Raw genomic sequence first — 144,179 nt, forward strand, 5'->3', positions numbered from 1 at the left:
GACGTTTTTCTAAAATTTTACAGGATTCTGTGAGTAGGTATCAGGTGTAAGTCTTGTTTTAATACTTAATAGGCTTGAACACTAGTCTTTTAATGAGTTTATGATATCATACAAAGTTCTGAGTATGCATCCTCACCAAGGTTGGCAAGTACCAAGAATATAATATTCATACATTGATAAAGTCAGAAAAGACAGTCTTATTTCATAAATAATAAGAGAATTATTTGAACAAACATGAAGAAACAGGGGAGTAAGTGACTTGGTTAAGCACATGATTTAAATTAGTAGCAGTGCTGATTAGCTAAATAATGAAACGCTTGGCAAGGAACAGTTTTCTGTCCACTAAGTCAGATGAGACTGTTAAACTATATATACAGAAATGCACACTTTCTTTCTTAATCTGGTTTATTTTTCTATGACTTCATTGCAATTCAAAGAATAAGAAAGAACAAGGACTGACCACACTCAGGAGATGATCCGGTCTTTGGAAAATATGCTTTTGCTATTCTTTAGAGTATTTAAGGTTATTTCCTTATTCATGAATTATCATGCATTAAGAAAAAAAACTCAATTACTAAATAGAGAGTTCAACTGCGACCAATCTACCTATCAGATGAACTCACTCACTAACGAACAAATGGAGTAGTGAGACTATCTGAAGTGGTTAGTATCTCAGAAGATTCTCAGCCTCGGGCCAGGCCATTTTCACTTAAAATATAACCATAGTCATGCACATGTCAAAACTCATTTACTATGAAACTGATATTGGTTTTGAAATAGGTTAACACTTGTTTAAGTATAGCCAGTGAAATATCTCATAGACATTTCCCTACTGACCTCTCTGTCTTCCTTTGCTTATCTTGAAATGCTCACTGTTTGAAATACATTGAAATAACATCTTATAATATAGCTTTAAAAATTCTACTTTATAGCTAACTTGCAATTTGAAAAATCTTTTTATTTTTTCAAAAAAATTCTCTAGAATAGAAGCTCAAAATACATCCTGTATTACAAAAGTATAACCAAGTCTCATGTTAGACTTGAAAGGCTCAGAGTATTTAATCTTTTTTTTTTTTTTTTTCAAGTATTAATCTTTTTAATTTTTCATACTTTATTCCTTATATTGATAGGTTAAGAAAGTAAAATTTTCCTAAGTACTGATTCATAGATAATGTTTAGAAGCAGCACACAAAACATTCAGTTTCACAAACAGTAATATCCAATGATCCCCTTAAATGCAATTTTAAATCCTTACTTCAAGCTAAGTGCAAGAATAATACAATAAGTTAAATACACACAAAACCTGTATATGCTGAACTACAAAAGTGGTTTCCATAGCCACACATGGTCTTAGTCAAGTACACATTTCCACAATGAACAAGTACTAACAAATATGTTAATAAAACACCACCCCAAATGCTTATCCTACCATCAGCTTTTTCAGCAATGCCATTCCTGCTACTGAAAACATTTATATTTAGAAGCTTTAATTTGACCTGGGAAAATGAGTTCTCTTAAAACCTGACAAACAGTATAAGCCCCAAAGATTTAAAATCAAATAGGTCTTCCAACACAGAAGCATTCATAGGAAACTTTTAGTTTCTCAAAGAGTAAAAAATTAAAATCAAAAAAATCACTTGTTATCTAAAGAAAACAGTATTAAAACAAATTATCTTAAGACAAATAAACACTCTTTAAAAAGGCTGTATTTTCTATCATTTTCTCCTTAAAAGAAACACAAACCAGTTCACTTTTTTTTCTTTTTTTTTTTTTTTGCGGTACGTGGGCCTCTCACTGTTGTGGCCTCTCCCGTTGCGGAGCACAGGCTCCGAACGCGCAGGCTCAGTGGCCATGGCTCACGGGCCTAGCCGCTCCGCAGCACGTGGGATCTTCCCGGACCGGGGCACGAACCCATGTCCCCTGCATCGGCAGGCGGACTCTCAACCACTGCGCCACCAGGAAAGCCCTCACTATCTTTTAATAACTTAGACCACTGTAATCTAAAAACTTTAGAAACATGAAACACATGTCTTAGCTATCAAAGGTACCATTTAGATTTCACATATTAAAAAGCTACAGTACAGCCTACAATGGCACAAAATCAGAAGGAACTGAATGGTTTGCAAGGTACTTTGACTTACATGTGGTCATTAAAATCCAGTAAGTAATTCAAAGTATGGTAATATAATGGCAGGCAATTAAAGGCTCAAATATCACTCTAAAATTGAAGACATGAAAATAGACTGAAAACTTTGTGGTTCTCTATCTTTCATTCACATGGCTAGATATCAGAACCCTACTGTGGAAAATATAGTTATTAAATATGGTTTCCCCAGAAAATAATGAAGCTTCAGAAAGTACAAAAGGTGTCAAGATCCATAGTTTGCTTCATCAAATGCTTTTCTAGCTCGTTTCAATTCTTCATTCATAGTAAGCAAGTCTTTAACCCTAGCAAACTTTCTTGGGTCCTTTCGAATCAAGAAGACGATATCTTCAACTTGTACCCGACCTTGTCTTCCAATTGACATTGCCTTGTGAGTATTCTTTAGAAAAAAGTCTCTTTCTTTTACCCTGTCCACCTTCTGCACCTCCTCCAATTTCTTCATTTTCTTCCTCAAACGTGGGGTCTTCTTCTTCATCCAGAGTATTTAATCTTATTTACATTAAACAATGCAATAAAAATCCAACAAATCCTCAAGTGTTTAAAAAATTGTTTTTGGAAATAAGAAAAGCTTAATTTAAACAGTAAAGATAATTATCACGCTTAAAAAAGAATAAGTAGCAGTGAATCACCAAGGACCACTTTACTATGAGTCATAATGATACGTGATCAGAGTTTTTAGTGGGTAGACCTTTTTTTTTTTTTAAAGAATACCCTTTGGTGGTTTTCTCCTGCCTCCGGATTTTTCATAATTTGACATTGCTTTCTGGGGTTGAGAGTTTTCATCTCTAGAAGATTCACTACACTATAAATACAGTGCTTGTGGTTCACATGGTACAACAGAGTTGGTCATACAGATGAGTCCCCTTCAGTGTCACCTGCTCAGGTTTTTTCTCCACCCCACTCTGTCTCATGTGCAGACAAGTAAAATGTTCAGTTGATAAACAGGATGGTTTAAGGTGAGAGGTGAGAAGAGAAAAAGGATAATGTGAAGTTTTTTGAGGGTAGATATATTACATCTTTGTATTCACTCCTTGTGACTAGCACGGTTACTCTGCCTGTAATAGGACATCAGTAAATATTTGTTGACAAAGAAAATGAATGGATAAATGAGTAATCATTGAGAATTGTTTGTAGCCTCTTTTAAAAATTTTTTTTATTTTTATTTTTTAAATTTTATTGAAGTATAGTTGGTTTACAATGTTGTGTTTAATTTCTGCTGTACAGCAAAGTGACTCAGTTATACATATATATTCTTTTTCATATTCTTTTCCATTATGGTTTATCACAGGATATTGAATACAGTTCCCTGTGCTATACAGTAAGACCTTGCTGTTTATTCATCCTATATATAATAGTTTGCATTTTGTAGCCTCTTTTATTGTATTCGGGAAAGCAATTTGGATAAAACAAAATTGTGAATAAGGACATTGGAATAATAATGTATGTTAATAGTGCTTTATAGTACATGTAAAACACTTTCACATAATTTATCTCATTTGAACCTCACAAAACTCTTGTAAAGGAGGCAAGTGTTATTATAGGTGGAAAATATAAGGTTCAGGATCAAAAGATGACAGTGTTTTTCTTCAATATCTCACTAACAAAGCACCGACCTCCGGGAGTGTCTATCTTCTGGATAGCATATCATTAGTTGTGGTCATTGTGGTGAGCAACAAACCATCCCAAAGATTAGAGTTACACCAGTTTAAGGATGAAATAATTAGTCTAATGAGTAGCTTTATGTATATGTGGACAGAGTGACAGGGAATGGAATGGAGAAGCTTATAAATTAATATTATGCAGACAATAAACATCTAATGAGGGTTTACTATGTGCCAGGCACTTTGATAGGTCCCTTCTCATACATTTTCTCCATTTTACAAATGAGGAAATTGAGGTTTTTTAGAGATTGAGTGACTTTCACGAGGCCACATGGCAAATACATGGCAGGGGTAGAATTTTAACATCCAGAAAGAGTGATAAAGGTTTCTGTCTTAAAGAGCTTGAAATTGGGTTGGAGGAAAAACCATGAGTTACATGCATCAACTGAATAAGTAGAGATACAGCGCAGAACAAACTCAGTTGTTCAAATAGTGCATATGGCATGAGCTAGAAGGATGAAGTTCTTAGGAGAGGTGGAAAACTTGAGTTGACCCTTGATAGGTGGGCAGGATTTAGTTACCTGTAAGGGAAAGGTGTTTCAGACAAAGTGAAATGCATCCGTAAATTGTCAATACAGGGATGAACATAACAGAGTCAAGGGACAATAAAAAACCTGGGAGGAGCTTCATGACCATTAACAGCTATCATCTTACATGATTTAAGGCATGATGCTGGATATGTCAGAAAATTCAGAGGCATCTGACATGTGATATGAGAGATCAGAGAGGGCAGTCAAGGCCTGGGTTAGTTGAGAAAGGCTTCATGGCAGAGCTGGATCTTCAGCTCAATTCTCGTAAAATCTTAGAATTTAGATATGCATAGAGGAGGAAAGAGAGACCAGGAGAATGCTCTCAGTAAAGACATGCTGGGTTTATGGTATGTTTTGGTGGAGAGCAACATTGCTATGGGCCTTGGAGTCCATGCTAAAGGGTTTGTGCTTTTTCAGTCAAAATTTCAAACCATTGAAAGTTTACAATTGCCTGTCAAGAAAGACAGACAGAGATAAGACTTTGTTTTTGTAAAGCCGACTAAAGGAAAAAAGAAACAGCAGCTCGAGTTAGAACTATTAGGAGGACATTAAAATAATTAAGCATTCACATGTGGAATGGGCAGTGGAAAAGGAAAAAATAGATGGAAAGACCTCAGGACCTATTGGACATGAATTGAGGAGAAGGCAAAGAGGAAAATGAAGGAGTCTGGTCTGGTGACAAGAAGACTGAGAGCATCTTGGTCATCTGCATGCTATTCAGTAATATCCACTGTTCTTCACATTTATGATGTTATTTCACCCTTCACCCTTATGATGAACCTATGGAGTGGATATCATTTTTCCTGTCTACAAAAGAGGAAACTGAGAGGTTAAACCAGGGTCCCTAGGCCCCAGGCAAGTAATGCCTCTGAGCACAGGGAGTTGGCGGTCGAAAGCATGATCCCTATCTTCCATATTGTAGAGATTCTATTTGTTTACATTTCAACATTTTTGAAATTGGGATGCATCTTACAATGATATAGTCTTTGTCAATGGGGTGGCAGTTGTAATGTAGTTGTCCTTGCCTGAGCATGCATGAACTTGTCATAGCTGTTTATGGTCTGGTTGATTCAATTTAATTACATGCATGTTGATCCTACATGTATTGAGTTTAATTGTCATATAAGATGTCTTTTAAAAGAGTATACTATTATTTGGCATTGAAATTAAAAGTGACTGTTTACAAAAAAAAAGGCATTTAAACAAGGCAGTGGGGCCTACCTTTGATATTTGTTGTATTAGTTTTCTACTACTTCCGTAACAAGTTTACACAAATTTAGTGGCCTAAAACAACAAATGTTTATTATCTTATGGTTCTATAGATCATAAGTCTGACACAGGTTTCACCAGGCTGAAATTAAGATGTTGGTTGTGCTGCATTCCTTTCTGGAGACTCTAGGGGAGAAACTGTTTCCAGCTTCCTGGGGCCGCTCCCATTCCTTGGCTCCTGGGCCTCTTCCTCCATCTTCAATGCCAGCCGCAGCGGGTTGATTCCCCAAATAACATCTCTCTAACCTTCTCTATTCACATCTCCCTCTGAGCCTGACCTTGGCTGGGAAATGTTCTCTGCTTTTAAAGACTCATGTGAGTAGGTTGGGTCTACCTACATAGGCTGGGATAATCTCCTCATCTCAAGATCCTTAACCTTAATCTTTTCACTTTTACTTCTTAATCTTTACCTCTGTAAAGTTCCCTTTGTTTCCATGTAATCTAACATAGTCATAGCTTCCAGGAATTAAGACTTGGATGTCCATGAAAATTATTATTCTGCTTACCACACTGGGGAAAGCAAAAATTTGTCTTTTGAGAAATGACCACAGCTCCATATTTCTTACAAAGCAACAACAAATAATTTATAGCACCCCCAAAAGGAAGTTATCACAAAGCAGGTGCAACTATATTATGTTTTATTATTGGGATGTATGCAGGAGATTTTATCATGAGCCAAGCAATGCAACTAGGTGAAGGGGAAATTGTCCAGTCTGCCAGAATGGATATAAGATATTTCAATGCCGAGAGCATTTCCTGATAGAGATTTAGAATATCAGAAGGATAGGGGCTTCCCTGGTGGCGCAGGGGTTGAGAGTCTGCTTGCTAATGGGGACATGGGTTCGAGCCCTGGTCTGGGAGGATCCTGCATGCCGCGGAGCGACTAGGCTCCTGAGCCACAATTACTGAGCCTGCCCATCTGGAGCCTGTGCTCCGCAACAAGAGAGGCCGCGATAGTGAGAGGCCCACGCACCGCGATGAAGAGTGGCCGCTGCTTGCCACAACTAGAGAAAGCCCTCGCACAGAAACGAAGACCCAACACAGCAAAAATAAATAAATAAATAGATTTTTTAAAAAAAGGAATGATATTTAGAATATCAGAAGGATAATGATTTTCTAGACTGTGTAAAACCTGAGCCACGTGGGACTTCCCTGGTGGTCCAGTGGTAAAAGAATTCACCTTACAATGCAGGGGACTTGGGTTCGATCCCTGGTCAGGAAACTAAGATTCCACATGCCGTGGGGCAATTAAGCCCAAGCACCACACTAGTGAACTTGTGTGCCTCAACTAGAGAGCTTGAGTGCCACAAACTACAGAGCCCGCGCGCCCTGGAGCCTGCGCTGCACAACTAGAGAGAGAAAACTCCGCATGCCACAATAAGAGAGAAGCCCACATACTGCAACGGAGAGCCCGTGTGACACAAAGAAAGATCTTGCATGCCTCAGTGAAGATGCGGGGTGCCACACTAAGGCCTGATGCAGCCAAAAATAAATAAATAAATAAATAAATAATCTTTTAAAAAAATTCAGCATTAAGAAAAAACATCTGAGCCACATAACTTCCCACTTTTTTAGTGTCTAACTTAGCTCAGCATTTTTTGCCCAGTTAAGTTCCAAATGTATATAAAACTGGCTTTGTTAGAACTATAAATTGTCCTCTCTTTGCTTCTTGACCTATTTCTATATAAGAGTGAAAGAACAAGACTAGCTTTATAAGTTGGAGTACATGTTATTCCTGGGCAAGAGTACGTTAGTGACAATTTCCAGTGTGGGTGGATTTGAGCTTCTGAAAGATGAATATTTTCCAGTTTGACTTGCTATCAACATCAAAGACTCTATTGTCATATCTGCCCCCATTTATGGCCTCAATCTTGTGCTTCTTATAAAATATCTTCTCAACCTTAAGATCTTTTACAGAGGTCTTGTTTCACATATTTGTTTATAGTTAATTAAATGGAGGCTTTCTGAGTACCTACCTGGGCCAAAACTGTGCTAGAGGTTTCAACATGTGTCAGCATATCACATTTAATCCTCAGAGTGTGTCTAGGAGGCATTTAGCCCATTACTGGGAGCTGGGCCTTGTTTGTTTCCAACAGTGCTCCCCATGTTACCACTCACCAACATATAGCCTGGACTTGGCTCCATATGTTATTGTCGACAGTAATCATTCCTCCTCCAGTATCAAAGATTTGCAAAGGTGGAGGCTATTGAAAGCTCCAGAGGCTCTGGTAGATTTTAGAACTATTACAATACATAGGCAAGACAGCTGCTTTTAAGAAAATAATAGTTCTTTAGATAATTGGTTTCTACTACTTTTATTTAGCAAAACTCAGTGTTAATTTTCAGTCATATACGTGTGAGGGTTGCAGGTGGTTAAAACTAACAACCTTTTGGATCTAAAGCCCTAGCTCCTATAGATTTTCTCAACACACGTGATCGCTCAATAAATGTTAGCTTAAATACGTGACTTAAAAGTAAAATATTAAGCACTACCAAAACCTAAAGAGAAGTAGCTGGCTAGATAGCGCATAAATAAATAAGAAATGTGAAACAGACAACCTGTTTATGTAAATTTTCAATTCCCCTTTCAATACTTCCATCGATTGCTCCCACCTATTGAGGCCCATAGAACCTGTTTATAGAGTAAACATTATTTTCCTAGTATCAAATTATTAACATTCTAAAATGAGAATCCGTGTTCCCAAGTCACTATTTCCCCAGAGTGCAAATGTGAATCTATGTCCCATCCCACAGCATCCTAACTGTATTTTCAATCCTACGCAGATTAAAAAATTAACATGCCATTCCTAATGGCGTTGGCTTTTCCTGGTGAATCATTTGCATGTGACTGTATTTCATGAGCTCTCTAATTTCATGCTACCAGAGGACAAAAGTTATTGTAGGTTGCTCTTTTGTCTATAGATATGATAAACCATAGCAACAATGCAATATTTAAGAATATCAAGAGTATCCCTGGGGCTTCCCTGGTGGTGCAGTGGTTGAGAGTCCGCCTGCCGATGCAGGGGACACGGGTTCATGCCCCGGTCTGGGAAGATCCCACATGCTACGGAGCGGCTGGGCCCGTGAGCCATGGCCGCTGAGCCTGCGTGTCCGGAGCCTGTGCTCCATAATGGGAGAGGCCACAACAGTGAGAGGCCCGCATACTGCAAAAAAACCCAAAAAACAAACAAACAAAGAGTATCCCTGGGTGTGAGGCAGCAGGAGGCTAGTGCTGGTTCAGACTGGCTCCTGAGAACTGCTTGTGTACATTTCTTCCCAACTTAGCTTCAATGACTTCCTGATGGTCACCTGAAATTGGATACGGTAGGAGTCTTTCTACCATGGAAAACGGCAAACAACGCAAATCAGGTTCATTTGTTTGTGTGTTTATATATTTGTTTATTTATTGGGAACTGGCCTACCAGCTCACCACTGGTGTGGGTGATTTCTGTCTCCCAGAGAAAGAAATACACACTGTCTCAATCTTTACTCACTTTATCCCAGCTGACCCCACGCCAGGTCAGCTGAGCTATTACCTTAAGAGTATGCAAGACTGCAGGGAACAAAAAGATCCGCAATTGTTAACAAATTTATAGTGAGTGCCTGTTACACACTGTGGATATACATGGAGGTGACCAAAGTCAGGGACGGTCCCTTGCTCCCAAGGTACTTACAACTGGTGGAGGAGACTGATGTTAATCCAAGAAGAATATAAGTGTAAAACTCAGCTGTAGTAAGAGCTGTGAAGGAGAGATAAGTAATATTTCCAGCGTGTATAAAAGGAGGATTTGAACTCTTCAGGGAAGGAAGGAAAGTCCGTACTAAATGATGATTCCTTGAGATTTAAAGAAACAGCCGGATTTAAACAGACAAAGATGGGGAGGTGCAGTACAAAGAAGGTGCTCAATAAAGATAAATGGTAGGTAAATTGCCTGCTTGTGTACTGGAATCTCTGTTCAACCTTGATAGCAATTTCTCAGGAAACCTGGGTTTCTTTCGATTTCAAAAGCGTATCACTCTGAGACAACAGCTGGAGGTGTCTTTCTGACCCCTCTTTGGTCTCTTAAAAACTGGCTTTCAGGGACCGTTGACACCTGCTCACTGGATGCACTCCAGCTCTGTGTGAGATCAGATGATAGGAAAGCCATGGCCTTTAGGTACACACCAACCACACAGGTAGCTGTGGTTTGCCTAGTTACAAAAAATTTATTCTACTTTAGAAGCCCAGAAACTGCCAGCTTCTTGAATTGTTGTGACGCCGCCTGTCTTCCTGTCTGGCTGTTTGTTCCCATGTGCACTGTGACTCATGTTCTGTCTTGTCCCTTTGCCGTATGGTTTATAGGGTAAGATTCCCTCAAGGAAACACACACACACACACACACACACACACACACACACTATCATTATTAAAGTAGCGGAACTTAGGTTTGGAATGCAATTGTATGTGGAATGTCAGAATATTTTGCTGAAAGAAAGAAAACATAATCATAATATATATTTTTTGGTGGTGGAAGGGCTAGGAGGTGTGGAATGTAGGCAGGACACAAGTATTATTTGGTGAGAGTCATTGGTAGATATGCCAACTGGGACCTGTGGGGGGAGATCTTAGTTGCCTCATGCGGGAAGGTACAAAGCTCACACAGTAGTCTAAGATTTGTGGGCTGGGAAGGGGAAGAAGATAGGTGTGCTCAACCATCAGGCACTGCATTAACTTAACCATCGCTGTCCTGACACTTAGCCCTCAACACTCCCAGCTCTTTCTTTCTCATTGAGTCTCATAAAAGGTTTAGAAAGTTCTGTCTTAATTCCTATATCCATGACATCACCACGGAACACAGTCTTTCCACACGATCATTATAAATACCCTGATCCAGCTCTTAACCACTGTCTATACCATGAGCAGAAAGAGCCCCTCCTACTACTAACAGCATCCATATATTGAGTGTATACTGAGTGCCAATTATTAGAGTTCACCTATCATGCTGTCATCCTCACAGCAATGCCATGGAGGAGGTATCATCTCCATTCCATAGATAAGGAAACTGAAGCGTAATGATATTAAATAGCGTCACAAAATGCACTTATGCAGGGATTTGTGTCTATGCGTGGCTCTAAAGCCTACACTCTTTCTACTATGTTAAAACAGTATTTTTGTTTCTCTCTTTTTGTTTCCCATACTCTAGTCATTATGGGTAAGAATTTGGAATAAATTATTTAGTTGCTCTTTCTAAATCTCAGACTAATTTTTCCTAGTTTTAACAATGAAGTAACCATACTATTCAAGTGATGGGGTCCAGCGTAAATTTCCTTATCTTCTTTCAAGTGCTGCTGAAGTTAAGTAAAAATAGGTGTTTTTTTTTTAAAACACATCTTTTAAATATAAAGATCTTTAAGGGTTTCTGAGAGCCTGGGGTGTTCAAGGGAAGGTTATCTGTGCTGAGTTCCTGCTGATGGAATATTTTAAACAGAGCCATTGATATTGACTTACCGTGATTATCTTTGAGACTTTAAAGTCCAGAGTGTAGAACCACAACAGTAGTAACAGACACAAGGTGTGTAATACAGAAACACAAAGTTCAGAAACTTTGCCAAAATCGTAATAAATTTAGAACCCAGCCAACCCAGAGTAAATTATTACATAAACAAAAAGAGAAAATGCATTAAGAGAACTACCTCTGTGAAAGCAAAGTGAAAGCAGGTGAATTTGTCTCTCTACCATATAATTGCATATGCAAAACACATTAAAACATCAGCCTGAATTAGGTGATCTTTATCAGGCCATCCTTAGAGTCAATCCGCAGCAGCATTTTTGTCTGTCTGTAGACGTGGATGTGCCAGGGATGTCAAATCAGCATGCTCCACTCCAGACACCTCTCTGTTGAGGGGCTCCCCTACAGGCCCCAAGGTAGTGTAAAGCAAATCTTCTGAAATTAAGCCCCAGCCCTAAGCCGACAGCTTAACTGGAGGTAATTTTACAGCCTACCTTATCTATTTGTAGGGGAAGAGGAGTCCCAGGTTTGACTCAAAGATGTATACCAACGTCACTGTTTTAAAAAAATGGGTTGTGGGCTTCCCTGGTGGTGCAGTGGTTAAGAATCCACCTGCCAATGCAGGGGACCCGGGTTCGAGCCCTGGTCCAGGTACATCCCACATGCCACGGAGCAACTAAGCCTGTGCGCCACAACTACTGAAGACTGCGCGCCTAGAGCCCGTGCTCCCCAACAAGAGAAGCCACCGCAATGAGAAGCCCGCGCACCACAACGAAGAGTAGTCCCTGCTCGCCACAACTAGAGAAAGGCTGCGCAGCAACAAAGACCCAACACAGCCAAAACTAAATTTAGTAAAATAAATAAATTTATTTTAAAAAATGGATTGTAATCATCATCCTCCATCTCTTATTTATCATGGATAATTTTTGCTTTGACAACCCAAAGTCTATCACATAGATTCTTCTTCTTTCTTAGGATTTTCTTGATGAAATATTTCCTACATATAATTTTTAGTAAAAGGCAGCTCTAAGTTACGGTGATTTTACTGCTACTTATTTTGATGATTGCAGCATCTCCACCAAGTTTACAAGATTTTTCATTAATTTTGATTTTTTTTTTTTTGGTCCATGCTTTAAATTTGCAGCATGAATTCAATTCTCAGCAGGTTGGTTAGAGTGAAGATTGAATTTCAGAAACTGCTATTTGTCTGTCTGTCTATCTATCCATCCAGTTATTTATTCATTCATTTATTTTTGTCACTCTTCATAAAATTATGATTTCCTATATTTGACTAATACTATAAACACTACTTCTAATTAGGACGTCTTCATGGCTATTACATCACAGTTAAAATGTATTGATTTTCAGTAAATATTTATTTGGCATCTTCCCTCTGAATAGATGAAGGGTTGAGCAACTGTAAATAAAACCTGCAAAAGATTGAAGGAAATATTCATTCTAAGCCATTATACTTATTGAAATTAGCTGGCTATGCTAATCAAATGAATGAAAATACTCAATAAAGTTATTACTGTAGGGCTTCCCTGGCGGTGCAGTGGTTGAGAGTCCACCTGCCGATGCAGGGGACACGGGTTCGTGCCCCGGTCCGGGAAGATCCCATATGCCGCGGAGCGGCTGGGCCTATGAGCCATGGCCGCTGAGCCTGCGCATCCGGAGCCTGTGCTCCGCAATGTGAGAGGCCACAACAGTGAGAGGCCTGTGTACTGCAAAAAAAAAAAAAAAAAAAAAAAAAAAAATTACTGTATATTTCCTTCAGAGCAGGAACCAAGCTAATATTTTTGTTGATTAGACTGGAGGGTTTCCTTAACTATTAGACCAATAGTTAGTTCCAAGAATTTTGAGCTCTTATAAGACTATGCTGTAGTCTGGGATTGCTGATGAGGTTATTTATCTCTAAAGAATGTACTTAGCATTATTTTTCAGTTTATTCTTATGTGAACTCTTTGGTTCATGGCAAAAGATGAGGAAATATAATATTTCTGAGAACTGAGTTTAACTGTAGAAATTCAGGGCACTACAGCAGAATAAGGACATTTTAGGCAAGGGGATGTTAGGTAAAGAAAAAAGTAAAAAGAGATTTTGTTGTAATTATCGTTCTTTAAGACACAGAAAAAGAAATAAATAATCAGCCTGTTTTCCCCAGTCCGTTCTGTGTGACCCTCTGTAAGCCCCTTTTGAAACATTTGTCACTGCTTCTGGCTTCCTCTCTTCATCAGATGTTTCAAATAATTTCTTCATAAGAGCACAAAGCGTATTCTCTGCAGTTAATGACTATGCAAAAGAGGCTTATTTTTGAGTTTATTTATGTCTTTGTATTTCACTTTCTCTGCTAAGTCGTTCAGATAGTAGTTGTTCCAAGAATCTGCTATAAATCAGTCCTCTCGTATGTCAAGCCTTGGGAAGATAACCATGGTCTGCTGTTGATGCTCTTGCATAAGATCTGACCATAACACCTCTTTACTTCTTTACTTATACTTTTATTAGAAAAGTATTTGTGTTTTTCTTCAAAGAGCAATAAAATCTATAGAGCAATAAAAATCAGCACTTAATATGATACATAGTGATATAATGAATGATTTCAGATTGCATATGAACACTAAAAGTGTGCATGAAGGAGGTATGTGGAAATCATGGTCATCTCATCATTTGTCAGAATAAAGTTTTCCTTGGTTTGTTTGTTTTTCTTTTTAAGTAATTAATGATGGAGGAGTGATAAATAACAGAGTTTTAAAAAAAGTCGTAGGGTAAATAAACATATTTCTGTATTTGAGTAACTTCTATTGAATAAGTTATGAATATCCACTGTCAATTGAATAAAAAATTGCAAGTTCAGTATGCAAATTGAAAAGGAATAAACACTTGTGGATACCTCTTCTCACAGCAAGACAATGCTTCATAAAGAATAAAAAAGATTTCACTGAATAGTATTAGATCTTTAAAATAGTTTTCAGCAAATACATAATGGGATGTGGAAATGAAATATTATTGGTGTACTATACATTCCTTTGCTGAAACAGGTTTTTCCCATTAGTCTGAGAAACCCATTTAAACCAGTTTAAAAAAAAAGGGTGGATATACCACTACATAACCACTCACCTATTGGTTATATCCACTTAATTTCCTGTCATTACAAATGAGAGCTGCAATCAACATCTTTGTATATATGTCCTTATACAGGTTATGAAATAGATTCCTGGCAGTAAGATTGCTGAGCTAAAAATATATGTATATTTTAATTTAAATTTTAATAGATGCTATCAAAATGCTTTCCAAAAAGCTGTTAATATTTGCTTTTTCAAATACCAGTTTCCGGTATCCCTACCAGTAGCAAGTATTAATATCAATAATTTAAAATTTTAGCCTTATAACAGGGTAAAATGAATCTATAAAAAATTACTAGAGCTAATAAGTGAGTTTATCAAGGTTGCAGAATACAAGGTCAATATACAAAAATCAATTCTACAATAGCAGTAAACAAGTTGAAAACATACAGATTACAATAGCATAAAAAGCACGAAATACTTAGGGGTAAGTTTAACAATATATATTGCAAAGCCTGTACAATGAAAACTTACAAAACAATTTTCCTCAGATTGATCTATAGAACCAACACAATCCCAAGCAAAATATTTACTTGGTGGTAGCGGCCATATTTAAATCATTAAAAGTAATTTTTCATAACCAGATTACCAGAATGTTAAAACATAGTGTCCAATTTTCCCTAGGAGTTAGTAGCCAAAACAATTTTTGATACAGTATAATTAAACTGATTGTTCAAAATACCTAAACATTTCTCTTAAAAGTAGGGAAGTAGGGTGATCTTACATACTGGTTAACCAGAGACATTTCCTATTTATGCCTTTTGTCCTGACATAATTATTAATAATGTCCTGTGTTACTCTCAAAATTGCTTTGATTTCCATGATAAATTTTATGGTCATCTTGACAAATAAGAACTCAGTGGTTTAATTTTACCACATTAAGCCAAAGAGTTGAATGAAATTTGATAATAATCACCTGCCTTTATGTTAAATTGGTATAGTCTTGTGTTAAGATTTTAATTCCCTTGTTGTGTATATATACATACATATAAATAAATATTTGTTATTTCTTTAGTGGTTTCCTTGGCATTATTGTTAACATGTAAGTTTTAAGACCATCTATTTGTATTGAGTGACAATTTCAATAGTATGCAAACATTTTGCTCCAGTATTGCTCTGCTTCCTCCCTCTCCATTGTGTTAGTGTTGTCATACTAATTACATCTTTATAGATTATAAGCCCATCGATACAGTCATATGATTGTTATTTATACAGTTGTCTTTTAAATCAAATAGGAGAAGAAAAGAATTACCAAAAAATGCATGTATGTAGTCTTTTATATTGACCTGTATATTTTTCATTACTGGTGTTTTTACTGCTTCATGTGGATTCAAATTATTATCTAGAGTTCTTTCATTTCAGCTTGAAGGCCTACGTTTAATATTTTTTGTATTTTGTTTATTTTTTAATGTCTTAATTTCCTCTTCATTTAAAAAATTTTTGTTTATTTATTTACTTCTTTTGGCTGCGCTGGGTCTTAGTTGCAGCACATGGGATCTTTGTTGAGGCATGCAGGATCTTTTAGTTGTGGCATGCAGGATCTTTTAGTGGTGGCATGCAGGCTCTTATTTGTGGCATGTGAACTCTTAGTTGCTGCATGCATGCAGGATCTAGTTTCCTGACCAGGGATTGAACCAGGCCCCCTGTATTGGGACCATGGAGTCATACCCACTGGACCACCAGGGAAGTTCCCCCTCTTCATTTCTGGCTGGGCATAAAATTCTTGGTTGACTATCTTTTTCTTTCAGTGTTTGAATATGTTATCACACTGCCTTCTGACCTTATTAGATTCTGATTAGAGGTCAGAATCTTATAGTTACTGAGGATCCTTTGTACATGTTGAGTCACATTTCTCTTGGTTTTCCAAGATTCTTTATCTTTGCTTTTCTACAGTTTGACAATGATTTGTCTAGGTCTTAATCTCTTTGAGTTTATCACATTTGGGATCTACTGAGTTTTTTGAATGTGCAGATTAATGTTTTTCATCAAATTTGGAAAGTTTTCAACAATTATTTGTTCAAATATTCCTCCTTCTTTCTCTGTCTCCTTTCCTTCTGGGGCTTCCACTATATTTATCTTGGTACAATTGACGTTGTCACACAGGTCTCTAAGTTTCTGTTTATTCTTTTTCATTCTCTCAACTTCTCTGCTCTTTAGGCTGGATAATCTCAATCTGTTTATCTTCAAGTTCATTGATTCTCTCTTCTGTCAGTTCTAATTTGATATTGAGCCCTTCTTGTGAAATTTTTATTTCAGTTATTGTAATTATCAACTCCAGAACTTTTATTTGGTTTATATATTATAATTTCTACTTCTTTGTTGATATTCTTTATTTGATGAAACATCATTCTCATACTCTTCTGTAATTCTCTAGTATGGGTCTCTTTAGTTCTTTAAACATATATGTAATAGCAGATCTAAGTCTTTGTCTAGGCAATCCGAAATCTGTGTTTCTTCAGGACAGTTTTTATTTACTACCTTTTTCCTGTAATAGCCATACTTTCCTGTATCTTTGTGTGTATTGTAATTTTTATGTTGAAAGTTGGACATTTAAAATAATATAACAAGGCCACTCTGGAAATCTAGAAATCCAAGGATTTGTTGTTTTTGCTATTGCTGTCTGTTTATTTAGTGACTTTCCAAACTAATTCTATAAGGTCTATATGTTTTGTTGGGTGTGGCCACTAAAGTCTGCTCAGGTAGCTTAGTGATCAGTTAGGAATTAGTCAGAGATTTCCTTAAATGCCTTTAACTAGTAAATCTTTTGACCTTTGCTGAGGGGCTGTGTGTGTGTGTGTGTGTGTGTGTGTGTGCATGTGCATGTGTGTATGCCTATGGGTTGAGGTATACTTTCAACCTCAGGCAGAAAGTTTTTATTATGTAAAAAATGAATTACTTTTTATACTATACATCTTCTGTGTCTTAAGTTAAAAGCAATGTAAAAATTCCTAAAACATTTTTAAACAGCAAAAATCAGCACTGCTTCTTTCTAGTCTATACATTGCCTTTGTTTTCTAATTTTAAAAAATGACTTTCTTACTGTACTCAGACATCCCTAGAACCATGTGGCAATGCTTACAAACACCTTTTTTCTATAGCAAAATACTTGCTGTTCACAGAAATAAATGTGTCAGGCTTACAATAGACTTAGAGTGTAAATAATTGGGCAAGCAGAAGTCTTGAACAGATTGTCTGCTTAAATACCATTGTTAGTATAAAAAGTGTTACCACGATCCCAAAAATTCACTGTAATTCTGCAATATGCCCTCCAGCATATGGAATGGTGATGTTTCAGAATGTTTTAAAATGTTCTGTTGCATTTGATATCTTTTTGTGTATACCCTAAAGCATGATTAGACATTTAATGTTCTTTAAATTAGTAAAAAATCTGAAGAAGACACTATGAAAAGCATCTGTAAAGGCTTGCTTCATCTAATTTAAGATTAAAGGCTTCTAAAGGAAATTCATGGTTAGAATTTGGTGACACAGCTTCCATGTTCCTTTTCAAACATCTTAGCACACTACTTTTCATAGTAAAATATATGCTTAATGCACAGAAGCTGCTGACTTTTGGGGTTCTTTATATGAGATACTAAGTGAGAGAAAGCCCCCCCAAAATAAAGCATATCATAAATATAAGCATGATATTAAATTAGCCTAAATATTTGTGATTTGTGTTTCCCATGTTTCACATAATTAGTAACGTCTAATTTAATTGGCACATTTTAACTGCATCAAAATTTCACAGCAGGGATATGTATTATCAATAGGAACCTACAAAGGTTTCTGAATCTCATACAAGAGTTTGTGCTTTAAACTGAAAATATCAATAGCTATTTAATGAATGCCTCGCTGAGATATCAAAACGTTACTTCAAAAGCTGTTTGTACAGTAGAGAATAATGAGCGAAGAATCTAAGATTTGTGGAAGAACTTCTCTTCTGAGTTACATCTTTAACTCTGTTCCCTATTAGATACAGGCATTTTCTGATTTTCGGTATTGCGGTGGTACCACTGTGTGCTGAACACCACCGTATGTAATTTAGCTCTTATCACGCCAGTGTGGCCCTGTGTTTTTGCCAGAAACTGGGGTGCAGATCGCTCATTCCCTGCAGTTTGTGATACACGTTGTCATGTGGAAGCCTAAGAGGTATCCCTAGTGCCTTGTGTTTTATGAAGACTTCATGGATATGATCTCTTAAGCCTGTTTACATTTTCTCTCTCTCTCCTTATAGGATTCCAAATTTGTCAAAGAGACCAAGCTGGGACTTGAATGCCATGCATACTCTTTATTCTCCAATCTCTCTCCATAGGCACTTGATCTATTTCCTCCTCCTTGAGCCAAAACAAAGAAATAGACAAAGAAGCAAACTAACAAATATATCAACTGATATAAATTAACTTCTCTCAGGCAAATCTCAAAAGCTCAGTAAAGATACTTAGATATCCCTGAATCACAATAGTGGACATAGTCTAGGCTCAAACTGCGTTTTTTTCTTCTACATGTTGTACCAGCCAGGCAGCACCTCCAACTTCAGGGCTAAGTTCCAGTTCCATTAACCTCTTCCTCTGAGTTCCTGGGGTTTCAGTACCAACAAGCCATGGCTCCTCCTCAGAGGCTCTGCTGGGTCCTTCCTCTAGGCTTCCAGGTTCTTTATTTTCTTTTAAATCTTTTGGCAGCGCCACAAGACATGTGGGATCTTAGTTGCCGGAGCAGGGATTGAACCTGTGCCCCCTGCATTGGAAGCACGGAGTCTTAACCACTGGACCACCAGGGATATCCGAGGCTTCCAGATTCTGATAACTCCTCCTTCTTTCTTTTAGCCTTTGGGTGGCAGCTGCTCCCTGGGATTGCTTATCTGTTTTACCTCAGTGTCCCCCTTTCGCTTTTTCAGTTTTCTAATACGTATTTGATCTTTCATTTCATTAACTTGGTGTTGTTTTTGTTTTCCTGACTGGGCCCTGGTTGTACCAGTGTGGGACACCACGAGGCTGACAGGAGATGAATCATTGCCTCTGCCAGGATGAGAGACCTTTGCTGAGACAACACCAATGAAACAGGAAGCCGACAGGAAGGGGCAAGTCCTTTCTTCAGGCCCAGCCTTTCTGCCTTCCTCTAACATCTTCTGTTGGTTGAGCCCAGCAGGGAGCCAGATGGCAAAGGAGGAATGTACTTTGCAGAGTCTCAGCCCCAGTAACACAAACCCAAGTATAAAGGGTGGGTTTGGGGCTGAAACCCTTTATAATCGGCTCACACAGTTTAGATCATTGCTCTTGAATATTAGTGACCTCAGCTGGACTTCTGACAGCGTTAGAAGTCAATGTGTTATGTTAGGCACCAGGAAAAGAGGCATTCCACAGCATTAAAAAAACACTAATTTTTTTTTTGGTCTTCAATACGTATACAGAGATGTATATTTTTATTTCATTACTAAGCATTTTCATTTAGCAAAAAAGAAAAAGTGAATATGTGTGCATAGTTTCCAAGATAATTTGATGGTTCTATAATCTAGAACTAGAAATCAGAAGGTAATAAAGATGGAGTTGTAGAGCTTAGTGTAACATTCTGTTGAAAGACTTGAAAGTGCATATGGGCTCTGAACAGCAGAAAGTTATAGTGCTGAAGTCACAGTACTATCATGTTTTAATCTTTTTTTTTTTTAAATAGAAGGATTTTTATTTCTTTTTTAGTTTTGGCTGTGTTGGGTCTTTGTTGCTGCATGCGGGCTTTCTCTAGTTGCGGCGAGCGGGGGCTACTCTTCGTTTTGGTGTGCAGGCTTCTCATTGTGGTGGCTTCTTTTGCTGAGGAGCATGGGCTCTAGGCATGCGGGCTTCAATAGTTGTGGCACTCAGGCTCAGTAGTTGTGGTGCATGGGCTTAGTTCCTCCATGGCACGTGGGATCTTCTTGGGCCAGGGCTTGAACCCGTGTCCCCTGTATTGGCAGCTGGATTCTTAAACACTGAACCACAACAGAAGCCCCTATCATGTTTTAATCTTTGCTTAAAAAAATATTTTTTTATTTTACTCAACTTATTTGTTAAATGAATACATTTGTTAAATGAAATGTTTTTCTTTATAAATGTTGAACTGCATCTTTTCATTCATTTGTTCATTTAAAAGTATTTATTGAGCACTTACCATGAGCCTGGAAATGTGCAGGGTTTTAAGGATATAGTAGCAAAAAAAAAATCAGAATGTTTCCTGCTTTAAATGTCCAAAGACAGACATTAAGCAAGTGGTATAATAAAATTGTTGGGTTTTATTTTAAGGAAAAATTGTTAGTTTATACCCCATGTATCTATGTTTATGGAGTTGGAGAAGGACTTCCTTGTGTTCAAGGAGCAAGGTTTAAGTTGAAACCCTGAAAGAGGAATAGGAATTGAACAAGGGATGTAAAGTGGGATGGAATGAAGGAGGAATGTGGAGCAGGTGAGAAGGGGTCAAGAGAAAGAGGAATGGAGAAAGAGGATTCCAGGTCGAGAAAAGTTCATATTCAATGACAATATTACTTTCTCTAGATTGAACTCTCCTACAGTTTTATATTATCTTTTCTTTTTCAGTTTGTATCTCTGGTTTCTAATGAAAGGCTTATCATATAGTAGGTGTTCAATAAATGAATGAAAAATGTCTGAGTGAATGTGTTTTCCCTTTTCCCAATATTGAACCTCACTGATTTTTCTGGTGACCAAGATTCCAACGACTAGGCACTTATAGTTTCAGGTTTAGGCATGCTGGTTTTAGGAAGCCCAGTTTAAAGTACAAAGTTCTCAACCCCTAAAAAGAAATAATACATTGATGCATATTCAGTCAATAGTAGAAAAATTTGAGACAATACTAGCATTTGAGGGTTCACGAAAGCACTAGAGGTTCAGGACCTCAAAGAGGAAATCAGATGCTGTCATGCTTTGGCTTTGCCTAAAACACTCAAATGTAAAATATCATCATTATTTGCTCAGTTCTCTAAAATGGAATTAAAAAATCCTTGCATCTAATTCACTTAATAATTTTTATGTTTGCACTTTAAATGGACATAGGAATAGAAAGCTATTTATTTGTATGTGAATTTTCTAATAAAATTCTTAAAGATGTGAGAGGTGAGATGCTATTCTATAAAGATAAAAATAAAAATAACATGAGTTTTTCCACAGGTCTATTTAATCAAATTTCTAATTAGACAAAAGAAATAGGGACTTCCCTGGTGGTCCAGTGGTAAAGAATCCACCTTCCAATGCAGGGGATGTGGGTTTGATTCCTGGTCGGAGAACTAAGATCCCACATGCCGCAACTGAGCCCATGTGCCACAATTATTGAGCTCGCGTGCTTCAACTAGAGAGTCCGTGTGCCACAAACTACAGAGCCCATGTGCTCTGGAGCCTGTGTGCCACAACTAGAGAAGAGAAAAACCCACACGCCACAACTAGAAAGAAGCCTGTGCGTTGCAACAAAAGATTCCACATGCTGCAATGAAGATCCCGTGTGCTGCAACTAAGACCTGACACAGGCAAAAAAAAAAAAAAAAAAAAAAGACTCAGTCAAAAAAGAAACTAAAAAGATAAAAGACATAAGCACAAACACACAATAACCAACCAAACAAAAAATATTAAAAAGTGAAAAAAAACAAGTGCTTTAGTTAAATTCCTAAGCTCTTAACTAGAGGAAGGAAGAAATGAAGGAAGGAAGGAAAGAAGGAAGGGAGGGAGGGAGGAGGTGAGGAAGAGGGGCAAGGAAGGAAGGATAATTTTTATTCCTGCTACCTTATATCATAGTAAAATGGTAAAATGAAGTCAAATAGATGTGAAAAAGTCAGGTGAAGAGCAATTAATTATCCATTCACGAAGTAAGGATAGAGATCCTAATTTACTATAATTAAAAAAAATTTTTTTTAGGGACTTCCCTAGCGGTCCAGTGGTTAAGATTCCGTGCTTCCAAAGCAGTGGGCACAGGTTCAATCCCTGGTAGGGGAACTAAGATTCCACATGCCCTGTGGCGCAGCCAAAAAAAAAAAGTTTTTTTAAAATCCCTGAGAATAGTACAGAAACCTGACCAATACGTCCAATAATAATACTCTTGTTTGACTATGTATGCATAGCTCTTGTTTCTGAGGTAGGGAGGGGCTGGCTGAAATAATTAGGAAAATGTGGCTTTTTAGGGCTGGACTTTGTGAACTTTTAAAAATGTTCCTATCTTGGATTTGTTTAATTAGATTTTAGAGGAACAGCTTTGAGACCGTGTACCACAGATTGGGACTTGAACCCGTGGTCTTTTAATTAGAATCGCTCACCTGGTGACTAGACTTACTGAGGCTCAGGTTCTTTGTGTCTCAGCGCAGAAGGAATTCATTGAGAGGCAAAGTGATAAGCAAGTAGATTTATTAATACAGGATGCTTGTGAGAGATGCAAGCGGGCAGGCGAGGAGGCTCTGCCCCGAGGATGAAGTGGGCTAAAACTTTATAATCAAAGGAAAGTGGGGGATGGGAAAAGACCGCCTTCTCTAAGTAGACGTCAGACTTACATCACTAGCTCCTCCTTCGTATTGGGCAGGAGAGTGTCTGACCCTATGACGTCAGACTGTCATAGCGCTTATTCAAATCAGTAGAAGAGTGGTAACATTTTTCTTTCACCTAATGACCTGGAGCATACCTCATGCTTTTATTTATGTCTTCATAGTTAAGCAAGCCTGCTTCGTTCCACAACGTTCCGATAGCTTTCTTGAGCGATCATCATCTTACAGTGGTCTCCCAAAGTTTCCTGGGTTTCCCTATCTATAATCACCTACTGAGATTTCTACAACTACCTGCATAACTATCCTATTCTATCCCTATCAGTTTCTCATTTGAAATTTGACACAGGTAAAGTGCCCTATTAAAGTATTAATGAATATATAGAAAACCACCCTCATTTTCAGTTATTGGCTATTGGACTTGGCCAATGGTTGCTACAAATAAAATTAACTATAGTATATTTACAACTAACTAAATAAAGACTCTGGGGCAAGAAAATAGGGGAAACTGGGAAATAGAGGGGAGATAGAGCACATTTTCTACAAGAGAGCTCTCCCGGACTTCGCTGGTGGTGCCGTGGTTAAGAATCCGCCTGCCAATGCAGGGGACACGCGTTTGAGCCCTGGTCCGGGAAGATCTCACATGCTGCGGAGCAGCTAAGCCTTGCACCACAATTACTGAGCCTGCACTCTAAAGCCTGTGAGCCACAACTAGTGAGCCTGTGTGCGTGCCTAGAGCCCATGCTCTGCAACAAGAGAAGCCACCACAATAAGAAGCCCGCGTACCACAACGAAGAGCAGCCCCCGCTCGCCACAATTAGAGAAAGGCTGCGCACAGCAATGAAGACCCAACGCAGCCAAATTAATTAATTAATTAATTTTTAAAAAAGAGAGCTCTTCCTCCTTACCAGTATGGAAAATGGACTACAATGTTTGAAGCAAAGAAGAATTATAGTCCCAATTTCAAGCATAACATTTGAGAATGAGTCAGGGCAATATGTTTAATCTCAATTTTAAAATAAAGATAATAGCCAAGGTAAATAAAACCTTTCTAAAGATTTACTAATTTCTCAGGCAAAATGACAGTTTGTCTCTTTGTACTCATGTAATAAAGTCTGAAAAAACTTATGAGACAATTTTTTGCCTGGAACTTAAATAAATGTTTCTTCTTTTCATCTTGTGGCTAATGTTTTCCTATTATCAAGACTTTGCATGCTTCTAACACCCACCCAGCCCCATCACATAATTTTTTTGGGGGGGGCGAGTTCTGAGTGACAAGTACATGGATACAACTGAATCATCCTTCTGCAGGCATGTTTTTATTATCAGATTGGTTTTCAAGTAAATTTATACATTTTAAAAGTGCATCCGTTGAACAAGATTAGTCTTTGCAAGATATGACATTTATCCTAGCAATGGGTGATAGAATTTTACACTTTAGACATGTGAAGCAAACTAGATAGTAAGCTGACATATTGTTAAGTAGTTCCTTTATTTCTGGTTATCAGATTAATCTTTCATTAGCCAAAATGAAGCTGAAAGAGTATCATGAAAGTTTATTGGATTAGGGCCAAGTTTCCACCCTCCTATGATGCTAGGATTTTCCAATAACCAAGCCAAGTTAGGTCTTGCCTTAATGTAAAAGAGAACTCAGAAAGGCTGACAACTGAGAGGTGGAGTGAAGAAGCAAGCAGAAGTTGGTATTTTCTTGGATTTCTATGGAGAACCATGCAAAATATAAGAAAAGTTGGAAGTTGCTTCCTGTCATGTAATTTTAGGAAAGATGCCACCTTGCTATATAAAAATAATCATATTAAATTATATTCCTAACCATGATGTTCTGTAAACATATATTGCTAACATAATAAAGACATATATTACTAAATAAAGATCCAAAATGTTACTGTTGGGAAAAATATTAACAACCTAAATTTAAAGCATCTTTTTTGAGGGATATAAAGAATCTGTGGATTTTTAGAAATCTGCGAATCACATTCTACCACACAGTATAATGGTGTGAACAACTCCAGACATGTTTTATTAGCTTTTAAGGAAGTGAAGCATGACTTCCCTCAAATAAGCAGCAGAGGGTTTAGGTAGAGAAAATGAAATTATTTGACTTGGAATTTGACCAGGATGTGGAGATATTAGCACACCTTCCTCTTGAAGTAGTGTGTAATCTTTAACAAATACAAGGGTGTAAATGGCTTAGATTTTACTTATTTTCCAGAAAATAATTTTCTTTGCTTTATGGATAAATAAAACCATTATGTGTAGGTTCTGCAGGCCTTTTGGAAAGTTCTCTCCCTCACCTTCACACAAATTTCTCTCATCTCCTTTTCGATCCATTTCTCCCAACTTCTCACCTTCCTCCCTCCTTCCCCTCATGTAACTCTTTGGTATGTATTATGCAAAAATATATGGTCAAGGGTTTAGCCCACGTCCTGGGCTTTTCCCACCTAAACTGCTATATTTTCAAAGTCACTGAGTGCCTGACCTATCTTTGGCACTGGGTCTTAACAGTCATCAACTCCTCTAAAGCATCACATTGACTTTCTGATTCATTCCCGTTCTATTCTGGTTTATCTGTCAACTTCTGGTTGCATTTTTGGTTCAAGGTCCCAACCATCATTCTGAAGTTAGAATGCTTTATTATGTCTGTCTAAATTTCTTTACTGATCTTGTCTTTTCCTATTCCATTCTCTTTTTTTTCTGCTAATTCCCCGTTTATACCTCTGTTACTTCCCCAATGCTTTTCTTTCAGTCTATTATTTGCTTAAAATAATTTCTTGCCTTAGCTTACTATTTGATTAAAAATTGAATCATAGACCATAGATGCATGAGCTTTTGAAAGGACAACTAGTGCAATCTCTAGCCAAATGAAGAAATAATCCTAGAATTTTCTCAGTAGGATGTTCTCCATAATGGGAAATTAACTATCTCTTAAGACATTCCATTCCATTGCTGAAAAACTTTGTTTAAATTGTCCTCGTAGTCAACTGAAATTTTGTCCTTGTAAAGCTCATCCTTCTAGGGCAACACAAAATCAATTGATTCCATTACCCATAGGGAAGTTCTTAATATATTTCATAATAGCAGTTGTAGCTTCCTTTGGTCTTCTCTTCTCTAGACTAATTAGTTCCAAGCTATTCAATCATTTTTTTCTAGAGTGTGGTATTCATTTTCTTACATCAGCCCTGGCCCCAGGGCTGAGAAGAAGAGGGGCCAATATAAAGGTCCGTCAGTTTGGCTCTTCCTGTTGGACTTGTTGGCCAAATTGTGATTTAAAAAAAAAAAATCCTAATTTCCAATATCATTTTCCTCTTAAACTTTTTATTGTTTTCTCTTTTTTTTCTCATTGACTGTTAGTGGTTATGACTTACCTATACTTACCAGCACATTAAAACAAATGTATGTACATTAATATGCTCTGAGTGTGGGAAAAGCATTGTCTCACTTTTTGCCAGTTCTAAAACGCCTGACTGGACTTCCCTGGTGGTGCAGTGGCTGGGAATCCGCCTGCCAATGCAGGGGACATGGGTTCAAGCCCTGGCCCAGGAGGATCCCACATGTCATGGAGCAACTAAGCCCGTGTGCCACAACTACTGAGCCTGAGCTCTAGAGCCCACGAGCCACAACTACTGAGCCCATGTGCTACAACCACTGAAGCCCACGCACCTAGAGCCCATGCTCCACAACAAGAGAAGCCACCGCAATGAGAAGCCTGTGCACTGCAACAAAGAGGAGCCTCCACTCGCCGCAACTAGAGAAAGCCCAAACAGCAACGAAGACCCAATGCAGCCAAAAATAAATAAATAAAATTAAAAATAAAATAAAATAAAATGCCTGCTAGGGAACAATTAATTCTTAAGCATTTTACTAAAGTTTTAAAAACATTCTTATAGAGAATGTTGTGTATTTATTGAAATTGATTAAGACTATTTTAGTGACATGGGTAGTGGTAACTTGCTTAATTTCTTGCTCTCTTTCTCTTTCACTACTCAAAAAATGACTTAAGGAATAAAAAGTCTTTGAGATAAGTTTGAATCAATTATCAGCATAATTAAAATGTAATAACATTGTAATAATATTTTTTAAAAAATCATAAATGACCCATATTAAATTACTTGGGAAGGGGGCATTTTATCAAACGTTTCTTTGTTGAGTTGTGGTTTTTAAAAAAAGTATAAACTTTTGAATAAAATATTTGTTCCTTAATACTTTTCAGGAAATGAATGTGTTGGGTAACATGTTAAAGAGTAGAGACTACAGAATTTCATAACATAAATTTTTTAATTAGAAAATCAAGTCCTTGTTACACTAGCCTTCCTGAGTTATCTTAGTATAAAATATCAATGGAATAGAATAAAAAGATCTTTTGTGATTATTCATGGAATACCTAGGAGGCAGTTTTCAGAATTGTGGCTAGTAACCAAAAAAAAAAAAAAAAAAAAAAAAAAAAACCCACCACAATACCAAAACCTCACTTAAAACAGACTGTTTAAACTTTTATTCTTTGTCATACAAATGATCATAATCAATAGTGTTGAACATTAACTTTAACTATCGTTAATATTTTTATGAATTATCAGTCTGTAGGTATGTGAAGTCTTTATTAAAACATGGCAGTATTTATTGCTATCTCCCCTTGAAATATTTTTGGGTTGATAATTATTCTGGTTATCTGTTGCTACATATCAAATCACCCCAAAACTTATTGTTTTAAAACAACAAAGACAACATTTATTTTTGCTCATAAATCTGCAATATAAGTAGGATTGGTGAGGACAGGTTTTCTCTATTCCACTCAGCATCAGCTGAGGCATCTAGAAGGCTGGGGACTGGGATCATCTGAAGCCTCATGGTTGTGGATGCTGGCTGTCATCTGGGACCTCAGCTAAGGCTGATGCTGAAATACTGACACATGGTCTTCCCATGTGGCTATTTGGTGTCTTTACAATACTAAGTGGCTAAGTTCCAAGAATGAGCATCCCAAGAGGATTAGGTGGAAGCTGCATCATCTCTTATGGCAGCGTAGAAGACGCATAACATTGCTTCCACTGTAGGCACTGGTCTACCCAGTTTTAAGTGGGGATATATAGCCCCTTATCTCTCAATGGAAGAGTGCCAGCATTACACGGTAAGGAAAATATGTTGGACGGAATATACTGGTGCAAACATTTTAGGAAAGTATAATCTACCACAATTGTGATGGGAAACCATTAGGAGTAATTGCTCAATGTTCTACTTGAAAAGGATTAATGTCTATTCAATTATTTATCTAAATGCAAACATGACTATAAACCTTCTAGTCATATCAATGTGATTATGTACATTTCAACCATAGTCAAAGAAACTCTTGCTTATGTAAATCATACCCCTAGAATCACAAATCAGTATAAGAAAACTAAGGAGAAAATGACTAATCATATTGAAAATTTTCCTGGTTCAAGTAAAAATTAGGAGCAAAGCTCCTAAATTACCTTTGGTCAAATTACATAAAATGTTAATCAGTATCAAGTGGCCTCTTCTCAGTGTGATTTTTTTCAAAACTGCTAACAGATTTTATGGGATAGTGTGCAAAATCAGTTGTCTAATATATATGCAACATTGTTGTGTGACTGTCGCATACCCCAATTTGCCAAGATGACCAACACCTTCAGACTTACACACATATTGAGATGAGAAAGAAAAAAATGCTTCCCTTCTGCTTTTCCCATTTTCCAACTTGCCCCTCTTAAGAAATTCTAAGAACTATCCCAAGTGGCTTAAATGGGTTTGATTTAAATTATTTTACTCTTGTCTTCTCAGAGCTTTTCCAGATTTAGGTTCTTAGACAACCCATTGACACCATACCTCATCTTCTGCCTTTTCAAAGAAAACAGAGCATGACAAGGCAAGGAAGGGAAATTCCTCAAACAGTTCACTGTTCTAAATGACTTCTAATGAGACTCTATTTTACCTTTTCAAACCCTACCTTTTATGTTTATGCTTTTTTTCTCCTTTAAGTTTAATTTGCAAATTTTCTTTGCTTTGAATTTTCCCTTGGAACTTAAAAGTGCTTTGCCCTTTGATTTGTTTTTAATATTCTGCTGGTGCCTTGCAGCATTTTGTACCATGGATACACCTCTTTCTCATGGCTAAGGTGCCTTATACGTCCCTAAACTAAACATAACACAGGCAGCATTGAAAAAGCAAGAGAGTGGCATGGACATATACACACTACCAAACGTAAAATAGATATCTAGTGGGAAGCAGCCACATAGCACAGGGAGATCAGCTCGGTGCTTTGTGACCATGTAGAGGGGTGGGATAGGGAGGGTGGGAGGGAGGGAGATGCAAGAGGGAAGAGATATGGGAACATATGTATATGTATAACTGATTCACTTTGTTATAAAGCAGAAACTAACACATCATTGTAAAGCAATTATACTCCAATAAAGATGTAAATTTAAAAAAAGAGGACACAAAGAAATGGACAGGCTGTAGATCCAAGAAGAAGTTATGTGTGCACTAACAAGGTATTTCCAGCAAGCCTGAATTGAGACCAGAATGGACAAATAAGTATTTCATCTTCTCACTGAAGTATTTCCACCCAAATATCTTTCTTATCCAACGTTCTTCAAATTTCCAGTCAGAACTAATACATTTCCCTTGCTCATGCTTTTTCAGACAATGCAACAATCAGACCACATGATCCTTCTTTTCTTATTTGGTATCTTCCCCACTGCTCTACATTATTCCTTGTCTAAGAAACTGTAGACTTTTAAGGTGCAACTGCTGATCGATGCTTGAAGGAGAGGAGTAAACTGGAGGAATTTAGCCCATTAATTCAGCTTATTTATCTTTGACTTTGCTTATCAAAGTAGATTCAGGTTTCGTGGGGTTTGTAGCTTATTCAGTTTTGGAGTTCTTCTTTAGGAAGAGAAACGTGAAATAATTATAAAATTATTTTGAAAAGTAGGTATGTATTTAGATTGAAAAAAAGAATCTCAAAAGGTTATAAATTTATTTTAAAAGCCCACAAATACCACCAATATCATAAAATCCTTAAAAACAACAATACATCTATGAATTGCCTATCACACTTCTATAATACTTTTTCCTATATCTCTATTTGCACATAATTTGATTACCTCTTCCCATGACAATAATTTTGTAATATTTTCAGTAGAGAGAATAGAAAGATAATTCAATCTTTCTATTTGTATAAAGTTTTCAACAAATATTAAAAAAAATCTATTATGTGCTTGGCATCATGAAATACAAATATGAGTTTATAGTTTGGTGAGTTCAGATTTCTTGATGACTTACTTTAAATTATGATTTGTTGGCATTTTCAACATTCTTTCAACACACATCTTTCAAATGCATTTATGTTTTATGGTAGAATTCTACAGGTATAATTCAAAGCATCATTCTGTCATAAAGCAACAAAGTACACATATTAACCATCAGATATAAGTACAAAATAATTTCATATAAAATATGTTTTAGTACTAAGGGAATGATCACTGTGGAATAAACTTATATTAAAAAATGTTTTGAAGTTGTCTTGCTACAGCACAGAGCTGAGACAACATTTGAGAATGATCAGCCCTGCCAAGGGGCAAGAAAGTACTAAACATTCTGATGGACCAAGAGGCTTGAAGTAAAGTTGTGAAGGCCTCATGGGGACATTACCACTGGAGGTAGTGGTAAAGTTCAAGGGTGTCAGTGTGATGGATGTCAGCATCAAGACACGAAACCAGACCAATCCCATCTCAGTGGGGACTGACATAACATTCAAAGACAAGATGGGCTTCGTCCACTGCAATGGAAGTCAATGGGGCCTAAGGAGAATTGTTGGAATGCTTTCTATGTAACAGGAGATGTTTCAGGTAGTTTCTTGAATTAGGACATTTAAATCCTCACTGTCCTTTAAGGCTGTTCAGTTTTTATCCACCGTCTTACAGCATGGTAAATAAGGCATCAGAGGACAAGCAATTGACCCAAGATTGCATAGTTGGTAAATGGAAGAACAAGTCTTTTCACTCAGGTAGCTCTTAACCACTGTAGTAAGTTGCCACTGTGCTGGAAATTTCTCCTTCTCTGCTGAGAATTTGCGGAAGCTTCTCACTACACCTGTGTTTCTCAATTTCAAGGATGAAATTTTGATCTTCAAATTGACTAAATATTTATCTGAAAGAGATTGAATTTCACTGAGACTCTTCAAAAAAACCCAGCTTTATTGGTATACAATTAACATATCATACATTTCACCCATTTAAAGTGTACAATTTTTAAAGTGTTTTTATGTATATTTTCAGAGATGTGTAGCCATCACCACAGTCAATTTTAGAACAAGTCCATTACTCCCAAAAGAAACACTCTGCCCATTAGCAGTCACTCCCCATTTGCCCCTAACTTCCCTAGCCCTATGTAGTCATTAACCTATTTTCTTTCTTTACAAATTTGCCTTTGCTGGACATTTCTTGTAAATGCAATCATGCAATATATGTTTTCTTACTGACTTCTTTCACTTAATGTAATGTTTTCAAGATTCATCCATGTTGTAGCATATTATCAGTATTTCATTCCTTTTTATTGTCAGATAATATTCTACTGTGTGGAATTACCACTTTAAAAAATAATCCATTCATCAGTTAATGGATATTTCATTTGATCCTGCCTTTTGACTATCAAGGATAATGTTGCAGTGAACATTTGTCTGCAACATTTTGTGTGAACATGTGTTTTGTTTCTTCTGGGTATATATAAACGAGACTTGTAATCTAGAAATTTCTACTCACAGCCTATATTTCTGTATTGTCCACTCTCTCTTTCTCATTCCTTGCAAAAAGTTTCTTTTTCCAGAATCCTATTGATATTGATGTCTCCAAAGTTATGAAATTCTTCTACCTTACAAACATTTATTTTATGTTATAAATTTACTCAACAATCATTCAACAAAATGTATTTTATTTATCCCGGTTTTGTACTAGTCACTATATTGAATGCTGGAGATACAAAATAAGCTAAAGGATGTCCTGCTTTTAAGGAATTTATATCTAGCTGGGGAGATGAATAGATACAAACATAGACAATTAGAATATTATTAATATGTGTTATAACAGAGACAACCAGTGGGTACTTTGAGTGTCCAGAGTAGGGGTGCTTATTATGTGAGAGTCAAGGAAGCCATCACAGAATGTGTGATGCTACTGGGGTTCTCCTGAGTAATATAAGAAGGCACAGAGATTGAAGGGCATTCTAGGCAGAAAGGGTAGCATCTGCAAATGTCCTGGGGCAGGAAGAGCATGAAACACTAAAAGCAAGAACTATGGTGTAGATTGACTCAGGTAGGGTGGAGGAGTGATGGCAGATGATGTGTGAAACCAGGCAGCAGTGAAATTACAAAGGATGCCAATGCCTTTCTAAGGATTTAAACTTATTTTGTAAGTAATGTGGCTCCATTGAAAGATTTTAAACTGGAGGATTAGTTATTTTTAGAACACTTAGAAAAACATGGACTTGAAAAAGTGAATCTTATAAAGAATTCCTGAACCATATTTACTATCATATTTTATGACAGAGTGCTTGACAGTTAGACAGCCCTGGATTGGTGATTGAAAGAACTTATCTGTGTAGGAAGGTTTTGCCCAGGCATTATTGTTTTGCTGGTATTCCCCAATGAGTGTAGTTCACATCTAAATGTAGAACACTTTGACTTCTATTTTGTTCTTGTAGGGAACCATTCTGCCTTATGAAGTTCAGAACCCCACCATTGCCTTTTCAAAGTTTTGATATGTTCTGCATTAAGCTCTATAATACCACACAGAAATTTTAAAATCACCCACTGAATTTCTTTGAAGATCTGTTTCAGCTTCCCTGAACACCTTCTTGTTTGTTTAGTTATGCTGTCAATGCTTCTGTCAAACAAGGAATCCCTGGATGGCCTCAAGCCCTTTGGGGGCAAAGCTTTATCTTGATGTAGCACCTATTCAATGGATCTTGCCAGTTTTCACTCATCTATGTGCATGTTTTAAAAAAAGAGAGAGAGGAAGAAAGAAAGAAAGAAAAAAAGGAAAGAAAAAAGGAAAGAAAAGAAAAAAATGAATAATACATGAAGATAGAGGAAGTTCCATAGAGGAGGGTAAGAATATCATTAGGTGAGACAGAGGGTTACGTAACTAATTTAGAAGGTCAGTAGGAAAATTAAGTCATCTGTTTATAGTTTTACAGATACTTGGTAATAATAAAGATGAATAGATGTACATTATTAATGTATAATCATAATCACAGAACTGCAAAGGACCCCAAAAGGATCCTTTACTTACATATGTCATTTTACATTTTGGACTATAGGCCATACTTTCCTAGGCATTTAATTAGAAAACTCTAGACTTTTCTCACACGCTGTGTCTACTGTCACAATTAAAATGATTCTCCCTCTCTTCCAACTCTTCCTTTCTTAATGAGTAAGAGCAATTCCTTTATTTCTTTTTAAGAAGTATGGAGTACAGAAGTCACCATAATGTATTTTCCAAAATTCCTATGAGTATTTAAGTAGCTGCCAAAGTAGTGTTGTTTCAGCAACAATAGAAAATTCTAAATTTCAGTCTAAATTGATTGGTTTAGAATAGAAAACAGAAAACAAACTGCACTCCAGGAAATATTGATATATTACCAAATGAATTCTAACCCAGATATATCAAAGTTCTTAGTTTTTATATATATATGTTTAAACTTGGACACTTAGAGGGTATAAAGGAAACATTTGAAAACTGTTTGGTATATATAGTCTCTTATTCTATGTCAAAGATAGGCTTGAATATACCAAGGATTTTCCCCCCATTTTTCTTTTTATTTAGTTTTTTATAGAGGTATAACTTATGTACTGAAAGGTGCAGATATCTTAAATATACAGCACAATAAAATTTTACATATGTATAAAACCTCCCTTGCTGTTTTTCAGTGCTGTGTATTTTCCTACTAAATGGATATGCCACATTTCATTAATCTAGTCTACTGTTGAAAAACATTTGGTTTGTTTACATTTTGGGGCTATTATGAATAAAATTGATATAAACATTCTTGTAAACAAGCACTGATTTTTGTGGAGTCTGTACTTAGATGTGGCATTTCTGGGTCACAAGGCATACAAATGTTTAGTATTTGGCAATGCTGACGAAAGTTTTCAAAGTGGTTATACCAATTTGCACATGCACTAGCTATGAGACTTCCAACTGCTCCACGTCCTCACCAACCCTCACTATTGTCAGTGCTTTTAATTTTAGTCATTCTGGTAGGGGTACACCCATTATGATTTTATTTACATTTTTTGATGATGGATGACGTTGAGGATGCTCAATGCCCATTACAGATATTATTTTTTTGTGAAGTGCCTCTTTGGGACTTCTACTCATTTTTAAATTGTTGGGGGTTTGGGGGGGTGCATAGGTTTCTTTGTATATTATAGGTATGAGTTCTTTGTGAGATATATTTGCTGCAAGTATTTTCTCCTAGGCTCTAACTTGCCTTTTTACTTTCTGAATGTTGTCTTTTGATGAACAGAAGTTCTTAATTTTAATAAAGTTCACTTTATGAATCTTTTCTTTTATGGTTAGTGCTTTCTGTGCCCTGATTAAAAATCTTTGCCCCCCTTCATGCTCTAAAGATATTCTCTTATGTTTGGTTTTTTTTTTCTACAGTTGTGGTGAAACAACTTATTGACAAGACTATCCTCTTCCTTTCTAAACTGCAGTGGTATCTCAGTTGTAAATTGGATGATCACACATGTGATTTCTTTCTTCACAGTGTTTCAATAGTATATTTGTCTATCCTTTTGTCAGTATCACACTGTTGTACTTACTATAGCATTAAAGCAAGTCTTAGTGATAGTGTAAGTCCTCCAACTTGATTCTTTTATGAGATTGTCTTGGCTATTCTAAGATCTTTGCAGCTCCATTTTTATTACAGAATCTGTCAATTTCCATCAAGAAACTTGTAGGATTTGACTAGGATAATATCAAATATAGATTAACTTGGGAGGAATTGACATGTCTTCCATTTAACATAATAATAGTGACTCTTCCAATCCATGGACATTGTATATTTCTCCATTTAATGTTATTTTCTTTATTTTTCTCAGCAATGTTTTCTAGTTTCAGTATAGGGCTTACCCATTTTTCCTATATTCATCCTAGGTATTTGATATTTTTTATGCTAATATAGCTAATTTATTTTTAATTTTTATTTCCCTACTGTTTATTCTTATTATATATAAGTGCAGTTTTGTGGGTATTGATGGTGCTAAACAACTTATTAATTTTAATAGTTTAATTATATATATTTACCTTGATATTAAAAAATATATTATTCACAATAGAATAAAAATATTATAGAACAATTAGAATTAAACCTTCAAAAGTTGTGCAAACAAGTCACTGAAAACTAGAAAGTGTTATTGAAAGAAATTAGACATATGATGTGCATGTGTTGAAAGACTGCATGTTTAAAATGTCAATTTTCCCCAAATTGATCTATAGATTCAACAAAATATTAGAGTCCCAGCCAGAATATTTGTAGTAATTGATAACCTCATTTTAAAATTCATATGGAAATGCCAGGAACCTAAAATAGCTAAGAGAATTTTGAAAAAGAAGATGAAATTTGGAGGCTTAACAATACCTGATTTTAAGATTTTTGAAGCTACAATAATCATGACAGCATGGTATTGGTGTCAAGCTAGATCAAAAGATCAGTAGATCAGTGGAACATAATGGAGAGTCCAGAAATAGACCACACATATATGAACAACAGATTTTTGATAAATATGCAGATGTAATGCAGTGGAGAAAGGACCTTCTTTTCAACAATGGTGCTGGAACGATTGAAAATACATATAAAAAAAATCTTTGATCCAAATCTTACATTATATACAAAAATCAACTGAAAACAGATCATAAATCTAAATGTAGAACCTAACACTATAACACTTATTTAAAAATAGAAGAAATTTTTTGAAACCTTGGGTTAAGCAAAGGTTTCTTATGTATGAAATCAATAGCACAATCCATTATTTAAAAAATTGATAAATTGAACTTCATCAAAACTAACTTCTCCTATTTGAAAGACACTATTAAGAGAATGAAAAGGCCAGTTACAAATTGAAAGAGGTATGTCCAAATTATATATCAAAGAAATTGTATCCAGAATATAAAAAGAACTCTCCAAAGTAAAATTAAAATTGACATTAAAAATTGAAAAAAGATTCAAACAGACACTTTATCAAAGAGGATACAGAAATGTCAAACACACATAACATCTTTAGACCATACCAATTGCTGGCAAGGTTGTGAAGAAAATGGAACTATGTTGCTGGTAGGAATGTAAAATATTGCAACCACTTCAGAAAACAGTTTGGCAGTTTCTCAAAAAACTAAAGATAACATCATATTGATAATCCAACCATTCTGCTCCTAGGTATTGACACAGGATAAATAAGTTTATGTCCATACAAAGAGCTGTACATGATTCAAGCACCTACATGGATGAATCTCAAAATTACTATGCTGAGTGAATGAAGCCAGAGAAGAAAAAATACATATTATATGATTTCCTCTATATAAAATTTTATAAAATACAATCTATATCTATAGTGACAGAAAGGTGATCAGTTTTTGCCTAAGGCCAGGGTGAGGAGGCAGCAAGGTGCAGGAGGGAGAGATAATAAAGATACTTGAGGGAATTTTGCAAATCTGGATAAGTTCATTATCTCGGTTGGGTTGATGGTTTTGCTGGTGAATATATATGTCAAAGCTCATCAAATTGTATACTTTAAATATGTGCAGTTTATTCCTTGTCAATGATTCTTCAATAAAGGTGTTAAAAACTTTATAAGGTAGTTATGCTACTTTCACTTATAATTTTTTTTAAAAATTGATATGAAAACGAATTAGTTGTATAGTTGTTTGTGGTATTTGTTAAATATCTCATAGCAAGATATTATATCTATTATATATTTTATCTAGCTTTTCAAATTCATTAATTTATTTAGCAAACATTCAAAGTGCCAGACATTAGGGTGCTAGAGAAATAAACATAAAGCTTTCCAATTAGTGGGGTAGAGAACTAGAATTTACTGAGTACTTAAGGAGTTCAGAGCATGTCACCCTAAAATATGCTTTGGTATATTGATTATTTTGAATTGAAGTAACTTGAGAAACATCAAGAAGGGCTCTCAGGCCTTTTCCTTTCCACCTAAAAGCAGGTCATAAAATTTCCTGTGAGAAAACTGTCCTTCCTATACCAGAAGACAGATATGATACCATCCTTATCAACAGAAACTAGGAATTGACGCTGAAATGGGTTTGTACAAACTTACTGAAACATCCCTTATCTTCCACTAGTTTTGCTGCCCCTCCCTTGCCCCCAGAATACTTTTCCTAGTCACAATTTACAACCCATAGCCCAAACCTTTGTCTTGTCTGTGTGAAATCCTTCTACAAGGATAATTATTCACAACTCTGTACGTTACATACTATTACTATCTCCATTTTATGGACGAAGAAACAGGCTACAACATAAACATTACCTAAAAGTGTAAAGTAAACACTTAAGCCATATAAAATTAGCAACTATTTTTCTGTAAAATCTTGTCTTGGAGTTACATTGAACAGCAATGATAGTTAAAAACAAACATTTGGTGGTTAGACACATTCAAACACATGTGTAAGTTACCATTCAAGCCACTTACAAATATGAGTTGAATTTGTATCATTATTTTTTTCCATTATGGATAGTAAAAAGCTAAGTAAGCTTTTATTTCTAGAATTTGATGTATCACCACTTCAAAAATATAAAACTAAAACTAAAGTGTAGTTTCTTCAGTAAAATAAGGAGGTTGATTTTTTACATAGCATCATTCACTTTGTGACCTAAGCAATGACGCTTAATAATAGGTTATAGATTTATTCATTTACAACATTCATCACCATTTAAGGCCAGTATCTAAGAAGCTATATTTAGTAATCTTAGCATGTTACTGTGTTGAATGAATGTTCACTGAATCCTCTATGATCTGATGATAATCATTACATGGCTAAGGGCAGACAGGTGTTTACTAGAGGTATTAATGCAGGATGGAGCACATACATGAAACCACGAATTGCATACACAAATGCATGGTGACCTATTGTAGCCAGGTTCTCAATGAAAATATACCCGTTTATGAAAAGTCTTTTTTTCGCCTTAAAACTTGGACTAATTCTTATACCAAACGTATACAAGTTTGTTAATGCCTATTAGCGTGTAAGTAGGCCGCAAAGATGAAAGCTGGATAAAACAAGGTTCGTGCTCTTATTGAGCACACAGTCAGCCTTTTCACTAGATTATCAGAAACCAAATTTGGAAAATAATCTGGAACGCCGGCGTAGGTCAAGGATACCGACTCGAAATATTAAGTCCAAATTAACAAATTATAAGCGGTGTAATTCGTCTCCTTCGAAAGCCCCGTCACTCAACTTATCTGTAGGCGCGGCCTTGCCGAAACGCACCCCTCCGTGAGCATGAGTGCGCATGCGTCCTCAGAGAGGCGAATGACCCTGAGAGGTTGCCGTACTCAGATAAGACGTTGTGCGTGCGCCGGCGCTCAGCGCTGAGGCCTGCCGGAAGCCAAGATGGCGTATGGGTGTTCGCCAGGCCGCAGCTGGCGTCTTGTCAGTATCTGAGCTGGTAGTTTGTAAGCGGCTGTGGCGAACGCCCTCTCCTCCGTCATGGCCAGGCATCGAAATGTCCGAGGCTATAACTACGATGAAGGTAGGTGGCAGGGTTATGCCGGGACGTCATTTTCATAGTTCCAGCCGGGATCGCAGCCGGTTGGCACTCACTTCCATATGTTAGTTTCTCGTCAGTGGTGCCAGGCTGGCGTTCAGAGGAGGCTCATTTGGAGAAAATTACAGGACGCCTGAGCTCCACCGAATGGCGTTGTTTTAAGTCGTGATTTTTTCCTTCTGGGATTGGTTTTATTTAGGGTAGGGGAGATGCTGCAGGGCCTCATATGGGAAGGACTTTTGAAAAGGTTGGGATCCGGTGGTAGTTACCCACGTAAGCATTATTACCTCTCCCATTGTTTCCCCCCAGGTCGGCTACACACTTTCCTACTTCGAGCTTCTCTCCCCGACCCTCCTTTCAAACAGGCCCATGAAACTTTCTTATTTGTAAAACAAGGATTGACTTAATGCTTACATTCAGCTGTTCTGCTGTAACTGTTAGATTTACAGGGTAAATCTTGTGTGTTTGTTCCTACACACTGATGTTAAGTATTGCCTGTGGACCACTGTTACCTGAGAAATGACTTCAGCTTGGGAGATATTTTTGCAAATATTCTGTAAAAGACACGAATAGGTCTAATTACTACTTATGCATTTCTTTAATAGATATTTATCATGTCCTCAGTCAACATTGAGTGCTTGGAGTACTGTTTGAGCTTTGGGGACCAACAGCAAGATGTTTGAGGGAGTTTAAAGAGGGAGATACACAAGTAACAGATGATTGTGAAGTGCTGTGGGAGCTACTTAAGTGAGAACAGCTGTTCAGAATGAGTCGGAGGGCTTTAAGTAGAACTCGTATGTGAAGGAAGGCATCCTGAAGGAGGGGTGCTTGGCTTGAGGGAGTGAGTGCTAAGTATCTTCTCACCTTAGCCACCCCACATCAGGTTTTCAGATTTCTTTGGAACAGTTGATGACATCATAACCAAGCTGTTCCTGTAGCATCGGAGGTCCATCCCCTTTTCTTGCTTGTGAAAGTTCTACTTATTTTAAGTGTCCAGTTTTTCTCTCTTCTCAGTTAAGCTTTCCCTTCTCTCAGATAATACTTTAAAAATTCTCAAAAGTAATATAACTTCATTACAGGGAATTTTTTTTCATTACAGAGATTTTTGTGCTCCAAAATCTATTGGTTCCTCTCCTTAACTCTCATTGTGTTCTTCTCTGTAATATGGGTAGTACTTTACAAGACTGCCTCACCTACTAATTAATAAAAGTCCCAGGAAGGCAAAGCCCATACTTTATTTTTATATTTACTCCATTAGCCAGTACAATGCTTTATGTGCAGTAAATACTCCAAAATATTGTTGAGGAAAAGAACCACTTTACAAAAATCCCAGGAAAGAATTCTCTTTATCTTCTGATACTGTAACACTTTTAGGGTTCATTTCAGTACTGAAAAGCTGACCCAGTGTAAAAAGATTCTTGTTGTCTTTAATATCCAAATATATTTTTTGTGAATGGCTTCTCATTTATTTGCTAATAATTTTTTATTAAGTCGGGATTGTGATCTAATAATTTATTGAATGTGTAAAAATTTACACATTTTCATCCAATAGTAGCATTTATGTAATTTTTCTTTGCCATAAATATTTGGTCTCAGCCTTTGAACATGCTGTTCCTGCTGCTGCTACATGAATACCCTCAGAAACTAGCTAACTATCCTTTGGAATTGGTTTAAAATATGACATTCCTGGGGATCTTTCTCTAGCCACCCCACTCCCAATTCTGTTTTTGTTGTTCCTATGTGTGTTCCTAGATCATTCTGTATTCTTATGTCTCAAACACTCGTAATATCATTTTGTAATTGCTCGTTTTCTGCTGTGTCTTCCCTTGTTAGATTTTAGGTTTGTAGAGATCTGGGAATGTGCCTGCCACTCGGTCTTGTACCCCAAATGTCTCTGATCGCCCCTGGCATAGTGTTAGTATTTGTTGAATGAATAAATACACTTACGTAAACATGTTTATGTGCTTTGTGGGTTTTTATAGATTGATTCATTAATTTATAATAAAACAAGTATTAATTTATGCCAAGCATGTGTCAAGTAGTTGTCTAGACAGTCTTGCCCTGAAGGAGCTTATAGTCCATGGAGTGAACCAGGTATGGTGCTTTGAAGACATTCAGTGTGCTAGAGAATAAAAGTGGCAGGCAGGGCTTGCTGCTTTACCCGGAGTGGTCAGGGAACACTTCTGAAATAGATGACATTTGAGCTGGAACCTTAACTAGGAGAAGGAAACAGCCGTAGGAAAATCTGGGCAAAGAGCGTATTGTAGTCAGTTTGAAAAAAGGCCAATTAGCTAGAGCAGAGGGGAGTTTAGGATAAGCTGGGTTTTGTGCATTACCTAGCTTTACATGAAGAAAAACTGCCTTCATGGTCTGATTGTATACCCTGCGCTAGTCAGTTGTATGGAAAATAAATGTTTTGGTTAGAGCAGGCATCTGGTGAAAAAATGGATGGAAGGCTTATTTCAGATTTTTGTTAATACTGGAAGGACAATTCAAGTACATGGTGTATGGGATTATTCTTTCATCACACGAAGTGAAAACTTGGAAAAACTTCTTAAAACTCAATTAGCTTAAAAATCTAAAAACATGTATGTCTTTATAAATATAGAAAGTCGGTAAATACCTACTTTGGGTGGAATTTTTAGAATTTTTTTGAAAAGTGGACATTCTAAGTTCCTTTAATTTAGATGAACAATTTAATTAATTTAATTTATTTTGGAGAGAATTCAGATGTTTCCTCATTAATAACTAAGAATATAAAAAGAACTTGTAAGTGAATTTATCTCTTGTATTTTTATTTTAGATTTTGAAGATGATGATCTCTATGGCCAGTCTGTAGAGGATGATTATTGTATTTCACCATCAACAGGTGAATTTTTAAAAATAATTTGATTTTCATTATTTGGGTATTTAAAAATGTTAAGTAAATGTTATTGTCATTCTAGGACAAGCATGTTCCAGGAGACTGTAATATTATGTACCATTTAGAAAGATAATTGTATGTGAACTTTAAAGGTATATAAAATAATTTCTTTACTTACAAATGGAATTTAAAATTTTGATTCCATCATTTGACTTTAAACAATTTGAAGAAAACTGAAAACTATGGTTTTCCAATATTCTTTGCAGCATGCAATTAATCTGAATTGACTAAAATGGTAATTTAGTCAATAATGAAAATCTAAAACTTCTGAAGGCAGACAGCAATTAATTTTATATTCCCAGGAAAATCTTGAATATTAGAAACACTGAAGTGTTATGCATAGACTTCCCTTCATAGAGTACTTTATCTACTGTAAATAAACCAAATACATGTAATTCAAACTTCTGATGGAACTGCAAAGTGATTTAGAGTTCAAATTCCTGTAGGATTCCACGTAAGAGCTGCATCTTCTGTCTCATTTGCTGAAAATTTTCTTCTTTGTGACCATATAACAAAAACATTTCCTATGTTCTTTACAGCAGAGACAGTGTCTTTATATATATATATATGTATATATATATATATATATTTTAATGTCTTTATTGGAGTATAATTGCTTTACAGTGGTGTGTTAGTTTCTGCTTTACAACATAGTGAATCAGCTAGACATATACATATATCCCTATATTTCCTCCCTCTTGTGTGTCTCCCTCCCACTCTCCCTATCCCACCCCTCTAGTTGGACGCAAAGCACCGAGTTCATCTCCCTGTGTTATGCGGCTGCTTCCCACTAGCTATCTGTTTTACATTTGGTAGTGTATATATGTCCATGCCACTATCTGACTTCGCCCCAGCTTACCCTTCTCCCTCACCGTGTCCTCAAGTCCATTCTCTATGTCTGCATCTTTATTCCTGTCCTGCCCCTAGGTTCTTCAGAACCATTTTTTTTTTTTAGATGCCATATATACGTGTTAGCATACGGTATTTGTTTTTCTCTTTCTGACTGACTTCACTCTGTATGACAGACTCTGGGTCCATCCACCTCACTACAAATAACTCAGTTTCATTTCTTTTTATGGCTGAGTAATATTGCATTGTATATATGTGCCACATCTTCTTTATCCATTCATCTGTTGATGGACAGTTAGGTTGCTTCCATGTCCTGGCGATTGTAAATAGTGCTGCAATGAACGTTGTGGTACATGAGAGACAGTGTCTTTGATCCAGACCTTTTTCTCACTAATTTCCCTAACAATGCGTTTGTTTTCAAATTTTAGCCTACTCTATAAACAGTTGGTTAAAATGCCTTGATAAATTTTACTATGCCATAAAAGCGGGTACAATTACATATAGTTATGTACAGCATAAATATAATTCATAAAACTCATTTTCCACAAGTTGAAAGGTTTAATATAGTAATTAAAATTTCTATCAGTGTGCCTTGTCTTTAATAACTTATCGTCTCCTGAGCTGTTTTGTGAACCTGCTTTATGCCTCCTCTTAGTCTCTGAAGACCAAGTATGTCCCTTCTGACTTTTTAGAATTTCTTTTTCTTTATAAAGGTGTAGGTGCTCTAGAAGTTGTCATAGCACCTCTACTCTTCCTGTCATCTTTTTTCCTGTTACTTATTACTCTGTAATGCATCTAGCTCTTTATGTGTCCTTTAATCATTTAGCCTAACTAATCAGAGCCTTTCTTCTCTTCTTTAATGTTACACTGTTATCAGTCACGATTTTATTAGGAGACAGAAATTGCACCAGTTGTTTCGCCAGAGAGATTCTAATGTAAAAAGTTGTTAACTAGGTATTAGAGACAAAAAATGCAAACCAAAATATCAAGGAGGTAGTAACTTTAGGAAGCATTTATCATCTCTATTTCCTAGCGGAACCAATGGACAAGGTTGAAGCCAACCTTTAGAGCCTGGTTGGGGGCTCCTTTGAGCTGGGACCTAGATGTGTAGCAAGAGGGTTCTGCTTTGTTGCTTTGCCATTGAAGTTCAGAGGAGGGACTGTAGAGCTGGGACTGAGACCTGAGGAGGGGCTGCTCTGTGGCTGGTGTCTCTGAAGGGACACTCTGAAGCTGGGCTTCAGCCTTTTGAAGAGGGAATTCTAGCGGGCTGTCTGGTCATGGTTGAAGCTGGTTCTGGGAGTTTTGGAAAAACTGCAAACTGATATAAATTGCAGTTACTGGAACAAATGATTTCTGCAAGATGAAGTGTTGCTGGGGTGATGGTGACCAGATAAGAAACAAAAAGGAAAGGAGCATGTGTGTTCCTCTTCCAGCCTTCCAGTGTCCCTTTAGCATCTCCCTGTTGGCTCATCCTAAAAGGGAGCCAGCTGTCATAGAAGAAATGTGCTTTGCAGACTTCAACCCCAGCGTCATAGAGCAGAGTAAAGAGACTGGGTTAGAAGCTGAGAGGCGGCTTAATCAGCATTCCTTTAAAGCTTCTTATTCAGTGATTCAAAAAGACCATATTTTGTAGGGATTAGGGATAAAAGAAATTTCAGTTTTTCCAAGGAACCTCCCAGGCACTTGTCATTTGCAGTGTTAAATAAAACTCTATGGGTTAACCTTTTGGGGTGCCTGCAGTTCATTATCATCAGTTGACTATGTGACAAAGTAATGCCCGGTAGCACTAACTAGTATTACAAGTGAAGTAAAGATCATGGCATGTTCACGAAACTGAGAAGGTGATGTGGGTGTGATAATTAGATTTGAGTTTTTTAAAAAAATCTCATAGAATAGAGACTGGATTGAAGGTGGTACATAAGTGGTTGTAGATAGAGTAGTTAGGAGACTATTATACTAATCTAGAGGAGATGAGGATATTTCAGGACTGTGTTCTCAAAATGTGGTCCATGTATCGTTTGCATTACTTGAGGATTTGTTCGAAAAGTAATTCTGGGCCCCACCCCATAGTCAGAAACTCTGAGGGTGGGATACAGCTACTGCTTTGAGAACCATTTGTTTAGGACGGGTGACAGCAGGGGATTTGCAGATAGATTCAAGAGATAATTGCAGGAGCTAAGGTTTACTTGGAAGTTGGTTGACTATGGCTTGCACAAGGAAACCTTCATAGGGAGAGGAACTACTGAAAGACATCTTAATATTGCAGATTAATGCATTCATTTATCTAGGCTTGTCTAAATAAATCATGCTTAACCTTGAGTAATGAGCTAACACTACACAGGGTCAGGCATTCTGAAGGTGTTTTTCTGAGATTTGCTTTTATGGCCTACCTTTCTTGAGGTCATAGTTTATCCCTTGTCTCTCACAGCCCTTGATATGTGTCTTGTCTGTGGTTCATATTCAGGACAGCCTGACTCTTTGAGAGTTACCTTTGTATACTCCAGGAAGTCAACTGACTTCATCAAAGCAGGAGATAGTTAAATGGTTCTGACTTTCTTCTGTGACAAACTGGTATTTTTAACAAAACCATGTAGTTTTGGATTTTTAAATTTTCCAGAACATCTATAAAGTAGTAGTAATATCAGATCAGACACTTTTCCTCTTTAGTGGTATATTTTTCCAAGCAATTTTAAATTAAAAAATGAATAGTTTTAGAAGGATACTTTCTGTTCTTAAAGAAGCAGCTAATGTCATTGAAGAGATGATTGAATTCATGGTCTAATGAATTCTGGTAATTGAATGACTATCAATTAATAGGAGTTTCTCTAAATTTTATTATGTATTTTTTAAACTCTACTAAACACAGTTTTCTCGATGGAAAGGTGATTTCTAAATGTTATAGCTTTTTTTTTCTTTAGAAAGATTGACTTTGATGCTGAATATTGAACATACATTAGGGAGCTGGAGCCTATAAATAAAACTTTGAACAGTTATAAATCTTGTTTCAAGTAATATAATTAGAAGTGGTAAAAGATAAACTGAAGCATATTAACATTTTTAAGAGTTTATTTGAGCAGATATCAGTTTGAATCAGGTAGCTCCAAACTGGAAGTGGTTAGGAGCACTCCACCAGCAGGAGCTGGGGCAAGGTTTTTATAGAGAATACAAGAAGCAAAGCAAGGGAATTATTTGGTTGGCTACAGCTTAACGCATTACATTATTTGGGGGAGAGTAGTTGGTTTTCTGTGATTGGTTGTTCTTAATCCTGAGGCCTTTGCAGGAATTGACTCTGGATTGGTTTTCCCTTTGCAACCAAGGCATTAGAGCCACTTCAGTCTCATGGCCTCCTTTTATGATTAACAGTAGTTAACCGTATTCAGTCCATTCCATGTTAATTTATTGTGCATCAATTAACATGTAAGGAAGCTTGTTTAAAAGTTCCCTTCAAATGACAGTATGGTGGGTAAAGAAGTAGTCCTGCCTGAAGGAGTCTGAAAAGGTTTCTGGAAGGAGGTGGGATTGGGACTGGTAAATTTGGGAGTAAGAATGGCATCCTAGAGAGGAAACAACAGTGCTTGAGCAGTGGCCTCTAAGTGAGGCGTGTTTGGGAAGACTCACATGATTAGTGCAGTTGCAGCACAAAGAGGGCTCAGAAAGGAAATAGCCAAATTGTGGAAGACGGTTTTTAATTTTAGGTGTGTAGTTTTAGCTTATTGAAGGTTTTTGAGTTAAGGGGGTCATGTTTAGGAAAGTAACTGATGACAGTATACAAAGTGGACTACATCTGGGACAGATGAAAGGGGAGACTTGTAGGCTCTTTCCTACCTTCCCTGATGAATACCAATCAGCTGGGAGTAATTGTAAAAATAGAGATTCCCTGCCCCATTCCAACACCACTTAACCAGAATCTCCAGGGGAAGAAGCCTAGAAAGCTGTATCTTTAATGAGTGCCTCACATGATTTTTATTTTAAGATGTTTAGGAAGCAATATTAGGCAATTGCAGGAGTTAGGTTTTGAATTCTCTGAATTTTTATGTTTATCAAAATGCTTTAAATTGTAAAAGTCACTATGGGTGTCCAATTTTTCAGAAAGCATTTCTGTCAAAGTTTGTGATTAAATTTTTAGAAAAGAAGAGCATTTTATATTTATCCTTTTCTCTCCATTGCTTTTCTCTCACTCTTTTTTTAAATCATATTTGTTGCCTTTTGGCTCTCATTTCAACTTCCGAGATCTGGATGCTTCTTTTTTCCCCAGCAGCTACTTTCCCTGGGGAATTTTCCTACCCACCATCCCTCTGCATTCCCGGGCAAATCCAACCATCATTTACTTCTAAAACAATGGCCACAGTTTCTGAGTTGGATTTGTGTGTGGGAGGGGGTAGGAAAAGCCCCCAGGAAGAAGAATACCTCCTTGGGGGTAGAGTAGAAGCCTGGATTTTGATAACTTCCTTTTTCCCTGTCAATATTTCCTAAGTGAAAATTGTTCACGGACGTATCTGATTTCTTCTCACTTAATTTTTGATTTGTCTTAGGTTTTTCCTCACAGTTCAGAGCTATGAGAGAAAGTTGGGGAAAGTATATTTGTTACTTTTAGGCTAAACTGAATAGTTAATTACAGCCACGAAAGTAGTTTGAAAATCATCAGGCACAAAATGACCTCGTTTACATTTTTTAACGCTACCACATTTTATTGTATCTAAAATGCTATGGATTGTAAGACATATTGTTATTTTACGTACCACTTAAAAAAAAATCAGCTGTCAGTCTAAGTATTACATAATACTAAGGTGCCATTTGATTGTAAGACATCCCTCATTCTGAGATTTTTAACATATGAAAAAAATGGTCATCTTAGAAAATCTGTGGAACAGGATATTTTTCCTGCTGTTTAACCATGTTTCCTTTATAAATGGCAGTATTGTATTTTACTTGCACAAGAGGGAGGGAAAATAGTGATATATATATATAGCATAGTATGTACATTTTTGAAAAACCTTGTGGTCTTTAAAATTGTATACTAAAAAATAGCAAAACCTCTGGGAAAAAATAGGATCATGACAGACCACTCAGCCCGTAAAGTATCAATACTAATAAAACCAATAATCATCTAATAAAAATGCTTGCACATTTGGAAAGTGACATTAACTTCCTAATAAAGATATATTCCAATATATATGGGACTTTACATTTAACAAAAAGGTGAAAGCTTGATAGAGGTGTAAGGAAGAGTTGAAACTAATGACTAATGTTGCAAAGGCAAAATACTCACAGGTCTTAGAGAGCCAAGCGGTAAGCATGCACAAAACAGGACACATGGGCAAATGGAGCCAAGAGGAAGAATGTGGGGCTATTTGGCATTAAAGTACAATTCCAATTACAGTATAATGTTCTATGGTTGGTGTTACTGAACTTTGTATTTGCATTGGAAAGTGTTGGGGGGAAAATCTCATAAACCAAAGCAACTTGAATGTTACCGTCATCATTCCCCTGTTGACCATTTGGTATAAACTAGTTTGTGTTAAGGAAACATGCGTTATAGCAGAATAGATTGAATTCTCTCAACTGCTCTTTATTTCTCTTATTCTGTTCTCCTTGTTCAGGTTGTCTTCCACCTCTTCTTCAGTTTTTCTGACGTTCTTGCCTTTTTTATTGTAACTGCTCTAGTCTTCAGTGATTACTTAATCTTCTGTGCTTCTGTAGCACTTGTCATCTGTACTACTCATTTGGCTTTTAAAATGTCATTACCTTTTCTTTTTTTGCCTTTCCTGCTAATCTGTAAGGCCATCATTGATTTATACTATAAATAAATAGCACTTACGCCATGACCTTCTGAGTATAGGTGTTACCCTTAAGTCATAGTATTTTCTATTGTCTATATATGTGTTATCTATACATTTTGAATGCAGTTAGAGATTCCCTTTCATGGATAGTGCCTTCCTGAAAACATGCACAAAAGTCAAATGTGGGAACTGTGAGCAATAGACATACATGTTATGTGCACTTCCAGAAAGCTAAATAATATAAAATCCTTGATAACACCTTGCCTTTAGAATACTGTATTGATGTTTTTATCCTTCTTAAACTTATTGTTTAATTTTATTCCTTGGCAGTTGAACACATTCTCCAGGACTTGAGTTCAGTGGGCATCCAGTTGACGTGGAAGAGTGAACACTTAGGGCATTCATGAATATTCTCTCCTTTGCTCACACGTATTTCATGTATGATACTCAAGCATCTGTTGGCACTTAGATATTTTGTCTTTCTACCTATTAATGAAAAATATAATGCCCAGTTATATATTGAGTAATGACACTGCCAATACTGCAGAGTAGCACAGACTTCTGTCTGAAAGTCAGAGTTAGGTATATGACACTAATATACAGTCTCAGTGTATGATTGAAGTATAAACTGTTTGAAAGTTAAGGCCTATGGGGACTTCCTGGGCGGTCCAGTGGTTAAGACTTCGCCTTCCAATGCAGGGGGATGTAGGTTCGATTCCTGGTTGGGGAGCTAAGATCCCCACATGCGCTGTGGCCAAAAAACCAAAACATAAAACAGAAGCAATGGTGTAACAGATTCAGTAAAGACTTTAAAAATGGTCCACATCAAAAAAAAAATCGTTAAAGAAAAAAAAAGTTAAGGCCTATGATTTTGGTCAACTCTTGGGTTCAGGCAAAATTAGTAGTTCTTGGAAAGTGAAAATCTAGTCTGTTTTTGGTATTTTCTTAATTATGCAAATGAACAAATTTGATATGAGGTTTAAAGTATTTGTATCAAAGAAACAATTTCAGGGAAGATGGAGTAGTAGGCAAGGATGAGATATTAGGAAAGATAATTTTTGAAAACTGTGGAGAAAGTAAGCTCAGTGTTTATGAGATAGAAGGAAAGAAGGGAGACAATTATAAGAGGCTAGTGAATGGTTAGTAAGGACATTTGAGCAGAATTTGGGTGTGATATGTTTTGTCTTTTTTTTGTTTTCATCCATTATTATAAATGTGGGCAAATGACTGTAGGTGGTAGGTCAGAATCTTTGATTTTTATTTTAACTGTTGTTAAAGAAAAAAGTTAATGGGAAATGGCTATAGTACCGCATTCTTTAATCATTGTATATTCTAGCTGCTCAGTTTATTTACTCACGACGTGACAAACCTTCAGTTGTTGAACCTGTAGAAGAATATGATTATGAAGATTTGAAAGAATCCTCCAGTTCTCTTTTGAACCATCAGCTAAGTGGAATTGATCAAGGTATAGTAAAAAGTAGTCTCTCTATGTTTCTTATCTGAAAATGATTAATAATCAGTTTACCGGAAATTATCAATTTTATTGTTCATAATAATGATCATGGGTAGTAATGGTATGAACTGCCATTATATCTTATATCTTCAAGGAAAATTTACATTTTATTATATTTTGTGAGGACTAGATGGTTAACTGTATGGTTGAAAAATTGTGTGGCTGTTATGTAATAACTGGAATTTTTGATTGAAATCTCCTTAGGACAGAAACTTCAATGATTTGTTTTCTTTTAGCAATATTTATTGTTTCATAAGCTCTATGTAGAGCTTATGGTTAGATTACAGAAGCTCATTTCCTTGCAAAATGTTAGGTTCCAAAAGTCTGGTTTTTATTAAAAAAAAAAAAATTAAGTCTGAAGTAATACTATACAGTGTCCTGATTGGTCACAGTCATGTAAATTAAGTTTCAAGGTAGAACTCGTAAATAGTAATGGCATTGGTTCTGAGTTTGCTTCTTTTTAGTTCTCTTAAACATTTTAACAAAGATATTTTATATTTTGGTTTTTGCCTTTTATAAATAAATTTCAAATATGACATTGTTTCAAACATACTACTCAAGCTATAGATTGATGAACAATGTAGTAGACCTAAAATCACCAGGTATAACAGTATGCCATCCGTTGGTAGTGAGCAGGGCTGAGCTGATTTGCTCTTTCTGTGGAGTGTGGCTTTGTTCTAGAAATGTTTTTAAATTGATAATTTATAACAATTTAAAAACAGGAAAGGGGGAGTATGTGAATCTGAGAGCTGATCTTTGAATAAATTGGTAAAATATATGTCAGCTGCTACCCAAATCAAGAAAAATGGAGAAAGCACAAATATACAAAATTAGAAAGTGGAAAGGGAAACAACAGAGAATAAAAAAATTCATCAACTCGGCAAATACATTTGTCAATCTGGATAAAAGTTTGTAGAGGAGCTGCTGTATAAATTCCTTGATAGTTTCGATTATATTTTTAAAGAATGTGTTATAGTTGTCATTGTGGGGGGAGAGGGTAGGAATAAAGTTGAAGTCTTATACTTTCTCTGCTGTGCCTCAGAATGATTAAGGAGGTATGAAATTCAGAGTTATGTTTGAGAATGAAAGTTAATCATTCCCACCTGACATATGTGAGTAATTGCATGATAACAATAATAATGATTGTAGCTAACCTCTACTAACTGCTTTCCGGGTATTGTTCTAAGTGCTGTTCAGGTAATTGCATATTTAGTCTTCATTAACAACCTTATGAGGTAGGCCAGGTATTGTCTTCATTTTACAGGGGAAGAAAATGAGACACAAAGTTACTTGGCTGAAGTTGCACCAGCTAGTAAGTGGCATTAGGATATGAACCAAGACAGCCTGACTCTTTATGTCTACTCTTTGTGTATGTATAGACAACAGTTGCTATAATTAATTAGAAGAGGCCCTGATGCTAGCTATATACTAAGTATTCTGTTCCAGTTTTAGTAATTCATGTATTTATGAAATAGGTATAATTTTTCAAGTTTAGCTTATTAGCCTATACTTAATTTTGGTCTCAAGCAAAGCAGAATTACCCAAATATTTGAGAATTTATTTTTAATTAAAAAAGGGAGCAATGGAAAAAGTATTAAACACTTCTGTTTTTTAAAAGAAAGGATATTGGGGCTTCCCTGGTGGCGCAGTTGTTGAGAGTCCGCCTGCTTATGCAGGGGACATGGGTTCGTGCCCCGGTCTGGGAAGATCCCACATGCCGTGGAGCGGCTGGGCCCGTGAGCCATGGCCGCTGAGCCTGCGCGTCCGGAGTCTGTGCTCTGCAATGGGAGAGACCACAACAGTGAGAGGCCCACGTACTGCAAAAAAATAAATAAATAAATAAATAAAAATAAAGGATATTGCTAGTAGATTCCTTGTTCAGTATGTAAGCATGTAAAAATGTAATGTACAGTGCATTCTGTGAACTGGTTTCCCTGGATTAAGGAGTCTGAAAACTTGAGTTATGTTTTGATTACTGCTAAACTTAGTAGTGCCATGATTTTCAGTCCTCTTCTCTTTATGACTTCGAATTTGATATATCTAAGTCATAGAGTTACTGTGAGGATTACAAAGGATATATATACATATGTGTATATGTATAATGCATATATATGTATTAATATTTTGAAAATTGTCAACTTCTATACAAATATAAATTAATATATTCATGCATTTTTATTTGGTGGCCTTTAGGTACCAGGTACTATTTTAGGATCTAGGGATATAAAGCCTTTGCTCTCATGGAATTTACGTCATTATTGAATGTTATTAGTAATTACTTTTTATAATAACATAGTCATCAGAAAATAAAAATCCTTAAAGATTTTAGACATCCAGATTCAAATTTTTGTGTTTAAAATGAATGTCCAGGGACTTCCCTGGCAGTCCAGTGGCTGGAAATCTATGCTTCCACGGTAGGGGGCACAGGTTTGATCCCTGGTTGGGGAACTAAGATCCCACATGCTGTGTGGTGTGGCCAAAAAAAAAAAAAAAAAAGAAATGTCCATTCTTTCCTTAATCTATTGGATTTCCTAATATTTGTGGCATTTTTATGCCAAGTTATCTTGCCCATTTTTAAAGCATTGTTAAGGATGATTTTAGTTGGCTGAGTAGAACTGAAATTAGTCTGAAATAGAAAGTACTTAATAATTGTTAAGGTAGTAATGCAAGAAATTTAAGAAATATACTTAGTGATTAACTGGGTTCACTAACTAGTTAGAAATATTTTCATAATTAACCCTCCCTTTCTGCACACGTAAAAAATCATCAGTATAGACCTCATCATCCTCATTGACTGAAATAGATTTTAGTGTATACAATTTACGCTTTTTTCAAGGATTAGTCAATATTACTTTGGAGACATTTATTGTAGTGATTTCTTAATTATTGAAATTGTTCCTCTGGTAAGGGAAGCTAGGTATATTGTGGATAAAAATATAATCACTGTAATTTTTGCCAAGGAAAAATGAGTTGAACATCCTACTATAGTTTCAAATCCTTTTTTCAGTTTTGAAGATTGAGGGTTCTTTCATGACACCATTTAGTATAGCTTTTAATTATTGTTGTCTGTTCTAGCTCGTCTTTTTTCATGCCTTGATCACATGAGGGAGGTACTTGGAGATGCTGTGCCAGATGACATATTGATTGAAGCAGTTCTGAAGAACAAGTTTGATGTGCAAAAGGCTTTGTCAGTGGTTCTGGAGCAAGATAAAATGCAGAATTTGAAGGTCAAGAGTGAGGGAGCAATATCTACAGGAAAGATAGCAAAAGGTATGCTTTTACTTGTTCTCTTTTAGTTTTACAGTTAATGCTTTGAAAGAGGCTTTGATTTGATTGAGCTGTTAAGAGAAATGGGCAGAAAATTTTGCATGTTACAATAATTCTTAATTATTATCAATTGATTTTCCAGTTTGTGAATTTTTAAGCTCAATGACTGCTTTCCCTTCACTCTGTTAAAGCCTGTTTTTTTTAATTTCCCTGCTTGTTCTTGTACCTAACAGAATATAAGGGAAATAAAATTAGATAACAGCAAGACAGAACACTTTTTGCTTTTTATTATTGTTTTTTTTTTTTAACTTTAATGGGTCAGGAGATAGAAATTAATAGCCAGACAATGTCAAAAAATCCCTTTATGGTTATAACATTTTATGACTATAATTTACTTTTATATAAATATCCTAAGTATTATAATTCTACCACTCTTTCATTTCATAGCCAGATCTTTAATTTTAAATTTTAGTATTTGGGGTTAAATTTAGAACTTAGTCCACAAGAGAAGGGAACCAATTATATTAATTGGTATGATGCCTGTCAGTAGGAGCATGGTGATTTGTTAACTGGGTTGATATTTCTCATAACCTAAAGACTAGACTTTTGCCATAGCGAAATTGTATACAGTCTGTTACTATGAAATAAGGGTCATTTTTATGTAAATTAAAAGTTTTTTTATTTTGGTGGGGGGTGGGATGCACTTCTAACTGTCCAGTAATATGAGAATGAGTCTGTAATGTGTCATCTATATTAATAGTTTATCCCAGATCACAGTAGAAATTATAGGGTATTATTTGTTTGCATGTTTTTAATACATTAAAAATACAGAAGATGAACCTAGTTCTTTCCATTGGTTTTTTAAATGTTTTGAATTTGAGACAATCCTGACTAAAATTTAAGTATCTTAAAACCTCACATTTATAAAATTTGTGAAAATTAGAACATTGACTAACTTGGTAATTACCTTTGTATATATCAGTGAACAAAGTATGAAGGTCACTTAAGATGGTTAAAGGAAGGTAAAATCCTTTTTTTTTTTTTTTTAGAATGTTCGCTTTTTATTAAATAATGATCAGGTGTCACTTTATTCATGCCATAATCAAAAGAAACATTTAGTAATTAAATGCCTCATTTCATGTTTCCTTTTGGTTGCTGTGACTGTCTTCTGCATATGTGAACCTATTCATCTGAAAATTAATGGCTCTTGTAAGGTAAGGAGTCTTATTATCTTCCTCTGAAGTTTCAGCTGATAATGTTCAAAGCTCTTGTCTTCAATCTGCAAACCATTTGGATTGCAGTAGCAAACCCTTTGATTTTTCTGGCCCAGTAGCAAAGTATGGATTATATCATAATTCTTCGGTTGTACCAAGTCACTATTTACTCCATAAAAAAAAGAAACTTGACAGACCTAAAAGTGAAAAGAAACTAGAATCATGTAAGTTAACAAAAGAGCTGCCGCTAGCTGACCTAATTGATGATATGCCAAGAGATTCTTGTAAAAGTCAGCCATCAGTCAGATTATCATCCACAGATAGTCTGGAGAGTCTACTTTCAAAGAGTCTAGATGCTGATTTGTTAAGACCTCATGCATCTGAATGTATTTCCAAAGATGATTCTGCATTCAAAGGAATACCAGATTTAAAATCCTTGATGATAAAGAGCACAACACCTAATAACGCTTTATTTATTCAAAATAATTCAGTACCTGATTTGCAAAACATTCCAGTACAAAACAGTTTAGGAAGTTTAAATAATCCTTTGCTCTTAACTAGCTCATTGGAAAATATGACTGTTGGTAATTTAAATGCTAGTAAAATGACTGAAGTTGGAAGTGTTTCTTCAGTTGAACAAAGCACCAAGAATTGCATATTAAAAAATGACAACTTGCAGTTTTCCCAATGTGAAAGTCCATCCTTAGCTGAACTGTTTCAGGAGCACAAAGAGAACAATCCAAGCCAATGCTTTACTTTATCTGATCTTTGTAACCAACCATCTGCCAGTTTCACAGATCTAAGTTTGGGATCCTTTCCCTTGTCACAACTAGCAAATCGGTATCAGTCTTCGACTGGAATATCAGAATTAACAGGATCTCTGTCATCTTTGGCATTTTGTAAAGCTTCTCCAACAAGAGACCTTGAGAATTTGTCACTTTCTGATTTGATTGCAGAAACAATTGATATAGACAACTCTCAGATTAAGAAAGATTCCTGTATGCTCAGTTTATGTGAAATGAGGTCACCTGGAATAGATTCTAATATCGATCTTAGTGTCCTCATAAAAGCCCCAGATTTTGTTCCAAAACCTGTAGTAGACCAATCTGTTGCTCCAATACCAGGAACTAAAGTTCTAAGTTCAAAATTAGGGAAAAGTTCCAATTCTTCTGAGGATAATAAGAAAAACAGTAAAGGCTCTCTGACTAGGAAACCACCTTTTTCTGTCTCTTGGACCAAGGCCCTTGCTGCCAGACCTTCAGCTTTTGCTGCAACACTGTGTCTTCGTTACCCATTGAAAAGCTGCAAGCGACGCACCCTTAACCTCTATAAGACTTTTCTTTATAATAGACAAGTTCGAGACGTAAAGGACAAAGAAATAAGTCCTCTTATAACAATAACACCATTTGACTTCAAATCAGCATCTCCTGATGACACTGTGAAAGCTAATCAAAAGAAAGCTTTTACTAGAGAATAGTAACAAAAGGAAAACTTAATAACTGTTGTAGAGCTTTTTCTTTTAAATTAGTCTTTATAGGATTACTTTATATTATGGGATTTAAGTTGTGATTTTTGTATTAAAATTGTCTTAAGTCAGTTGATAACGTCAGTTGATATGTACTTTTGCACTGAAATATTTTTTTATACTCTGTCTTCTTTTAGTGATAATTGGCTTTAAGTTGATAGCCTACAATGGGTGTATGTTTACAAAGTGCTTATGGAAACTTGATATTGTGAAATCAAACCGCAGCTATTTTTGTTTAAAGCATTCAGCTTTATAAGTTTTTACAATGAGACATTTTCTTTTATAAAATAATTTTGTGCTTTGTTCTTAAATGAAAATGCCACCACTTGGGATTATTAGGCTTAGTGATGAAGATTTTTCTTACTTGTGGCATAGCATAGCTGAGACCATATTATATTTTAAAATATTAGTGAAATCATTCCCAGTTTCATTATTTTTCTGCAGGTGAGTACTAAAACTTTTCTATTAGAAAATCTTAAAATTTCTGACTTTTAATAATACTGTGGAGGTTGTTGAAATACATTTTTCATGATAATGAAATGAAAATCCTTTTAAGGGACCATGTACATATTAAAGATGGATTAATACATAAATTATTTTTATACATTTTCAAAACCATTTGTGCTAAGTGAACACTTTAAAATAAATATATATAAAGTCTTTTCAAGTATGGTTGCATGTTCTTTGAATAGATAATCTTATCAGATTTCTTTCACTTTTTTTTTTTTTACTATAAGTAATGAAATGTGGAGTTTTCCTCTTTGCTACTGACAGCTTTATGTGCTATAATGACAAAATTTCAGCAATGGCAGGCCACATAAGAGCTCTTCTAGTCAGTAGAACAAGTATGTAATTCATCCCTTAAAGCAGTCATCCTCAACTAGCAGTCAGAATCACTGGGGGAGTGTTTTTCAAAACACAGGTACTGTGGTTTCACTCCAGATATGGTGAAATCAGTCTCTGAGTGATGACACTTGGGAAGGCGTATTTTCAAAATGGTCCCCAGTTGATTATGATGGGTTACTTCTACTTGAGAACCGCTGCCTTAAAGAAATCAGTAGAATGAAAGAAATTACTAATGCTAAGGATAACGCTGGCCAACTTGAATTTTTAATTTGTATTTTCCAGTAATTAGGAATACCGAGGAATATTGCTAATTAGGAATTTAGGGTCTTTTGCCTAAGAAGATGCTGTTTTTATATTATTAGTTATTTCTTGCAGGAAAAAATATATAAAATGTTATTTCTTAATGAGAATAAAATAGCTATATTTTCCCAGTAAAGAAATATTTTTCTCTCACAGCTACTTTACTGTGCATTTGATAATTTTTTTTGTTTCTTGTTTATTTTCAGAATGACATTCCAATCTTTTTAGTTGTGTATGATGTTTTTATATCCAGTGTTTTGGTGGGAAAACTTAAGCCAGCCTGTGTCTTCATTGTTCTTGACCAAACACTTTCTTGTGATGTCTTCAGTTTTTGTTTTTAATTGCAGATTTCAGTGCATATCATACTGATGCTTAGATAATATAAATCACAAGTTATATTTTATGCTTGATTTTAAAGTTTGAATTACTCCAACTGCTGATTTTGTTTTTCTAGTCTTGAACCTTAATCAAACATTTTAGTAATTTTGAACTATTAGTCTATGACTCATCAACTAGGTTTATATAGTGTAGGCAGTCTCCAGTTTAGAAGTGAATTGTATTCTAAGTGTTTGTTTGGAACTGACAATAATTCCTGATAGATTAAATGCTACACAAGTGGTCCCTTTGCTCATGAATCCACAAATACTTGTTTAATCCATATTGAAGTTGAACAGTGTTACTGTTATATTACCTTCTTTTATAACAAACTAATTTTCAAGTGGAAATATACTTTTTAAGCCATATAGCAGATCTTGTAGAGTGAACTAGATCTCCCTTTGTTGGCTGATCAGGATTGTAACTACTATTTATGAGATTTTTTTTTAGGGGAAAAAGTTTCTGTATTACAGGATGATAGGGAAGGTAACAATTTTTAAATGTCTCCCTATTTCCATTTTCACGGCTACTGGTCTGTCAGGCATGTATCTGACATGCTCTTGTCCTGTTGACTGAGATCTCTGAGATTCAGAGACTGGAACCAAGAAGACCCACTGTCCCTTCTACCCTTGGCCATTGGCCCTTGGTAGACAAGTGCCTGCTTGTTCACGGATACATTCCTAGTGACAGCAATTGTTTGCACTAAGTGAATATTCTGCACCAGCTGCTGTTTATTGACTGACTGCTGTCTTGGTAGCTCAGGTATGCTAAGTTTTTTTGGTTTATTTTCCGGTTCAAATACCAGTTTTGAAGTCCAAAGCCATTTTTACTTGCATTATGATTAAGAGCATTGATAGTTTAGGAATAGAAATAATGTAATTATCTTCTAAATGATACAAAATACAAAAGACATTTAAAATGACCATTTTTCCTTTTCACTTTTTTTGGTTTTTAAAAGAGCTGGTGTGTTCATAGATGTTTTTCCCTCTTGCATTCTAAAGTCTTTAGTTGACTTTTTTGGTTATGGTTCTTCTTACCATTAATTGCCAAGAACCAGGGTTGCACTTCTGTACAGAATATTTTGCTTAACTTTTCTTTCTTAATTGTTATATCTTTTTCCTATTTCCTAGTTACTGAACTGGTATTCTAGCCTCTTTTCCTCCCTTTAGCTTTGAATCTTTCTTTCTTAAACTTTTCTTTCACCTTTTTTTTCTCATGTAAATAGTAATAACCATTTCCAGTGTGTTATATTTAATTTTTAGTAGTCAGTGGGAGGTCATAGAACTAATTGTCCTACCAAGGATAAAACTAGTCCAGTGCTTTTCTATATGTGGACCATTGCAAATAAACAAGTACACAGTTTATATATTGAGGAAGAACTATGTATCAAGTTTCTGTTTGGTGTTCACACAAGTGTATATTTACTTGTAAAATCAGTTTTGTAGTAACCTAGAAATTGTTTTCTATTACTTTTATAAACAAAGGTAATGCTGACTAGACGAGGGGATTCATATGAATTTCTTTAGTAGTTTTCTTTTATAATTATATAAGGCTCAGTGTATGCAGTTGTATATTGTAATTTTAATTTCTAGGGTATAAAATACTTGTTACATTTTGAGAGTATATATACATTTTTGTAAAAGCTACATTGAAATAAATTATAATTCAGAGGTTTTCTAAAATCAGATGTGAAAACATCACAATTTATCCATTAGGATTTTTTTATATAGGCTTGATATTTCAGAGTGAAATTTTAATAATTTATGATGAAGGTTTCTGTAAACAAATTGAAAAACAAGCTACATGGTTGTGAAGACTTTCTTTGAAGATATTTGTCATTTAGAATTCTTGTTTTCCAAAAGGTAGAATTTTATGTTTTTACTTTTTAGGACTCACATAGAAACATTATTAAAGTATAGAATATTGGTGACATGGGTAATATTGCAAAGGTGGCAGTGGAAAGTAAAAGAATCGATAAAACTACACATTTCTGATGTTGACATGCCTGGTTTATATGACTTAAAGGAAAGTGTCATTGTAGTTATAGGACATGTCCTGAGATGAACAAAGATCTGATTCTCAAATGGGAGGGGAAAATGGGTACTTAAACACATAATTATATTTGTTACAGTGTGTGTAGCATGCATGACATTACACTCTCCAAAGCTGACATCTTTGTCTTCCTGATCCAAGCTGCCACCTCCTCCTCTGCTTCCTGTCTTTATAAGCAATATCACCATCTTCCAGTTGCTTAAGCCAGAAACCTAAAGTTAGCATCATCCTTGATTTCTCTCCCTCATTTACTTCTTATAGCTGATTACCAGTCCTATTATTTCTGCTTTACGAGTAAGTAAATATATGTGAGTAGATATATAGTTGATTGTTGTTATTTGTGGTAGTTATGTTTTATAAAGTCATAAATTAGTGAACGAAATATGGGAACATTGACTTGGTGAATACTGAACCATTGCTCCTACAAGAAACACAGGGTTAGGTTCCTGTGATCCTCTGGTCACAACATTTTTGTCAGCCAATCAATACATAACCTTATTTTATGTATGTTTAAAGACACTTTATTTAATATATATTATTTATATATTAGTGATTAATTGACATTGAACTCACAGCCAGTAGCACTATAACTTAATGCCTAAACAAAGTGTTATCTAACATGAATCTTTTATTTGTAAGGCATATTGCAGCTGCCTTGTGCTTAGGAACACTAAACAGTGCTTCAGACTACTCTTGGGGACCATTTTAAACAGCAAAATTACCAACTAACAGCTCAATGTGAAAAACATGGCAATAAAGAGGTCATGAAAAGGGCACTTGCTTATAGTATGAGAGCTGAAACAAGAAGGCAGAATGTCACCTTGTTTGACCTCAGCTGGGAACGTGCCTGCTGTGCTACTCAAATTTTGTCCTGCTCTGCACTTGTCCACAAGAGACTGCAAAATTGTCGAAAGTAATTATTTTTAGTGAGCAGTTGAATTCATGAATATGGAATCCTAAAATGAGGATTGATTGTACATTTTTTGACCCACTACTCTTTGGTCTTATTGCTACTTTTTCTCTTAAAGGCTATTACCTTTGGGCAGAATTACTAAAATATTTAACTGGCTTCTTTACTTCTCAGTTAATTTGCTCCAAAACAATTTCTGCAATACAGCCAGAGTAACTTTTCTAAAATGTAGCTCTAATTTTCTGTTCCCCTATATAAACCCTTTATTTTATAAAACCTTTTATCAACTGGTTTCACTTTGTGTAACCCGCTACCCAAATCCACCCAAGAACACCTACCTGAGTTTCCTTTGCTTCTACAGTACTTTGCCCTTCCCCCTCCATTTCTCCTCCTGGCAATTAGCTCTTGAGGTTGTAGTTTATATTCACTTTACTCCTAATCCTGAGATAGGGGAACCTTCATATGTACCCATAATTCACTGTATTCCTTTTTATTACCACCCCATATAAAATCATAACCCCCCACACACACATATAGTTCCTTTCCTTTGTAACCCTGCTTTATTGTTCCTCACAACCCTTACATCATCTGACATTGTGTGTGTGTACACAGTTTTTATCTGTCTCCCTACTGCTCCCCAGTCTCCCCCCACCCTCCCACGCAATTTCTACGAATGTAGAGTTTTTATGTGTTTATTGCTATATTCCCAGCTTAGAATACGTCTGGCACATAAATGTAGGAAAGGATTTAAAGTAAAAAGTAAGTCCCACTCTTAAATAGTGTCCCACATCTTGTTCCCTAGAGGAAGCTGTAAAACAAATCTGAAAAAAAGCCTCTTTTATATTCTTCTAGAAACTATTTGCATGTTACACATATCAAATGTATATGTATCATTACATAAATGGGAAGATACTAAACACTTCAGTGTCTATATCACTTAGCAAAGTATACTGCAGATCTTTCCTTACCAGTGTATAGAGATCAATCTCACTCTTTTTAAAAGCTGTGTAGAATTCCATAATATGTTTGTACATAAAACAGCCCCTGTTGATAAACATTTTAACCTGCTATCACTAAATGATCCCAAAATGAACATCCTATGTTTCTAGAAATTGAATTTCTATGCCAATAAGTATATACTTTAAAATTTTTGATAAATACTGCCTAATCGTCATTAATAGCGGCTGTGCTAATTTCCTTCCCACAAGTTTACGAGTATTTTTGTTCAGATGCTCACAGATAGGATTATTACTCTTTTTGGTGTTATTTTCCTGATAATTGGAAAATATTTTTTTCATTTATTTATATGTCTTTAATGAGTGAGGCTGGCTGCTTTCTCACATATTTAAATCTATTTGTATTTCTCCTCCTTAGAACTACCTATTCCTAATCCTAACCCATTTTTCTGCTAGCTATCTTTCACAATGACTTATAGGAATATATATGTGTATGTGTGTATTTAATATATTCAATTTTTATATTTAAATTCTAAGAAAATTCTTTTGTTATATGCATGGCATATACTTTTTCTTACTTTCAGTTTGTCATCTTTTAGATCATTATTTATAAGACAAATTGTTGATTTAATTATATTCAAATTTACTAATCTTTTATGGGCCTTTGTTTGAAAGTTCTACTTTACTACAAGATAATTTTAAAAAATTATTTGTTTCTTATATGTTTGACAGTTTCTCTCTCTTTTTTAATTTATTTTTTTAAACATTTGCGTGTTTAGTCTAGCTGCTATTAGGGGATAAGGTAGAAATAGAGTTTTCCTGCCAAAGCCTTTTCTTTTTTGATGGCTGGATTTGTCATAGTTTCCTTTTGTTGTATTACACATCCTTTTTCTTTTTTAACCTGCTTAGAAATGCCATCTTTGACATATGCTAAATTCTTCTCTCTCCATCTGTCTTGTCTGTTTTGGGACTCTGTACTATTCCATTTCTTTGTCTTGTTCTATGCCAGTATCAAATTTTTAATTACTGTAGCTTCTTATTACTATTAGTTTTTAAATATTTTATAGGCTGTCTTATTTTTTTTCTCCTTTTTCATAGTTTTCCTGAATTACCTCACGTGGCTGTTTTTCCCACATGAGCTTTAGAAACAACTTATCAAATTACTGAAAAAAATCTAGTTCTAATTTTTATTGGGCTGTTTAATGTTATCAAAAGATTTTTGGAGAAAAATATAAACCATTTTCATAGATGTAAAAGGCTTTAGCATTACACTATTAGACAGTAAACATTACATTATTTACATAGGTTTTCTAGTATTGGTCTACACTGGAACATTCCTAATTGGTCATGGTGGATTATTCTTTTAATGGGATGGATTTTATTTGAAAATATTTTATTTAAAATTGTTCTATCCATAAAATTAATTTACAGTTGTGTGGGGGGGGTCAGATTTTGGTTTCTCGTGGTTTTATAGAGAGCTTAGAAAGTTTTCCTGTATCCTTAAATAATGTGAAGAGCATTGAAATTATTTGTTTTATGATAGGAATAATCTTTCTCAGTATTCTAAGGTCAGTTTTGGAAGCTTTTCTGAAAAATTTTCTGAGAAAACTATCCATTTCATCCAGGTTGACAAATGTATTTGTTTAGCATTGTAACAAACATTGTCTTACTATTATTTTAGATTCTTCTATACTATGGTTAAATCTCCATTTTTATTTTAAATATTGTTTTCTTTCCTCTACTTTCCCCCTCTGCCCGCTTTTTTTCCTCTTGAGTTTTACCTTGTAATTTAATTTTCTTCCCGAAAGATGGGCTCCTAAATTGGTAATTAGTTCTACTGGTTTTAATTCATTAGTTTGTGAGTTTATGACCTAATCTCTTCTATTTTTTATTTTCTACCTTTCTGAGTAGAACATTTAATGTAAATACATTAAAATTTTTTACCTTAAAAATTAATATTAATTTTTGAAATTTCAAACACAGATGATAATATAACAAACACTCATGAACCCACCATTTAGTTTCAACAGAAGGTAACATTTGCTGCACATACTTCTGATCTCTCTCTCTCTCTCTCTCTGTTCTAAGAAATAAGTTGTTAGAATCCAAGTTCTACCCTCTCCTTGTTCCTCCCCACTCCCTTGAAGTTGATATGCATTGTTCCTATTTTCTCTTGCTTAACTTTTGTCTCTGTAGTTATTGTTTTTCTTCTGAGTACTATGTTTGCTGTGGCATATGGGTTCTTTTAGAGTTACTGTTATTTTCTGGATAATCCACAATTTAATTTTGATTTCCTTTTTAAGCCAAGAACCTAATTATTCTTTTATTTTTTAAAATTTTTATTGGGGTATCATTGTTTTGGAATGTTGTGTTTCTACTGTACAGCGAATCAGAGTTCCCTGTGCTATACAGCAGGTTCTCATTAGTTATCTATTTTATACATATTAGTGTATATATGTCAATCCCAATCTCCCAATTCATCCCACCACCCCCTCCCCCGCCCCCGCTTTCCCCCTGGTATCCATACGTTTGTTCTCTACATCTGTGTCTCTATTTCTGCCTTGCAAACTGGTTCATCTGTACCATTTTTCTAGATTCCGCATATATGCGTTAATATACGACATTTGTTTTTCTCTTTCTGACTTACTTCACTCTGTATGATAGTCTCTAGGTCCATCCACGTCTCTACAAATGATCCAATTTCGTTCCCTTTTATGGCTGAGTAATATTCCATTGTATATATGTACCATATCTTCTTTATCCATTTGTCTGTTGATGGACATTTAGGTTGCTTACTGTATTTGCTGTAGCATATGGGTTCTTTTAGAGTTAACTGTTATTTTCTGGATAATCCACAATTTAATTTTGATTTTCTTTTTAAGCCAAGAATCTTTTTTTTTTTTTTAAATCCCTGGTTGTGGTGGGATTTTTGTTTGCTATTTTTGTCATGATTACTGGTTTCATTGTGCTGTTATCAGAGAATGTGGTCTGTACCTTTTACTCTTTGAAGTTTATTGAGTTTTTCTTTGTGGTCCAATGTAGTTTTATAATGATTTCATAGGCCTCTGTCAAGTATACGAATTCTGTCTTAAGAAACCAAGATATGATATATTTCTGTTACTTTTCAAATTTTTGTAGAGTTCAGTATTCTTACTTAAATTCTGTTTCCTTGATTGGCTATAGGCAGAGAGGTAAGTTAAAATATATCTTATTGCATAAACATTTCACCCTGTACGTTTTGATATAAGATAACTGATCTTTCCGTGGATTATGAAATTTTCATTAATATAAAGGTCCTGGTTTGTTTGTTTTATGCCTTTTGCCTTAAATTCAGCTTGTTTAACATTAATATCATGTTTGCTGCTTTCTCTAAGTTTTATTTGTCCATTCTTCTGCTTTCAGTGTTTTGAGTCACTTTGGTTTAGTTGCGTTTTCTGTATTTGTGTGTAATTTGGTTTGTCAGAGACAGATAGTTTTTTCCCATTTATGGCATTGATAGGATAGATGTAATACCTTCTGTCACTTAAAAAGTATGTTGTTGGGCTTCCCTGGTGGCACAGTGGTTGAGAGTCTGCCTGCCGATGCAGAGGACACGGGGTTGTGCCCCGGTCCGGGAAGATCCCACATGCCATGGAGCGGCTGGGCCCGTGAGCCATGGCCGCTGAGCCTGCGCGTCCAGAGCCTGTGCTCCACAACGGGAGAGGCCACAACAGCGAGAGGCCCACGTACCGCCAAAAAAAAAAAAAAAAAAAAAAAAATGTTGTTGTCTTTTATATTTATGTATTTTAATGTATGGTCTGTGTTTGTTTTGACTTTGTATATACCCTTTGATAACCTGGAAATATTGTAGTTTATCCTTTTGTTTGTTTGTTTTTTAATTTCTTTTTTTTTTTGGCTGCGTTGGGTCTTCATTGCCGCACGCAGGATTTCTCTAGTTGTGGCGAGCGGGGGCTACTCTTCATTGCGGTGTGCGGGCTTAGTTGCTCCACGGCCTGTGGGATCTTCCTGGACCAGGACTTGAACCAGTGTCCCCTGCATTGGCAGGCAGATTCTTAACCACTGTGCTACCAGGGAAGTCCCTATCTTTATAATATAATAACATGTTACCATTTAAAAATTTTCCCAACTTTAAACAGTATGTATGTGTTGATCTCTCATGAAAGATGAAGAAATTAACACACTTATACTTCACCTCCTCTTTATTTCTCATAATTTTTGTTGATATTTTAAGTTCTTAGGGAAAGTATATACCTTTACACCTTTTATAATATATTTAAACTCTTATTAACTGAATTAACTTTAAACAGTTTTTTTAATGAATCCTGGCTTTAAAAGTTGAGCTCATCAGTTATACTTTTTCATACTTGACCTCTTCTCTCCCTTTATCTCCTAATAGTTTTAGTTATTATATACGTAGTGCCAAGATTTATAGCATTTTCTTAGATTCTGTACTCAAAATTTCCTTAGTTTTAAATCAACCATAGTTATCTTAAAATTGATTGGTTTCTTATGATTAGGCCTCTGTTTATCTCTTGTTCGACTTTGACATCTTTTCCACCTCTCACCTTCCCCTACCCCCAAAATATACAGATTTGAAATATTTCCCAAATCATTGAGTGTGTGAAAATGATTCTGTGACCTGTATCTGCATTATAAATAATAGTTCTTGGTTCCTCTTTCTTTCCTGGAAGGCTTTGCAGACATTGCTGTATCATTTTCTATTATTATATGTTGCTAGCTAGCCCATTCCACTGCTTCTAGTGTGGCTTTTTTTATTTCCCTAAGTAGTTTTTTTTTTTTTAATCTGTATATCTTGTGAGCTCTGCTGGCTTACTTTTCAACTTTTTCTTCTGTTGTTTTTATCATCTTTTCTTTTATCATGTGTGTGTGGTATGTTTTTTGGGAAAAGTGGGATAGAAACATCTTCACTTTGTCTCTTTAACTGGATCTATCTTTCCAGCAGCACTTGATTAGATTAAATGCCCCTATCAACTGTGAAACTAGATTAATTTGAGAGGCTTGTGAATAATTTCTTTCTGGGTGTGTGATATGACAGACCTTGTTCCAAAGGTTTAGATGCTTAGGTATAATAATTCTACTGTCCATATCAACATGACTTTAAAATGACATACCACTGAACAGTCTAGGAGAAAGTTTCTTTTACTATACTTACTTGGAAAAATTTTCAATATTTTTAGAATTTTGATTGAGAACTTAATATCTGTACGAAAATTAACCTTTTATCTTATAATAAGTTGGAACGCTTTAATTTCTAAAATGATGTATTAAATGTTTATGTGTCTCCTTGGATAATGTTTTAGTTCATTTTATTAACATATATAATATTGAAAGTAACCATTATAGCAAATACAAATAACCTTAGAATGGGTTATCATATAACTTTGTTATACATTCATATGGGTGAACTGCTAAAAGAGTGTATATTTAGGGGTAAAATCATGGGACAGTCTGTTTTCTGTTGGTATTTTCCTTGCCACCTTAAACCTACCAAGGGCAGGGGGATTCATTGCCAAAACTGTAAAACTAAGTAACATAGACTCTTGGGTTTTTTTCCACAAAAAATCCAGCAGTTGAGATACACATAGTATTATTGTTTGAAAGGAAAATTCTGGGCAGAAAAATCTTACTATTTATGGTTTAAAATTTTATGATTAGAAGAGAAACTTAGAAGAGAAATAGTTTTCGACAAAATGGATATTACTGTGTGAAATGAGGTTTAACTCTTTTGATTGCTGTTGAGTCTTTTTCTAATGTTGGGTTTATTTTGATTCTTTTAGAAAAATAGTTGATCTAAATAAAAGTAAACATTAAAGAAAAAATAGTTGGTTCACAAATATGGAAAAGGAATCATGCGTAATTTAACATTTTGGGGACTTCCGTGGTTGTCCAGTGGTTAAGACTGCGCTTCCACTGCAGGGGGCATGGGTTTGATTCCTGGGGGTTCGATCCCTGGTCACGGAACTAAGATCTCACATGCTGCTCGGTGTGACCGAAAAAAAATAATAATAATAACGTTTTATATGGTTCTTAAAGTTGATATTTCCATTTCCCTCACAAATAAAGTAGCCAATAAATGTTTATATTAATCATATCATTAAGAAAATTCATTGTTTAAAAGTGTTGGAGGCTCTGGAGAAATATACTTTAATACTGGACAATTCACATACTATTTTAAAAAATTAATCAATTTATTTATTTTTGGCTACATTGAGTCTTCATTGCTGCGCACTAGCTTTCTCTAGTAGTGGCGAGTGGGGACTACTGTTAGTTGCGCTGCGCTGGCTTCTCATTGTGGTGGCTTCTCTTGTTGTGGAGCACAGGCTCTGGGCGTGCGGGCTTCAGTAGTTGTGACATGCGGGCTCAGTAGTTGTGGTGCAGGGGCTCCAGAGCACAGGCTCAGTAGAAAAGGAATAGTTGAAAAGCCTGTGGTGTGCGGGCTTCTCATTGTGGTGGCTTCTCTTGTTGTGGAGAAAGGGCTTAGTTGCTCCGCGGTGTGGGGGACCTTCCCGGACCAGGGCTTGAACCCGTGTCCCTTGCATTGGCAGGCAGATTCTTAACCACTGTGCCACCAGGGAAGTCCTCAGGTACTATTTTTGCTAAGATTTGTCTTGAGTAATATTGGTTTACTCATACTGTTTAGAAACCTATTATGCATCATTTTCCTTTCCCTTTGAATTTCATCATTTTTCCTTCAAACGAAGTTTTTTCATTTACAAAAAATAAAGCCTAATTTTACATAATGAGGATATAGTTATTTGCTAGCATTGTTTTGCTAGTTTTGTAGTATTAATGGTCTATTAAACAAACGTCATACAGTTTATCTGCATAGTACTATTTGAATATCTGTAAAGTATTATTTGTAACTATACTCAGCTGATGATTATCATATTCTTGCATCTCAATGGCAGATTGTTCCCTAGAGAAGGTACAAGAAATTAAAGATAAAGCAGAGTTGTAAACACTTGGAACAAGGTCATTTTTTTTTAGCTTGATTATTGTGCTGTATTTGTCTCTTCAACATTACCTGAGTAACTAAATAGGAGTGATAGTGATGTTAGATCTTTAAGAAGAGATGTAACCTCTTTTTAGTCCCTTCTCCAGTCAAATATATTATGAGATTTTTATCCTTATCCTGGAAATAAAGACCATGATTAATTTGAAAAGTCTGCGTTACAAAGAAAAATGATTACTATAGGATGTTATGAACACTTCTGAATCTATTATGTATGAACTTTTCAGTAATGTACTTAAAATATATTATTTTGCTTTAATACTTTTTAATATAGAGTTTAAAATAGCTATATTTAACTGCAGTTTTTCTGATGTCCCCTTTTAAATATATTTTTCCTTGAAAAATATTTTCATTAATTTTTCTGTCACTGAGTAATTTTATTAAAGCAGTTAGAAGAATTTTATACTTGTACAGAAAACTTTAGAATTGGCTTTCTGCTTTAAAATTCTGTGGGCTTTTGAAAGGAAGTGGTTTATTTCAGTGAAAAAAAAGTAGTTCAGAATGTTCTCAGATATGTCTTAAGATTCTCTTTGTGTATACACCTACACTGGAAAAACTGAAGCATTAATTGCTTAATTTAAAAATAATTTGCTTTAGACTCTCAAAACAGCTTATCTTCTTCGAATAGCTAGTACCATATAAGAATTGCATGAATGTTAAATGCAGTTTTCTTTTAATCCTAATTACCTTGCTTTTTTTTAAACCATAGAAATTATAATCAGATTACATATATTTGTATATACTTTCTTGTTTCATTCCAAGGCAATTATATATACTTCTTAATATTTTTTTGAGTGCTTGGCATGTGCTAAAGAATTGCTAAGTATTCAGCAAGGGGTTAGGATTAGAATGGGAGCCGATAAATACAATTCAGTTTAGCCCACATTTACTGCATGTTCGCTTTTTATCAGAAAAATGTGGTAGCCATTGAGGACATAGATTTAAGCCCCAGACTCTTTCTTAGAACTTTATAGTAGCCCCTCAGGGGCTAAGTCTGGTTTAATAGAAGCACCAAATATAGCCAGGATGTTTTCCCTCTGAACAAGTTGCCTGTTTCTTTTTATTGGCTATGTGTAAAAGTATTCTGTTCTGGGAGCTGCTACTTCTCAAGGGAAGATAGGGAAGTGAATTAATACATTGAATGTAAACTTTGTGTCAGGCTTTGTGTATATTTTATTTGATTATTATGAGAATTTGTGAGGTAAGTGGAAGAAACTGAGGCTCATATGAAATAAATAATTTGTTATTTCGCACAGCTATTAGAGGCACATTGTAGCTCAAACTGAGTTCTTTTGAACTTGAACACCCCTTTTAAAAATTTTTTTAAATTTAACTTTTTTAATTGAAGTATAGTTGATTTACAATATTGTGTTAGTTTATCACCCTTTTCATTGTTATATATTACTTGCAACAAGTTTTTGTACTATAATAACTCAATCTTATTTTGTATTTGTCGGTAAGTATCTTATGGATAAAATTAAATCCCTTGTTAGGAAAACCAGCTTTATCATTAGTTAGGTACTTAAAAATTGCTTTCAACTATTTTTTCTGCTGGTATTACTTACAGACTTTGGCATTCCTATATAGAGAATTGATGTCACTTTCTAAATCCTTGCAAATTAGCGGTCCTAAGAAATGAAGTCCTTTTCTAGTTCATTTAATCTTAAATCACTATGTTGTCTTCTATTCCTTAAGCAAACAATTCTGTTTGATTTAAAATTCTGAAGAATTTAATTTTTTAATAGTGCTAGCTTGGTGCCATCTTTAAGCACATGCTTAAATAATAAATAACAGTGTTTATTGAGTAAAGCTAGAAAGTCCAAATGAGCCAATGGATACCTAATCCCATTATTCAGAATTCAGAACTGTTAGCATTTTGATGCATTTAAGCAATAATAGTAGGCAATATTAATGAACACTTACTACACACCAAATATTATACTAAACTCTTTATATCTGCTATTTTATTTAATGTTAACAATAATCACAGAGGGATTTTTATTTTTTATTCTAATGTCACCAGGAGGCTCTGAGGCTGAAAAATGGCTAAACACCTTGCCCAAGGCCACAAAACTAGTAAATGGTGGAGCCAACATTCAGAATAAGATGCTTCTGAAGTTCTATCTTTTATAATTTGTGTATGTGTTTCTACATATAGAGAATATTAGTTTTTTTTTTTTAATGGAGCCACTCCACTTTTTAACCCATTTAACTTAATCATATGCTGCAGACTTAGAAGCTTTTTTTAACTTTGTTAAATTTTATTTTTAATTGTGGTAAAATACAGATAGCATAAAATTTACTGGGTTAACCATTTTTAAGCATATAGTTCAGTAGTGTTAAGTATATTCACATTGTTATGCAACCAATCTCCAGAACTTTTTCATCCTGTAAAACTGAAACTCAATACTCATTCAACAGCTATCCATTTTCCCCTTTCTTAGTCCCTAGCGACCACTCACAGACTTTTTGGTATGCCAATAATTTAGGCTTCATAGTATTGTTATTTTATCTAACCAAATACCTATTATAGGAACTTAAGTTTTTCAGTGTATTTTTACCAAAAATGCTTCAGTAAACATTTTTGTACTTTTTGTGCATTTTTTTTCAATTATTTTATAAGAGATTTTTCTAGAGTAGTATTGCTGGATAAAAAGGTACAGGCATTTTTAATGCTTTTAGTACACATTGTGAAGTTACCTTTGGGAAGACTGTACTAATTTACTTCTTGTATTTAACTGTGAATCATAATAGCATTGATAGCATTAGTTTATAAAGGATAATTATATTCCATGAAAGGATTTTATATTCATATTGATGTTTTCATTCATTAACAGAGTAGCTAAGAGTCAGAGATCGAGTATGCCTTTTGGGTGGGGGAGCTTGTTGTGATGACAGTCACCTTTGTGTCCCTGAAAATTGTATCCATGGTGCCTTGTGCATGCTGTTACAGGTTGGCAGTGTTAAAATACCATTTATTCATGAGAAAGCAGTACCTAACTTACAAGTCTCTGTAAGTAGAATAACCCATGTAATGCCATTGGCACAGTGTCTGCCACATAGATAATGCTCAACAAGTGATAGCTGAACTTAGTTCAAAGAAATAAAGTGTTCTTTTACTACCATCTAAGGAACAAGTGACATAAAAAGTGATTATATTAAAGTCTAATGCATTGAGGGGCTTATATTACTTCCACTCACTTTTTTTTTTTAAGCCATTCATGATGTTTTTATGTAAGCCCTTTTGAGGGGATTACCTATCTTCTCAGCCATTTTTAACAGCCTGATATAGACTCTTCCATGTATTTCTTTATTTTCACATAATATATAAAAATAGACACATATACACAGAGGGATTTTTCATTACTATTGTAAAAAAAAAGGATGTACTATAATTTTCATTTTCCTTATAATACAGTGTCAACTGGAGTATTTTCCAATGTATTCTTTTTGGTAATTACATAATATTCCGTGGTATGGCTGTGCTACAATTTATTCAAGATTTCCCATATTGAAGGATATTCATTTTATTTCCAGTTTTTGCTTCTATGAACTATTCTGTTTATAGAACATCTGTGTACATATCCTTAAAAACTAGGGCTTTAGATTCTACCAGATCCCCTGTGGTGGGATTGCTATTTTAAAGGTATACTGTTTGCTTTAAATAGATATGGCCTTTGCTTTATGAGAGGTGTTATGTTTCATTTTGGACAACCTGACAGGTAAGAAATTAATGTCTCATTGCTGCTTTAATTTTCATTTCCATGACCATTAACAAAGTTGAGTATGTTTTCATATATTCACTTGCCATTTGAATTTGTTTTGTGAATTGCTAATTATATCCTTTGCCCATTTTTTAATTGGGTTGTCTTTTTCTTATTAATTGAAGTCTTGGTATTATAGATATTAATCTTTTATTAGTACATGCATTGTAAATAATTTTCCCAGTCTTTTCATTTTCTTTATTTATGGTATCTTTCCAGAAAAATTTAAAATTTGAATGCCATTATATCTGTCTTTTTTTACTTACCAGGTTGCAGTCTTGGATTAAAAAAAAAAAAAAAAAGAACCTTAACCTCTAGGTTATAAATATTCTCAGTTTTCTTTTGAGAGAACTATTATGTGAGTTTTTTACATTTAAGACATTTAATTCCTCTAAAATTTATTTCTGTGTAAAGTGTAAAAAGTGGTCGAACTTTATTTTCTTTCAGAGTTTCATTAGAATTTAAAAGATGCATCAACTTTATGCTCTGACCAGTGGCATGTGGTATAGTAGAAAAGGATGATAGCTCTCAGATGATTGTTTTGTAATCTAGCTCTTTCATTTGCTATCTGTAAACGTACTGGATTTCTCTGAGACTTGGTTTTTTTCTTTAAAATGGCAAAAATATTATCTATCAAAGTATTATGATTTATCCTTAACCCAGCTTGTACCATATATTAAAACAATATTAATTTCCCTTTCCTTCCCTTTACTAATTGCTTTAAAGTTCATTGCATTTGTTATTATGGAGTTATTTCTGGATATTGGATAATATTGGATATTACCAAGTTTTCTTAAGTTATTTAGGAATGACTCTTTGCCCCAGTTATGAATTCAAGATGAAGTGTGGAGATGGCTGTGACCTACTGTATATCTTTTTTTTTAATTCTTTTTTTTTTTTTTTAATTGAAGTATAGTTGATTTACAATGTGTTGGTTTCAGGTGTATGGCAAAGAGATTCAGTTATATGTATCTATTCCTTTTCAGATTCTTTTCTCTTATAGATTATTATAAGATATTGAGTATAGTTCCCTGTGCTATACAGTAGGTCCTTATTGGTTATCTATTTTATATATAGTAGTATCTATTTTATATATAGTAGTATGTATATGTTAATCCCAGACTCCTAATTTATCCCTCCCCCTTCCCCCTTTGTGTAGATCTTTTTAAAACTTAAATTTGTTTAGGATTATTCAAATACAGCAGCCTCTCCCTTTTTACAATCATGTTCTTGAAAATCTCAAAGATAGAATTTAGGAAAGAAATTGAAGACAAAGTTGAAATAAGGATTAAGTTGAATATAGGCCCATGTATGTGTGCACATGCGTGTATTTTACAGTCACTAAAATAAAATGGTGTAAATGACACCTAAATAATGAGAATATTAATGAAAATTCATGTCTTTAATTTGATTATTAATGCCAGTTTAATTATCATTTATCATCTCTTGCTAGTTGGACTCCTTTCTTGAAATTTTCAGCAAGGTTCTTATTAACTCTTTTCCTTATTTCAGCTCATATGCATACTATGAGCCTTTTATTCCTACTGTGCCTTTTCCTCTACCTAAACGTTTAGTGTTTTTCTGATTTTATGACTAGAAGTCGTCGATTCTCACTGCTAGTTTCCATAGTAATTTGGAAGAGCACAGCTGCTTGTGTAGACTGTTTGGATTTACATTCTAGTGGAACCACCTGTCTGTTAGCTGTGTGCCCTTAGCAAATTACTTAACACCCTGTGTCACAGTTTTCTCATTTGCAAAATTAGGATAAAAATAATTCTTATTTTTTAGGGTAGTTTTGATGTAAATAAAGTCTTAAATGAAGCCATTATAGCATTTCTTGGCAGACAGTAGGAGCTCATTATATATATTTAGATTATTCTGTGTTGTTGAGGAGGCATTTCTCAAATATACATTCTTAGCTTTGCCCGTAATAACATCATGCCGAAGCCTAAGACATGAAGGATTAACAGGACTTGTTAGGGAGATGCTTAAGGATAGATAATTCCAGCGATGGTGATATAGATGAGATCTCTCAGGGAGAGTTTAGAATAAGTTAAAACAGAAGGCCTAGGGAAGAATGGTGAGGAACACTGCTACATTTGACTAGTTTTTTAAAAAACGGTTTTGGTATATACAGTTTCATTCTGTAAAATAAAAAGGCTTTGTTTTATAGGCTGTCCTATTTCTGGTCTAACAAAATTTTTATTACAGCAATATTTAAAAATGAAATATAGATGGCTTTTTTAAAGGAAAGTTATTAGTAACATAGTATTGCCTTTATTTCTTAACTCTTGAAGTAGCAAGAACTCTTATTGGTCCTAATATAATTTAAATTAATTACATGGATTATAAAATTTTGTGGATACTACTTCAAGGCATATAATCCAGCCCAATATAAGGTTGAACTCTATTCATCAAAAGTTTTTTAATTTTTAAGATTGCCGGCTCAATGATAGTTATAGAAAATTGAAATCTGATCCCAGTGAATATTTTTTTAGGATACAACATTTTTGTCTTCTGTGTCATAGGAGATGGATACTGCATAATGGATTTGATGAGGCAGTTTATGCTATATGAAGGATGTTTTAAAATGAAAACATAATTCATACTAAAGAAATCACAGTGTGGTTGTAATATTGAAGGAAGTGGTTTATTCTCTGTAGCCTAGTTGGTGTGCTTTCTGAATGTACATCTGGTAACTAGAATTTAAACATGTAGTCAGATTCAGTGAAATGATTTTCTATTTGAAATAGTTTTTCATTGAAAATTTAACACTCATTTCTTTGAAATTTTGAAAATCTTTTTTTGGTGTGTATCCCCATATTGAAACATTTATAGGAACTATAATGACTGATGGCAAAAAGTATATTTACCTGGAAAACCTCAGTTTAAAAAAAAAAGAACCTTAAATGTTTTTTAAACTCAAGGTGTTTTGATTTGAATGATTTTAAGTTGTAAACTTGTCTTCTAGCTTAACCATATAAATACAAAAAGAATTTCTTCCTTTTGAAGTCTTTCAAATCACCTATTAACTTACTGTTTTCCTAAACATCAAAGTAATATATTTTTAATGTAGAAAAAGGGGAGGGCTTCCCTGGTGGCGCAGTGGTTGAGAGTCCGCCTGCCGATGCAGGGGACACCGGTTCGTGCCCCGGTCCGGGAAGATCCCACATGCTGCAGAGCGGCTGGGCCCGTGAGCCATGGTTGCTGAGCCTGTGCGTCCAGAGCCTGTGCTCCACAACGGCAGAAGCCACAGCAGTTAGAGGCCCGCGTACTGCAAAAAAAAAAAAAAAGAAAGAAAAAGGGGAAAAAACACTCAGGATTTTCTTTCTTTTTTTCTTTTTTTGTCATTTATTTATTTATTAATTTATTTGCTGCATTGGGTCTTCAGTGCTGCGTGCGGGCTTTCTCTAGTTGCGGTGAGTGGGGGCTACTCTTCATTGTGGTGCACGGGCTTCTCACTGCAGTGGCTTCTCTTGTTGTAGAGCACAGGCTGTAGGCGCACGGGCTTCAGTAGTTGTGGCACACGGGCTCAGTAGTTGTGGCTTGCAGGCTCTAGAGCGCAGGCTTAGTAGTTGTGGCGCACGGGCTTAGTTGCTTCGCGGCATGTGAGATCTTCCCAGACGAGGGCTTAAACCCATGTCCTTGCATTGGCAGGTGGATTCTTAACCACTGCACCACCAGGGAAGTCCCACTCGTGATTTTCTTACCCAAAAATCTTGTGTTTTGCCACATTTCCTTTCAGTTTTTTTCCTATGCATTTTTATTCTTTATGTTATTAAAGTTTGTACATACAGTTATACATACAATTTTGTATCCTGTGTTTTCCCTTTTTTCATTTTCTAACTGCAGCACACATTTTTAAACGTGGAGTCAATTTTTACATCCCAGTTTGATCCACAGACTACTTTAAAAATATTGATTAAAAATTATAAAAGGCATTTTAAATTTAAAACAAAAACTACTGTTCTGAACTAGTGTTTTCACATCTTTATAGGTCCTATTCAAATTTGAAATTACTTAATGCCATCAGGTAAACAAGCTTATTTTTTTAAATGTCCCTTGTAATCCTCTCATGTTTAGTTATGGATTTTATATGAAACAAACCAAAAAACAAACCTTGGTTGTTTTTAATTGGATTTAAGAATGTTATTTCCTAGAGAACAGTTTTCATTAACTAATACCCTATTTGATGTGGCTAATAGTATTAAAATGTTCAAACATTTTACAGTTGATGTCATTTAGAGATTTAATGATATATATGTGGGGGAGAGTTTCTCACTGAATAGGCTAAGTAGTTATTTTTTAAAAATAGGAGTATGAGGGCAGGAACCTCAAAAGGTCATCTGAACTAATTTCCTGACTTGAGACAGACCTTCAAACATCTTTTTAGTTATGAACATCAAACCAGGCAACAAGATATAATTTGCAAAGAATGTTAAACTGGACAAATTGTTTAACTTACATGAACCTCACTTCTTCATCTATAAAATTAGTTTTATGCCAGATAAGTCATTCTCAATATTTTTTTCTGTCCCAGGACACCTGAGATATACCACTTTCCTGTCAGCATCAGATCTGTCAGTGACAATGATTTTCAGAGGGGGCGGGGGCAAGGCTGTGCTTGTTTTCTTGATCTACCTTCTCCTCCCAAGCTAAGAATCTCTGGCTCAGAAAATATATTACTTTTTTCCATATATAAGATTATGTAATCTTAGTAAATGTTTGAGTGTCTAGTATGTACTAGGCCACTGGACTGGATTTTGTGGAAAAAATTTAAAAATACACTTGGAGCTCAGAGGTTAGTTGGAAAGGTAAGGCACATACTTATATTGATATTTTACAATACAGATGAAAACAGTATATGCTCCATGAAAATATACAATAAAGGTTTTTTTATTTCAAGTCACATCATTTTGGTCTGGACTTATCATTTTCAAGAATTTGGGATTATCACGTGTGACCTAAAATTGATAGTATTATGCTATAATGTATGCTTTAGACCCTAAATGTCACATTCCCCACCTAAAATGAGCATAAGCAAAAGGTTAAGAAGATAGTATCTAGATGTTTGTTATTAGAGGAAGACTAGCCTACCCTTGTAATTTCCCACTGGAAATTAAAATTGTACTAAATAGAAACTTCTTTGTTAAGCTGAGAGTGATTTAACTGCTAGGCTCTAACTATATTCTTAGAAGATTTTGAAATGCAAACGTTAAATGAAGTCAGCATTACTAATTTTAACATTATTATCAGAAGTATCTGAGTAGATACTAAAAATCAGAAAATCATGATTTGGACAAAGCATTAACATTTTATAGAGGTACTTGACTGAGCAAGTTTCGTATACTTTTAACTTCAAAATAAACCTGGTTTGGTTATCTTGGGAAATCCACTTCCGTGAGGTCCTGAGGAAGTGCAACCAGAAACACGGTAGAAAGGAGAGGGTGCCTTGGAAACAGTCTGGAGAAAAAGACTCCATTTATCAGGCACGTGATCTTTAGACATCTACTTAAATTTTCTTCTGTAAAATGGTGGACTGCGCCAAATGACCTTTAATAATACAACCTGCAAATTTGCATGATTGCATGAACCTCAATTCCATGTAAGGACTGTACAAGGAATGTGAATGCTTATTTTCTGCCTGCCTCTGTTAGTGAGCATTCCTTCATTGGACATTTGCTGCCTTCTCACCTTTCATTTTCTGTAAGTTATTTCATCCATTTCCAGGTCTCAGGTTACTTCTTGTGTTTTAATGGTGCCCTCATTTCTTCTGTTCTGCAGACTCAATTATCCAGGTTTCTATCCAATTTCTATTTGTCTTGAAAGAATCTCAGATCCATTGTGTTGTGTATTCATATCTAATTTAGAGTCCTAGGGATTTAGATCTCTATTTTTTTGCCTCCCTAACATTTAATTCATCACCATATTCTGTTGCTATATTGTCTCTCATGCTTGTCCCCTCTTATTTATTTCCTATTCTCTGGTACTTGCTCAGCTGTAGTCATAGCACTTGTGGTCTCATGCAAAATTCTCTTAATTTCTTTGTTTATATTTTCTTTCAGTCTTGTCATTCTACATGTCCATCACATCTAGAATGAAAGCTACCTGATAACAGAGAGTATTAGTCATCTTGTGTCCCCTGTGCCAAGTAAATGTTATAACTTAACTTGAAAAACTCTATAAAGACCCAAGATAGTGTCTAAGCAGTGTTTAAAAAAACACAAAATATTTGGTGGCAATCTCCATCTATTTAAGAGGAAGCAGTTCCTCTATGGACTGCTCTAATTTTGCACTTGAATAAAAGACTATCCAAGAGAAGCAATATCCCGACCAGCAGACTTCTCTTAGTTCTCTGGAATGTATTCTCTATTGGGTAATGACATAGGCATCCACTTTTCCTTGCTAGAAAATTTGGGAACTGTTCTTTCTCTCACTTTCCTACATACATTCAGGCAGCAAACGTTCCTAATTTTACCTTGTAGTATCTTTTAAATAACCCTTTCTCCATCTCCATCCTTCTTACCTTAGGTCAGTTCATAGAGTTTCTTACGCATATCAGTACAACAATCTTCTATGTGCTTTCTCTCAGTCTCGTCTCCACAATTCATTTTAAAGCACAATATGGTATGTCATACCAATGCTTAAATTCTTTTAGTGGCTCTTATGTTTCAAAATCAAGTTAAGTACCTAAATGTTATATGTGGCCCTAAATGAGTTGCCAGTTTTTCTGTCCTTAAGTCTCACACAATTAATCTTTCCCTATATCCCAGCCATGCCGATCTGCTGCCATTTGTGTGCATTGTGTCATGTTCCCTGAGCCCCCTTTCCTTATTTTTCCCTCCAAGATTCATTAGGAATCTTTTGAAGGAAACCTTGCCTAATTCTTCCAGTATGGTGGGTTAGTACCTTTCCTATGCACTGTCACTGTACCTGCATTATAGCAGTTCACACTGTAATAATGTTTGTGTGGTATCTCTATTAGACTTAAGGTTTCTTGAGGATAGGAATCATGTCTTATTCTTTGATCTGTCTATTCCAATACCTAGCACAGTGTCATACAGCTGGCATTTCCCTCCTCCCCATCATGAATTAATATGTGATTGTCAGAGAGTAATTTGTGTCTATAGATTCAATGTGGTGTGAATCATTCAGTACTTAATATATGCCAGGCATTACTCTAAACACTTTACATGTGTTAACTCATTAAATTCACTTAACATACCTATTAGGTAGGTTCTAATATTGTTATCATTTTACAGATGAGGAAACTAGGCACTGAGGGAAGTGAAGTGACTTACTTGAAGTCACATAACTAAAGTGGCAGGGCCTGTATTCAACCCAGGCTATCTGGCAGCAGAGTCTATGTCTTACCTACTTTACCAGACTCTCAAGTGAGAGTTGAATTGGAGGATTTTGACATGGAGTGGTTATTGGGTGTATAATATGTATTTAATTCTTTTGTTAATAACTATTTAGAGCAGTATTCATCTGGAGGTGATTTTGCCCCACAAAGGACATTTGGCTCTGTCTGTAGACATTTTGGGGATGCTGTTAAGCATCCTGCAATACCTGGGACACCCCTTTGCCTCCATCAGAGAAATATCCTGCCCAAAATGTCAGTAGTCCTGAGGTTGAGAAATCCTGCTTTAGAAAATCTGAGAAGTGCAGGATAGATTTTACCATGTTTTTTTTTTTTCCCCGTAAGAGATGACATGTTCAAAGACATCACATTTATAATTCCCTTTAGTTTTCACCTTCATTCCTTTAGGAATTTATTAGAGCATTGAAAGAGCTATTAGGAAATGATTTTGTTTATTCAATTCAGCATTCAGCAAACATGTATAAATGATGTGCCATGTATCACGAACTTTGGTTGCAGAAATAGAAAAATCCAGAAGATTCAGTCCTTGCTGTCAAGAAGCCTCAGAACCTAACAAGGGGTTACTTAAAAGACAAAACTGTTTAGAGCATTACTTTCAGCCTTACTAGAGCATTCTGAATATAAAGTTGTCATTGAATGATTGATTGGATGAACTTTGTACCTTTGTTTCAAAACATGAAATAAGAAAAAATCAAGAGCATCTCTGAAGAATAGTATAGAAATAAGTTTTTAATGTTTTGAAATGTTTTAATATATATGCTTCTCACTTAAAGGTTTTTAATTATAAAAATTATACATAGTCATTGTAACATAGAAGTATGTAAATTTTGATATGAAAAGTCACTTCCTCTCTTTCCTAATATCACTCTCTAGAAGTAATAACTTTTTTTTTTAACTTTTTATTTTATTTTGGAGTAAAGCTGATTAACAATGTTGTGATAGTTTCAGGTGCACAGCACAGAGACTCAGCGATACATATACATGTATCCATTCTCCCTCAAACTCTCCTCCCATCTAGGCTGCCACATAACATTCAGCAGAGTTCCCTGTGCTGTACAGTAGGTCCTTGTTGGTTATCCATTTTAAATATAACAGTGTGTACATGTCAGTCCCAAACTCCCTAACTATCCCTTCTCCCCACCCTTCCCCGCTGGTAAGCATAAGTTTGTTCTCTAAGTCTGTGAGTCTCTGTTTCTGTTTTGTAAGTAAGTTCATTTGTATCATTTCTTTTTAGATTCCGCATATAAGGGATGTCATACGATATTTCTCTTTCTCTGTCTGTAGAAGTAATCTCTTTTAAAAGTTCACTTACATTCTTGTAGACTTTTTAATGCCAATAACATAATAATATAGCATCTTTGCTGTATAATATTGCAATTGCTTTTCCCATTTAATGTGTTATTTTCTTTTCATGCATGTAGGTTTACTATTTTATCTGAAGCAAATTATTTCATTGTTTGGATACATCATAATTTGTTTAACCATTCCCTTATTGAGGTACATCTACAGTTTTTTCACCATTACAGACAGCATCACGGTAAACAATGTTGTTCATATATTGTTGCACAGTAGCATTAGTATTTCTGTAGAATGCATTCCCAGAAATATAGTGTATATAGTAAAGTTTTTTATTTTATCAAATTTCTCCCTGACAAAGGTTGTACCAGGCTGTACTCTTGCCAACGGTGTCAGATAGTGCACTTTTCCCCATTTCTCTTTGCAATGCTGGATGCTAATAAAAAAAAGTAGACATCCTTCTACTTATTCCTCTGCGCCGTTTATCCATTTGTCCCCCCTCTTCCACCATCTGCTCTTTTCAGTCCTCCCCTCGCTCCTCCTGCTTATCCCTCCCCACCCCCCCCACCCCCGTTTCCTCTGCCACACCTTTCTTTGACTTGTGTATTTTGAACTGGTCTATTTATTGGTTTGTAGGAGCTCTTTATATATATACACACACACACACACACACACACACACACACACACACACACACATATATATTAACCCCTTGTATGTATTTTCTCACATACTTTTATGTTTGCTTGTGGTATCTTTAATCAGGGAAAACTTTTTAAAATTTTATGTAAAATTTGCCAGTATTCCTTACCTGAAAATTAAATACATTTTATATTATTCTTCATGTCTTTAATCAACAAGGAATTTATATATGAAACACCATAAACGTATGATAGAGTCTTTTTCTCAAATGGATAGTCAGTATTCCCAATGCAATATTGAAGATAACCCATTCTCTTCCCACTGATTTGAAACATCTCTTTGCATATGTTGAATTCCTACTTAAAACTGTGTAACCTATATATTCCTATAAGAACATTCAGTACTTATTTTTATGTATAGCAAACATAAATATATTACTATTAATTGGTTCATTTACAGATGCTCTATTCTAATTCATCAAGCTATTTTTGTGCCATTACCACATTTTAACTTACTTCAGCTTTATGATATTTGATATCTTGGTAGTTCTAGTCCCCTGTCATTATCCTTAACTTAAAAATTTTATTGGTCATTCTCTCACATTTACTTTTCCAGATGAACATCAGCTTAGCATGTTCTCCTCTTTTTTTGTATGTACACTTGAAACTTAACTTGTATGACACTTAAGTGAATTAAAAAAAACACTGGGTTCAAGCCAAGGTGAGGTATACTTTTTGTGTTACTGTTTATCTGTGACTAGGTGCATGTTTATTCTAGCACTTTTTGATCCTATAAATGCCTAAAATCATTTAAAAAATAAAGGCGGTTAACGGGTGCAACAACATCCAGTCAAACTAAAGATACTTACAGTAAATATGTATTGACCACAAACTTCAGTAATTATTTTTGATTTATGAGTTTTCTGGCAAGGATATTCTATGAACAATGATGAGATAATTCCATAGAATAAAGTCTCTTTTGTTGTTGTTGAGAATATTTTAAAATAGTTGGTGTGCTTTTACAAGTATAATATTTATTACAAAATCTTCATCAGGTAGATGGTATTGGTGGTGATATCCTTATTTTGCACATGGGATAAACTCGGTCTCTGGAGTATTTGATGACTAGGTCAAGGCTCAAGTTCATGAATGTTTTAGTGGCAGAGCCTTAGATTTCTAGCCATGCTGATTAGAACTGATTACTGTAGGGTGGAAGATATCCTTAGAGTTTAAAGCACCCTAGGACTGAAGAGTGGGGGATGCCTCATTAATGGCTAGGGAGAAGTTAGGGAATTATAGACTGATGAGACATGGCAGCATATTTTATGGAGAAATCATTACATATAAGTTTCTATGGTTTTTCTCTTACCTCTTCTTAATTTAGCCTTTCCCATTTCTAAATAGTCTCAGTTATTATCTTCCCTAATTTAGAATATTTAATATTATTTTACTTTCTACTTATTGAATGAGAAAATAGTCCTTGAAAATAAATCTATAAAAGATCTTTTTTGTTTTAAAGAGTTCTTTCCTTCAAAGCTTCAGTTATATAGTCTTTAAAAATTTATTGATCACTGCCCAGTCTGTTTCAGAATATTTGCCCCATTAACCCTTACAAATGACTTTTCCATGTTATTTTCTCCTCCTTTTTGTTTATTTTTCAGGGTCAGATCAAATCTTATTTCATTTGTTAAGTTGTTCCTAATTACTCAGGTGCATACTTAGAATACTGTTGCTTATTCTTTCTACAACTTAATCTCCACAGTGTTTATAATTGTCTCAGAATAGTGTGTAAACTCTTTGAGGACTTCCCTGGTGGTCCAGTGGTTAAGACTTTACCTTCCAATGCTGGGAGTGCGAGTTTGATCCCTGGTCAGGGAGCTAAGATCCCACATGCCTCGGGGCCAAAAAAACAAAACATAAAACAGAAGCAATATTGTAACAAATTCAATAAAGACTTAAAGAAAAAATGGTCCACATCAAAGAAAAAAATGTGATTCATATCTTTTTTTTTAATCTAGCTCTGTCACTGCCCAAGGCTGCATAATCTTTGGCAAATCAACTGTTTTGAACTTTAGTTTCTCTAAAGTAAAGTAGGAATAGTTATACCCGTTCTGCGTGGTTGCTGTGAAGGTAAAAAAAGAGCATATAAGAACCTCCTGGCAGGAAAGCGTACAAGAGTGCCCATAGGAAGTGCCAGGTGGGCTTTCTAGAACCCAGCGCTCTAAACACTAGGAGGTGGCTGGTATTTTATTTATTTATTTATTTGTTCATTCATTCACTTATTTATTTATTTATGGCTGCGTTGGGTCTTCGTTGCTGCATGTGGGCTTTCTCTAGTTGCCGCGAGCGGGGGCTGCTCTTCGTTGCGGTGCGCGGGCTTCTTATTGCAGTGGCTTCTCTTGTGGAGCATGGGCTCTAAGGGCGCAGGCTTCAGTAGTTGCGGCACCCAGGCTCAGTAGTTGTGGCTCACGGGCTCTAGAGCGCAGGCTCAGTAGTTGTGGTGCACAGGCTTAGTTGCTCCGTGGCATGTGGGATCTTCCTGGACCAGAGATTGAACCCGTGTCCCCTGCATTGACAGGCAGATTCTTAACCCCTGCACCACCAGGGAAGTCCAAGGTGGCTGATAATAAGTGCAGGAAGTAGGTAGAGAGTAAACTGAGGTTATTGCCTTAAGAAGAGAACTAAGATACCTTGCAAAAACAATAGAGATCAACTCATGGTTTCAAAACTTAAACACTTAGGGGTTGCTCATTAAACTCTGTTTCTTGAATGCTTGTTGTGAGCAGAGCACTGTGCTGTGTGCTTTGTACTATGTGGACAGGTGTATGAGGCACTTCTTACCCTCAAAGAGCTGGTAGTCTAATATTGATTGTGTTGTAAAGACCAAAGGAAGTAGTCAAAAGAGGGTAAATCTTGTGGATATGTAAGCAGGAAGTTTCATTAAATTCAGCAAGTCTATGACAATCGTGTGGTGCTAGGGAAATTTGGCTTTGAATCCTTTACAAAGGAATATACATTGAAAAATGTCTTCAGGAAAGGGACCTAGATAATTTCATGTTCAAGAGACAGAGCCAAGTAGATTTTGCTGCTTAGATCTTAGCCCCAGGAAGGAAACAGTAGAATTCTGGAGGAAGTAGCCCAGCAAGGGGTAACCACTAGGGACAGAAGAAGCGTTGCTTTAGAGACAACTGGAGTATGAGAAAGGAGAAGTGGACAGGTAGGTGAGCTGATTAATTAAGTACATGCCCTGCTGCTAAGGTGAAGTCACTTTTTTGTTCCTTGGTTTTGTTGTTGTTGTTGTTGTTTGTCTACAAAACAAGCAGATTGGACTTGATTAACTGGGTAACTGTTATTTTCATCCAAATGAAAATCTAAAAGATGATCAATTCTTCATCCTACTAGAGACTGAACACTAATCACTAATATATTAATCACTAATATATGAATCTTCAGAACATGTTTCTTTCTGGTGACCATGATTTGGTGGGTGGGTTTTACATGACTTGGGGGAGGACATTGGTACTTTTCTTTGGAATGGCACATTTTAACCTCCTAGTAGGCTATTTGATTTAAAGGACATCTTAATGGTTTGGGAGTCACAGACACATACATCCACAGAACTAGAAACCATTTGCTTTACTTCATTATGTAGATGAGAAAACTGAAGCTAGTGAAATTAAATGAACTGTTTAAGCTGTAAGGTAGGTAACAGTTAATTAGTAGCAGAGCAGGAATCAGAATCCAAGCTCCTTATTTCCATCCAGTACTCATTCCATGCTGCCATTGTTTTGGGACTTTCAGTGCTCAATTTCTTGGGGTTGTTATACAGAAAATGAATTTGTTATTTGGTTGGGGAAGATGAGGGAATACAGTAAACATTTTACACTTTTATGTGATGGATATATGTACCTCTTACTGATCCATGACTGATTATTTTAGTTATTAGTTCATTTCTGACCTGTCAGTAGATTTTGCCTGTCATCAGCATGATGTTAGTTATGAGGGGGACTGTGTAATGCGGTTGGATAAGTCAAAGTATGTCACATTGCTGTTAATAACAGCTTAATGGAAAATTTACTAAATGTATGTTTTCATTGACTCTGGAGAATGTCAAATTGAATTAACATATTTCCAAAATAGCCTGAATCAAGGTTATCTCTCAAGTGGAGGCTTCTAGGATTGGAATTATTGAACCCCTTGAAATAGCATGCAAAATTTTGTGTGTGGTGTATTTTTCTGCCAAGAGTGTCCCATTGTTTTCATTAGCTATTTCAAAGGGGTATCTGACCTAAATAAAAAGGTTTATGAACCATTGCTTTAATGGGTGATATTCAGATCTGTAGTACTTTTTCCTCTAAAAAACACTTTCCTTTACATAACCAAATTCTTGAAGTACTACATCTTAGGTTTGAGGTTTGATATCCTCTAGATAGGATCGCCAGAAATGAAAAATAATATATTTACTGCATCCCCAGAAATATTACAGGTTCATATTGTGACTCTTCTCTGCTTAAAGACCCACCTACTTTTTTAAAAAAGTCAACATTAACAGTATTTCAATGTACTAAATGTATAAGTGAGTCAAGGGATTTTTAATACACAAAACAGAAGGTATTAAAATTAATCTTAATAGGAAGTGGGGATTAGCCCTGTATAGCCTGGACTGAGACGTTTGTATGCTTTATGGGTTTTTTTCCCTGTATTGACAGAGGCCAAAGTCTGCCATGCCTCTATCAGTCAGGGTGTTCTCCCCACCTACACACAACACTGCCCCGCCCCCTCCTCCCCATCACCATCACCATCACCATCACCATCACCATCACGCTCTCAGTTTCCTCCTTCCTTATCACTCACCTCTCACTCTTTTTTACCTTTGCTAGAACTTTGGAACTGCTTTTATCATGGAAATCAAACCCCTTCACAATTCTCAATCTGTTTTCCTAGTGTTTTTTTCTACTTCCTTGCCTTACTTCATGTATATCCTCTCAAACCCCAGGGTCTGGAATGTCAACTTTATTTTCTTTTCTGCCTTTTCCAACAATTATTCCTTCACCCCCACTCCTTCCTTTTTTTCCCCTTCAATCTCTGCTCCTTTGAAGTTTCTGTCTTTTGCCCGAACCAGCCTTTTATTACTCTTCACTGCTCTCATCTCCTGAACAATCTCATGGTTACTTTTCCTTATTCATTAAGACTTTGGCAGCTGGCTGACAGTGTTCTTCTACACCCTAAGCTCTTCGTGATCATAGCTTGTGCATCAATGTGGAGAAACAAGTCCAGCGGCCTGGACTTGCAGTTCCTTGACCACCTCATTTCCAGTGACCTTCCCCTCTCGTCAGCAATTCACTGTAACTCCCTCTTCCAAAATCATGAAACCACTTGTCCCATTCTGACAACAGCCACCTAGTTGTACTTCTTACATTGTTACCTTTTCTTGACCTTTGGACCCCTCAACTTTCTTTCGGTACATCAGTACTCTTCCTTTGTCATTTTATTTGTTTAATTCAGCTTAGAGCTCATTATTTATCATTTCAATAACTTTCCCCCCTTTTGTGGCCAGTACCTTCAACCACCTTGTTACTCTGCCCTTTTTTTTTGTACCTGTTGGGTAGAAACTTCACTCTGAATGAAGAAGCCAGTGTCTTTTCTGTGCCTGTTCCTGAATGGCTGAACCTTGCTGGAAAAAGCCGCATGGATAGGCAGATGGATTCCACTGCAGATTCATTATCGTAGATCTTAAATAGGCCCTCAATACTATCCAACGATTCCCCTATTTTTGTGTGTATTCAACTCATTCTTTGTGCAAAGATTATTGAAAACTTTATTTGCTTCACCAGTCTTTTTACTTTTCTTATTCACCCTCAGTCTCACCAGGTAACTTGTTGCTATGTTATGGAGAGAATAGAAGCTAACTGTCAGGGGTTTTCATCTTCTAGCTTCTCAACATTGTATGAGAATGTTGAGATCTGGCTTCTGTTACAGTAAAAGTGCCTTTCTCCTATTTTAGTTCAATTTCTACCTGTGCTTTATGTCCCATCCCTCTCTACATTCTCAGAAATTCTAAAATATCTGACATGATCTTTTTTCTTCCTGATATTTTCAGCCAGCCCTTTCAGTTTTATGTCCTCCATCAGATGATGCCATGTTTCCCTCTTGCTACCATTCTACCACATTCCTCCCTTTCCAACCAGATTTTTTTGAGAGAGTCATTAGTCTATATCTACAATTGCTTATCTAAAGCCCTTGGGACCAGATTTGACTCAGAAATCAGATTTTGGATTGAGAAAAGCATTAACATCTCTGGTATGATAACCCCAGTGGACTTTGGGGCAGCACCCTTTAATCATCACATTGTTATTTCTGCACTGAAATGTATGGCTTTCCACTTGAACTGGGATAAATAAGGGCTACGAAAAGCTTCACTTTAGTCCAGGTCAGGTTTTGCTTCCGAATGAGTTGAAACAAAAAAACCTTAATTTTTCAGAGCTTTTGGATTTTGAAATTACGCATAAGAGATAGTGGACGTGTACTTGCTGCCTGTTTTCTCACCTTCATTTTTTTAACCCATTCTGGCTTTTCCTTCCCCCACTTCTCTCAGATGGTTCTTGCTAACTCTACCAATGACCCTTATCTAAAGGAATTGTGTCACTAGTGAATGTTTTCAGTCGTCTCACTTGACTGAACAGCAACTTCAGACTCTGGTGATGCCACTTCCCTTAGCTTCCTGGGCACCATCCTCCCCGGCCCTCCTCTGTCACCTTTTTGCAGGCTCATTGTCCTCTTTCTTGCTGTCCTCTATCTTGTGATTAAAGGTTGAATTTCTTCCAAGGCTTTGTCCTGAGACCACTCCTTTTCTTACTCAGTATTCTCTCCCTTGGTGATCTCACTTATGTCAGTGCCTTCAACAACTAATTGTGTGCTGATGAATCATAAATATATGCTCCAGCCCAGACTTCTCCTTTGAGTTTGACCCTTTGTTTTATCTTCTCCTCTCTTTCCCTTCCCCCCACTTTCTTACATCATTTTGTTGGCTTCCAATTGTGTTAGAAAGAACATTAGGATCTTTGCTGTGGCTTAAAGATCCTGCATTGCCTGGCCATTGCCACCCTCTTCAGCTCCATTTAACTATGTTCCCTCTCCCCTCTGCTTTTACTCCCTCTGAAGGCCATGCTGCCTCCTACAGCAGGGCCCTCATACAGCTACTCTCTGTTTGGAATGCTCTTCCTTTCTGGGTAGTTTATTCCTACTTATTTTTTGTGTCTTCACTTAACTCTCGTTTTCCTATGGAAGCACTCTAATTCATGTGCCCTGTCACCAAATCTGATAGTACCATATACAGATTATAACACTTATAACAGTTGTAATTTTACTTTTATTTTTTGTGATCAGTTTTCTCCACTAGACTGTAAGCTCTCTCAGTATAAGGATTATGTCTGCTTTTGTTCACCACTATATTTCCAGTGTAGTGCTTGGCATATAGTAAGCAAATAGCAAACATTTTGAATGAATTATGTACATTAATTTATCTTTTCTAATTTTTAAAAGTAATTTCTGTGTATATATTTACCAATGTAGCAATGCAGTTTCCATAGTTTTATGTGGACCCAATCCTGATGGTACTCTTACTGAAAATAATAAAGATACATTCTGAAGAATTTCATGAATTACATATATATTTTTTCAAAGGATCAAATACATAAAAGTCTTACTTTGATCTAGCTCGTAATTTATCCTCCTTCATGTTCTTAATTTACTTTTTCTATATTGACTTCTTCCCCCATATTCTATGGAGATATCAAATATCTTACTAAGTCTAGTATTGTGAGCAAGTAAAATATATGCAGTATCTAGCACAATTCAGCAGACTCTCAACTTGCTCATCAGTTTATAGGTATCACGATTAAAAATAGTTTAGCCATCTGCTAACTGACCGGACAATTTTAGTATTGTGAAAGGGTGTGGTAGGAGAGGGAGATACAGGGTCTAGGTATAATGTCAGAATGAGGCTCAATGCAGAAACCACCTTGTGACCTCTTAATACTGAAACTTAAGAGTCAGTTCAAAATTAGGAAGAGATTTGGTGGAGGTTAAGCACAGCAGAGTCCTGACAATGGGGGATTTCCCAGAATAGGGTGACAGAAGAATTTCTTTCAGCATTTTAAAATTTCGCTGAATATTTTTGAGAGAAAAAATACATATAAAGGTGTGATTCTGTGAAAATTACCATAATATGTATTTAATATGTAATAAATGTTTCTAGGAATCAATTTGAATTAACTAGCCTTTTATATTTTACTCTTTCATTAGGAAAATCAATAGATTCCCAGTCATCTCGAAGTGAATCTGAAATTGTGCCAAAAGTTACTAAAATGACTGTATCTGGAAAGAAGCAAACTATGGGATTTGAAGTGCCTGGGTAAGGTTTTTTAACCCCTCCCCCCTTTTTTGAAATTAGTATTGTCTCCTTGTTAGACTGTAAGAAAGAGAATCTATTTCAATTTTGCATAATATAATCATTGAAGTATAATGGGTCCTCAGTATGGCATAGTACAAAGAAAAGAGGATGAGAAATTAAGCTTGATTCTAGACTTACCTATGTATATTAACCTACCTCACTGTCAGTTTCCTTATACAGATTAAATATAGCTACTTTAACGTTAAAAACCTATGATTTTGTGAAATCTAGCATTGTGAGGTAGGGAATCCTTTGCCACTAGATGGCATAAGTAAGCAGTGTTTGGGAATTAAATGTAGTTGGTGAATCAACGAATCATTAATTAAATTTTTTTTACTATTATCTTTAAACTCTTAGATTTTCATACTGAATAAAATGGATCAGTATAACAAAGACAAAATATAAAATAAAACTTATCTAAAATTGCAAATATCTAGTGAGAAATGATAATAAGTCATACTTTAGTAGCACTCATTTATTCTTTCTTTTCACAGTCTTTAGGATTCTCTCAGGAGTTTTTATAGACAAGGGAAGTGGGTTGCTTGAGACATAACAGCACAGTTTAAAGACATTAACTTTACTTTTTTTTTTTTTTTTGGCCGCACCGTGCAGCATGTGGGATCTTAGTTCCCCTAAAGACATTAACTTTAAACTTCTTTAAAAGTTTTCAGGTTTTTCAATCATTTCCTAAATCTATTATTTATAAATTATATATATTTTGTCTATCAGACACGAAACACTATTATCAAATATAAACAATAGAGGATTCCCCCCCCCAATTTCAGGAAATACAAACTCAGCAGCCATTTTTTTCTCCCTTACAACATTCTTTTATGTAAATTAATAGAAGTATCCATAAGTCTTGGTTGGGAAGAATGTTAATGATTACCTAGTTCATTTTTTTATTTTATTTTATAGAAGCAAGACTTTATTCATTAGATTTCAAATTTAGTGAGGGAAAGAAGTCCATATCTAGGACATAGTAGGCATTCAGTATATGTTAGTTAAATGGATGAATGAAAAAGTTAATTTTTAATTTGAGTAACTTTAGCCCGTTAAAATAATTCTGAATCCTGATTCAGTAACAAAAAGCTCAATGTATGTCTTTTCTCTCTGAATGAAGGTTGGTTTGTAAGAATCATAAGTACCTTTTTTATTCTCATGTCTTGAGTGCCATTTAATCCTATTATGGAATTATTTTCCTTGAGAGAGAAAAAGTAAATAGAATACACAATTCCTTGTTCTAAGGATTTTATAATCTTATGCAGAAGGTTTCAGAGGCTTAGAAAGCAACATGCAGATGAGCATAGTACAAAGAAAAAGGAATGAGAAAATAGGCTTGATTCTAGACTTGTCTATGTATATTAATCTATCTGTATATTAGAAGTAAATGCATAGTTATCTATGTGAATATTTATAAAAATGGTAATAAATGATCAAGAAAAAAATAAATAGTAAATATAAGTAAATAATTCTTAGAAACCCACCTCTATGCTTTACAAGTATAATGCAAGCCTTTCAGAGTCTTACAAGACTATATGCTTCATGAGGACAGGGACCATTAATGTTCATCATCATATTCCTTTCATAGAACAGTTATTTAAATATTTATTGATCAGAGTCCTTGGAGAAATACATTTTATTTTAAAAATAAACCTGGAAATAGTATAAAGGTAAAAAGCAGCCTGTGAGCCAATATTTTGTTGTGGCCCTGTGGGAGAAGTCATCAGAATGTGAAAGGTCTACAAGTACAAATGGAGATACTCAGAATGCACATTGTTGCTCAAGGACCAAGCTATATTTACTTCAAATACTTTTATAGGATTTTGGGGGGATATTTATAATAGGGATAATACTTAGGCTGTTTTGATTTGGTCTCAAGAAAGCACAGAGAAACATAATTAAACACTTTTGAGTCAAGATTTCAGCATCATGGATTTCTACATAGTGTGATTCCCAGTGGCAGCTTATAAAAAAAGGATAATGCATTTCTTAGAAGAAACTGAAACAGCAAACTTTTTCTTCACTAATAGTAAAGGTAGTAAATATCTCTCTAAAAAGTGCAGTAAGTAAAAATCGTTAGAACCTTGCATAGAGAACAAATAACTCTGTGCTTAACCTCTTCAATCTAAATTATTAGCTTTCCAGTATCATTTAAATAACTCACAAAGAAAGATTAAGCCTCTAGATTCATGTAGAAATATTCCCACTCTTGGAAAGATGGTTTAAAAAAAAAACAGACTGGTCACTTTAAAATAGTAGATAAGGTTACAAAATTATATCAGAAAGCACCTGAAAAAATATTCAACCAACCTATACTTTCTTTTGTACCAGTCAGTAATTATAATCCTGAACCCAGAATGGTCATTTTTAGACCTCATCTTTGAGATTTTTCAAAATCTTAAAACATTAACTTTTACTACATATTATGCAGAAGTTTCTACCAAGTACAGACTTTCGTCGATGCTTTTCTAATTACTTTGACCCTTTTCTCTAACATTGTACAGTTTAGTGAACTAATTTGCAGTTTGCCTAAAATTTACTTGAAGGGAATGCTATTATGAAAGTGAAAGAAAAGCAAACCTTTCATGTTACTAAATTGTAAATGAAATAATCGAGTCAGGCCATGTTTTGTGATGCTCTTCCTATCCTGAGCAGTGCTGCCTGGATTGGTGGGTGAGCTGAGTTTTAGGCCTCAACCCACGGTGTCAGCCATAGCTGTTCTACTTTATCTGTTTTCCATGTTGGAGTTAGCGTGAGCTTTCCTTTGAAGAAAAGCCTCTGTCACTGAAAACAGAAAGATTTGCAGCCAGAGATTGTGATTTCTCTCAGGTCTGATCAGAACCAGATTCTGTGACGTGATTAGTCATTCTGGTTGAATACTTTCATTGTAATTTGTAGGGGTTTTTTTTTACTCCCCTAAATGCAGAGTTGTCATGTTTTTGTTTTAGAGAACTAGCTGTGGTCATTCAAATAAATGTTTGCAAATTATAGTTTAAATTTGATTTACTTAACTTAGTTGGTTGGACTCTTAAAAAAAAGAATGGGAACATTTTCCACATACTTATATTTTTTCCCTGTAGTTTGAGATGAAGCTAATCTGTTTAAGCAGTGTTAAAAGGTGAACACCAAAGTTGGTTAGTGGAGATTTGCAAAACCAAAATAAAATGGGAATGAATATGAGGCTTTTAATGAAGTTGCAAATATAATGAATGTGATTCTTTCCTGAGGCATAGGAGGAAGGGTCAGTGTTGAGCATGTAAAAACACCCTGAAGGGGAACAATGAATCTGTTTTTGTTATTGTGGGCAAGAAGAAAATATTGACAGATTTACTGTTCGTACACATTTCCATTACGCTGCAATCCTTAAGTTATTTTTGTAAACTGCTTTCTGTATGTAATTCTTCTCTGCCAGATCCACATTGTCACATATAATTGGTTTCATTCTTAATAACTTGCAATTTAACCTGTTCTTTGTCCTAACTCTGTGTCATTGAAGGAAAGATAAGACACATCATAGTCTTGTTGATTAGATTACATCCTTTATAGCTATCCATGGCATAGCACTGGTATAGTTTCTATGGAGGATAGTCCAAGAACTATTGAAGAACTAAGATCAGTGTTTACTTTTGGAGGCATTGTCATTGTCAAGGAGGAAATAAGTTAAGCTAGATGATATTGCTTCTACTTTACATATCTGAGCTCCTCAATAGATTGTAAGCTTTTGGGATCAGTTGATAACTTTTTCATTTCTTTATCTTTTCTTCTCAACATCAGTGCTAGTATATGTTAATATAGTTTTTAGTGAATCAAGTGTTTGTTGAATTAATGAATTAAAACTCTTTTGCCAAAAGTAATAAGAAAATGTACACATTTAGCGATATATCCCTTAAGGATAGTGTTTGAGCAAAAAAAATTATAAGTCTCTGTCCTGTTGGAGAAATGAGTTAGGGATAAAACTGATAAAGCTATTTTTTTAGTACTGATTTATCTCCAGGAGCACAGTGCCAATTTTTACAAAGTATCTCCTTTATGCCATCTGTTTTGATAGGATTGTATGGCTAAGCTATGGGCTAACACATTGAATTTCAGTTATTCTATGGGATATTTTCTTCTTATCTTAGTTTTTGGTCGTCTGTTTTTCTCCTGGGATCTTCCATGTATGTATTTGTGTGGTTTGGGTCTAGCTACTTATCATTTCCACCTTAACAGACTCTAGCCACTTAGTGAAGATCATTTTTTGGTCTGCAAGTGTAAGGAATATGAAGAGACAACTTCTCTGCCTTTCTGACATTATAGGATGTCAGTCGAATTGTTTTAAGCACTTTATTCCTATCTATGCTTTCTGTAGAGTAACTGCTGAAGAAAATGGTCATATTTTTCACACACCTCAAAAAGGACATTCTAGTGAAGATACCAGCCTTGTTTCTTCTGATGTACTTGAGACCACTTCTAAATCAGCTCTTCCAGCCCACACCATTCAAGCATCAGAAGAGCAGAGTTCAACACCAACACCAGTGAAAAAGTCTAGCAAGCTGAGGCAACAAATAGATATCAAAGCGGAGCTGGAAAAGCGGCAAGGAGGGAAGCAACTCCTCAACCTAGTGGTCATTGGTAATGCCCTTTGTTCCTCCGGATTGTCAGTCAACTGCTCAAGCCCAACTTGCTAGTGGCAGCATGGAAACTCGTTCCCCTCTGTATTTCTGTGTGGGTGTAAATAGACATGAAGCAAGGAGGCATTGCATCATAATGTCAAGTTTCCAAGGTCACTCTGGGTGAAATAATGCCAAGTCACTAAAGAGGTCATTAGACTTGGTTGTGGCATTTTCATTTTGTGAACATTTGAAAATTGCCTGTCTTGTTGACAATCTTAATTTCCAGAAATCAAGGAAATTTTCCCCCCTTTAAAGAGACATGATTTTTCCCCTCTATTTAGACGTCTTAACTCTTATTTGATAAAAATTGGTATTTATTACTCTAAACACTGACATGAACTATTGAATTACATATTCACGCAACGCCTCAATGTGAACAACATCTAGAAAATGTACTTAATATTAATCCTCAATCAATTTTCCTTAGGTCATGTTGATGCTGGGAAAAGTACTCTGATGGGCCATTTGCTTTATCTTCTGGGTAATGTAAACAAAAGAACTATGCATAAGTATGAACAAGAGTCTAAAAAGGCTGGCAAAGCTTCATTTGCATATGCATGGGTCTTGGATGAGACTGGCGAAGAAAGGGAAAGGTAGTCACTATATTTCAAAATTTTCGTTCTGAAATGGTATATAGTCTCTTAATTAAGTATGTAATATGTGTTGAATATGCATGAAACAAAGCATGAAATATTTTAGAGACCATTTTTAGAAAAAAGTTTTCAATTATCAGGGAAATGTTTTTATTGTAGTTTTCATTGTAGTCTACATACATTTTTTACTCTTCCAAATTCTATGAAAATAGTTTAAAAAATGTTTATTAAAAGTTAAAAAAAAAAGAGAGAAAAAGGCAGTAAAAACCCTTAGCTAATTATTCTGTGGGAGAAGTTTCGGTTGTCACTTCCCTGAGTATATGTCAAATTGCCTTGATTTTGAATTATGAGTATTATGAGTAAGACTCTTAATTTAAAATTAATATATATAATGTTAATATACATAAGATTATTATATCAGGTTATAAAGGAAAGGTAACTTTTTGTAGTAAACTGTCTTCTATCTAGAATCAAAATGACCAGTAAATTCAAATTATCAGGCTTAATTCATCTTTATACTTTCTGTACTATGCTTTTATGAGACAGAGTCAACAAACAAGTAATTAAACCTGTCTCCTACCAGGTAGATCTAATCCATTCGATTACTCCTGTATGTGTTACTGTGTTCAATGCTAACTTTGGTGAGATTTTAGGAGAATATAGATATTCATATACTTCTGGCCAAAGTATTTCTCTTGAAGTCTTTTTGGATATTTCATGTTAGAACTGGTAGGGATGGGGAAGCCAATGACACCTTTGTCAGGAAAGAAAGAGGACACTTATAATTAAGTGAAATGGCAAATATACCTACTGTCTCAAAATAATAGACTGAAGCCCTGTGAAAGTCCTGAATCAACAAAGAAGTTACTCTGTTCTCTGATGTCTTCATTCTGAATATGATTAGAGAACATATTTGGATTTTCATACTTTTTAAAAGTATGTATGTTATTTTCTTGGAGTATTGATATAAGATAATTCTCAATAAAGCAGGTCACAATATTCCTTAGCTCTTCTGGTAAATAGAATTTTATATCATAGTGGTTTGAGTTTTGTTTTGTTTTTTTCTTGTAGGTGTCTTTCTTATTCTTCATAGTATCACAAGCTTGTTTTACAACCTAGTAAGAAAAAATAGTTGGACAGTTACACATTTTTGGAAAACAAATATTGGAAAACAGAATTTTGTATGATATCAGTATTAGAAGACTAAATTTCCACCTATCAGCTTATTAAGCAGATTATTGATATATGGCTTTTTAGTTTTCTTTGTACCATCTATTAAGTAGGTAAAGAGATTGAGGACAGTATAATTAAGTTAGAATGGCTTTGTTTGAATTTACTTCATGTGTGAGTTGAGCAGGCAAGTAAGCTAATAATCTATCTCTTTCCTAGAATAATTAATAATTTTAGTGTTTTTTTAATAATAAATCTGCTAGTTGGCTGTCATATTTTTGCTGCTGGTAGTTTTCTATTGCTCAGCATGCTACAATTTTTAGAATATTCCTTTATTCTGTGGGTAGCAGAAGCTTCCATATACATAATGGGAGTTTTAATTCACCACTATATATTCCTTAGTAGCATTTCAAAAATACAGTGAATTGCTTATCCCACCATGTTAAGTATTTATAAATCCTCTGTTCTGCTCAGGTGTTGGACAGAAATTAGTAGCCTAAGTGACATTTTCATATCCTCTCAGTTACAAATGCAGAGCAGAGCTGGGTGAAAAGAGTATGGTTAAAGCAGTCCAGGGAGGAGCTCAGACTTAGTCTTGGTTCATCACTATTCTCAGGCAGTTATTTGGGGATTATTAAAGAGAATTAAGTATCATTTCTGCAAACTCAAATGGCCCATGGTTTTGGATTAAACTAGAATAACTTGACTAAGGAGACCCACAGTTACCTGACTGCTAGGGTGGACACATAATTTACCATTATAATTGTTGGGACACTTTGGCAGTAGAAGGGAGTGCTCATTCCTTACTATGGACTATCCTGGGCAAACCAGGATGAATAATTACCTAGTTTATTGCCCACGTGATTTCCCTTTTTAAATTCCTAAAGTCTAGAAAGACTTGCTACTTTTGTAGACCCTCCTGGGCTTTCTTATATCTGAATCTATGTTTTTGTGGCTAAGAAGAGGCACTGTGTTGGACTCCAAGAGGATGACATGGGATGCAAAACCACTACTGTCCCTGTCTCTCCATTGTTAAAAAATTGTGCATCTCCTTTGATATTTCCTGTTTGCTAAATGTGTAACATACTGACCAACCTTACAAATGAAAGTTTTATAAGTTTATTTCTATAATTAGTGAAGCATAAATGTAAGAAAATGAGGAAAGGTACATTCTGATAGTGGTCATTCTTCATTTTTATCTTTTCTTATGTGCAATATTTATTGTTTCCCACTCCAGATATGTCCCTATATATCTTTTTTTGTTCACAATCTGTATGGCTTCTTACTGAAAAAAAAAAAGGAAATGGGAAGCATCAGTCATTTTGATTAAGCTCTTGTTATATCCAAACCTTGTTTTAAAGCCATATCAGTGTAATTCTGTTACAGCAGAATTTCCAGATAGCCTACTTATTCAAAATAATAGACTATATAATAGAATTCCCATTATTACTTTCTAGACTGTCATTTCACCTATATTATTAAATAATTTAATCCATAACACTGATTATTTCTCTAGTGCATTCTAACCATTTTATGTTTTCTTTAAGGGGAGTAACAATGGATGTTGGTATGACAAAGTTTGAGACCAAAACCAAAGTTATTATATTAATGGATGCTCCAGGCCATAAGGATTTCATTCCAAATATGATTACAGGAGCAGCCCAGGTACCAGATATTTTCTTAACCAAAGTACACTGATTGTACATAAAATTTCCTGATGCTGAGGTTATAATGCTAGGATTATAACTTTTAAAGTATTAAAATTTTAACTTTTTTAAAAATTTGAAAAAAAATAGAGAAATGTATTTTTCATGATCTCTATTGGTACTTTATAAAACCTTTTCTAATTTATTACAAAGAAGCAAATGTATAAAAGCTACGAATTTCTTTGTAGTAAAAATAATGGTAAGGGCTCAATGAGGCATAGCTTTATAATTCATTTATTACTAAGTTGGAGTGAATATTTCAACATCTGCCTTTTTACTATATTTATATTCAAGTCGTATATCTTTTTAAAGAGTTAATTTATGCAGAAATAGTGAAGCTTGGGAGTCTTCCCCCTGTGGTTTATTTGCTTTCTTAAGATTAAAAAGCCATTGCAATTTGTAAGCTTACATGATTCTTAATGAGGATACTGAAAAAACCAAAGATAATAACTTTAAATAATTAAAACAATGCAAATAGCACTACACATATAGGACATTGATTTCTTCTATAATAGATGACTATTGGAAAATATGGAGAGTTCAAAGGTTTGTGTCACTTGGCAAAAGTGTTCAGTGATTGACCATTTTCTGAGTTCTTCCACCCATTTAAAGGGAATGTTTATCAACAAGTGTTATGAGCATGTCAACCTAAAAAGGATGTTATATGAATAAATTAGAATATATTTGAAGATAAATAAGGAAGTATTTGATTCTATTTAAGGAAGTTGACATATAGTTTCAGAATATTAATTTACAGGCCATGGACTGAATTAGATAAGGAAGATTGAAAAGTAATAATTATCACATTGATTGAGTACTGAATACAGGCCAGACTCTACTAGGTATTTTGCATGCATTTAGTTTAATCTAATCCTTGTAATAATTCTGTGAAATACATATTAGCCCCATTTTAAATTGATATACTTCTCACTGCATTTACCAAAGGAGATATTTTTCTCTTTGTTTCCTTATGTGTATGTGTGTGTATGTGTATGTATGTGTATGTGTGTGTATGTGTGTGTATGTATGTATGTTTTCATTCAGTGAAAACTTACTGAATGCCTGCTATGTGCCAAGCACAATGGTAGGCAGTGTGGAGATATGATGGACTATAAAGCACATTTTGATAGTTTAATGGGAGACGCAAACACCAGAACACACAATGACACTGAAATGTTTTTTAATCCTAGAATCTTAGAGTCCAGAGTAATCATAAAGAACATTTATTCCAAACTCCTGATGGAGTTAGGGTGGGAAAGGATTTTAGAGATTATTTAATTGAATTCCATTATAAGACAAATGAAGAAATAGGCTCAAAGATATTAAGTAACGTACCCAGTGTATGAGGTACTGTGGTAGGCTTTTCTGGATACAGAGATGCATATAGTACATGTAGCCTCTCCTCAAGGAAATCACAGTGTAGAAAAGTAAGACATGTAACAATGAAAGGCTAACACAGATGTACTACAAGAAGAATATGCACAGTATACATGATGGATGAGGAGAGATCGCTTTTTACCACTTAAAAGGCTTCCTTGAAAATGTATAGGCATTTGAGCTCCCAAAGACAAGCTGTTGCTTAGAAAGAATAGAGAAATTGCCCAGTAATTTTTTTTGAGATGTTAATAGGAAAGAGGATCAGGAAGAATACTTACTGACTTAGGTATCTTAATACCAGTTCAATGACTTTCAATTTTTAATCTAAAAAAGTAAATATAATTTGACAGTTATTAGCAAAACCTGATGAGAAGGAGATTTACAGTCATTGAGCCTAGGATTTGGAAGGTCAGGGCTTTAAGTAAACTACATTTATCCCCCAGTGTTTCTGTGAGGTGCGATAGCTGTCTATTTGCCTGAGGTGTGAGACCTGCTAGTGACTACACATGAGTGAAAGAGCCAGTTTTCAAATTGATTGCTTTAGTTTGTGCTCTTAACTAAGAATCCTTGATCAAAAGAACTGGATCTCATTGAAGAAATTAGGAGTTTAACATTAAAAGTCATGAAGGATTGGGTATGAATGATGCACTTAAGAGTAGATATAAAGCAGAAGGAATATTTGGGTAAGAATTAAAAGAAAAAGAATAGAAATAAGAGTGTAAATTGCCCCCACCAAAGTATGTACATGATACTTATGATTTAAATTATAAAGTTCTGTTGTATTCCGAACAAAGTATCTGATAAATTCTTTACTTACTTTATGACCATTTCACTTCCCATTATGGTGTGGATTATATGATGACATGTGAAAATCTTTAAAAACTGATAGCAGAAACATGAAGTGTCATTGAGGAAACAACAAAGAGAAAAGCTGTTCTGGACTCTGTTCTGATCAAAAGGCCAGAGCACTTGATGTGAATCGAATATAAGAGGACCCTTGAGAAAAAGTGATTGTCTTGTAACAGTCTGAGATAGCTGAAGAGGGGAGTGCCAAATTTAGCCATTATATCCTGAATTACAGAAAAGCAGATTTCTATAAGAACAGGTATGCATACAAGGCAAAAACTGTGAAAGGGGTAAATGAAAGATGGAGTGTTCATTTAAGAAATGTCCTGATGATGCACTGACAGAAATCATTGATGAGAATGAAAATGGAGGAACACCTATGGTTGCACAAACTGTTTTCTGCAAATTTTCAAACACTGCATTCATATGGTGCAAGTGGAGTCACATAAAGAAGCATCAACAACACAAAGGAATAGTGGGAACCTATGCTATTTTTTGAAAATTCATTTATTGACAACTTTTTATCATTATAAACAGTACTCTGACAAATTTCTTTGTAGATCCATAATTACTTCTCTAGGATAAATTCCTAGATACAGAGTTGATGGGAAACAAAATAAACATAATTTTAAGGCTATTGATACTTACTGTGAAAATGCCCTCCAGGGGGCTTCCCTGGTGGCGCAGTAGTTGAGAGTCCGCCTGCTGATGCAGGGGACACAGGTTCCTGCCCTGGTCCGGGAAGATCCCACATGCCACGGAGCGGCTGGGCCCGTGAGCCATGGCCGCTGAGCCTGTGCATCCGGAGCCTGTGCTCTGCAACGAGAGAGGCCACAACAGTGAGAGGCCCGCATACCGCAAAAAAAAAAAAAAAAAAAAAAAACCTTCCAGGAAGGTGGTGGACTTACTGTCCCCCAGGCAATGTATATGAATGCCCGTCTCCCTGCACCCTTGCCTGTGTAATAATTTTGTCTTTTAAATCTTTGACATTGCGATTTGTAAAATTGGAGAAGAGAGGAATATGTTGATGTGGGGTTTTTTTGTTTTTTTGTGGTACGTGGGCCTCTCACTGTTGTGGCCTCTCCCGTTGTGGAGCACAGGCTCCGGACGCGCAGGCTCAGCGGCCATGGCTCATGGGCCCAGCCGCTCCGCGGCATGTGGGATCCTCCTGGACCAGGGCACGAACCCGTGTCCCCTGCATCGGCAGACGGACTCTCAATCACTGCGCCACCAAGGAAGTCCTGTTGCTGTGTTTTTAATGTCCTTTTTTTTTGGTTTCTAATAAATTTGAATTTTCTTAATGTTTATTGACCATTTATTTTTCTTCTTTAGCAAGTTGCTTGTATCCTTTAACTAGTTTTATATGGAGCTGTACTTTTTTTTCTTCTTTGATAAAGACGATATTAAGATTATAACTTTTACCTTAAATGTTATAAATATTTGTCCCTGTTTAAGTATGTTTTAATTTTATGTTTTTCCTCCTTTGCCTGGTTATCATAATTATTATGTAATCAAATATGGGGATTTTTTATTCATGTCATTATTTTTTTGTCACATGCTAGTACTTTCTTCTATTTAAAATTTTAATCCATCTGTGTAATTCCTTTGATTTGCTTTGTATTTGGTGTCAGGTTAGAGTCTGCCTTTAAAATCTCACCAACACAATTAATTTAATAATCTGTCCTTTGAATTAAAATGGCTGTGACATTATTTCTAGTTTTGATTGTTTTTTTTTCTTTTTTAGGCAGATGTAGCAGTTTTAGTTGTAGATGCCAGCAGGGGAGAGTTTGAAGCTGGATTTGAGACTGGGGGACAAACACGAGAACATGGCCTCTTGGTTCGTTCTCTGGGAGTGACCCAGCTCGCAGTTGCAGTCAATAAAATGGATCAGGTATTTAAAGGCTTCTTGAGAATTCGTTTTCGATGGTAGTTAAGATGATGTTCTGCCATATTGATGACCTCAGGTGTGACTAGTATACATTTTCTTAGTCCAGTTGTCATATTTAAAAAAATAAATTCATGATGCTAATATTAAATAAATGAGGTATTAGTAATTTTTAAGCAAGAAGATAAATTCTCACTTTCAGAATTAATTTATAAATCTTAAAGTCATTTTAAGTTATAAAAATGCATATTTATTTTAGTATAAAGAAAACCTGAAATAACCTATATTTCTAATTCCCCCGCCCAATTTTTAACTTTTCATATTGTACTTCCATCCATTTTATTTTTACACGTAAAAATCTTTTTTTAATAATATTGGGGTCTAGTCTGTTTCATTATCTACTTTTTAAAAAAAATTGACAATATTCTTGTTCATGTTTCCAAGTAATTAATAATTTTTATGCAAAGAGGCAAAGAGGCAGGTTTTATAGCTTTATTCTAGTGTATTTTAAAGATACACTAACATTTATTCAGACAATCCCCTACTTTTGAATATTTCCAGTTTTGTGTATGTGTGTGTGTGTGTTTAGAAATAGTCTATTCTATGGAAATTCTGGGCCTAAGGATATATATATATATATTTTTTTTAAGACTTGCTGTACATGATGAAAATACCTTTGAGAAAAGTTCTAGTTATTTACTTCTGTATGGTGTGTTCACTTCCCCAAATTCTTATCAACACTGCTGTTATTAAAAGATTGTATTCCAATTTGATATATAAAACATGATTTTTCTTCTTTAAACTTACTCTTCTATGAATGGTCATAATATTTAAATATACTTTGTATATTATCATTTGTATTTTTTCTTTTGGAATTTATATAGTTTGCTCATTTTTGAAACTTTAAAAAAATCAATTTGTAAGCTTAATTTAAAGCTATTACTATTTCCTTTTGATTTCTTTCATTATGCTTAGGTATTTTCTTACCCTGAGATCAAATTCATATTCACCTAAGTTTTTCTACATAGCTCTTTTATAGTATCATTATTACATATACCTTTTATGTTTTCCCAGTATTTTAGTATGTAAATTTTCAGACATAAAGAAAAGTTGAAAGGATTTTACAGTAACACCCATATTATACCTGCTACATAATATTCTACCACTTGCTTTATCTCATTTTTGTCTATCTACCCCTGTATCCATCCATTAATCTATCTTATTTTGACATGAATTTCCGTGTAAGTTACAAGTTACAGACATTGTTACATTTACTCCCTAAATGGGAATGGTTATCTAGAGTTCATATTACATATACATATACTAAGATGTCTGTTTGACTTGGCGGGGGGTGTCAGTAATTTTATTTTATTTCAGCAGTTGGTCCAGGCACAATTTAATAAGTTATTCGCTTTTTCTCCCCACATTTGAAGTCACTTTTAGCATATCCAAAAAATTCTATAAACATTGGAGTTTGTTTCCAGCCTTTCTGTCGTAAGAAAATTTACTATTAGATCATATTAATAGTAAGATCTGACATTGTGAGCTTTAATTTTAATAGATTTCATATTTAATAGATTTTATAATTATATTTTATAGTCTTGACTTTATATTTTATTGCAAAAATTTAAATTTTTATATATAGCATGGTCTGAAGCATAGTTTTAAAAATAAATTGGATCTTTATCAGGTTAATTGGCAACAAGAAAGGTTTCAAGAGATTACTGGAAAACTTGGGCACTTTCTTAAGCAAGCAGGTTTTAAGGTAAGATAATTTTAAATTTATTTGGGTACTTTCCTTAAGTCTCATCTTACTGATATGAGAGAAAAAACTACTTTGCTATTCTTGTTCAGTACTTTAATTCTTTTTGTTTTTATTTCTCCCTGGTATTATGTATATCTTACATTGTTTGGATTACTTCATTTTATTTGTTTGTTTGTTTGTTTGACTGACCGTTTATTGCCATGCCACGCGTGGCATGCAGGATCTTAGTTCTCCAACCAGGGATCCCTGCAGTGGGAGTGCAGAGCCCTAATCGCTGGACTCCTGGGAATTCCCTGGATTACTTCATTTTAGAAAATTGCATACAATTTATAAATTGGCTTGGATCTAGTATAAGTAGAAGACTTTTTCTCCACCTATTAAATTAGATGTATAGGTTTAGTGAGGTCACAGAGGAATGTGGAAACTAGTAGAGAGAAATTTCTCCAGCAAAAATGTGAAATATGCCTATGTTACTAGGTAAAAATGCTTGAGTGTTTTGGAAACACTCAATGCTTAATGCTTGTAAGTTTCCCTCCCACAAAATCAAGAAAGTTGAAAACTGTTGTATCAGATAACTTCAGGGCAGTAGTTCTCTGATTTCTATTACTTTTTTAAAAGTACAGTATTGCTTTTGCAAACTTGGTACAGTTATGCTAATAGTGAACCTTTTAACTTTTTAAAAACAATGTTGTATTGAGTTTCATATGTTCAATCTTTTTTATAGGAAAGTGATGTAGCTTTTATCCCTACAAGTGGTCTCAGTGGTGATAATCTAATCACAAGATCTCAGTCAAGTGAACTTACAAAATGGTACAAAGGACTATGTTTATTAGAACAAATTGGTAAGGATACTGCCATATTAATTTTAATGCATTATGAACTTGATATTAATTATTATTTAGAGTTCTTTATGGGGGACCGTGATACGTGTGAAAAAGCATAGGATTTGTAGTCAGAGGAGCTAGGTCACCAATTTTGAAATTATATGCAATATTTAAACTGATGCTAAATTTTTCTTGTTTAATTAATGCCTGCTCTATCTACCTCACAGACTGTTGTGACATTAATGAGAAAACACATGTGAAAACATTTTATAAACTAGAGTATTATATGAATCACAGTCAATTTGCTGTTAGTATTTATTAAAAAATTATTTTCTGAGAGACATGGGAGTATAGTGGACTCATTGGACATGAGTCAAAAATTACTTGAAAATTAAACCTTGCCATTTTTCCATTTTTTTCCAGATTCCTTCAAGCCTCCTCGAAGATCCGTTGACAAGCCTTTTAGATTATGTGTATCTGATGTTTTCAAAGGTAAGTGCTACCTCTATTGGCCTTCTTCAGTATGGTCCCTGCCTTTCTATTCTCTCCTGACCTCTTTTGTTGGACAAAATTATTATGTTGTCTTCAGATTCTTCCTTCTTTATGCCAGTGGTATACAATTCTAGTTACTTAACACCCCTGCCCAGAAGAATCTTCAGTTTACTTACCATTTCCCCATCTCATACTCACCTTCCAAGTATAAAAAAACCCTGATCCTTTATCTGTCTAGCCTCATAGTTTTTTTCTCCCATTAGATTCCTTTAGTTTCTGAATCCTTCAGCTGAAATGGATCATTCAGTATTTCCTAATCACATAGGGTTTTTATTGCCACTGTGTCTACCCATGTTGTGCTCTTCTCTCTCTTTACGTGTCCATTTCCTACCCATATATAGCAGTCTGGGTCAGGAAATAGATACCACACATATGTAAAATGGGAAGTTTAATATAAAGGATTATTAATATATTAAAAAGAATGACTGTAAGATACAAGGGCACTATATGGTACCCTAGGGCTGAGGAAGAGAACCCAAGGAAGGACAAACTCAGAAGAGGTGTTGGAGGAGGTGTTGTATTAAATACCTAAGAATACATCCAGTTTAAGGTGTACAAGGCCCTACACAGAAAAATATAAAATGGAAATGGAATAAAAGGTCTTAATAAATAAAAGGATGTAACTTATTATTCCAATATATAACTTATATATTGGAATAATCAGTATGGTAAAGATGTCAGCTGCTCCCCAGATCTCCATTATCACAGAGCAGGAAGTAGAGAGTAGATCTGGAACTGAGCAGCAATAAAGTGATAATTCTGGGGTGATAATTGAGGTCACCCACACACATACCCTAAGGTGTCGCTCTGTTCTCTGTATCCTCTGTCACTGCATTTTTCATGCAGTTTTATAATTGTTGCTGTGCTGTTTATTTCACTTAGATTGTGAACTCCTTGAGGGCAAGTACTATCACTTCTATATCCATATTTGCAAGACCTAGCTCAGTGCCTGGCACATAACACACACTTAATAAATGTTGTTTAATAAATGAATAAGTGAAGGTGCCTCGCAAAAATCATTCAATGAAATTGAAATTTATTATTATCATTTTCCAGCATTCTAGTAGAAGAGGAGGTACGGTAATTCTTTTCAAAATGCCTATTATCTATTTAAAATATAAGAGGTGCTTCATTTTCTTTTTGATTAATAGGGTTTGCTGGCTCTACTTGTTTACCTCTTCTCTCTTCAGGCAGCTTCCTGGCTTCTGCCTGCATTGCTTGCCTCAATCTCAGTTCCCACTGAGATTATCAAATGACCTCTTGGTTGCCAACGTCAGTACACATTTTTCAGTTCTATCTTACTTCCATCTTACTTGAATTTGGCATTACTTCTGAGGCTCGTAGCCACATCCACCTTGAAACTTTTCCCCCTTGGTTTCTGTGACCGACTTTCTCCTGCTCTTCTGTTCCTTTCACCTCTCTGTATCTTCTCTGTGGGCTCCTCTTTCTCTGTCCCTTGACTCGTGTTCTGTCACTTCAGTCCTCTTCTTATTCTACATGCTCCCTTTGGACCGACATCCATGATTTCATCTATCTCCTGCGTCTTGATGCCTGACAAATCTCCAACCCAGACCTGTTCTCACTCTGCAGATACATCTGCTAACTGCTGCTGGGCATCTCCACAGGGAGTGTGCTCCCAGGGTACCATTCTCATGGGTTTGGTGTGATTGGTGCCCCCTTGAATGCCTCTTCTCCATCTGTATGTCTTGCAGATACTTCAAATTCACCAAGGCTAAAATGGATCTTGTTCTTTAATTTCCTATCTCACTGTTAATGCACATCTCAGATTTTTCTCTTTTTGCCATTATCCCCCATTTACCTTATCACCCTAAATCTGTCATACCTTATTCTCAAATTCTTGAGTTTCTTCCCTTTCTGTAGTCCATGTATGCATTTCAGTCAACCTCCCCATCTCTCTGACACAGAAACACCATCATGTCACTTTTCCATTCACAATTCTTTTCTGGTTTCCCATTACTTAACTGAGGATGAAATTCAAGCCCTAAGTGTGATTTATGAGGCCCCGTTATTATTTGTCCCATGTCTATCTCTTTTGCCTCCTGTCTTGCCCTTTCCCTCATTATTCCAAATGGTCCCCATGTAAGTTCCATATAAATGATGCATGGGCCTTAGCACGTCCCACATTTGGTTATGACTGTGCCTTTGCACATGCACACAAACTATCTGGTAAACTCCTGTTCCTTCTTCTAAGTGCCTCGCTAAAGTGTAGTCGTTCCCCATCATCATGGATTCTTTGATGAACCTTGTTTTATTTCCATTGCACATTATAAATAACATTTGTCTCAGGACAATGTAATTGTTTTTGCCTTTCTCTTCACTAGTGTAAACTCCTTGTAGGTAGGGGCTTATATTTTCATCTTTTGTTCCCAGAGTTTAGCACTGTGCCTGGTACTTAGAAAGTATTCAATAAATTTCATTTCAATAAAATTGAAAAAGGAATGAATTCCCACTTTTTCTAACATAAATATTTTTATTTATAAGAAAATCAAGAGTAGAATGTGGTGTGTCATATTTAGTAGATATATTAAAAATTCTGAAATGATCATTGCTTAATGTTCATTGAACTAGTTTTATATAACTACTAGGGAACTTAGTATAGCTAGCAGTATTAAACATAGATGATATTGTTATGTGAACCATTATAAAATTTTGGCATGTTCTGCAGATCAAGGATCTGGATTTTGTGTAACTGGTAAAATTGAAGCTGGTTATATCCAAACTGGTGACCGACTACTAGCGATGCCTCCTAATGAAACTTGTACTGCAAAAGGTATTCCTCTGCAAGATTCTTTTGTTAAATAACCCTTAAGTTGAGACAGCAGATTTTTAAAAGTAGTTTAGTTATTAACTCCAGAGTAACTAACCTCTTACTGAAATTGTAACTGACTGTCAAAATGATACTAACTGTTGAAGTTAAAAATGTGAAAACATTAAACGATTTTTTTCTGTTGTGACGGTGTGTGTATAAATGTACATATAACATTCTAACTGGTAGCATTTTTTTTTTTGACATTGATTCTAGAAGCCTGGCTAGGATTGAACCAGATGTATAGACACCTGTCAGATACATTTAAAATAGTATTCAGTAGCAGAAATTAAGTCTGGCATCCTGGCACTAAATAGTCAATGGCAAAGCAGAGTGCTATATAGTCTGTTGTTTTGAAATGTGTATTTCAGAATTACTATAAGTTAACAACCTAGATCATGCTTATACCAAAAGAAATTTTTTACAGGAAGACTTAAGAAAATAAGATGCAAATGGAGAGAATCCTAATGTTGAAAAGAGAAACTGAGCTAGTTTTAAGTGCCGCAATTATTGCTTTTGCATGTATATGATCTTTCATAATAGCTTATAACTGTTTCTATCTTCTGATCATTTGACCTTACATGTATACATGTTCTTCTTTTTTGAATTCTGCTTAAAAGTTTATAATTCTGCACTTACCTTATTCTAGCTTCCAACTAAACTTCTGACTTCAACATAAAACTGAAGATCTGTTTTATACTATAAAGTAAACTTGCAAACAAAAGGTCTGTGGAAAATGATTCTTTTTTAAAAAAGTGTATATTATTTTTATCAAATAAAATTTTCTGGATCTCTAAGCAAGTAGAAAGAAAAAGGTTAAATGGAAATAACTTTGGCTTTCATTCCCTTCTTCATCTTTAAATTTAGGTTAAATTATCTCTGCTGTTGTTTCTTAAAGTGATCAAGAGCTGCAATACTATTGAAATACGAATTTCTTTATATGTTAAAGACCTTTCTGAGAATAAGAAATTTTTTTTTAATATAATCAGACATGAATTAAAACCATGATCCTAAACCATGGTCATAGACCTTACAGATTGGCTCCTTTGTGAGCTCCAAAATCATAATTTGGTCACCTCTGAAAGTTCTGTGTTCTTTCCCTCTTTCTTTCCTGTCCCTACCCTACCAGAAAAACTCCAACCACTTATCTTTAACCCAGTGGTTCTTAAAGGGAAGCCATATGAGAAGCACTGCTTCACTCCTTGAGAGCCACCCTTCTAACCCAACTTGGAGATTCTCAGTCCTCAATTTCTAACCCTAATGCTTTTGCTTGATTTACTTGATTGTTTAATGCATGCTTCCATCTGAACACTTTAGGTGCTTCTGTGGCTCACTAACCAGTAGTGTCCTAAAAAAGAGAACTGACTAAATCTGCTACCAACAAGTGGAAATTCTAAATTACATTTTCACTTGATTAACATATAAGTTCATAGGATGATAAAAAAGAACTTCTTTCTCCAATGAAGAAAGTGCTTAAGAAGATAAATATCACATGTAGGACAGTGTAACATGTTTGGGGGAAGGAAGTCAGATTATATATTATCTTCAGAAAATTTTATATTGTTAATTAAACTTCTAGTATGAAAGCTCTTAAATCCTATGCTAAAGGCAATCTCTAGTCTATGTAAGTAGCTAGCTCCTGACTTCAATTCCGCATTTCATACCAAAACTCAGATATGGTCATTTTAAATTTACATGTAAAAACTAAATTTAATTAGTTGGAAATTTGACAAACATTTTTAAATATCATAATTGTTAACGTTTTTAGAGTCAGGAACCTCTTTGATACCTTCATGAAAGTATGGCCCCTCTTCTCAGATTAACTCAGATGTGCACCTACATGAAACTTTGAATAAAACTTTAGGTTGTCTCAGAGCCCTTAAAGTTCTCCTTGAACTCCCAAAGAGTCTCAAAGAAACTCACTTAAGAGTATGCTACATGGAAAAAATAAGTATTTTCAGGAAGAGATGGGTGAATTGTAATTTACTAAAAACATGTCAATCAAGAACTGTTCCCCAATTGTTGGTCTACATACTGTCTTCATCATAAGACTCAAGTTCCTATAGAAAGGAACTTGCCCCACAGAATCAGAAAATATGAGAAACCTTTTAAAAGCCTTTATTCAAATACCTGAGTTTTATTGCCCTTTGCAATTATACTCTAGGATTTTCCCTAGGTAATAAAGGTAGCAATAGCTGGGATCATTTTTAAATTAAATTTTCTTACACTATTAATCTCCTCCTTTTCATAAAACTATTTATCATTGTGCCTCTGTCTCTCTGGGAAGCAGTTCTTTTTTTTTTTTTTTTTTTTTTTTTGTGGTATGCGGGCCTCTCACTGTTGTGGCCTCTCCCGCTGCGGAGCACAGGCTCCGGACGCGCCCGCTCAGCGGCCATGGCTCACGGGCCCAGCCTCTCCGTGGCATGTGGGATCCTCCCAGACCGGGGCATGAACCCGTGTCCCCTGCATCGGCAGGCGGACTCTCAACCACTGCGCCACCAGGGAAGCCCCGGAAGCAGTTCTTTTGAGTCAGGAATAATGAAGGGGCTTGCCGAGGGTACCATCTGACTGAGTACCGATGCCCTGTGGGTTACTCAGAGATTGTTTACGTGGTTGTCTAATTAGAGCGAAGCTTAAATACTACTAGACATCTTCCCCAGTCTCATCTATTATGTCTTGAAAATAACTGGGACTGTACTATTATGCCTATATCCATTAATATAAGAGAAATATTAGAATGGGGCCTATTTAATGAATATACGAGTCGTGTACATGAGTTTAAAAAATCTTGATTAAATAAGTAGAAATCAGCCTTTTAAGGACAAATACAAGTCACTTTATGTTTAGGGTGGTGGTCCAGAAGAGTCAAGTCTAGACGAAGTGTGTTTTCCTCAATGCTTACAGTTAACACTTCTCAATCTCAATCCATTCATATTGAAAATGATGAGTAGTGACTGATGAGGCACAAATCAGCCAAACTCCCTTGGTTGTTATGGTTTGATATTGAGGTGTTTCACTGTATGCTTTGGTTCTTACTCATTTCCAGGAATCACTCTGCATGATGAACCTGTCGATTGGGCAGCAGCGGGCGATCATGTTAGTCTTACGTTGGTTGGAATGGATGTCATCAAAATCAAGTGAGTGAGAAAATGAGTTTAAGCGACCATTGTTTTGGATGTAGGACCTCAAAACGCATAAATTTGCAATTCACCAGCTCAAATGAGAGAATGAGTGTTAATTTTGAATCTCATTTGGCCAAAAATAGGCACTTGTGGAAGTGTAAGAATGATAAGCAGAACCTACTAAAATTTAAATTAATATGCGTCAACGTGTGTACCTGACATGTTCTTTGAGGGAAAACTGTAATGTATGAAAATGACATAAGGTTAATAATGGTGTAAAGCCATGCTTTAACCCAAAAGGGACTATTTAGAAAAAGTCCCTAATTTACTGGATTGTTTTACCTTGTTAATGGTTTTAAAGGTTTCCTATTGGATGTGTATTTAATTATCCCCCCAACTACCTGCTCTCCTTTTTTGTTTTTGTTTTGTTGTTGTTACAGTGTTGGCTGCATATTTTGTGGCCCCAAAGAACCCATTAAGGTTTGCACTCGTTTCAGAGCCCGAATCCTCATCTTTAATATTGAAATTCCTATCACTAAAGGATTTCCTGTAAGTTTCAAAATGTTTGTTACTGTTTTTATAAATTCAATATAACTTTTTCCTAAAAAGTAGTAACTCTCTTTATAAGTGATGATGCTATTGTTATTTTCAACTAACATTTGTATTACTCTCATTCAGAAAAACATGAAATTGGAATTTGAAAATCATCTTTATTTTGATCCTTAAGTCTGGGGATGTTTTTTTCAAAAAGGCATTGAGAAGAAATTTCATAATCAATAGGATACAAACTGATGATAATAAAAAAATCGTTTAGGGAAAATGGTAGATACTTTTTTGCTGAGTTCCAAATGTTACTTCTTAGATTGGGTCTTTCTGTGTTTTTTTTTTTTTATAATAAGCTTATTTGTAGTTTTTCTGATTATAAAAGTAATACATTGTTATGGAAAATTTTGGAAAACACACAAAAAATAAAAATGATAAGAAAATTCTGTGACTTCCCTGGGACGCAGCAGTTAAGAATCCGCCTGCCAATGCAGGGGACACGGGTTCGAGCCCTGGTCCGGGAAGATCCCACATGCCACAGAGCAACTAAGTCTGTGCGCCACAACTACTGAGCCTGCGCTCTAGAGCCCTCGAGCCACAACTGCTGAAGCCCGTGCACCCAAGAGCCCGTGCTCCGCAACAAGAGAGGCCACCACAATGAGAAGCCTGTGCACTGCAACGAAGAGTAGCCCCCATTCTCCACAAGTAGAGAAAGCACACGCACACCAAAAGACCCAACACAGCCAAAAATAAATAAATAAATTTAAAAAATCATATTTAACATCTTATTAAAAAAATCTTCTATAATTGTGTAACCTATAATTATCTATTCTTTACATTTCAGAGTATTTTTTTGTGTACATTGGTATCTATGGGTATATTTTGGGGATGCTTGACCTAGGTAAACTTTAATTACGCTGAAGCTGTGAGGTTGGTTTGCAGGTTATCATTGACTAGCACCATTTGAACATACACATTTATGGGAAGAGGGGGATTTTATACTATACTGTTACTTATCCAGAAAAGATACTACTGTGAATAGCACGAATTCTTTGTTTTATGAGTAAATTTTTTTTCAGCTATTTGGGGCCATACTCTGTTTATAGTTTGGAACCTTGCTTTTGCCATTTAACTAATGGACATTTTCCCCATTAGACTTATTTTTCTTTTCTTGATCAGCTTATTATATAGTACAGGTTCTGCATGAGAATCAAAAATGTTTCTCGGTGGAATTAAATGGCTTGCCTTTAAAAATATAAACAGATCATTTTCTCCATTTGATGCATCTTTGAAATAAAAGTAAGGCAGTAATAGTAATAGACCTTTAAACTTTATTTAAATTAGTGATAGTATTTTAAAGATTGGGAATAAATTTATTTAGTTCATTTAAATTTATTTTATACCTCTGCACCTTTATTTGAGATAATCATGTGCTTTGCTTATAATTCTTTATAATTATTTCTATGTAAACTTGATCCTATAAAATTATATTTATAAAATAGTGTTTAAGTATTTTAGTTTTATAATTATATTCCATTTCTCCCATATGCTAAAAAAGGGGAGGGGCAAAAGCTTCTGTCCAAAGAAACAGTTATTGTTGCAAATACTCCTTTTAAGTTTTAAAATTCATGTGTTGATAAGCAAGAAATTGCTATGAACGAATGGCACTCATTCTTAGAAAGCAGTATGTCCAATGGAGAGAAACTGAAGAGGTTGGTTACTGTGTTTTTACTCATGCGGCAATAATTTTTGCCAATGGAGAGGTGGAGAGTTCAGGAGGTTGGTAGTTACTTTGAATAGTAATACCGTCTTCCTGTGTACTGTAGTTTCTTTTATGAATTAAAAGTTTTTCAGTGCTGCTTTATGAGATTCTACTTGCTTATGTTGATTCACGAATACCAGGATGAAATTTGTTTCAGAAAAAAACGATCACGTTTTGTCATTTAGTCCACTCTCTGTGGGAAGAAACTTTCACAATTTTAAAAAATTTAACCAAGGAGAGGCTTCCTAAGCAATTAAATTTCACTATTTAGGGACTAGTTCCTTAATACATAAATATTTTTGTTTCCCTTAGTTTATATGGTAAACTGTCTATATATTTAAGAAGAAAAAAAAAGAAGAATGGGTTAGACTTTAACTAAATTCATGTTTTGATTTTGATTTATTGTGATAAACTATTTGTAACAGAAAATTTACCATTTTACCCATTTTTAAGTGTACAGTTCAGTGGCCTTAAGTACATTCACCTTGTGCAACCATCACCACCTCCCACCTCCAGAACTTTTTCCTTATCCCAAACTCTGTACCCATTAAACAATAACTCCCCCTATCACGCTTTCCCCCTATCCTCTGGTAACCACAGTTCTACTTTGTTTCTCTATGAATTTGCCTATTCTGCGTCCCTCATATAAGTGAATCATGCAATATTTGTCCTTTTGTGTCTGACTTATTTCACTTAACATAATGTTTTTGAGGTTCATCCATGTTATAACATGTATCAGAATTTCATTTCTTTTTAAAACTGAATAATATTCCATTGTAAGTATTTACCACATTTTATTTATCCATTCATCCGTTGATGGATGTTTGGGTTGTTTCTGTCTTTTGGCAGATGTAAATGATGCTTCTGTGAACACTGGCATACAAGTATCTGTTTGAACCCCTGCTTTCAATTCTTCCGGGTATATATCTCAGAGTAGAATTGCTTGATTGTATGGAAATTCTGTGTTTAACTTTTGAGGAACCACTAAACTGTTTTCCACAGCAACTGCACCATTTTTACATTCCCACCAGCAGTACACAAGGGTTCGAATTTCTCCTCTTCCTTGTTATTTTCCTTTCTTGTGTGTGTGGGTGTTGGGGGGGTGATTTTTTGTTTGTTTGTTTGTTTATAATAGGCATACTGATGAGTGTGAAGGGGTGTATCATTGTGGGTTTTTTTTTTTTTTTTTTTTTTTTTTTTTTGCGGTACGCGGGCCTCTCACTGTTGTGGCCTCTCCCGTTGCGGAGCACAGGCTCCGGACGCGCAGGCTCAGCGGCCATGGCTTACGGGCCCAGCCGCTCTGGGGCATGTGGGATCTTCCCGGACCGGGGCACAAACCCGTGTCCCCTGCATCGGCAGGCGGACTCTCAACCACTGCGCCACCAGGGAAGCCCCATCACTGTGGTTTTGATTTGCATTTCCCTAAGGACTAGTGATGTTGAGCATCTTTTCATTTCTTTATGTATTTTGGGTTTTAATTCCTTATCAGTGTATGATTTGCAAATATCTTCTTCCATGCTGTGGGTTGTCTTTTTACTCTTAAGTGTCCTTTGATGTACAAAAGATTTACATTTTGATGAAGTCCAGTTTATCTACATTTTCTTTTGTTGCCTTTACTTTCGGTGTCATATCCAAGAAGTTATTGCCAGATTCAACATTAAGAAGATTTCCCACTCTGTTTTCTTCTAAGAGTTTCATAGTTTTAGTCCTTTTGTTTAGGTCTTTGATCCATTTTGAGTTAATTTTTGTATATGGTGTAAGATTCTTTTGCATGTAGATATCTAATTTTCCCAGCACCGTTTGTTGAAAAGACTGTTCTCTCCCTATTGAGTGGTCTTGGCACCCTTATTGCTGCTTAACCTATTTGATGTTCATTTCCTTACATATAAAACGTGAACAGTAATAGTTAATACATAAGGCCATCAGTTAACTTCATTCAGGTTTACCATGTGTTAGGCACCATTTTAAAATAACATTATCTGGTTTTCCTCATTTAGTGAAGAGAGACCTGATGCTGGGGATATTGGGGGGAAAACGGTAATTACAGGATTTGCCCCAGATCACACAACTAGAATGTGTAAAGCTAGGATTTGAACTCAGGTCTGCCTGACTTCAAAGCCTGTCTAAACTCCCATATAATATTTTACTCTCATTATCCAGCAATGAATACAGTTCATTACTGCTGAATATCATGCGATTCCCCTTCCCTCATTTTTATGGTGAAACAATTAACATTTGTTGAACATCTGCGGTACCAGACACTGTCTCTGCTGTTTAGTTCTCATCATAATCCTTTAAGGAAGGTTATGTAATTTACTCAAGTTTACACAGGTGGTGGAGGAGAAATTGGAACTGCTTCCCATGACCTTTTCCCCTAGTGAGTTAAGGGACAACCTGATTGGAGTGGTGGGACTTAGGGGAAGCAGCTGGAGATCCTGCAACTCCAGGCAGTAGTGCTGAGGCTAACGTGATTCAGTGTGAGTGCCAGAGATGCTGCAGCGAACGGCTTTGTAGTGTTACAATTTTTTGTTTTAGGTGCTGTTACACTACCAAACCGTCAGTGAACCTGCTGTTGTTAAACGACTGATTAGCGTCTTGAGCAAAAGCACTGGTGAAGTCACAAAGAAAAAGCCTAAGTAAGTGTTTTAATGCATAAATAATAAACACAATTTAAGCACATTCCTTACAGATTAATTCATTTGTATAATATTTCTCTTTGTGATAAGTGAAGTCTGTTTTTACTTGTTCCAGAAATCATTTTTTTAAAGGACTAGATGAAAACACAAAAATATTTAAGCTCCTGTTTAGGTAGGAATGCTAGCTATAATTTCAGTTATATATGATGGTGATGGGTGTGAATTGTAAATAAAAATGTAAATATAAGTTTATATGTAAGTATCAAGCCCTAGATACTGATGATGTAAAAATGAAGGCATTTAAAAAAATCAGTCCTACATTTTTGATGATGAATTTGATTTATGCCTAGCCACTTGTCCCAAATTCCAGCTGATTGTGCGTCTTAACTTTCTTGTCACCCCCTCATGGGAATCATGCCCTATGCTAAGAATACCTCAGGAAGACAGTGAACTAAACACTTTTTCCCACCTGGAAAGTACTTTTGTTTTCTGCTTGAAGTCCACCTGGTGCCTAGGCTGAGGTGGTCACCACATGTTGGTCCCCTCTGCTTACCATTAACATCTAGGTCTAGGTGTGGACAGTTCCCCCTTGGCTGGGATAGGCACGGGATTTTTCAGAGGAGGTGCTTCCTGAGAATCTTGAGTTTCTTACTCTAATTCAACTAAAGGTTGACCACAGTTTGGTTTGGCTGCTTCAGCTTTGGGGTTTTCCTCACTTCAGCCCTATGGGGAATCCCACCCAAAATCCCCTTTTTTTTCAGTCCTGGGGTGTTCCTCCTCATTTGCACCTGTGTAAGAGGCCAAGGTGGTTAGAGGGTTAATTTAGGATTGGCTGCACGTAGAAGAAAGAATCTTCACACTGTTCTAAACCCATGCCTGTTTCTCCATTAGTTAGAAAAAAGAGGCTACTTCACCTCTCTTTTAAAGATAGTTCTTTATTTTTAACCTGAGTCTTTAGCTTCTAGCATGAGTGTCTGCCATAATGTACTGAGAAGTGTGATAGAACTAATGGCTGATGTTTCTTGAGGACCACTATTTTCTAGGCTCTGTCATAAGTGCTTTCACATGGTTTCCATTCTCAGCAACCATATGAAGCAGGTACTATTATGTTTCCCATGTTTCAAATGAGGAAGCTGAGGCTTAGAGAGATTGTATAACATGTTTGAGATCACAAAGCTAGCAAGTGGCAGGCCCAGGATTCTAATCTAGTTAGCTGGGTCACATAAATTCTTTTGGCAGATACACTGCCGGGCGTGGGGTGGATGGATGGTGGGGGGTGGCCGCGTGGCGCGGGGGGATCGGCTCGGTGCTTTGTGGCCGCCTGGAGGGGTGGGATGGGGAGGGTGGGAGGGAGGGAGACGCAGGAGGGAGGGGATGTGGGAACAGATGTATATGTATGACTGATTCACTTTGTTGTAAAACAGAGACTAATATAAAAAAAATAGGTTTGTGGTTATGTTTATAGAAAGATTCCTTGTCCTTTAGAGATACATATTGCAGTATTTTCAGATGAAAAAAAATGTTTTCCTTAAAAAAAAAAATTATTTTGGCAGGAGCCAGGCTCTTTGACTTGGAAAATTCTTAATCTGACATTGGCTCATCAGATGTAATCCTGAATTTTACCCTCCCTGCTCCTGCTGCAGATTCTAGCTCAATGATGCTAATTCTAGGTTTTAATATATTCTTATGCTAGTTTTTCCTGTCACCGTATTTGTAGCTTTGTCCTTTTATTTTGCACCAACACCATTTGGCCTTTCCCCTTTGCTTCCATTCCTGGCATATTGTAGACTCGATTGCTTTTTATGGGATGGAATCAAACTTTCTAGAACCAAACTTAATGCAAATTATGAGTATATTAGATGTTCTCCTTCCTAAGGAATGGGACCTTAAGCTGAAATTGCCCAAAACCAATATTTAGAATTTTGGGAATACTTTTTTTTAGAACCCTTGGCTTATTCTATCTGTCTGTCCCTGAATTAATCTTTCAGAAGGGGAGTTTATGAATGCTGTTCTCTATCCTTCTAGAACACATCAAAATTGAATTAGAGAACATTTCAGAATGTCCCCTTTGGGTTCTCCCTCTTTCAGTAAGTCTGGTGGGGCCCGTGCACAAGGATTCTTGGTTGTTTTGCTTATTTGTGTGAAGCTGTTTGCAATCAGGCCTGTGCCTCATCTCCCTTCATTTCCTGTAAACATCATACTGTGGAAGAATCTTACATGATTTTATCCTGAACGTCTGTTAAAGAACCACTCTTCCTATGTGAGAAAAGAGAGAGGAGGAAGGGAGAGAGAGATCTAGGGTAGTGTGTTGGCACTAGGAGATTATCCTCTTTAAAGATAACTTTTTAACACATAGTCTACCAATTAGGATTTTACTATGGAAGACATAGGACATTGCATTCCTTTCTTAAAATGCAACCGCATCACTTTCTTTCATTTCATGAGGGAATAAAAGGGAAGACTTTGGTGGAGGGGTCTTGAGTATTTTAGATTATAGTGTCCTTCAAAGGATAAAGTTCAATTTGGAGGATTGTTTAAAAAATACACACACACACACACACACACACACACACACACACACTCATACACACACGAACTAGCTAATATTTCTTAAATCTAGAATTACTCCTCTCATTTCTTTCAACTAACCCCCCCAAATTCTAAGAAAATCCCTTTTTACTTTTTAAGTTTTTGAAAAACTAAGTTGATGTGTAGTTAGAATGTGAAATATTTTTCAGGTTTTAATTACATTTCTTTACCTTTATTAGATTTCCATTTTATTTTTCATGATAGATTGTTGACCAAAGGCCAGAATGCATTGGTGGAGCTACAGACACAAAGACCAGTGGCTCTTGAGCTGTACAAAGACTTTAAAGAGCTGGGGAGATTCATGCTGCGCTACAGTGGTTCTACCATAGCTGCTGGTGTAGTCACCGAGGTATTTTAAAGTGACTGATTATGTGTCCGTGGTTATTATGTCTTTTTCTACTTTCTTGTTAAAATTTTACTTATTTATTTTATTTTTTGGCTGCGTTGGGTCTTTGTTGCTGCGCACGGGCTTTCTCTAGTTGTGGCGAGCGGGGGCTACTCTTCGTTGCGGTGCGCGGGCTTCTCATTGCAGTGGCTTCTCTTGTTGCGGAGCACAGGCTGTATGTGCATGGGCTTCAGTAGTTGTGGCTCGCGGACTCGAGTGCAGGCTCAGTAGTTGTGGCACACGGGCTTAGTTGCTCCGCGGCATGTGCGATCTTCCTGGACCAGGGATCGAACCTGTGTCCCCTGCATTGGTAGGCGGATTCTTAACCACTGTGCCACCAGGGAAGCCCTCTTTTTCTACTTTTTAAGAATGATTACTGAGATTTTATGGCTTAACGGGAGTGCAGTTATATTAGAACAACATTTTAAATTTTTATTAAAGATTAAAAGAATGTTGGGAAGAAAATGTTTCATCTTAGATCTTCTCATAACGAGACTTCCAAACTGTCTTCTCCACCAGTAATATTGCTCAAAATTAAAGGAAATCCATTGAAAGATACATCTGTATGCAGTCCAGATCATCTGTATGCAGTCCAAATCATGAGAATAGACTTTAATAAGAGTCAAATGAATTGGGGGTAGTGGTTTTGTTTAACAAAGTGCCCTCATTACATTTTCTTTTTTTAATAACTGGTTCTCAGTTCACTCCTTCAGAAAGTTCAGTTAATATATCAGTAATGTTTCTGAAACATTAATATATAATGTAAGGTACAGTTGAGTTTTGGAGAAAATAGTCAGAAATGAACCAGAATTTCAGTGATTTAAATTTTCTTCCACACTATCATGATTAATATAGATCTTATGAATACATGCATGCCTTATTTGATTGCACTTCACAGATACTGCGTTCTACAAAATGAAGGTTTGTGGCAACCTTGCATTGAGCAAGTCTCTAGGCACCATTTTCCCAACAACATTTGCTCACTTCATGTCTCTGTTTCACACTTTGGTAATTCTTGCAGTATTTCAGACTTTTACATTATTATTATATCTGTTATGGCGATCTGTGATCAGTAATCTTTGATGTTACTCCTACAAAAAGGTTATGACTCACTGAAGGCTCAGATGATGGTTAGCCTTTTTTAGCAATAAAGTATTTTTAAGTTAAGGTATGTACACTGTTTTCTTAGACATAATGCTATTGCACTCTTAATAGACTATAGTATAGTGTAAACATAACTTTTCTATCCACTGGAAAACCAAAAAATTCCTATGACTTGCTTTATTACGATTCTCACTTTATCGAGGTGGCCTGGAACGGAACCCACAATATCTCCGAGGTATGCATGTATTTTTAAAAGGGGCTTCATTACTTCATATGCTTGTTTTCTGCATAAAAATTACTCAGTTCATTTAACTAGATGGATACTTTGGACATAGGGCTTTAGGTTGCATCAAAATTCAGTTATACGTGTACCATGTAAAAGGCTCTGGAGTTAAACTTAAGTCTAAGTCTGAGTTACTGCTCCACTAATTCCTAGCTGCAGAAGAACAACATTTGTCCTATAATTTATCCATCTATGAAAATGGAGTAATAGAATCTACCTTCTGGAGTTGTGAAATGAAATGGTCTGCATAAAGCACTTGGCACAGTGATTGCATTTAGAAAGCATTCAGTAAATGTTACCTAATATCAGCAGCAGCAGCATCACATTTAACTATCAAAACATTCTTTATAAAAGAGCATTCTAAAAATAAGATGCAGTCTCTTGTGGAAAATAATGGGGAGATTATAGAAAATCTCAAATAACAAGACTAGGGAAGGAAAAAAGTTGCAGGAAAAACAAAAAAGTTTCACCTGATGTAATGATTACTCCACTGCCATTTTTTCCTTTTGTTGTTGTTGTTCATATAATGTGATTGGTTAAATTATAGCAAATGCTTTTTTTTTTCTTTTACAGATAAAAGGCTGATGGGTCAGAATTTCTACTATGTTTCTAAACACAATGAGATAGTTAACCTCCGTGTTTTGAAAGAATCCAGTTATTCAGTTAAAGCAACAATGTGCAATTGATATTTTTTTAAATGAGAGAGAAAATTCAAGCTATAATCAGCTGCAAAGAAGTATCATTCACCACTCCTACAAAAATTTTAAGTTGCCAACTGGCAAAGAAAGGCAAATATTGCACTTTCATTTAAAAAAATAGCTTTTCCTTTGAAATGTTACTAATGGATTTACCTTGCTTAGACTTACGGAAGTTATCAGAAATATGTGTTAGAAGACATTGAATCATCATGACGTGAACTCTACTTCCAGCCAAATCACAAAACCTTTACAGTTTTCTCTTTTCATTTCAACTTACAACACACATTTTTAAGGAAGAATAACTAAAATGGGTTATTGAGGTAGTTAATATTTGACCTGAGCAGTTTTTTAGTTAACTGTAGGAAAAGATTTGTTGAAGGTTAATAAAGGTATTTTGTGTTGAGCAGTGAGTGTTCTTCCTTCAACAAACAACCATTTGGAACTGCTTAGTTTGCAGTTATTGGAAATTGTTCCTTTGGTAACCAAGATATTATTTAAGGTGTAAAGCCAGCTAATAAAATGCCTTAGTGTGAGCATAACAACAAAATGTATTGTGTTTCTTCGATGTTTATGAGATTCTAAGTAGGACCTGGGTTTTATGGGATCTTTTTCACCTGAGGGTTTCCCCACTCTTTCACGTGAGTTCTTGCTTTTTATCCTAATAGCAGATCAAATTTAATCTCATCCATTTCTAAACATAACTTAATTTCATTTTTCCCATTCTCACTTTTATAATTACATGTATGATGACTTTATCTCATATTCCTTGTAGACTGTAAGTCCCCTATGAGTGAGAGTCATGTTTTTCTTTAAAGTTTCAAGGAACTCCAAGGTATATTTAGTTAACAGGTATTTGTTGAGCTCCCTCCTGGGTACCATTGCTTTCGAGTGGATTTTGTCCTCAGCTGAGGCTGGGACTGTGTTCTCATGGACCATATGATACAATTTTTTTAAATTAATTAATTAATTAATTTATTTTTGGCTGTGTTGGGTCTTCGTTTCTGTGCGAGGGCTTTCTCTAGTTGCGGCAAGTGGGGGCCACTCTTCATCGCGGTGCGCGGGCCTCTCACTATTGCGGCCTCTCTTGTTGCGGAGCAGGGGCTCCAGATGCGCAGGCTCTGTAGTTGTGGCTCACGGGCCCAGTTGCTCCGCGGCATGTGGTATCTTCCCAGACCAGGGCTCAAACCTGTGTCCCCTGCAATGGCAGGCAGATTCTCAACCACTGCGCCACCAGGGAAGCCCTGATACAATTTTTTTATATTGGGAAATGGTGTGATTTATATATTGATGGCTTACCATATTCAACCGCATTTCTTCTTAATTGAAGAATAACATCCATATGGTAAAGTGTACAGAACATGAATGTGCTGCTTGGTGGACGATCACAAGGTGAACACATTTCTTTACTAAAAAGTATATGTGTAGCTGTTATTTGAGAGTAAACTTGCTAAGGCAAAAAAGTGTTTTATTTATATTAGTCAGAAATTTAACAGATACAACTGACAGAAACCTAATTTAAAATGACTTAAGCAAAAAAGAAAGACCTGCAGTAGCCCTGACTTTCAGCTGGTCTTGCTTGAGTCACAGTGTCAGGCAAGGACTAATCTGTACTCTGCCTTCTCCAGTGTTGGTTTTGCCCTCAGACTCCATACGGACCCCCCTGCGATTCCACACATAGATCCTCAGACCCTCCATCAAGGGCAAGGACAGGCTAAAAGAACATGTCTTTTCCAGAAGTCCTAGAAACATCTCACCATGGACTATAACTGAGTTTAATTTCTTTCCTTGGGGCATCCTTTAGTTGTGATGTGAATATCACCCAAAGTGCATAGCTGAGAATTATGGAAGGGTTGGAAGGAAATTCAGGATGCTATGAAGAAGGGGAAATGGATTAGGGGTGGGGGGAGGGGGGTGGGATGCAAAAACAAGAAACATCCACTCTGTATAGCATACAAGGTCATGATAGCATTAAGAATTTTAAATACAAATTTAGCGTAAAACAAATAGTAGCAGCAGTAGTAAAAATGAGTTTATTTCTTCCTTCCTAAATTGTGACAGAGTGATCTTTTTATTTACATTATGTTTACAATTGATTGTTGTTGAGGGGTGGTAATATTAAGAGAACCCACTGTGGGAGGTTGGGGTTAAGTGACAAGGTGTCCGGCGAGCACGCCCAAGCTTGGGTTTGGTCTGAAATCCTCCCCCTGACACTTACCATACTAAATAGTACATCCATTTTGGGTCACTGTGCTTCAGGTACTTCTTGTCTCTGCTTCTTCCTATTTATGGTCACGCTGTTTCTTTACACAAGTGGCTTTGTCCTCTTACGGTGACTCTTCATGGGTCTCCACTGGATCAATTGCCTCTATGGTAACATGCCTTAAAAAAATTTCAGGTCCATGTTTGGACTTGTTAATGTTTTTCCACACGTTCGTTATTTATGACAATATTTGAATTTTAGAAACTCAAATATTGGTTTAGAAAACAATTTCTGGACATAGTTTTTTTTCTCCCATAAATATGCAGATCAGTAATAATTTTAACTATTGTTAAAATGTAATCATTCCCTCTAGAAAATCTGGAAAATACAGAAAAGTAAAGAATAAAACTCACCCATAGTAATATTGCCTAAATATCAATATTACTGCCGCTAACATATTGGTGTATTTCTTTTCTGTCTCTAGGGCATATTTTTTCTTGGAGTTGTGATCATTAGTCAAGCTCTTTTCATTTTATAATGTAATCAAGATTTTTTGATAGAAATATTAGTAGCTTTTTAAAAATGATGTAAAAATATAAAATTAGAAACCTAGATATATTGGAATTAGGATTATACAGCTAATTTTTAAAAACGCTTCTAGATAAGAAGGCTCAATAAAAACTCCTGGGTCATTATTTTCCAACTTCCCTCTAAAATAGTCACAGAAATATGTAAATAGGAAAACATTCCTTCCTTCATCCCTAATGCGAGTCTGCCATATCCATGCACAGAGGGAGCTCTGGAGCGCCCGTTGTCATGGGGCTGACAGTTCAGCCAGGCACCGTTCTCAGCACTACAAACTACAAATGAGAATTAACAGTGTGAAAGCATTCAGGAGGAATGCACCCTAAAGACAACATTAGAAGGGGGCTAGGTGAGGAGGGGGGACCATTAATACTGAAGTAAGATTGTAATACTTCTATAAAAGAGTCTCTTGAGTTAAACTAATTCAACCCGTAAGCCACAATCTCCTACCAATTCAGAATTAGTGGAGGCAGGGGGCGCAGGTTTTGCCTTGGCAAAATCATCCAACAGGGCAGCTTTCAGCCTTCAAAGTAGCAGCATCAAGATCCCACCAACAGTAAAAACCATTCTTTAGAACCTACCCACCTCCAGTAAGAAGAAGCACGTCAGTGAGAATCTTAACAGTGGGGCACAAGCCAGCAGAACCCCACATTGACGTGAGGTATGGGTACAAGTGCCAAGATGAGGAGAGCCCAGCAATAACCCTAGTTGAAGACACCTAAAGTCCTTCTTAGCTTTAGAATCTTGCCAGCAGAGCAAAAGTAGAACGGATCAAGTGATTTACAACCTGGTTCTTTGAAAATGCCAAAGATATTCAAGATTTTTAAAAGGAAAAAAATATATGAACACACTAGGGGTGAGATGAACCACGTAACTATGTGATAATGATTCATTAGAACACTGTGGAACACTGGGTTCTGCTCCTGTGTACCAGCTCATTGCTGTTTTCTCAGGGAACCCCCGGCCTCTGACTAGTGTAAAGAAAATGGGTTACTATGTGCTTCAGTGGGACCTTGTCTCTCTCCTTGGAATATTTTCGTGGGTGCAATTTTATATTGACTTGTATGATTAATTTATGTTCTCCTTCTGCTGAAATGTAAGTCCCAAGAGGGAAGAGACCTCTTCTGTTTTGCTTCTGATTCTTTTTCAGCAGTTGGTGTAGTCCTTCACACATGCAATTGTTAGTGAAAGAATTAACACTGGTGGTGGCATTATGGAGGATTTTCATTTCTTTACATCTGTATTGTCAGAAAATTATAAGCTTTTATTTCTATAAAAATTATAATGCTGTGTGTGAAGGGGCTGTTTTTTGGGGGGGGGGTGTTTTTTAAAGTGAAGGAAAGGGAAAACTTGTTAGAAGCAAACTTTAAAACTGCTTCTGTCTGTCCTCTTGTCTGGTGAACCTCAGCTCTAATTTGGAGTCTTTCTTGAGCTGGGCTGACCCTCTTGATCCTGGAAGATTCAAATGTGCCTGCATTTCAGAAAGGGAACCAGCAATCAACTGGCTGCTAGGGATTCTCCTAGCTCTCAGGTGGACTATGAGATGGTGGGAGTAATTGACACATTAGTACTTTCCAATACTGGGCTTGGGTATATTTCTTTTTATTTAAAGATGGTTAAGAAATAAGAGGCTTGTGGCAAAATCGGTAGTACCTGAGCACATGCAGGCAAAAAGCTTTCTTTCAGGTGTACTGCAGGAAACAAAAGTTTTCTTTCAATAACTGCTGCATGGTGTCTGTGAGATGTAAGGGGGATATTGCTGAGCTGAGAAAAGAATCAGAACAGATTAGAAGAGACTACATGGAAGCCTAAATCATAATAGCAAAATTTAAACATTCAGTGAAGCCTGTAAAATAGATAACAATTGCAGAAGAGTTGATGATATAGAGGTTGTCCTTGGAAACCACTCCTAGAATGCAGATAGGTGAAAATGATGAACAGGAAGATCCCAAGATTGCACCATATTTTATGTAAAACATCACAAGGGAATTTCAACGAGATTAAGCCAATCTGGGAAACAAAACAAAACCCCCAAAAATCATCTTCAAAGAAACAAAAAATTATCTTTAGTCTTTTCTGCAGCACTAAATTCCAAAAGACAAAGGGACACAGGAACTAAATATATAAAACTCAAAGTTAGAGGAACTGTAACTCACAAATTCATCACTCATATGACATCATTTATAGGCAGGGTAAGAGTCTCAAAAGATGTCCTTCTGGGAGAGGGTGAAGGGATTGGGGAGGCAGGATTTAAAATGTCCAGATCATGAAGAGGTGGTTGAACACTTTAGGATTGGGGACATCATGGTAGAAAATTCTTTAGCAAGCATATGTTGATGCCCATCGTTTGTTGATGTCATCAGTCAAAGACCACCAGGACACAACCGTAGTCAAAATTATTTTTTTTGATGCTTTTTGCAGGCAGACCGCCATGGAGTCTAGGTGCTTCTCATAAGAAGGTGTGAGGAATTGAGCACATGTAGGTAATGAGGAGGGAGGGCTCAGGTGAGCAGGGGTTTCTTCTGGACTGGGCACTGTCAGAAAGTGGGAGTAATTCTGCAGTTGGGTATCAATTTTCATATAGGAGGTAGGAGAAATGGAACGCAGTAGAGCAGCAGCAGTCATGCATATTGACCACAAGAGGGCGATGTTAAGTCATTTTCATGGTTTGCACGGTGCCTTTTGGTCTGTGCTCAGGTGTGACGACAGTATCTCACTGCATCAGGAGCACAGAATAACCTTGTCTGATGTCAGATTTAGGAATTGTCAGTGTTCAGTAGGAGAACACCATGGCCCAGCTGTGAGTGCCAGGCCAGCTTTTAGCTTTTAGAAGATCCCTTTTCTCTCTCACGTTGAAACCACTTAAATATGTATTAGTAAATTAATGATGAAATAAATGTGGCAGCACTATTTACAATAGCCAAGACATGGAAACAACCTAAATGTCCATTGATAGATGAATGGATAAAGAAGATGTGGTACGTATACACAATGGAATATTACTTAGCCACAAAAAGAATGAAATAATGTCATTTGCAGCAACAGGGATGGACCTAGAGATTATCATACTGAGTGAAGTAAGTTAGACAAAGACAAGTATCATATGATATCGCTTATATGTGGAATCAAAAAAAATGATATAAGTGAACTTATTTACAAAACAGAAACAGACTCACAAAGAAACTTATGGTAACCAAAGGGGAAGGGGAGAGGGATAAATTGGGAATTTGGATTAACAGATACACACTACTATATATAAAATAGATAAGCAACAAGGTCCTACTGTATAGCACAGGGAACTCTACTCAATATCTTGTAATAACCTATAAGGGAAGAGAATCTGAAAAAGTTGTGTGTGTGTGTGTGTGTATATACATATATATATATATATATATATGTATATATACATACATATAATTTTGCTGTACACCTGAAACTAACACAACATTGTAAATCAACTTACCTCAATTAAAAAAAAAAAACCTTTTCCAGTCTTCTTTGTCTCTCACATTCCCTGATTAACTGTGACACAGAGCATCCTTTCACGCACTCATTAGCCCACTGTGTTCCCTTTGCTATGAGTTGCTTTTCCATATCCTTTGCTTACCTTTCTATGAGGTTGTTCATTTCTCCTACCAATTTGTTTAACTTCTTATATACATCATGGACATGAGTCCTGGGTGTGTTACATGCAGTGTATATAGTTTGGGCTGATACCGTCACCTTCATGGCACATCTGGGAAGATGTGGGCTGCGGTGGCAGCCCTGGTTTTAGGATGGACAGTTCAGCGACAAGGCAGAGAGAAACTGGTGGGTGGTGGAAAGAGAAAGTCTGCCTTCAGCCACCTCTGAGGGTGAGGGCAGTGATGCACTGAGGAAAAAGCACATGATTTGGAGACAAAAGGACCCTTACCAACTATGCAATTTTGGACAAATTCACCTCTCCGAGGACAAAAGAGGGAAAGTAATGACCTTTACTTTCTATAGGATTGTTGTGTGGAATAAATGAGTAAATTCATGTAAAGACCTGCCTCAGGGCCTGGCACTTAATCAATGTTCGAGCAGTGAATATAGTGTGAATCCCATAAAATGATACACACAGATGCCTTTTGACCATTTTAAAGGGCCATGAACACATAAGCTGATGTTACTTTAACATATTATTATCCATTTCTCACAACGTACTGGACGGCTGTGAAATATTTGGGAACTCTCTTCATTCGGCGTTTAGAGACTGAAATACTCTCGGAGAATGTCAGGTCACCTCCCACTTTCACTGATTGGCAGATGGGGTCACTGGGGCTGGAAGTGAGGAGGAGACTAAGTCAGGAGTCGGGAGAGTGGGGGGATAACCTCCCTGAGGAACGCCAAGGGGAAGGGCAGGCATGTCCTTGGCTATGGCTGGAACAAGGGCCCTTTTGACGCTGGAAAATTTCATAGATGGGAAATTTTTACCTTGTAGCTCATACCTAGATTCCTACGATCCCTCTACGGGGGAAGTGTACTGCCGAGTGCCAGACAGTGGAAAAGAAGAGGTGAGTATATTCACTCAGAGAAGACTGAAATCGACTTTGCCTGTTGGTGATTTATGGTAACTTAATTTTCTAGGAGCAAAGGGGGTTGAGAAAAGGTGTAGGATTGTTAAACATTAGCAGAAGGAAGGTTTTTAGTTCTAGGAAGGTTTATTTTGTAATTGGGTCTATATGATACACGGCACCAATCTCAGGTTACCATATGCAGAAACAAATAATAATCCAGGGAGCCTAACACAAAGCCACAACTCACAGACATTCCTTGACGGGTGCCTAGTAAACAGCATTATTTGTAAGAATGATCAGTATTACTAAGTGATCCTTTTTCTCAACCAAGTGTTGCCTAAATTTGCCATTATATTCATGGATTCCCAAAAAATGCCTTACTTCACAAAAATTAACAAAATCTTAAAACCCAGGGATTTATTTTATATTATCCTGTAATAATTCTTCATGTCTTCAAAATATCTAGTAAAGTAAAACCAATCATTTGAATGATGAAATGCAGAATCAAATTCCTGCATATTTTTGAAGTTAAATTTAACACTACTTTTTCTTACTCAAAGTACTTAATGGTGCACACATTAAAACTTTTTTTTCAGTGATGTAGAACTAATATTATTGAAGAGTTTTGTAAAATATTTGCGATATATTTGATTAGTTATTGCACTGAGAGGATAAATATATTTGGGGTGATAAATGTGGCTGATGAATGTATACTCATCTAAATGGATTTATGCTCAAATTAAATGGATTTTAATTTATTTTTTTAAGGCACAAAGAACTAGATTATTTAAAAGATAATTGTAGCCTTCATATGTAAATGAGTATTATATGCAAGGTTTTTTTTTTTTAAAAAGAACTAAGCTATTCTTTCTCTCCTGTTAATAATATTCTAAATCTGTCTTGCATTAAAAAAAACCTTTAGACTTTTGGATTAAAGTTTGCAAATATTGGCTAATTTGTTGGTTAATCTGTAACCTGAAATTTTGTTTGCTTCAAATGACCTGGGATAGACATGGGAAATCCAGCTTTTCCAGCCCTCATTGTCTCAGAGTCCTTTCCAAAGTAAAGTTAAAATTGACAAGTATGCCAAATTCAGGTGAAATATTTTCTGCAGCTAATGGCTCAGCCCTTGCAGAAGAGAGAATGAGGGATGGATACACCTGCTCGCAGAGGAATAGATACTTTGGATTTCCCAGCAATCCAGCTTGCAAACATTCCATCTGATACCATAAAAGGTTTTTCTGGCTTGAAAAATATGGTTACCATGTAAGCCACATGCCCAATTTCCCCAAAAGTCACTCACAGTGCTGCCAGTCTGTCAACAGGACTCCCATTCATTCAGCGTTTGCTTTGTGCTGTGCATTCACTAAGCCATTGAACACAAATTGTCCCAAATCTGAGTCAACCTATAAATAAGACTCTATCATCATCCTTATTTTACAGGTCACAGCATGCTTAGATTAGTGGTCACACACACGCAGTAACATTTGCACCGTAGCATTGGGGTCCGACTGCCTGGCTTCAGACATCAGCTGCACTGCTTAATACCTATGTTCTTGACCTACAGCTGAACCTCCCTGCGCCTCAGTCTCCTCATCTATAAAATGGGGATAATAATAATACCTACTTCAGAGTGTTGTTCTGCAGATTAAACTGACATGTAGAGCCCTTTGCATCTGGCATATAGTAAATGCTTTATAAGTATTATCTTTTGCTAATATTATTGTATGTAGTACATTATATGTGTTCTACATTAAATGGATGTAGGACATGTGACATAGGACAACTTAGAAAATATGACTGGACTTGAGTTTTCTGCTTTTCTAAAAGATCAGAGTTTTGTATCGACAACTGTAGGAAGATTCGATTTTACGTTGACTGCTGTAGGTAGGAACCCTCCTCTTGTTGGCTGGCAGCAGGGCATCAACCACCAACTTTCCAAACATTTGTAATTAAGACAAGAATCCTTTTATACCTATTTTAGCTCAGCCGAAGGCGACTTTGTTTACATAAAGAAAACGAGAAGGCATGTAGATCCGATTTGGGGTGATAGGGCAGCTGAATTGTCAGATCATGTAATATAAGAAAGATGCCGGAAGCTTGTGGAAAAAGATTCTGAGCCAGCCTGGGTCCAGTGGTGGAAGAAAGCTGTGAGTGATTATAAATGTCATGCCTGTGAGAGAGGAGAAGGGAGAGACACAGGCTCTGGATTTGCCATCTCTGGAAAAGGCATTGCTTAGACGTTTGCCTAAGAGAGGAGAAAGACAGCAGAAGCCCTGATAATTCATTCTGCCTCCATGAACTGGCTTTGCTGATACCTTCCTATACATTGTTTCCTTTTGGATTTAGCCCTAAAACCAGGTCCCCAAGCTATCTGTTCAACCACAGATGCCCTCTTCTCCAACAGAGGACCTTTCCATTGGGCGGAGCCAGGCAGGGGACTGGGACTGTGGTTATGCCATAGCAGGCCAGCTGTGGTCTTGGGAGCCACAGAGATCTGGGTTTGCATCCTGATTCTGCCACTTATTAGCTGTGTGACCTCTGGCAAATTACTTGAGCTCTCTGTGTTTCAGTTTCCTTATCTGTAAAACGGGCTTAGCAATACTCATGTTACAGAATTTTAAAAGGGATTTAATGAAATAATTTGTGTAAAGCATTTAGCACATTCCGTTATATATAAAAATTAGTCAATAAATAACTAATATGATTAGTCATTCCAAGTGAAAATGACAGTCTGGGATGTGATTTCAAAGAAACTTTTAGACCTTATCAAGTGTGTCAAAACTGCATTAAGAGTTTAGAGATTCCATACATCTTAATTAAGTTTCCTCTCTCATATGATATTCAGAAATCTTCTGTATTTTGAAATTATTGAAAACTTATACCTGCTACTCAAATAGATTCTATTATCGCCACATTCTGGATACCTTGGTCAAAATGGAGCATTTTTCTTTTTTTGTGGTGCCCCGACTTTGCTGGTCATGTAAACACCACTTTGTGGGCGACTCAGTACTGAGAGTGTCGAATACTTGCAATTAGGCAGAAAAAAACGTTAGCTGTGTACGGACCTGTGGATTCTGGATTCATCCAACCCTTGGGAGCAACAGTCTAAGGCGACCCTCTTCCGTTTACTCCTCCGAGGTCGAAGCCGCGGTGGAGGCCGCCAGAGAAGCATTTCCGGGCTGGTCCTCCCGGAGCCCCCAGGAGCGCTCGCAGGTGCTGCAGCGGCTGGCGGATTTGCTGGAACAGTCCCTGGAGGAGCTGGCCCAGGCTGAATCCAGGGACCAAGGTGAGAGGCATCTGTGCCAGCCTCTTCCCTCTTTCCCACGCTCGCTCTCTCTAGCGGAGCCGGGGTTTAGCGCCACTGTCCCTTCTTCATGGGAAGTGCACGCACTATCTTCCTGGCGGTTCACACGCTCCTTCCAGGTTGTCAGTTGATCTCTTGCCTCTTAACCGTGTGGATGGAACTCAGGACACTTTCTTCATGTTACCCCCACCCCCTTGGACCCATCAGCTAGCCCACCCACGTGCTTCTCACGGCAGTGGTAGAGGATGGAAAGCCAAACCAACCAAGGCCTCTGAAGGCCGAGGCTTGCAACTGGCCCACTTCTGCTTCATTCTGATGGCCAAAGCAAGTCAAGGCCCAGCGCAAGTTCAAGAGGCACGGAAATAAATACACTGTATGTTTGGTGGAAGGAACTGCAAAGATGTATGGCAAAGGGCATGGATATGGGGAGAGAGGAAGGAGGGCTGAGGGTGCAACCCTCCACTTGTTCTAAGTAGAGAGTTTCAAAGCAAATTTGTTTCTTTTCACTACGTGATTCATTTATTATTTTTAAATTTTAATTAATTAATTAATTAATTAATTAATTTTGGCTGCATTGAGTCTTCCTTGCTGTGTGTGGGCTTTCTCTAGTTGCGGTGAGCGGGGGCTACTCTTCGTTGCGGCGTGCGAGCTTCTCATTGCGGTGGCTTCTCTGGTTGAAGAGCACAGGCTCTAGGTGCACGGGCTTCAGTAGTTGTGGCATGATATTTATTTTTTAATTGAAGTATAGTTGATTTACAACGTGTTATTTTCAGGTGTACAGCACAGTGATTCAGAAAGATATATAGATATATATATATACATATACATGTGACAGCTCTTCAAATTGTCTTATATATGTATATATATATGTATATATCATATATATGTTCTTTTTCAGATTCTTATTCCTTATAGGTTATTACAAGATATTGAATATAGTTCCTGTGCTCTACAGTAAGTCCTTGTTGGTTATCTATTTTATATATAGTAGTGTGTATATGTTAATCCCAACCTCCTAATTTATCCCTCCCCCTCCTTTCCCCTTTGGTAAACATAAGTTTGTTTGCTAAAAGCAAAGATAACTTGAAGAACAGTCACATGGTGTTTTAGAAAGATTTCCGATATGTTGGTCACTGTTCCACTCCCAACACAATTTCCCAATTTTTTTTAACTGCTTCCCAGAAGTCAGAGTAATGGAGTAAATGTCTGTAAATCTTTGTAATGATATCTATTAGGAAAGGCCAAGATCTTTTTTTTTTTTTTTTTTTTTTTTGTGGTACGCGGGCCTCTCACTGTTGTGGCCTCTCCCGTTGCGGAGCACAGGCTCCGGACGCGCAGGCTCAGCGGCCATGGCTTACAGGCCTAGCCGTTCCGCGGCATGTGGGATCTTCCCGGACCAGGGCACGAACCCATGTCCCCTGCATTGGCAGGCGGACTCTCAACCACTGCACCACCAGGGAAGCCCTGCCAAGATCTTTTTAATTTATATGCGTGCTGTAAAGCAACCTAAAGTTAAGAAGCAGCCTGACTCCAAACCTTAAGAAGAAAATGCTTCCTGACACTGCAGAGTCTCCCTGTATCACTAAAGATAACTAAGGAACAATCCAGGTAAGCATATATCTAGGATGTGCATGGGGCACATGATGGGTGGGCAAGGGCCACACAGCATCCTGTGCCAGGTTCCCATCAGTGGTTCTGCCATGTGTCCATCTTAGTGACTCCACTGTGTGTTGAGGGGACAGTTAATATCATCACATGCTTTTTTGATGATGTGCAAATACAGCTGTCTTAACACCCATTATTCCAACCCCTCTGTAGCATGTCCAAAGCTTGGTGATTTTGAATTGAAAGAGCTGGTGTGGGTGAAGTGATAGCATCTGGCGAATTCCTGATGACAGCTATGAATTGTTCAGTCCACAAAACAAAGATTATTTGACTCAGCTCTAACCCCCTCTACTTCATCTTATAACCTCACGTCTAATTGTTTCATAGTTTTATCAAACTATGATCAATGCTCTCTGTAACAAGGAATGCCCATCCCAGGCTAGAAGAAACAGAGGCTACTTCAGTGTGAACTAGGATACGTGTGTGGTATTGCTTCCTCCCAGTCCGAGGTGAAGAACACTGACAGTGCCTTCTGTTGTTGACTTCTTACAGGGAAAACCCTAACCCTGGCGAGAACCATGGACATTCCCCGGTCTGTACAGAACTTCCGGTTCTTCGCTTCCTCCATCCTGCACCACACATCCGAGTGCACACAGATGGACCACCTGGGCTGTCTCCACTACACGGTGCGGACCCCCGTGGGCATCGGTAGGTGCTTCAGTGAAAGCCTGGACCACAGCTGCATGTAGAGATGCTCAGCCCTGTAGAATTGATCTAAAGGAACAGTCTTTAAAAAAAGGAAAGTAGAAATTTCTTCTACTTTATCTGAAATTTAATTGGCCTTAAAAATCCAATTCTAGTTTATTTTCTTTGTGTCAAATTCCCTAGTTATTCCTGGAACAACGGAGGAATCACAGAAAAAAAGAATGATACTGATTGTAAATTCACAATTCAGGACTTTTTGTCCCTTGTAATTAAAAAAAACAATTTATTTCCAGAGAGTGTTGTGATTAAGATCATAGATTTTAGGTTATGTGTGGGGTAAGTGATTTAACTTTTGTGTGCTTCAGTATCCTGATCTGGAAACTGGGAGGATGGTTTAATTTTATCTTTATATATCTTTGTGTGAATTATGTAAATTAGTAAGTGTAGAACACTTAGAACAGTGCCAGGTACATGGTAAATAAGCCTTGACTGGATCATCTACTTCCCTCTTTCATTTCCTGCTGCTTGCCCTTTAGAGGACATATAAATATCTGCAATGACTAAAACTTTCCACTAGATGTCACTATTTCCTCAGAAAAAAACCAACCACTGTCCATATTTTACTAGTTATATTTTATTAATTAATTAATTTATTTTGCTGTGTTGGGTCTTCGTTTCTGTGCGAGGGCTTTCTCTAGTTGTGGCAAGCGGGGGCCACTCTTCATTGCGGTGTGAGGGCCTCTCACTATCGCGGCCTCTCTTGTTGTGGAGCACAGGCTCCAGACGCGCAGGTTCAGTAGTTGTGGCTCACGGGCCTAGTTGCTCCGCGGCATGTGGGATCCTCCCAGACCAGAGCTCGAACCCGTGTCCCCTGCATTAGTAGGCAGATTCTCAACCACTGTGCCACCAGGGAAGCCCTACTAGTTATATATTATAATAGAATAAAAGAAGATATTTTAAAGGGGAAGAAAATGGAACATTTTACCTGAGCCCTTCGGAAACGGTATTTTCAAGGCATTATAAAAGCTCAAACCTCCTCCTAAGAAGTATGCTAGTACATTATGCTGCAAAAATATTGTTATCCCCTAAAAAGCAGATTTTTCAGTGGGAAATTTAATAATGTAAACTAATAATGTAAACAGGCTTGAGGGCAGTGTATAAAATAAGGTGAATCCATTTACTTATTCATAATGTAGGTTTTATTTTTCACATTTTATGGTCAGAAGCCTAGGTGGTTTCAGAATGTTACATGGAGACCCACTGTAGATGTTGGTTCTGTTACTTACCCAGCAAACCTATCTAGTCAGGATACAGGTGAGAACCTAGAAAGATTTTTTTTTTAATTAAAAAATACTCTGGGTTAGCTAAAATGGATTTCACAGTCTCAGAACCTATTGCTCTTATTTTACACATAATTCTGAACAGCTTGAGATTTTATGTCTCAATCCACAAGAGATTAGAAACAGAGATGGAGGAATTTAGAAGAAATAGTAACTGGCCTGTTTGATAATGAGGAGGGAGAAGTTTAAACAGTGCAGAGATCAGTCTACAAATCTCAAAACTGGTCACATTCTGAGAATGTTTAGGGACAGGTGACAGTCTTTTAGCCCCAGAACTTATATTGCTGTTGTTCATAAATATAATTGTAAGTCATCAAGAAAAGAGTAAACTGTACTGATTATAGTTTTTAAAGGTACAGCTGCTTGTAATACAGTTTAGAATTAGTTCCCTGAAGTTGGCTACAAAAGTTTGGGATTTTGGAAGAGTAAGCTGAAGTTTGGTGTAGCATGAAGGAGTTTTCATTCATAAAGCCTGTCTGGCCCATCTGCTTTGAGGGGCATGTCATTGCTGACAATGCTTCTGTTATCCTCTGTTAGCTGGTCTGATCAGTCCCTGGAATCTGCCCCTCTACTTGCTGACCTGGAAGCTGGCTCCAGCGATCGCCGCTGGCAACACTGTGATAGCCAAGCCCAGCGAGCTGACTTCTGTGACCGCGTGGATGATGTGCAAACTCCTGGAGAAAGCAGGTAATTGGGAGATGGGGTTTAAGGTGGGGCACGCGGTTGGCTTTGGAGATGTACGTTTTGTAGGCTTCGGCCACCGTAGGGTCACTGACATTTGAAAAGTTCTTATGGATAGAAATCTGCTTAGCACCGAAACAGATCCCAGGGACATCTCTGATTTTTCATTTCCCTGATCCTCTTCTGAGAAATCCCCTTCATCCACGGGGTTCGTGCCCACTGCTTCCTTTCTTCATCCCCAGAACGTGCTACTGCAGGACAGCTCCTCCTTGCACGGGCTCCACGGGCAGAGTCCCCTGAGCACAGGATAGCAGTACAGCAAACGGCTTAAAGAGCTTGATGAACTCAGACACCAGCCTGCCCCAGACCGTGTCTCCAATAGTCAGTTTAAATACTACGTTTGAAACACAAGTGGATTTTGATGCAAAAAAGAATATTGCTAGGTACCTCTCTGGTTTGCACAGCTATAGAATGCCTAAGAGAAACAGCCCATTTTCAAGAGAATTGAATACACACCCCTCAGTTTTCCCTGCATTTGGAACCACTGCTGAGATGCTGCTATACTACAGTTCCTTGTCCCCTTTTTGCCGATGGTTTAAAATGTGGAGGGTGTGTTCCTGGTTTTGCCTGGAGTGTTCAGCCGACACTGCACCGGGATTGGAAGGTCACAGGCAGGAGGCTCTAGCTTGTAACCCACAGGAAGCCCCTCACTGTGAGGCCCTCAGCTCATGTCTCTGCCCAGCCTGGATGGGAATGATGGGCAGGTGGCGGGGAACAGGCTCTGTCAGTCTCTGCTTTGCTCGTTTCCTTCAAGCCCACAGAGAAGGTGTTGCTGGGCTCACTGAGATGCATAGAAGGGGTGGTTGGTAAGAGCCCATCTCTCTCCTGGATGCCTTTTCTCTCAAAGCAAAAACATACACACTGGCTTCCAGGAAAGTTGAGCCAGTTCCTACTCCACGGTTTAGAGGACAGGTTAAATTGTGCCCGTTGAGGGAAGAGCACTGGGCTTCAGGACCCTAGTTTAGCTGCTCATTTCCCTTGTATCCTACGGAGGAATGAGGCCACCCAGCCTAGGTCTTTGGGATGATGTCGATGGCTGCCCTAGGCCTCTGGAAGGTGCATGATATGAACATCCCTACCTCCCTCCTGTCCCAGAACGTGCCATCCCTCCCTTACAAAAGAGACTGCATTCTACCCCTTTCCTTGCAAAATTGAAACTCTAGTATCTGCAAAGGTCCAAGGTGTTTCTTCCCTGCCTCTTGACTGCCGGTTCCCTGGTGTGAGTTAGAAGTGGGGCCTCCACTCTGCTTTGATCCTGTGTTGGATACACAGGGAGCTGGGGAGGGTGCCACAGAGCCGTGTTCCAGAGACCACTCACTCCTAAAATCAGCTACATCTTGATCTATGATGATTTCTCTTTTCTAATCACCCTCCTCTTTCATATAACCCAGAACCTGGTCTGCATGAAAGTTTTATGTTTCCATTTATTTACCCAGCATTGCTCTTATTCTTGTGAATGAATAAACCTATTGTACCGAGACAGTCCTTCCCTCCCTCCCATCCTCCCTCCCTCCCTGGGCTGGCTTTGCCAAACTTTCCTCCTCCAACAAACACTGAGAGTATGATGGTCCAATTGCACCTGACATGAGCCCTCAGTTTCTCCACTGGGATTGGGAAGGGGTGTGAATTACATCACTTAATTCTGCTTTAGAGCACTCTAAGAGAAACTTGCAATAGTGTAAGAAAAGAAAGCTAAAACAACCTGCTAAGGCATTCTGGATATTTCAACAGCTAGCTCCTCTAGTCCGGGGCATTCAAATAGACTTGGTAAATGAACTTTCTTTGAAATAAAATCATCGAATATTTATATAGATACACCATGAATACCTCTTTGGGAGCCCTAGAATATTTGGTTTTTTTCCCTTGGGGGCACCAAACGTTTGCTCTCATTCCTGAAGTGTCCACTGATGGCAGATTTCTGGCCCTTCCTATTAATTTTGGTTCTGCTCTGTTTAAGCTTAAAATTTTCCTTGTCATGACCCAGGCACATCCTGGCACTGGCGGGACTTCCTTCCCTTTGCTGTCTCTTAGCCGCCTACTCTGAGTTTTACTGAATTGTTATTTGCCAATTAAACTGCCTTCTTTCTCTTATAACCAGAATCTTTCAAGGGTAGAAGGCAGATTTATCTACAAAAATTTCATTAGTGTCTGGATCAAATGGCAAGGTGGTTCTGAGAAGTACTGGCCAGTAGATATCTCTTAACTTATTAACATCAGAGCTCAAAGAAACGTAATCAAGCAATGTATTAATACGACGAACCTCACAGAGCTGTTGGGAGATCTATAGGGTGTAGTCCACTTACAACAATGACCAACCCACAGGAAGTACCCAATAAATGTGAGCGTTTACTGGTACTCTTTAAATTTTTTATTTTTATATTTTATTCTCATTAAAATTATTTTAATAGCATACATATGTAGCATTATATCTTCTTTTTCATTAATTTATTTAATTTATTTATTTATTAATAGATCTTTATTGTAGTATAATTGCTTCACAATACTGCATTAGCTTCTGTTGTACACCAAAGTGAATCAGCCATATGCATACGTATGTCCCCATATACCCTCCCTCTTGAGCCTCCCTCCCACCCTCCCTATCCCACCCCTCTAGGTCATCGCAAAGCACTGAGATCTCTCTGTGCTATGCTGCTGCTTCCCACTACCTATCTATTTTACGTTTGGTAGTGTATGTATGTCGATGCTACTCTCACTTTGCCCCAGCTTTCCCCTCCCACCCTGTGTCCTCAAGTCCATTCTCTATGTCTACATCTTTATTCCTGCCCTGCAACTAGGTTCATCAGTACCTTTTTTTTTTTTAGATTCTATATATATGCGTTAGCATACAGTATTTGTTTTTTTCTTTCTGACTTACTTCAGTATGACAGACTCTAGGTCCATCCACCTCACTACAAATAACTCAGTTTCGTTTCTTTTTATGGCTGAGTAATATTCCATTGTATATATGTGCCACATCTTCTTTATCCATTCATCTGTTGATGGACACTTAGGTTGCTTCCATGTCCTGGCTATTGTAAATAATGCTGCAATGAGCATTGTGATACATGACTCTTTTTGAATTATGGTTTTCTCAGGGTATATACCCAGTAGTGGGATTGCTGGGTCATATGGTAATTCTGTTTTTAGTTTTTAAGGAACGTCCATACTGTTCTCCATAGTGGCTGTATCAATTTACATTCCCACCAGCAGTGCAGGAGGGCTCCCTTTTCACCACACCCTTTCTAGCATTTATTGTTTCCAGATTTTTTGATAATGGCTATCATTAATTTATTTTAAATGTGATGTGTTAAAAAAATTTTTTAATGGGTATTCATTCTATATGGCAAAGTAGGGCATGGCACAGTGGATACAATGAAAGGCAAAACACAGACCCCATGTCTGCCCTTGGCTGGAGTACCTTCTAGTGGTCGATATGTAATGAACAGGAAAATCCATAAAACACATAAATGAATACATGCAGATATAGAGCAGTAGAGTTTCGTGATAGAAAAGATTGGGGCACCTACTTGGGGGTGTTCTTGGTCAGTCAGTCTTAGAGGATGATGGTGCATCCATATCATGGGGAGCCGGACCTTCAACTGAAGACTCACCTTCCTGGGGGAGCCCTCCCTCACTCCCCTGGGCCGAGGTAGTCAGTCTCTTCTCTGGCTTCTTTAGTGCATGAATGCTCCCTCTACTTCACATTTGCCCACTGAACTGTGAGTCGTGGATGCCAGCTTGGAGCAGGGCTCTCCTCCCTCCTGGGGCCCGACCTGCCTGAGGATGTATTTGTATCTTCAGCCCCTGAGGCCCAGTCAATACTATGGAATGAATTATATAGAATGTTCAACCCTGCATTTTTCTAGGACAAAGCCCCCTGAGAAATCCCACCTGGGGTATAGCATAGGCAGAGGTGATGCTGTAGTCTTTGTTTTGCTATTGAACCAGAGACAGCCGTTAACATTCCCACCCAACCCCATTCACGCCGTTAAACTTTGAAGGAGAATCTCCATGTAACCTGAAGTCCTCGACATACTGAGAAGAATCACTGAAACCGATACTGCTTCCCATCCAGGTGTTCCACCAGGTGTGGTAAATATTGTGTTTGGAATGGGACCCAGGGTAGGCGAGGCGCTGGTGTCCCACCCAGCGGTGCCCCTCATCTCCTTCACTGGGAGCCAGCCCACAGCCGAGCGGATCACACAGCTGAGTGCTCCCCACTGCAAGAAGCTCTCGCTGGAGCTGGGGGGCAAGAATCCTGCCATCATCTTTGAAGATGCCAACCTGGAGGAGTGTGTTCCGACCACAGTCAGGTCCAGCTTTGCCAACCAGGTATGTCCTCTGGGTTTTTTCTTCCCCTTTGTTTATTTGCTTGTTTTTAATTCAGTAGCCCTGTCAAGCTGGATCTGTTGCATCACAGTGCAAAACTGGGGTGAGTAAGTCAATCCAGGACTATTTCAGTGAAAGGAGAATGGTTACATTGTGTTACTCCATTGACTATCTGTTCAATCATAATGTCACTCAGAAGCCTTGCGGCGTCTCCTGTGCAGCAAACTCCTCTTCTTGAGTTACACGGCTTCTATCGGGTGATGACTTCTTTTTTTGCTTCTCCAAGCTTCCCCATTCCTTTATTTATAGTTTTCCCAGTCTTTTCTTGCTGTCCAGGTGTCCTAGCTCCTGGAAACCTTATTATCCCTCCCCAGAGCATCCCAAATGCATTCACACACTTAGAAATAAGTACCTGAACAAGTCTCAAGCAAGTTTCTTAACTTAACGTCATGGAGGAGCCTTGGGCAACTTTGTTTCTCCTGATTGTTAGATGGGTTGTTGTGAAGATGAAATATCAATGTGATGAAAATATTTATTTATGCATATATGTACAATCATACATACACAATACTGACAAGTCCAGAATGTGGTTTGTAAACTATTACATGTTATGTTCAAATGACAATAAGGATGATTTTTCACTCAGAAATCTGTTAGCGCCTCTCCCTGGAACACTCAGTACCTCTATTTGGATGTCCAGTAGCATCTGAAACTTAACCTGTGCAGAGAAGAACTCTTGATTCCCCTCCCTCTCCTTTCCCTGTGGTACCTCTGCTCTCTCCGCCTTGTGTTTGACTCTCCAGGGAAGAGACTACCAGCCACTCTGAGTCTTAGGCCCCAAATCTGGGACTCATCCTTGTTCTTACTTTTTCTTTTCCTTATACCTCACGAATCCACCAACAGGTCCTGTTAGTTCTATCTTTAAAATCTATCCTGAATCCTTTCACTTCTCCAGAGCATCTATCCAGTTTCCTTACACTTTTGGGGTCCCATGCCCCTTTAAGAATTTGTTAACCTCAGTGGACTCCAATCACTTTTCTCATCTCCATTGATCCTGCCTGATCCAAGCTACCTCCACTTATCTGAATGTCTGAAAAGCTCTCTTAACACTCCCCTGTTTCCACTCTCCTTCTCTCCAATTCTATTCTCCACACAGCTGCCAGAATGATCATTTTAAAATGTAAATCCGATCCCATCATCTTGCTGCTTAAAGCCTTCCATGGTCCCTTCATGATACTGTGGATAAAATGCAAGCTCTGTGTGAGTCTATGAGCCTTTAAGACCCTGTGTGATGTTGCCTCGCTCCTCACCCCCTGCCTTTGTCTTCTACATCCCTCTGACCCCTGTCCCTGCCTCCATCCCCACCCTCAGCCCCACTCACCTTCCTCCCTTTCCTCACACACTCCAAGCTCATTCCTGTGGCAGGTCCTTTGCATTTACTGCTGAGAATTCTCTTCCTTCAGATCTTCATCCATCCAGCTCCTTCACGTCAATCAAGGGTCAGTTCAAATATCCCCTGTTCACCAGTGCCTTCTAGGACTCCCTTTAATAAAAGGGAGTAAAAGCTGCCCCCCCATTATTTTCTATTCTCATTCTCTGCTTAGTTTTCTTGTATTGTTTTGGTCACAACCTGAAGTTATATTTTTCATTGAGCTTTACTTGTGCTGTTGCCTGTCTTCCCTAGAAGACAGTGCATTCCACATGGCGAAACTCCATCTTGTTTACCACTGTCTCCCATTGTCCAGACCAGTGCCTGATATGTGACAGGCACTCAGAAGTGCAGGGTGATCTATCCATGAAGGAGTGGGCCCTCCTCTTTTGTCACTGTCCTCATGTGTCATTCTTGGCAGGGTGAAATTTGCCTCTGCACCAGCAGGATCTTTGTCCAGAAGAGCATCTATAGTGAATTTTTAAAGAGGTTTGTAAAAGCTACCAGAATGTGGAAAGTTGGCATTCCCTCTGACCCATCAGCTAACATGGGAGCTCTGATCAGTAAAGCTCATTTGGAGAAAGTAAGTAAATCCCTGTGTGTAAGTCACAGAAAGATTTCTTATTTTGAGAGGAGCTCAGTGTGAGGTGTAATACCATCTGTGCTTTGAAATACTGTTAATTACTACCCTATTTTTTAATAATTATGATGTGTGGGAAATTGTCTCTGGATACAGAGTCTGAAAATGTTAGAGATGAATACACAAATGTAGTCCAGGTTAAAGCAGCATCTACATGAAATAAATGAACTTGAGAAGTCAGTAAAGAGATGCCACCAGTAGAGTGAGGAAGGCAAATTGCAGAGCATAAAGGTCAGGTGACGAGAATAATGTGGGCTGAGAGTGGCAGGGATTTCCACCGGTAAATGTTCCCAGTCAGTCCCCAGGCAGTAAGGTTCTGCCTCTGGCTTACAGCAAACGGGAGTCCAGAAGTGTGAATCCAATCCAAATGATGCTGTCCTTAGTTGGTGGGGTGACTTGTGGGAGCCTCCGTGGGAGAAGCCATTGATGTTCTCTGGGCGGCTTATGGAATTTGGGTCTTCAGGGTCATTTTAATTCATTACCTGATGGGAATCCCAAAATAAGTCATAGAATTTCAGAGCTAAAAAGACCTCATTTTCAGCTGTAGTAACTCAGGCCAACCAAAGGTAATGGTAATACACCCCTATCAGTTAACCAGTGAGGGACAGAGCCTTTACTTAAGTTTGAAGAACTCTCTGACACTGCACAGATCTGGTAGACTTACTACATTTTAACTTTTACCTTCACTTTAGTGTGGAGCACAGATGCCCGTAGGTGGGAAGGTGTAGTCTCAGTCTTGCTGGTCTCTTCTTATTTGTTTTCTCAGTAAAATGGGAAGCAGGGTGAGACGGGGAGATGGTGTTGAAGGTTTCAAGAAGGAGGAAAAAGTGTGAGATAGTCTTGCAGGAGATCAGGAGAGAGAATGGGCTTCGAAGTGACTGTGTTGTTGCCGGGGCAGCTCCAAGGGCTCACCTGGAGCTGTGATCATTTATGATCACATTAAATAAATATGTGGTCATTTATTTAAAGTGAGACCGGCCAGCATGACTGTTTTTTCCTCCAGTCAAATTCACCTACAAGATTGCAGGCACATGGGCAGCTGTCCCCAGAGTGCCTGTGGTGGACCCACAGTTGTGGATGTTCCCACCCTCGTGGAGTGAGGCATCACCACGTGCAAGAGGCTCCCTTGTCCTCCCTTATCTGGCTGTTCTAGACACAGGGATCCATGCTACCTGCCCACACATGCAAATAAGTGGTGAAAAATAACCTCCTGCATGTTCCCGAATGCTTTCTGTGGCACAGAATTAACTTCCCAGAAGCATCTTCCAGTAGACTCAGGCCATGGTGTCATCTAAGGTCCCCTTTGCAATTCACCATTCACCTGAGACTCCAAGTTCTCTTTATCAACTCAGCAGAGAAACTGTTCTTCCATCGTAGACACTGTTATAATAACTATTTAAGTTCCCCAATGAGGGGAGGTGTATCAGTGAAACAAATCAAAGTATTTGACTTTCCTGTAGCAGTTGAAAGATTTGTAGACCCCTGTCTTTTGTATGTGAGAGAAACTGATGCCATTCATTGACTCCTATTGGTAGTTAGGGCTTTTCTCTGTTGTACTCTGAGTATTTGTCCCTTTTTCCCCACCTAGTGAACTTGGGTCAAATACAGGCTCACCAGGTTTCAATGTATTGTAACGCCTGTGGGCTTTAATACAATATTTGTGATGCTCAGTGTATCTCTGCTGGCCCAAAGGGGCCCTCGCTTTAGCCTGCCCCCCGCCAATGCCCTCCTGAGCTCCACCACAGGCCCTCCCCGAAGCGTTTCTGCTCTCTGACAGCAAAGCAGCCTCAGGCCATGTGAGTTGTTC

At 36.5% G+C, this 144,179-nt stretch overlaps 2 protein-coding genes and 1 pseudogene across 7 annotated transcripts in view; 2 read left to right on the forward strand and 1 right to left on the reverse strand.

Annotated features, from left to right (window-relative positions):
* Positions 1 to 2,281: 2,281 nt before the first annotated feature.
* LOC132499817 (transcription initiation factor TFIID subunit 13-like) lies at positions 2,282 to 38,298 on the reverse strand (annotated as a pseudogene).
* Positions 38,299 to 38,355: 57 nt separating this feature from the next.
* On the forward strand, positions 38,356 to 121,356 carry HBS1L (HBS1 like translational GTPase). 4 transcript variants are annotated; one of them, XM_060114881.1, is made up of 20 exons: positions 38,356 to 38,536; positions 41,355 to 41,420; positions 49,440 to 49,568; positions 52,692 to 52,886; positions 54,103 to 54,325; positions 80,664 to 80,779; positions 89,484 to 89,592; positions 93,983 to 94,245; positions 94,714 to 94,879; positions 97,597 to 97,714; positions 101,723 to 101,869; positions 103,554 to 103,628; positions 104,353 to 104,470; positions 104,876 to 104,944; positions 107,691 to 107,795; positions 110,878 to 110,968; positions 111,394 to 111,502; positions 115,794 to 115,894; positions 118,688 to 118,832; positions 120,829 to 121,356. In XM_060114881.1, the coding sequence occupies exons 1-20, from the start codon at positions 38,494 to 38,496 to the stop codon at positions 120,838 to 120,840; spliced, it is 2,400 nt and encodes a 799-aa protein (XP_059970864.1). In that variant the 5' UTR covers positions 38,356 to 38,493; the 3' UTR covers positions 120,841 to 121,356. The 4 variants fall into 4 exon arrangements, with proteins under 4 accessions (XP_059970864.1, XP_059970862.1, XP_059970861.1 ...); XM_060114879.1 differs by lacking the exons at positions 54,103 to 54,325; positions 80,664 to 80,779 and having other exon boundaries at positions 38,358 to 38,536; positions 89,496 to 89,592; XM_060114878.1 differs by lacking the exons at positions 54,103 to 54,325; positions 80,664 to 80,779 and having other exon boundaries at positions 38,359 to 38,536.
* A 6,767-nt stretch (positions 121,357 to 128,123) lies between these two features.
* ALDH8A1 (aldehyde dehydrogenase 8 family member A1) overlaps positions 128,124 to 144,179 on the forward strand; it is a 20,741-nt gene continuing 4,685 nt past the window's right edge. The window contains exons 1-6 of one of the 3 annotated variants that reach the window (XM_060115187.1): positions 128,124 to 128,273; positions 131,418 to 131,565; positions 133,741 to 133,896; positions 135,771 to 135,920; positions 140,050 to 140,306; positions 142,154 to 142,315. In XM_060115187.1, coding sequence (XP_059971170.1) covers positions 128,124 to 128,273; positions 131,418 to 131,565; positions 133,741 to 133,896; positions 135,771 to 135,920; positions 140,050 to 140,306; positions 142,154 to 142,315 — 1,023 coding nt within the window. The remainder of the gene's footprint in view (positions 128,274 to 131,417; positions 131,566 to 133,740; positions 133,897 to 135,770; positions 135,921 to 140,049; positions 140,307 to 142,153; positions 142,316 to 144,179) is intronic. The other 2 variants (XM_060115189.1, XM_060115188.1) reach the window with 2 other exon arrangements.

The sequence above is a fragment of the Mesoplodon densirostris genome, chromosome 12 (assembly GCF_025265405.1).
Source record: "Mesoplodon densirostris isolate mMesDen1 chromosome 12, mMesDen1 primary haplotype, whole genome shotgun sequence".
In the NCBI taxonomy this organism is placed as follows: Eukaryota; Metazoa; Chordata; class Mammalia; order Artiodactyla; family Ziphiidae; genus Mesoplodon; species Mesoplodon densirostris.

What these genes read in the sequence shown, in the direction of transcription:
- HBS1L (XM_060114881.1), top strand. Translation starts at nt 38,494, where the DNA reads ATGGCCAGGCATCGAAATGTCCGAGGCTATAACTACGATGAAG. An exon ending in CTATCACTAAAGGATTTCCT is followed by an intron (nt 111,503 to 115,793) that starts GTAAGTTTCAAA and finishes TTTTTGTTTTAG; the next exon opens with GTGCTGTTACACTACCAAAC. An exon ending in GTCACAAAGAAAAAGCCTAA is followed by an intron (nt 115,895 to 118,687) that starts GTAAGTGTTTTA and finishes TTTTCATGATAG; the next exon opens with ATTGTTGACCAAAGGCCAGA.